Here is a 144,179-nt window from a genome sequence, read left to right on the forward strand (position 1 = left end):
AGCCAATTGCCGACTTCAATGACAAAACTGAAGCAAAGCATACAATCTGGCCAGGTTGATATCAAGATTTGAATTTGGTAAAAGTGCACAGTGTGTCATGCAATAATTGTAAAAGACTGAATCAGATGTACAGTTTCGGAAGGCCTTTAAGCTAGACTCAGCTAAATGACGGTGCTGCCACAAGCAGAAACCCGGATATTGAGTTGAGCGAGATGCAAAGACTGAGCTCTCACACAGTATCTGCGCATGTGCACAGGTTCCCTTCACGCACCAAAACAGCAGAGCAGTTGAGCCTCACGCTCTTAGTTATTGCGGAAATTGACCCACTATGCTGTTTACTTTCTGCATCTATGTCTTATTGCTGAGTCTACCTTTAAAATACAATTACAGTATGGAATAAACTTTTGCAGTTGAGGGTTATTCGCTCAATAATATTATATTTTCATTTGTATTTACATTTTAATATGCAATGTCCCAGGGACATCATACATGTACAGAGCCTCCTATGACCAATATAAAAACAAAAGACCCTCCCACATATGAACGGTCTCCATTGTCTTCCGTCAGATGGCGTCATTCTAACGCGACACGTCATCAGTGCAGACGGCAGGTTGCGCTATCAGACGCGAGACAATGGTTTAGAAATTCTGTGATGGATCTGTCCCTAAATTTGATTCAATTTATTGGAACAAGCGCGCGCTTGAAAGGAGCACACATTTCCCTCCTATCACAGGGCTTTACTGCACCTGACCCCACCCATCTCAGATACCGCAGCTTGCGCGCCGAAGAGCAGTCTGGGAGAAATATACAAGCATCTGGATTTGATTTAATTCATACGCGCTGTTGTGCAGTACTGTAGCCTGCAAACAATCATATAAATTGCTTATATATTTGTTGTGTGTTTGCAAACGAGGGATTTAATTCAGTTATAAATGCGTAGTGCTGCTGGTGCTGAATATCTGAAAGCATTTGACAAAAAGGATCTCATCTGCACGCGGATGTTGACCACAGAAGACATTGGAGTGTTCCGGAGGCAACACAACACCGACGAGAACGAAGGATGTCTAGACTAGTTATATTCTTTTGAATGGACATTTTTGGGAATACCTGCATGTTTAGATAGCTCACTGTCAGGTGACATAGATAGACAGGGGTTCTTCTTTATCTGTTGTTTTAATAAAAGTGAAGCAGCGATGGATGAAGGTGCAGAGTCCGATGATGCTGTCATTATTGTGGAGAACGAAGCAGAGAGCATGCCAGTTCAGGAGAACACGAACGCCTGCAACGAGCGGACAGGCACCTTGAATTTTCTGGACACTTGTCCCGTGTGTCATTTAAACTTTCACAGTCGAGAACCAAAACTTCTGCCATGTCTCCACTCTTTTTGTAAGAAGTGTTTGCCGTCGGCTTCCAGGAATTTGGCCATGCCAGACACTAACAGCTCGACGAAACCACGTGAGCTGCTCATGTTTACAAACTATAGATACGCGAGACAGTGCATCCCAATGACTGTATAAGGGGAGGTGCATCCGGGTGTGTAAAATTGCAGTCTGTGCAAGATAGGATGCTATCGTGTGATTTGCAATTGTCTGTGATGTATTTAAAACAATGAAACTGTATTGGAAGTCATTGCATCTACCAAGAGGAATTTAATGCACAGATTACAATCATTTACATTTACGTCATTTAGCAGACGCTCTTATCCAGAGCGACTTACAATTTCAGACATGTGTTTAGTGGGGTTTGAGGGAGGGAGTCTTATCTCATGTTCTTGTGCATTCTTGGAGATATTTAACCATTTCAGTTGTGTGTGCAACTTCATTCAATATGTATGCATGTTGTGTTTGTCTGCCCATCTTCCCATTTACAGTGAATGTGATTCGCTGTCCGGTGTGCAGACAGGAGTGTATGGAGGTGGACGTGATGGAGAACTTCTTTGTGAGGGACTCAGTGGAGGCTTCCAGCAGCACCGTGGAGAGGACTGTTCAGGTGGGTGGAAATACTGGTCAATGTAATTTACTGCTGGATTGTACATATGGATAACCCAAGCAAAGCTTGTTCAGCAGCCTGGATCTCTGTTATTTACCAAGCCATTTCACCAAGATGCCGGGTGTTTTTCAGCTTAGTAGCCCATGAGCATTATACAGATGTAAAGCTGAAGCTTGGCATTATCTCCAACATCAATGTCATTACCACAGACACACAGTTTAGTCTTTGGCAGATTTCAGGCTCTAAATTCTAACGTTTACTTTCTAACCGATATTCTCTCTCCTGAGGCATAATAAGTTCAAATTCACATTTGACTTAACTGTCGTGGAAAGTAATACGACTGACTGGTCCCTCTACCTGTCTGCCAGTAGCTATGTATGTGTCTGACTTGTCTGTATACCTGTCTCTCTGTTGATGTTTGTCTGACTGGACTCTCTTCCCTGTCCATAGCTATGTATGTGTCTGACTGGTCTGTATACCTGTCTCTCTGTTGATGTTTGTCTGACTGGACTCTCTTCCCTGTCCATAGCTATGTATGAGTTGTGAGGACAACACAGAGACTACAGGTTTCTGTGTGGACTGTGTGGAGTTCATGTGTGCCACCTGCGTGGAGGCCCACCAGAGGGTCAAGTTCACCAAAGACCACACCATCAGACAGAAGGGGGATGTATCTCAAGGTGCAGTACAGCTTCCAGTCTGACTGAGGCAGCAACGATTGTCAAGGAAATACCTACAGTACAACAAGCAGAAGCTCTATTTACATTATATTCTTGTTGATTCAGTGAAAATAATGCTCACATCCTCCTACACAGTACAGAAAGCCTGAGAGAAAATGCATACCTGTACTGTAGCTGACAGATTGGAATTGGTTACAGTAAGATTAACTTCTGGCTTTTCAATTCTTTCCCATTGGTTTTCCAGAGTATGTGGGTGTTTCCACTCATAGGCCAGTGTTCTGTGAAGTCCACAAGCAGGAGCCCCTGAAGCTGTTCTGTGAAACCTGTGATCTACCAACCTGTCGAGACTGTCAGCTACTCAAGCACAAGGACCACAAGTACTGAATACTGATGTGCCACTATTGATTTAAAAAATATCTAAAGGCGAAATCTGCTATTTAAATAAATATTGATTTATATATTAATTAATTAATAGTGACTAAAGCTGTCCTTTATTTGAGTGGATTTGAATGATTTTGTAACAATTAAATAACTAACTATGATATGTTACTTAGTTACCAGTTTCTGGAGGATGCCTATAAGAATCACAAACATTACATGGAGGATATGAATCGTCAACTGCTGGAAAAAAAGAAGATCATTGAAGATGTGTCAAACTCCATAAACAATGGGTAAACAATGCATCTTCTTTAGCATCTAGGAATCTCTATGCCTGCTGTATACATGTACACGATGTATAGTGAAATGTGAACACTATGTCCTTCCATCGTGCATCCAAATACGTTTTCTGTTTAGTAAGATGGATTTGTTCATGTCTGTTGTCTTTCATGTTTGTCAGACTCCTTCAAGTTGATGAGAACCGCATATCAGTTCACAATGAAATCAAGAAGTCCATCTGTAGTCTGATACTAGAGATCAACAGAAAGGGAAAGATTCTTGTCAATCAGCTTGAGGTACAGTATGATCACAATCACATCTCTAACATTAGGATGATTCTGTTTATTCTCACGTTTCCATAGCTATTCCGACTCTAGGATTTGTCAGGTTTCTTTGTATTCATTATGAGTGCAGAGAGCAGGAGGAAATGGCAAGGCCTACAAATGTTTTGATTGTCATGTGCCCTAGTCATGACAGGAGTTTACCCTGAAGGCAGTGTTACAATGCCACATATTCTGGGAAAAGGCTATACGGATACTCCTGACCTGCAAAACAATATTTAATTCCAGAATTGTTTAAAATTAGGTTAGGGTGTGGTTAAAGTAGGGGTCAGTTTTAGAGTTTGGTTAGTTGTTTTAGAGGTCAGGAGTGTCCTTATAGCCTCTCTTCAGATTCTGACTTCTCCATCTATTTCCTATCCCCCGAAGGGCCTGACAAAGGATCATGAGAGCGGTCTGAAGAAGCAGAAGGAGGATATTGGCTATCTGTCCAGACACCTGGATCACGTGATCAACTTCACAAAATGGGCGACAGCTAGGAACGGCGGCACAGCTCTCCTGTACTGCAAACGTTTGGTAAGACCTCCCTCCCAGACTCTCCCTCGGTCCACTGACTCCCAGGCATCCCCTATCCCTAAAGCCAGACAGGAGCCCATGGTGTAAAGCATAGATGAAATGCAGAACATATGCCTTGTGTTTTCTCAGTTTCTCCAAATTATTAATAACATCCCTTCTGCTGCAGATTCTGTTTCAGATCGGAAACCTCCTGCGGGCTAAATGCAATACCTCGTTTGTACCGCAGAGCACTGTGCGTTTCCAGTGTCGGTCAGGCTTCTGGTCTTCAAATGTCGATCTGGGTAAGAGAGAAAGCACAATGAGAGTGGCTACACTGACATCTTACAATTCTATTTCATTGAAACATTTAAATTGGAGTATTTTATGTTGGGGGAGAAAATGATCTGTTGGACAAGGAGTAGTAGTAGTTATTATTGTAGTGGTTTTAAATTAGCAGTTGCAGTTTGCACTAATTGAGGTTGTAGTATTGTAATAATCTTAGTTGTACTGGATGTGTTTGGTATGGTGCAGTTTGTTTCTGAAATAAAAGATCTGTACCAGGTCAGTGTATTACCTCTTCCGTTATGCTGAAGCCGTCTCTCTTCCTGTTCCCTCAGGCTCATTAGTGGTGGAGAATGTCCCAGGCCCCCAGCTGGGCAGCTTCCAGGGCATCCCTCATCAACTCCCCCATCCTGGGCAGGGCCCCTCAGGCTCCCCCAACAGCCTGCCCCCAGGCCTCTCCCAGCCCCGCCTGGCCCCCCACAACCACAACACCCTGGCTCAGCTCCAGATGCAGGTGGAGAAACTAGCCCAACAGCCTCACTGGCAGCCCCAGACCCCACCCTGGGCCTGGTACCAGAGCATGCGGCTCCAGAGACCCCCTCCAGGGCCCCTCCAGGGTGGCTCTCCCTCCCAGAGTCTCCCCCCCATGCCCCAGCAGGGCCGGAGGTTCATTGCCCCCCCTGCAATCCATCTCAGTCCCACCAGCACCCTGCCAAGTCCTGGATATCCTCCCCAGGTGGGAAAGAGTGTGCACGCTCGTGTGTGTGTGTGTCAGTTTGATTGACAGGGATTCTTAACAGGCGCAGACAGTGGATGACGTCTTCCCAAATGGAGCAGACAGCCTTCACATCCTGGGCAATTTATGTCTTGACTTGTCAAGATCATTTTGAGTCATAAGGTACCATAAAAAAAAATTAAAAACATATATCGAAAAAATAGTCTACATCTCAGTGCAGCTGCTCACGTGTGATACAGAACAGACCCAAAGCCTCCAGAGATGATGATAGATATGTATGGTCTACAGTGTTTAGTCTGAGGCTGTTTTACACCAGCTCTAAAATACAGGCAGATCAAGAGGACAATCCACTGGCCTGTAGATTTCAGACAAGAGTTGCGTCATGGCTGATGTGAACAAGCTGTTGAGGTGGAGCCTGGAAGCACTGTTCTTTTTAACAGCCACGTTATAGATCATTAATACGCTAGGCCTTGTGTTCAGTTTGACTTTATAATGTGTCATCACTGTTTTGAATTATATACAGTGTCAGGAGGGAATGGTTGGTCAGGGCAATGTCTAGTCTCATTATTTCATGAGTACATTTCTGACAAAACAGTGTATAACATCTTTAGTTATATAACCCCTTATCATATTGTCTGTGGAACTCAAAATTCAAGTTTCTATGCATTTTTCCCCCGATGTAAAAACTGTTCGCCATTGACTGTTGAACCTGCATGCTTGGATCTAGACCAAACAAAGAAGGCTGTTTCAAAACAAAGTGCTTAAGTAAAGCATTCTGGAACATTTACAAGTGGCTTGTTTGTGTTCTGTCTTCTGTTTTGCTCTGTGTTGTGAAAGCCAGGGGCTCCTATCCTAGACATAACCTATCACAGGCTACTTTCCCAGACAAAACCAATTACAGACTGACGATACAGCATTTAATATGTCTGTCACTACCATTGACTCATAAGAATAGATATGACATTGATTGTTGATGGCATAGCTCTGTCTGACTCTGTCTCCAACTGTCTGTCTGTCTCTCTCACTCACAGGCTGTCCAATCACTGAGAGGCCTCGTGAGCAGTCCCAGCAGCTATGCACTCAAACACATGGACATATTCAACCCAATGCCTCACTTCTCCCACAATGCACCACTGTCTAGCAACGGCAGCCTCAGTTCTCCTCACTTGCGACAGCAACAGGTACATACAGCTGCGCTCAAATAAACAGGCACCCTTGCACTTCACAATGGAGTGTAATGGAGCAGAATGTTCTGTTTTCTCTCTTCAAAACGGAGTTGAATGGCTATTTTCTACCCTGTAGGCACCTGCCACTTACCACAGGTGATATAAAGGACAATCACCTGCCTCCAACCAATCCATTTGAATTCTGAATAATTTAGTCCAGGCAATAAAATAAAAACTTTGAATTGAAAAATCTAAATGCCAGTATAGATACTTTTTGGGGGGGGCCCTGTGCAGGTGAAAATCAGAAATATACATGTGAAGTACACTAAACATTTTCTAAACGTCTACTTATTTGAGATGAAATAGTGACTCGTGCAAGAGTGGCAGTATCCTTCATCACAACTGTAGCTCTATTTCACATCCACATATCACTCTGTAGCATGATGTTGTTAACAATCAGATTGTTAGCAGCTTAATTGATGTTGTGAAACCTTTTAGATGGAGTCTGCATATCACAACAAGCACCCTGGAGGCCCTGTCCAGATAATAAGACCCACCTTCCCTCAGACCCTACCAGCTTCCCTCCCATACAGAACTGGTATGTATTGGTGTTGTGTACTACTCTACTAATACTACACAACAAAATATAAGAAAACAAATCCAATGCTTCGTGTATATATGACCAGGGATCGAAGTTCAGGATTTTGGACACTGTCCAGCCAGGCTAGTAGACGTCAATGTTTACTAGCCCGGGTTCAAAATCTGTTCTATGGCATATTTGAAAATACAAAACATCAGTCAGCAGGCTAGATTGGCACATTTTCTACTAGCCCGGTCTGAAAAGTACTAGTCACGGTCAAGCAGGCCAGATTAATTTCCATCCCCGTAATATGTATGAGGAATACAATTTATCTTCCTTTAGCACAAGGACACCATCATGCAGGACTAACTGCTATATCCTGTGAAGAGAAACCAGGGTAAGATAATGATTTCACTTTCTTTGTGAATTCTATACAGGCATGATGTTTTGATATATAAAAATACATCTTTATATTTCTCTTTCTCTCACCTTCCTTCTGATTGGCTGATTGAAGGACTGTTTCCTGGAAACCTCTGGAGACACAGCAGAAGGCGTATGGAGCTGGGGGATCAGCTGCCAAGAGGAGACGAAGGGCATCGCCTGGACCCATCATCATCATCAAAGACGAGCCAGAGGACGACATCAGCTGTGTAAGAGGACGGATGGACTGGAAATAGACAAATGTTCATAACTGATCATTACAATGTTATAATAATGATTACATGTACATCCTATTGCATGTTACTTGAAATGGTATGGGTGATTTATTTGTCTTTGAGCCACAGTATTTATAGATGGTAACAGCACAGTAATGATATACTGTGATGTCGTAATAGTGTTCAATACCAGGATTGCTGTTGGGTGGTCCCTGAGAGGTCACTGATCTGTTTTTGAGTGTTCTGTTAAGTAAGTGTGTTTGTGTGTGTTTCAGGTACAGGGTAACCTGAGAGCCAACCTCCCAGACAGTAGCACGGGGGTCCAGGCCCAAACCTGTCGGCAAGATGGAGGGGAACCACAAGTCCAGATTTCTCGTCAGAGCACAGAGGAAAAGGCCCAAGCCCCACCACAGCCTCCAGGGCCTTCAGGGGACCTGAGTCAAGCCCCACAGCAGAGCCACTCTCTGGGGGCAGAGCAGCAGCTAGGCAGTCAGGGCCCAGCTCCAGAAGAGGACCCTAATGAGGATTGGTGTGCTGTGTGTCAGAATGGAGGAGAGCTGCTGCTGTGTTGTGACAAGTGTCCCAAAGTCTTCCACCTCTCTTGCCACATCCCCACCCTCTTCAGATTACCCAGGTACTATAGGCCCTAGGAGAGAGGTGGACAATCTTACCCTTGGTGGGCCTGAGTGGGTGCAGGCTTTTTCTCCATCCATGCAGAAACACACATGATTGTAAATACTATGGTAATTAGAATCAGGTGTGTTTCTGCTTGGTTGGAGCAAAAGCCTTCACTCACATCGGCCCTCACCGGGTCAGATTGCCTACTGTATCTAATGCACTGCCCTAAAATGGGATTAAATGAAATGGATCGGTTATCTGAAATTGATGCTATCATGTTGTTATTAAACTAAAGTTTCTATTGGTTTGCTGTTGTTTTTATTTCAGTGGGGAGTGGATCTGCTCATTCTGCCGTGACCTGTCAGTGCCTGAGGTGGTGTATGACTGTGACATCAGCAGATTAGAGCCCAGAACAGTGAAGGAGGAACCAGACTCTGAGGGAGGATTCTGCCCTGTGGACAAACGGGTCAGTATTGTACTGTACTGTATTTGAAAGAGACAATAATTTCTCAGGCCTACCTGAGGTGTTTAAGGTGTTACTTTTATCTTATTACAATACATCATCTCTGGGGTTGATATAATGTAAAGGTGTGTTGTATTTCTCTCTCTCTGCAGAAATGTGAGCGACTGTTGCTGAAGATGTACTGCAGTGAGCTCAGTGCTGACTTCCAGGAGGCTAGATCCCCCTTGGTGAGTGGAGAGGAATGCCCGATCCCAGGCTAGATCCCCCTTGGTGAGTGGAGAGGAATGCCCAATCCCAGGCTAGATCCCACTTGGTGAGTGGAGAGACTAATGCTCAATCCCAGGCTGGATCCCCCTTGGTGAGTGGAGAGACTAATGCTCAATCCCAGGCTAGATCCCCCTTGGTGAGTGGAGAGACTAATGCCCAATCCCAGGCTGGATCCTCCTTGGTGAGTGAAGAGACTAATGCTCAATCCCAGGCTGGATCCCCCTTGGTGAGTGGAGAGACTAATGCTCAATCCCAGGCTGGATCCCCCTTGGTGAGTGGAGAGACTAATGCTCAATCCCAGGCTGGATCCCCCTTGGTGAGTGAAGAGACTAATGCTCAATCCCAGGCTGGATCCCCCTTGGTGAGTGGAGAGACTAATGCCCAATCCCAGGCTGGATCCTCCTTGGTGAGTGAAGAGACTAATGCCCAATCCCAGGCTGGATCCTCCTTGGTGAGTGAAGAGACTAATGCTCAATCCCAGGCTGGATCCCCCTTGGTGAGTGGAGAGACTAATGCTCAATCCCAGGCTGGATCCCCCTTGGTGAGTGAAGAGACTAATGCTCAATCCCAGGCCTTGGTGAGTGGAGAGACTAATGCCCAATCCCAGGCTGGATCCTCCTTGGTGAGTGAAGAGACTAATGCCCAATCCCAGGCTGGATCCTCCTTGGTGAGTGGAGAGACTAACGCTCAATCCCAGGCTGGATCCTCCTTGGTGAGTGGAGAGACTAATGCTCAATCCCAGGCTGGATCCTCCTTGGTGAGTGGAGAGACTAACGCTCAATCCCAGGCTGGATCCCCCTTGGTGAGTGGAGAGACTAATGCTCAATCCCAGGCTGGATCCCCCTTGGTGAGTGGAGAGACTAATGCTCAATCCCAGGCTGGATCCCCCTTGGTGAGTGGAGAGACTAATGCCCAATCCCAGGCTGGATCCTCCTTGGTGAGTGGAGAGACTAACGCTCAATCCCAGGCTAGATCCTCCTTGGTGAGTGGAGAGACTAACGCTCAATCGCAAAAATTAACTCCTTACTTTTACGTCCATGTGGTGATAAACAGAATTTAATAGGTACAGATGAGGATCTTAATTTGATCACACTTTTGTTGCTAATAATTTCCCTGCACCGCATGAAATGCAGATGAGCTTTGATTTACATAAATTCACTGAAAACCCACACTTACATCTGGTTATATTTACATTATTGCACTTTTCATGTAGTCTACTTATGGCCAGCTAATTACCTAACCACCTATCTATCAAGCAACATTATGGACTAAACTTTTAAATTGTGTTGCTGCAGGATTATTTTGCTGCGACAATATAGGTCAAATTAAGATCCAACATCTGTAAAAACAATATGGTATTGGTATTGTAATATCTCCACCTTGCTCTTTGGCCGCTTATACCGATAAAAGTCTCTCAGTGCATAGGCTAGGAGGTAGGCCCCCCACGGGAATGTTTGTACAAAAACTGAGAAGCTCGTTTCTGGTGACTTTTTAAATAGGCACTCTACACCAAAATAATTTATGTTGACACCATCTGAAATAGAATTTTCCCTTTTTTAAAGCATTAAAACCTGTTGCTCAACTAATGCAGCATAGTGGCTTTAAGTAAATCGGCCGAGTCACAGTGTTTCCCATCTGCATTTACCTCATTGAAAACCCGAAAAGACATTGAATGCCTCAAATGCTACAAATATATGTTGTCACTGTGATCTTAAAAGCGTATCTGGGTAGAAATATGACATTTTTTGTAATCATATTTTTGTGGCGCTGCTAAATTAATATAGGAGAAACATTGACATAGGCTTACCATTACTGTACCAAATGATGTCTATGGATCAATATAGAGAGGTTATGAGGGGTCTGTTTTTGGATTGAAATGTCTCCTTGGTTTATCATCCACTGTATAGCCATGATGAGGGACATTGAGAGAAACACTTTTTGTTGTTTTGTATATTGTGATTTTGCTGTAGATATTGCCAGAGAACCAGGAGACCCAAAAGACGCCGATGGTTCTGTCCATTGTGAAGAGCAAGCTGGAATCCAGGCAGAGCCCCTGCTACCAGACACCTTCTGAGTTTGTATCAGACATCCGACTCATCTTCAGGAACTGTGCAGCATTCAATGAGGTAGACTAGACAGCACTAACGTTTTCCAGAAGAGTCCTTTTATCTTAGTTTACACAGATGTGTTAATTAAGCTCTTAATGTGTGTGGATGGACAGTTTTTACAATGTTTGTCATTTACATGTTAGTTTTAGCAGATGCTCTTATCCAGAATTAGTTACAGTCAGTGCATTCAACTAAGGTAGGTAAAACAACCACATACATCTGTCGTCTCTTTCCTCCCATGCCAGGCTGACACTGAGGTTGCCACTGCAGGGAGAAACCTGGAGAGGTTCTTTGAGGAGCAGTTGAAGTTCCTCTACCCTGAAAGGATTTTTCCAAAGGTCAAGTCTGAGGTCATCAGTTCTGTGACCCCTCCCGTCTCTCCTCCCCCTCCCACAACCCCTGATGAGGAGAGCTCCCAGCATGCAAAGCATCAGCGCAGGTGCTCTGAGACCCAGGAGTTGTGTACTCCTGCTCAGCTAAGCTCACCAAAGGGAGAGGAAGAGGCCGTATAAGCGTGCACATCGTCATCAACGTTTATCAGTCAATAACACTGCCAGTACTAGCCTATACTAGTAATGAATCTTATTCTCTGAGAAAGTCTGATTTTCTAAATGTGCCAAAATAATGTTCTGTGATCGAATCATTTTGGGGAATAGGAACTGTTACAAGGTTAATGAAGTGAAAACACGTCAAAGGTATCAAACCAGCCTGATAAAACATAAAGACTATTTCAGTTGTTATTGCAAGACTGTATGAAGTGTTAGTTTCATGAACATGTCAGCTGTGTGAGGTCTAGTTGTTCAGGCCTACGGTAGCCTCTAGTTTACAGTGTGATGGCTGGTAGCATGACACGAGGTCTACTTTATTCATCGCAACAATAGAACTTCATCTTTGTTCCCTCGTTGTTTTGTCATTGAGCCATTCAATGTGTCATGTATTTATATTTTACATTGTTGTAGTGGTTTTTATTCAGTGTATGTAAATATTTACAATGATCATTAACTTAAACCAGGCAAGTAAATCTTCAACAAAATGCAGTCCTAAATAACCTCATTTGCTATGTTTTCTCATGACTTCATACCATCGCTACTTATGAAAACCAAAATATTGTATTCATAAAAAATACTTCTTGCATGCAAGTTTACTTGCAGCTGTTTACAGGGTCAAATAAACAATGTCCAATATCTTACTTTATGATTCTTATTGCTGTTTGGGGTCTGTGTGGTATTCATTCAGCATTTACAGTAAGACATGTTTTATAGGGTGAGGAAATGTAATCTATTGGTGATGAATATGTCTATCACAGTTGGAATAGTTAAATAATAGCTAATCCTCTTTAAGTTTACTGTAGTAATTCATCATGACATGGGGCCCCAAAGGGCAGGTCCAGATAACCAACAGTACCGTACATGTTAGTAGCCTGATGCTGGGTGACATGGAAAGTGTAAGACAAGTCAAAAGGACTTCAGTGCCCTCTAGAAGATTAGCACCATTTAAAAGTGACCTCAGCCACTCTAATTTCCTCGACCTAAGAGATCTGAGTTTGTCCTGAGCTGCTGTTTCTCGTTTAAAGGGTGAAAAGGAGAGGGGAGGGGAAAGTGGTGTGTGTGTGACCTCGTCTCTTGGCCCTCCCACCCCTACCGGAGGGCAGCTCCCACTCAGCCCAGTCAATGCTCCCAATGGTGGAACAAGCTTCCCCATAATGTCAGGACAGTGGAGTCCTTGCTCATCTTCCGAAAACGTATGAAACCCTACCTGTTTGAATAGTATCTCAAAGAAATCTCACTGATCTGGGTTTGAGTCTGGTCCTCATCACAAGGCATCCTCTTGGGCCTTTTATGGCCATATCTTTACACTGGTCCTGTGATCCTACCCCCACCACCCCACACGCATTAACCCAGAGAGGAGATAAGATAAGGAGATATACCAGCAGTATAAGTGTTACCTTCTGGTTGATATCTAAAGATGAATTGAGTTTGTGCTCTACTTTCCTGAGTGATGTGAATGCAGTCTGTGGAAACGTGATACTCTTATTGTGTAACAGTGCACCATAAACTTGCCTCTATATTTTGCCACTGCTGTCTAAGATACTTGTTTAGAACTAATTGTTCTACAAGACGACAGTACCCCCCCCCCCCCACCAAAAATAAGTTGCCAGGATGCACTTAGTTGACACTTCCAACTCTCCTCATTTCAGCAAGGGTACAGAGAATTTCGATAGTAACTAGCCTTAGCAGCACAGGGAGGCCCATCCAGAAGAGTGCTAGTATTAGCCATGCATGGCCACTCGAGATGTTTCTAGAGGGGCTGTGTGATGTGGTGTGTGTGAGGGGGAGGGGGGACACACATGGCTCTGATTAGATGATTGTTTACTCTTGGCTCTCTCACCATGCATACCCAACGCCAGATGACTGATTGAATTTGCAGAAAGACTTAGTTTGGTATAAAAGGTTTATAATGCCATCTATCAATTATTTACCTCCTTGCAATTTTTGGCACATGGCAAAGGGTGTGTGTGTGTGTATGTTCGCGCGCACGCACGCGCGTGTGAGTAGCTTTCAAAGGGATTGTGCCCTCTAACAGTTTGAGAAACCTAATGAGTGGTTAATCAAGTGCCCATGGCAAGCTGTCCACAGGCATTATGTGGAAAATAAAATAATTAGTCATTCAGAAAATGTGTGGTGAACACACTTATAAAAAGCCTCTGCCGCAATGACATGTTATGATTTTTAGCGTGTAAACTAATCAACTAATCATTTAACGCATTTCCCCCCTTGTAAGCTAATTGGCAATCCATGCATTGAGGTAACCACATTTACGCAACACTTGGCTGTTATAGAACAGTAGGCTAACACTGGCAGTTCAGATCGAGAGGAAATGGTCCATATACAGTATATCTTCCACTTGGTGAAAAAGAAACCCCACGTCTGTGACAGTCTGAGGATGAAAAAACATACGCTTCAATGAAATCAATCATTTTCCTGAGGAACAATTTTGTCAACCTCCAATATCAAGTATGTCTGCGGAGGAGGATGGTCGTAAATGTTGCAAAATATGGAATATGCATTAGATCAAAAAAGTATACAAAAAAAATAAACCTACAAATTCTAAAGATTTTATGTATTGCAGTCTGGAAATGGCCACAACATATTTTTTTAGATAACCAGAGAATCTCCAAGGAGTGGAGTCCAGGTCTTAAGTAATCAGTGTGATCATTCTGCCACAGACAGACGTCTGAATGAAAGTTAATCAATGTCGCCATTACGTGTCGTATTATTCAGTCAGAAGAAGAAAATGATATTTAGGGCTACTTTAAATCTGTCAGTAGGCCTAGCTAATGGAAGTCATTAAAACGACTTAAATTAAATGTAATTGTGTCATATAAGAACCTGGAAGTTAATAAGAGGACGTATAAAATGTAATGTCTAAATCAATACACTCCATTTAGGGTTTCTGAACTTTTGATTTAAAAATGTTTTACTCGTCACTTGCGATGGCCCCCGCCCGCCCCTCTGAGCGAGATAATTAGACGCTCGTTCTGAGACAGTCACGCTGCGATTCATTCAGCCACATCACCCACACGCATACTCCTGCCCAGCGTGAGCTCACAGTCTGTCTACCTTTCGCTTGAAAATCTGCGTGTCCGTGGGAAACTGTGCTGTTGTTTCACACCTAAGGCAGAATATTACAGATCTGACTGTTGTACACTTTCTTTAGTTTAGAAAGAATCTCTCCTCCTTCCAATGGGTCCCGGTATAGTTATACTTTTCTCTCTGTTCGGAGTTCTCAACGGACAAGGTAAGTTACCTTTCTGCTTCAGGCTAGTAGCCTACTGATGTAATTCTAACCATGAGAATCAATCCATGCCCATGCGTGATGTACCGCATACTGTATAGACGCAAAGGAGGCTGCTGAGGGGAGAACGGCTCATAATAATGGCTGGAATGGAGTATAATGGATGGAATGGAATGTTTTTGATACCATCCACTCCATTCCAGCCATTATTATAAACTGTCCTCCCTCAGCAGCCTCGACTGGTATAGACATACAGTAGACAAAATACTCCTGTAAGTACACATAGGCATGGTAGATATTTCAAGTTGACCAGTTTACTGCAGTATCACTGTGTGGGCAGAGATTAGGTCGGGTACCACTAGAGATAACCAACCAATACGTTTTACATGTCATTTTATGAACACTCTGTCAGTTATATTACAGTACAAACATGTAGCCTATTGTGTCACATGCTGTTCAGTGTGTGTCATTTGATTTTGATTTGATTTGTGAGTGTGTGTGCCATGTGTGTTTGTGTGTATCTTGCCAGTAAAACATCTGCCCATGTTTACTAGCTTAAAGGATGGTTTCATCATTCTCAACTTGTCCTAAGGTGATTTGACAGTGATGAAATGCATTGTGCGTAGTTTTTAATATGGACTAATTTCGTTGGTAGAGATTGGTCAGACTACTGCCAGGACTGATATTTGTAATCAGTGAGCGGTCATTATGCTATTTACATTTTACATCCCTCTTATCCAGAGGGACTTAGAGGAGCAATTAGGGTGAAGTGCCTTGCTCAAGGGCACATTGACAGATTTTGCTGGCTCAGGGATTCAAACCAGCAACTTTCCGGTATCTGGCCCAATGCTCTTTACCTCTAGACTACCTGCCGATTACAATATTACAGATGGAAATTATTGCCCAACAGCTAACAGTAACAAGGCTTTAACATTTAAAATACGCAGTACAGAGATGTGTTCAAGAGGTTTGATGCTCAGACAGCCAGCCAGACGCAGGCCAGGTTTCTCCTTACACTATGATGGTGTGTCAAATGAGTCTGGAGGCACTTAAGCAGTACCCCACTGAGCGTTTGCTGGTCAGGGGGGAGGAGCTCTGATTTAGACTTTTAAGGGCCCCTCCAGGGGTCACAGAAGCTTGGGACAACCCATATACCCCAGATTAGGGTCCACTGGACACACATGGGGCCACTTTCACAGCCTGCCGGGCTCCTGACAGTGGTGTGCCTAGGAAAGAAGTTGACATCACCCCATCTCCATTGAATCCAATGTCATTGGGCATGTCACACGGGGGCTATACCCTCCCCCAACACCTATCAGCACCCCTAGCTCCTCTTCTCAGATTCCATGCTCCACGGGAGAGAATCATGGTATGGTGTCAGAGTGGACTGACTGAAGATCTGAAGATGGCCCCATACGACCAGGTTATGGAACATCCATGTACATTAATCACTCATTCAGACATTTTTGTATCAGCTTAACCATCATAGACTCAACCATCAGCCAAATACGTATTAGGTTGAGTGAAATGTGTCAATGACAGACTTTTGTGACATGTTCTCAGCACTTATAAGGTCATTTGTGTAACTTCGATGCCATTAGGTAAACTGACTAAAGTGTGTTAGTTAAAGGATGTGGCCCATGGAAGTGGACTGTTCTGCTGCAATGTCTGGCTTTGTCTGAGGGGCCATTGTTGTGGGCTGAGGGACTGGGGCACCACTGAGCTCATTAAGCAACGTTTACATGAGGAGTCTAGTCTCTCTCTCTCTCTCTCTCGCGCTCTCTCTCTCTGCCCAGACCCAGACAGGAGGCATGACAGCCCTCACCACCAGCACCACATTCCAAGATGGAAATCAGCTTTTTATGTAGACAGACAATGCATCATACGGACAGGCAGGCGGGTAGATTACTAGATCTTCTCTGCAACCGCTTGGTTTGCTTCGTTTGATACAATAGTAGAGGGTAGATTTAAGACGCTCTGCTCATTCAATTAGTTGGGAAAGGGGGCAGGCTGTGGACTATGGTGGTTATGGAATGGTCCTGTCATGCACTGTGGGTTAGGATTAGTTATCAGTATAGAGTGGAGGGAGAATACACCAGAACTGCGGGATGTGAGAGTCACGTGACCATCAGATGAAACTGAGATTCTATGATATTCTCATGCTATGCCTCCTCTGAGCTGGGAAGGGAGCCTCATGGAGCTTTGTGGGAGCTGGTGAGATGCATTCTGGGGGTTTGTCTGCTCTTTCTAAAGACATAGTGAGGGTTCCAGCTTCCAGGGTGTTTTGGCAAGGAGACGTCAGTTAATGCCAGGGGTAATGGTCAAGAAAAAGAAGAAAGGCCAGACCGGCCAAAACTGGCCTGTGGGACAGCTGAGCAGGCAGAATTGTTCACCACAGGAAGTTTTGACCATTCCTACTATTCCCCGCTCTTCCAGCTAATGTATTGTCTTCACTAAGTTCTCCCTCCAAGCAACACTTTTGTCACTCTCCAAGAGCATCCTGGTGTTGGATTCAGCCCTCAGATGAAAGCTGAGATAGACTTTATCACTGTTGAAGAGAATGGCACTAGTCTAGTCAGAGGTCCATGTGAAGTATTTTACGAAAAGCTTTCCCACCGGACAAGAACTGTTTGAATCAACGTTGATTTCACAAAATTTCAACCCCAAAATTCTGTGGTGACATTGAATCAACGTGGGAAAACTGATTGAATTTGAAAAAAGTCAACAACATAAGAGAATTTAGACTTTTTTTCACCCACCTTTTAACCTAAATTTTGATTTAGGATGGCATTTTGATTTGATTTCGTGTTGAATTCACCTTAGTGAATGTAAATCCGACCTTTGGACTGACGTCTGTGACCGGTGGGTTATGACTCAGTTAGGACATGGTGGGACGAGGAGCTCGACTGCTGCAGTTGTGAGTCTAGCTGGTCACCAGCGACTCCTGTGGCGGGCCGGGCGCAGTGGGTCGGCTGGCTTCCGGGTTGGAGCCGCGCTGTGTTAAGAAGCAGTGCGGCTTGTTTGGGTTGTGTTTCGGAGGACGCATGGTTTTCGACCATCGTCTCTCCCGAGCCCATACGGGAGTTGTAGCGATGAGACAAGATAGTAATTACTAACAATTGGATACCACGAAATTGGGGAGAAAAGGGTCAAATTAAAAATGTTAAAATAGTGTTTGTTAGCATGGTAATCCATCTTGACTACCTAGTCTGTATTTGTTCGATGATACACTTTACTCATGATTTTCAGCATAAGTTATCTGCATGGTTGCTACATAATTTAACTACTTTTTATGAATCTGCCCAAATTAACTTTCATATCTGTATCTCTCAAGGTCAATGTTGACAGTTATGTGATTTCCTTCGCATAAATGACCATATTCTTTTTAAGCTAAATTATTCACACCTTTGGCCCCTATCTGTACTTCCCATATGAAAAGATATAAAACAAGTTCCATAGCTCCTCTGGCAGAAATAATTGGAACTCTAAATTAAAGGTGACACATCCTGCCTTAGTTGAAACCTCTGATCCTATTTTGTTGACTCGTCTGCCAAGCTAGAATTTGAAGTTAGACATGTCTATGATCCTCTACGATGTCTGTTATTCTTTTCAGTTGTTGTATTCACTATTATTCCTCTAGTCTCCGACTAGGCTACGAATCAACAGCAGGTTTATTGGATGAACTAAGATGACTTTGAGAGTTCTTCTGGAGGATTTATATCCATAGTACCAATTTGGCAGGCAGAGCTTTGTTTATGCCTAAGGCAAGAAAGGACCAGCCAACCTGCCAGAGTTCTTTCACGTTTGGCAAATCACAGTAACCACAAGGAAATGAATGTATTTGATCTGATTGCGATGGCTGAATTGTTTACAGAGTTGAGGCATTCCGAGCTCTTTAATCCACATGTAAAAACCAGACGGAGCGCCACAGAGTTGGTCCAGCTCCAGTCGTAAAGCCTCTCTTATTTCTACACAACATATCCATCATTCAGTATCACTGGCAAAATGCTTATGGGCATTTAAACACATTCCTATTACAGCTCTGCATTTCATTTTCAATCACTTGGAAGACACATTGTTAATAGTTGGGGAGTGTGAGTGGCATTGGGTAAAACAATATATTTTTGTTTGGCTCAGAGTTTTGCACATTTGGTAAACATGCGTTGCATAATCATTCTAAATCATGTTGTGTTGTTCCTGCAAGAGAATAGACTCCATTCTGCTCTATCAGTGTAGTCCTAAGTAATGTTAGAGAGTTTCTTATCCCTCAGATTGACTGTTACCTTATGTAACATGGAAGGTGGTTCTGTGCTTTATGAGCTATCTTGCCTGGGCCCTGAAGTCTAACGTTAGCTCTCAGCAGGCTAAAACCATATAAATACAACTGCTATAGTCACACCACATTACATTTTAACAGACACTCTTGTCCAGAAGAACTTACATGAGCAATTAGGGTTAAGTGCCTTGCTCAAGGGCAGATTTTTCACCAAGTCTGCTCGGGGATTCAAACCAGCAACCTTTCGGTTACTGACCCAATCCTCGGCTACCTGCCACCCCACTCTTCAGTAGGGCCAGCCACAGCATACAACATAAGCCTATAACCCAGTGTTTGTTTGTGGTTTTGTCCAACCACAGGTGGAAAACAGATGTCAATAGATGAGTGCTGTAAGGATGGTCGGGACCGGGGCATTGATAACCAGGACTGCACAGCCCTCCCTCTCATCTCCGAGTCCACCACATGCAGGTGACTGAGGCCCCACTACTGGACTTACTGGGCTCTCGTATCCATAGAAATGTCATGATTACAATAGATAGAACATGGATTGTATTTCTATGGTCTTACCTCTGTGCCCATAGTGATAAGTGCTTACCTCAGTATTAGTCCCATGGGTTCATTTAATGCTGTAAAGATAGACTATAGGCCATAATGTGAGATGATTTTACCTTACCCCCGGTCATAAATCCCCAGCCACATTATTGACTTGATATGAGAGCAGGGTACATTACAATAGTAATAATGACAGTAATAACAGCTCTGGTAGTAATATTAGAAGGTGTGTTGCCACAGGTTCAAGGCCAATAAGGAGGAGATCTGTTGCTCAATCTGCTCTCTGGTGGCACATGTATTTACATTGGCTACCCAAGTGATAGAGAATTTGTTCAAATTATAGAGTGAGGGGGGAAGGGTGAGGGTTTTTGGTTGAGTGGGGGGTTGGGTTTAGGGTTTAGAGAGAGGGGTATTGCCAAATCCAGGAAATACCACTGAGGTGAAACTATACTCAAAGAGAGGACTGGAGAGGGGGAAGAACAGGAAGTCAGAGGGATTATTTCAGACACTGAAAAAGAGAAGAAGAGAAAAGAAAAACAGGAGCCCGGTTGTGCCCTTAAAAGGTTCTGCGGAGGCGGCGTGAGTGTGGTTGTAGTTTATAAGGAAAAATAGATAATTTCTGGTAAGAGGGTTGATAAAGACAGAGGCTTTTTGGAGCAAGTTACAGGAGTGGAGTGGAGAGGGGATCTAAGTGCTGTACAGTACTGTATATACACTCAAACTTGTAAAACAGACAATGGATTTCACTCCCTCCCTACAGACAGACAGACCAAACAGACAGACAGACAGACAGACAGAACAGAGACAGACCGGATAGACAGACAGACCAGAGACAGACCAGACAGACCAGAGACAGACCAGAAACAGACCAGACAGACCAGAGACAACCAGGTAGAAAGACAGACCAAAGACAGAGACAGACAGACCAGACAGAGAGACAGGCAGACAGACCAAAGACAGAGACAGACAGACCAGACAGAGAGACAGACCAGAAACAGACCCGACAGAGAGACAGACCAGACAGCCCGGATAGACAGACAGACGGAGCAGACAGACAGAAAGACAGACATACCAGAGACAGACAGACCAAAAACAGAGACAGACAGACCAGACAGAGAGACAGACCAGACAGAGAGACAGACAGACAGACCAAAAACAGAGACAGACAGACCAGACAGAGAGACAGATCAGACAGAGAGACAGACCAGACAGAGAGACAGATCAGACAGAGACAGACCAGAAACAGACCAGACAGAGAGACAGACCAGACAGAGAGACAGACAGACAGACCAAAGACAGAGACAGACAGACCAGACAGAGAGACAGACCAGACAGAAAGACAGACCAGAAACAGACCAGACAGAGAGACAGACCAGAAACAGACCAGACAGAGAGACAGACCAGACAGAGAGACAGACAAACACAAACAGCCCTTAACTTATTAAAGTCCCTCAGAGGAGCAGACCATTGGAGGCAAAGCACAGCAACCCGACTGTTGATGGTCTGATAAAGCTTGTCTACAGTAAAGAGGTGTGCTGCCTGCACTCACTCTCATTTCAGATCTGATTATTTACAGCAGCTGTTTGTCTACAGTAAAGAGGTGTGCTGCCTGCACTCACTCTCATTTCAGATCTGATTATTTACAGCAGCTGTTTGTCTACAGTAAAGAGGTGTGCTGCCTGCACTCACTCTCATTTCAGATCTGATTATTTACAGCAGCTGTTTGTCTACAGTACGACAACCGTTTCTGGTTTTACTGTAAAACGGCTAATCAAGCCTCTCCAACTGGACAGACTGGTCAGAGAGGTGGATATCACTGGTTCTCCAACTGTCTGGAAGTGCTCAGGCATCCTAGATAGGCTGGTTCCACTCCAGACTCAGCCTGGCCTTCCCCCAGAGGAATGTAATTCCAGTAATGTTGTCCAGGAAATAGGGATGCAAAATCCAACCAGGATTTCTGGAAAACCTGGGAATTTTGGGAAAGTAAAAATGTTCAAACCTTATCCAGGAAGTGTTGCAGCTCTGCACCCCTCTGTGACAATCAGGGGGGGAACATCCAATGGGGAGGTGGGTGGGTTTACAATAGTTACGGTAAATCATTGATTGTTAAGTTGGCTTCACTGTACCCATAACAGTGGGTGTGTGGTAAGCCAAATGAAAGCAGTGGTGAATTTACCCAACTGTTAAATTGAAGATTTTATACATAGACAACTTTTTATCCACCTTGAGCTCACACAGGGTTTTCCTTTATCACTCAACCACGTACAGCAGCTGCAGCAGGCAGGACTATGAATAGATCCCTATTAGGCATGCCCAGGGCTCTTCTTAACAGGAAGCACTTTGAGACAGCGCTCTATTCCACTAAGGAGCCCAGTGATGGAGTTCAGAATAAACTGTGTTCCCTGTGTCTTTCCTGTTCCTGTCTGACAGGATAGTACAGGAGCAGTGCTGCGCGACGGTACTGGAGGACTCCATCTGCACAAACGGCATCAACATGGCCAAAGACCAGGGGGGCTGTGACACCCAGTTTCCTGGAAGCACCTGCGAGACCAAGACCGCAAAGGTCTGTGTGTGTGTGTGTGTGATCCTGTTGAGCAGGATGAAACATGTCACTCTGGGGAGAAATGAGGAATGGAGCTTGTTGCTGTCAGGTAGATTATACATTCACATAAGATACTATCTACTACAGGCTCTCTGCCAAGATAGGTGCTCTAGACCCGGCTGTCTTCTTCCTCAGGATCCTACACCACCATATCACTACAACATACTACAGCACATCAAGGCGGCAGTCAAGACCCTTGCAGAGCTTTGCCAAGGGATCCACAGTACATTTGCCCAGAAGAATGAGATCGTTGTTAGTGCAGCCAGCAACATGTCTTAACTTGAACCTCCACCTCCGTGAAATGCAGGTGTTGGCTGATTGCATTAAGGTGTGCTGCATTTTATGAATGGGAGAAAAGAGGTACAGGATGAGTTTAGAATGGGGGATAAACCATAGCATGCTCATTTTCTAGCTCCCTCTAAAATCTCTCAGTACACTACCAGACTACAACCCCACCACCCACATTATGACATCCTCAAGACATGCACACACAGAAGATACAGACACACTCAGACTAGACTCCTCGGTCGTCACTAGTTACCACAGCCACAAAGTAATAAACCCTGCCTATTTGTGATTTTAAACCTAACCCTAACCACAACCACACTGCTAACCTTATACCTAACCCTAAACTTAAATTAAGACCAAAAAGCTTAAGTTTTGATTTCATTAATTTTTATGATATAGCGAATTTGGACTTTGTGGCTGTGGTAACTGGTGGAAACTTGACCCCTCCCCCGAGTCAAGCCCAGACTGTTCCCTTTCAGACGATGGTGATTGGTGAAGTTGTGAAGTGGTGGTGTAATTTTCCTCTGTATGTCCGTCTGGCCAAATGATGCATATTAACACATTGAGTAATTATGTCTATCGTCTGACTCCTCCAGATGTGCTGTGACTGTTGTCTGCTGGGCCGGGCTGCTCAGGAGAAGGGTCTGCCCTGTGACCACAGCCTGTCTCTGGGCTACCAGTGTGGCCTGGTGTCCCGGGCCTGCTGCGATGACGGAGCCCCCGATGTGAAGACCAACACTCTGGGTAAGAGAGGAGGGTAGAAGGAGAGGAGCGTGGAGGGAGAGGAAAGGGTGGAGAGAGAGAGGAATGGGAGGTGTTGTAATAGAGAGGGCAGGGAGGAGGGAGAAGGGGAAAGATGGAGTAGAGTGGAGTGGACTATTTTTAATCGAGTTCTACACTGCCCTCTGGTGGCCATTAGGAGCCTTGGCTCTTGCTGTAGTTTTAGTAAAGACCTCCATTGTCATGACGAATAGTTTCAACACTCTTTGTTTGCAAACAGTTTTTGCCTGTACTGGTGAATATTTGAATTCTTATCCCCCACAGTTCCTGACAAAGACAACGAGGCCCTCACTGGCAAGGATAATCCGTTACTGAATGAGTGCAGTAATGGTACTAACTTCCCCTCCTCACATCACTTTCACATGTTATTAGCTGACTGTCCTCACAGAGAAAGTCAGAAACATAGGTACTCTAACAGAAACAAAAATAATTTACTTTAATGTGCACATTTTCTGTTCTCAACCGGATTAGCGAAGTGTGCACAGGAATGTGTGGGCAACGGCACCTGTGCCTGCTTCAAAGGCTACAAACTCAAACCAGATGGGAAGAACTGTGAAGGTGAGTGGACAGGAGGCAGCAGTCATATCTTGTTGAATAGTAAATGAGGTGGAATAAATCCCTGTCCATCTAGTATCTCCACAGGACTAGGATATCTTACTTCTTAGATACGCCTTCCATGTTATCCTCTCCTCTTCCTCTCTCGCTCTCAGATATAAATGAGTGCCTGCTGGGTGCCAGTAACTGCAGAGGAGGTGAGCGCTGCATCAACACGCTGGGGTCATTTCGTTGCCAAAGAGAGGTCAGCTGTGGTACCGGTTACGAGCTTACCGACAGCAACAACTGCAAAGGTCAGAGGTCGCAACACAACGCCTCCTACAGGGGAGAGGGAATATGTAAAGATCAATATGTATGATTCATACATACATGATAAACTGTAAAACAAATCCATGATAAACTGATAAACATCCGTCCATTAATCGTCTATCCGTCTATCTGTCTGTCTGTCTGTCTGTCTGTCTGTCTGTCTGTCTGTCTGTCTGTCAAATTTACAGTATGTCTGACTTTGACAATGAAGCTATTGTTGAGTATTTATAAGAATACATTTGAATCACATACATTTTAATATCATGTAAATCTGCTGATGCTTTCGTACAACATGTGTTCTTCCCCCAGACATTGACGAGTGTGAGTCGGGCACCCACAACTGCTCCCCGGACTTTATGTGTCAGAACACTCAGGGGTCATTCCGCTGTCGACCCAAGAACCAGTGTGGCGATGGATACATCCAGGATGCCCTGGGCAGCTGCATCGGTGAGCATCAGAACCATGTTACCATGGCAACACATCACCAGGACAGTACATCACCCCATCCATCCCACATATACCCCAAAACACAGTAACTTCAAAGTACAGTCCACAGGGCCCTCCGACATACATACATACAGTTGAAGTCGGAAGTTTACATACACTTAGGTTGGGGTCATTAAAACTAGTTTTTCAACCACTCCACAAATTTCTGGTTAACAAACTATAGTTTTGGCAAGTCAGTTAGGAATTCTACTTTGTGCATGACACGAGTAATTTTTCCAACAATTGTTAACAAACAGATTATTTCACTTATAATTCACTGAAACACAATTCCAGTGGGTCAGAAGTGTACATACACTAATTTGACTGTGCCTTTGAACAGCTTGGAAAATTCCAGAAAATTATGTCATGGATTTAGAAGCTTCTGATAGGCTAATTGACATAATTTCAGTAAATTGGAGGTGTACCTGTGGATGTACTTCAAGGCCTACCTTTTAACCCAGTGCCTCTTTGCTTGACATCATGGGAACATCTGAAGATATCAGCCTCAGAAAAATATTGTAGACCACCACAAGTCTGGTTCATGCTTGGGAGCAATTTCCAAACGCCTGAAGGTTCTACGTTCATCTGTACAAACAATAGTATGCAAGTATAAACACCATGGGACCACGCAGCCCTCATACCGCTCAGGAAGGAGACGTGTTCTTCCTCCTGGAAATGAACGTACTTTGGTGCGAAAAGTGCAAATCAATCCCAGAACAACAGCAAAGGACCCTGTGAAGATGCTGGAGGAAACAGGTAGAAAAGTATCCATATCCACAGTAAAACGAGTCCTATATCGACATAACCTAAAAGGCCGCTCAGTAAGGAAGAAGCCACTGCTCCAAAATTGCCATAAAAAAGCCAGACTACGGTTTGCAACTGAACATGGGGACAAAGATCGTACTTTTTGGAGAAATGTCCTCTGGTCTGATGAAACAAAAATGGCACTGTTTGGCCATAATGACCATCGTTATGTTTGGAGGAAAAAGGGGAGGCTTGCAAGCCGAAGAACACCATCCCACCCGTGAATCATGGGGGTGGCAGCATCATGTTGTGGAGGTGCTTTGCTGCAGGAGGGACTGGTGCACTTCACAAAATAGTTGGCATCATGAGGATGGAAAATTATGTGGATATATTGAAGTAACATCTCAAGACATCAGTCAGGAAGTTAAAGCTTGGTCGCAAATGGGTCTTCCAAATGGACAATGACCCCAATCATACTTCCAAAGTTGTGGCAAAATGGCTTAAGGACAACAAAGTCAATGTATTGGAGCTCTGTCAGGAGGAATGGGGCAAAATTCACCCAAATTATTGTGGAAGCTTGTGGAAGGCTACCCAAAACGTTTGACCCAAGTTAAATCATTTAAAGCCAATGCTACCAAATACTAATTGAGTGTATGTAAACTTCTGACCCACTGGGAATGTGATGAAATAAATAAATGCTGAAATAATTCACTCTCTCCTCTATTATTCTGACAGTTCATATTCTTAAAGTAAAGTGGTGGTGATCCTAGCTGACCTAAGACAGGAATTCTTTACTCGGATTAAATGTCAGGAATTGTGAAAAACGGAGTTTAAATGTACCTGGCTAAGGTGTATGTAAACTTCCGACTTCAACTGTACATGACATATGTATAACCTCTGACCTCTACCCCAGACATCAATGAGTGTCTGGCCCAGACTGGGCCTTGCCACCCTGGCCAGTCGTGTATGAACACGGTAGGCTCCTTCACCTGCCAGAGGAACTCTGTCAACTGTGGCCGGGGATACCACCTAAACGACAACGGCAACCGCTGCGTGGGTACGTACGGCTGCCTCACTTACGTACTGAGGCCTCATCGCTCCAGTCTGGGCATAAGGCCCCCTCAAGGTCCCTGTCCTGTGCTATAGAAGACAACCTCAACATCTCCTGGAACCACATTCACCTCCTTTGCTTAGCATTAGGAATCTTACACTGTAGCCTACATTTCCATGTATTTCTCGTGGCCTCGCTATCTCTCTGCATACCGATGCGTTTTTTTTCTTCCTGTAATATCTTGTGATCTCTCTCTCTTTGCCCTGGTGTAGATATTGATGAGTGTAAAGGTCCTGATGGAGAGTGTGCAGGCCATGGCTGTATCAACCTGGTAGGATCGTTCCGTTGTGAGTGTAAGATTGGCTTCATCTTCAACAGCATCAGCCGCGTCTGCGAAGGTACATACTGACTTCTTACTCCTTGTAGTTACCTAGTAGTTACAGGACAGTGTCGTGTTAGTTGACATAAGCAGGACACCAACAGTCTTGACTGTTTATGACATCTGGTATGTCATCGTAATCACAGCGTTATGTAGGTCTTATGACAAAGGGTTAAAAAATATATTTAAAAAATTAATTGCCAGTTGGGGAACCCTGCTGTAGATATTCAACTTAGTGTCCTTTTCTTCTGTGTCTTAGATATCAATGAGTGCAGGCACTACCCTGGGCGCCTCTGTGCCCACAAGTGTGAGAATGCCGTGGGGTCCTATAAGTGCAGCTGCACCCAAGGCTTCAAGCTGGCCAGCGACGGCAGGAACTGTGATGGTAAGGCAGTCTTCCAATGTTAAGAGTTGTTTAAATCTGAGCTTCCCTCATTGGCCATCTCTTGTTTTGCCTTACTGAGGTTTGTGGTCATGTGTTTTATAGATGTATCTCTCGCTCTCTCTCTCTTTCTCTCTCTCTCTTTGTCTCTCTCTCACACTCTCTCTCTCACTCTCTCTTTGTCTCTTACTCTCTCTCTCTCTCTCTCTCTCTCTCTCTCTCTGTCTCTCTCTCTCTCTCTTTCTCTCCTGGCTATAGATGACTAGTTTTATCTAACTGAGTTACATTGTTGTGTGTAGATCTAAACGAATGTGAGAGCAGCCCTTGCAGTCAAGAGTGTGCCAACGTGTACGGCTCCTACCAGTGCTACTGTCGCCGTGGCTACCAGCTCAGTGACAGGGATGGCATCAACTGTGAAGGTAGGAGATGCTAAAACACATCTAATGAGCCATAGCCTATGGTGTAACCTAATCAGGAGCCCCATTACACAGGTATTATTTGATTCGACTTCCTGTACCCTTTACATCCTCTATTGTTTGATCTTTGACCTTATCTCCAGACATTGATGAGTGTGCCTTGCCCACCGGGGGTCACATCTGCTCCTACCGCTGCCACAACACCCCCGGGAGCTTCCACTGCAACTGCCCCGCCACCGGCTATACTCTGGCCCCCAATGGACGCAGCTGCCAGGGTAAGTCCTCGCTCCTTATGGGGATGTAGGGGTCCTCAGCAGGGGGGTTATGGTCATTCTTCAGATCAGAAGACAAATACCAGTAAAGATGGCAGGTAGCCTAGCGGTTAAGAGCATTGGGCCAGTAACTGAAAGGTTGCTGGTTTGAATCCCTGAGGTGAAAAATATGTCGATGTACCCTATGTACCTTTGAGCAAGCAACATAACCCTAATTGCTCCTGTAAGTTGCTCTGGATAAGAGCGTCTGCGGGAGTGAATAAAATGTAACAGTGATGATTCTGGGAACCAAACTTCCGTAATGAGTAACCTTGCCTGATACCTGAAGACTTGCACTATCTCCCCGAGCTAATGCCTATAGGCTTTAGCTCAGCGGTCTCGTGACACGCAGCGGACGAGGTTTGAACCTAGGTTTCATGTTTAAAATATAGGATTTAAAATGTTTGTGGTTCTGAATTGATTAATTTCTCTTCCTGTCCAGATGTTGATGAGTGTGTGACAGGGACACACACCTGCTCTGAGACAGAGAGCTGCTTCAATGTACAGGGTGGATTCAGATGCTTGTCCTTTGAGTGTCCGCCAAACTATCGCAGAGCGGGAGAGAAGTGAGTACCTACCTACCTACCCGAGGACTCTCTCTCAAGTACTGGGGCTATACAGTATACCGGTTTTTAGTTCACAGTATCCCAAGGTCCCCAGGTATGGAGTTCTCAGTTAAGTTGTCATTGACCAAGGCGGATGACTTTATGTAACTCCTTGTTAATCAGGAGAAGAACTCTTTTCACACTACTGAGCCAAACCGAGTGCAGTCAAGCCGAGCATTACTGGGCTGGTCTGGCTCCGCAATGTGAAAGGAAAAATATCCCAGCCAGCACAGTATGGTCAGGTCCTAAAGTGTGGATCAGGCACAAGTTATTTTATGGCCCCTGCTCTACAGTGTATACACAACCCCAACTCCAACCCCTACCTCTCTATTGAAGCTGTGCATGCCCAATGTTGACTCTTAATGGCTTCAGTTTTAGGGTTCAGTCAAAGGCATGTTCTGTGAAGGCAGTCGAATGACAAAATGTAATCCTTTCCTTGAGATGTTCTTGCATGACCCTACAGGGGGCAGTGTGACACATGCTGGTCCACAGAAACACATGAGGCTGACTTTGTCCCTACCCACCTAGCCCCACACAGCTAGCAGCATGCCATGCACGGCAAATCAAACTTATACCTCTCTTTTGTTCTCTGTTTGTTCTATCTGTCCGTCTTTGTCTTGTCCTGTCCTGTCTCTGGCCCCTGTCTCTCCTTACAGTCGTTGTGAACGCTTGCTTTGCAATCAGACTAGCGAGTGCCTGGCCTCGCCTCTGAGAATAACCTACTACCACCTCACCTTCCCCACCAACATCCCTGTGCCCACCAACGTCTTCCGCATGGGCCCGTCCAACACCGTGCCCGGAGACCATGTTCAGATTGCCATCGTCGGCGGCAACAAGGGCGACTTCTTCGGCACGCAGAGAGTGCCCTCTGGTGGCGAGATGGCTGTGACGCGGCCCATCACTGAGCCGCAGGACTTTGAGCTGTCTCTGGAGATGAGACTGCTGCGTTACGGCACCACCAGCACCTACCTAGCCAAAGTCCTGGTGTTTGTTGTCCAGGAGCAGCCTATCCTACCATATAACGCTATCCCTGAGTAGAGGGTAGTAGCATATAGCAACAAGAATACGGCAACAACAATAACAGCCAAAAAAGAGCAAACACTGCCATGATCAGCAAGCACAAACACAGATGACATAGACCAGAAGCAGCATTCTGTCATTTGTCTCCTTGTTTTTGGTCCTTTTGTAGTTTTTGTGATTACTGTAGCTAAGTATAGCCCTGCAAAATAGGCCAAATGTCATGTACTCACTTGGAGGTACAGCATTTGAATAGCAGCTAGGTGGCGCTCTAGGGCAGGGTATTGAGGTAGTGGCCTGGGGATGCCTATTGATTACTGTATGTAATGGTGTAGTCTGGAGTCCTACAGGATCTTATGGCTGATTTGTTTCATGAAATGTGTTCTATTAAAATTGGACTAGACACAATAGACGTTCAATCCGGATATATTTTTTTAACATATGTTTTGTGGACAGCACCAGAGATCTCATTTTTTATTAGAATATTACATAGCTGGGGGAACTATGACCTGTAAAGCATGTATGCACTTCATGTTTGGGGTAAGTTTATGTGGTTGGTGAAAACATATTTTCAGTGGCATAGGTACATCTCTTGAATAGAACTGTGATATTCCAGTAGGTGAGTATCAGTGTTTTAAATAGCATAGTAAATAGCATTTTAAACAGCATATTAGCACTGTCAAGTCATAGTTGATTTGGTGGAAGCAGTTAATTGGTGGATCCACATCCTTCTAATGTGGTCTCACATCCTGACCTAGCCCACTTGATATTTTAGGAATAATGTGAAATGCACATATTGCACTGCGTACTGCGGGTGTAAAATCAAGCAGACAGTGACTCAAAGGCAAGCCAGAGTAAGTGACAGGCAAGGGGATGCAGTCGTGGAAGACTAGGAAAAATGCAAGGCACAGAGATAGAGTAGAAATAGCCGAAACATGCTGTTAGGCCACTAGTCAGAGCCTGCCTGGGCTGCGGCTTACAATAACTGTAAATTCAACCATGGGTCCCAGGTTCCTCCCGACCTGTCAGGGCAGTAAGGATGCACCTGTCTAGTTGGGAAATCCATCAAATAAAACATGGTGGTCTGTGCACAGCTACAGATATAGTATCTTCATTTGATCACCCTGTTGCAGGAGAACATTCCTGTAACTCAGGAAATGTAAAACCTGTAGTGTATTTGAGGTTTAAAAAGGCTTTTGAAGTTTGTAATTTCCACTTTGAGATTTCAGACTTGATTTTTCCTTGTGAAAAATGTATCAACCTCTTCAAAAATGTCCATTAATTATAATCCACAAAATTATTCACATTTCCTGTTGCTGCAAGATTAGTTTCCTTCTGTAGCAAACTGGCTCAAATGAAGATCATACATCTGTAAAGCACAATTTGTTTTTTTCTCTACTCTGACAGTGAGTTATGGGGATCTGGGTTCTGGCTGGTGGTCTGAACAATTTGTGGCGGAGCAACATCACCGCTTGGAGAATGAATGATGCCCTGCAGTGTTTGTGTTGGGGCGTTATCAATCTACTGACTATAAATAATAATTACCCCAAAAATAAAAGGACTTTGCAGCGCTTGACCAGAGGACTTCCATTCCATCCAACAGTCTGTTTTCCTTTCTGGTCTTGAAGTATTGTTTTTTTCTGTAGGGCTGGGTCTCTCTGGGCCACGTGAGGTGAAGAGAGAGATGAGAGGATAGGGGACTACAAGGGCCCTCCTGTGGCACCCACAACCCCCCCCCCCCCCCCACACACACACAAAGGGCATAATTAGCCCTTCTCTCTACTTGCTGTCTAGTCTTTGATGTACCCTGCTCTGTGTGAGGGCCAGTTCACCCTGGGTCATTATAATCTTGTAAATTCACTTTGTGGCCTAGTGGAGCAGAGCGTTCACGCCATCCTCCAGGGCCTGCTCTCTCCTCTCGCTGCTGCAGGCTGAGGTATTATAAACTAGAAGAACATTTGCGGCTTTGGCCTGAACCAAAGCAAAACTTGTACCCTGGCGTTAATTGCTAATTACAAGCCCCTGACTTTTTGTCAGGGGCTTTTCCACTCTCTCCATGAAAGGAGCTGTGCAACCCGAGCCGGGTTCTGGCCTGGGGTTCTGGCCTGGGGTTGAGCTGCAGCCTATAGGCCCCACGAGGAGAGACAGAGAGCCATGATGTAGCTATATTATACATTACACTGGAGCAGTGGTGGACGTTCATTGGACCCTATACATGGTACTCTTGGGAACCAGAGCCAAATCATGTATGCACTGGCCAGCTACTTGTCTGTTGGTATTACCTTGCATAACCTTCCTTTTCAATCCCATCCACACCAGACATTATCAACTGTATAAGCTGCATGTATGGTATTTTGTCTGTTTAGAATAGGCTCATGGAGAAGCAGAGTTCGTTCGGGAGAGCATGGCACATCCCCACCAAGCAGAGGAGATTATGGCTGACGTTGAGTTGTAGAATTTGTCTTGATATGTTTCGTAACCAGGACCTCCCCAGGGCATTGATGATTTAAATAGAGGTCTCTGTCCCTGGTGCTTGTGGGTGAAAGCCTGCTGAAAAGCAGTTCCTCTCAGATTGCAGGACAGGTTCCTGGCAGCATAGCAGCCCTGTTGCTGTAGGCATGTGGGTGGGTGGCATTTGTTTCAGCGAGGTCTCCCCTCACCCTAAGCTGCCACTGATTAGATTGTGAAATAAACAGAGTCTTAAATAATGGGATGAGAGCAGCTCGGAGCGCTTGGGGAGTTGTCTAGTCATGTTCTTCACAATTTAGGAGAATTTTAGAACCCCCCTTGTCCCATAAATTCTCCTCAAGAGATTATCTGATATGAAGCCGGGGACACGCTCAACAAATCCAAATATTTTGCTGCGAGCAACTCATGCATCATTCTCTCCTCATAGTATTTCATATTTCACTTCTCTTCTCCCCACACAACACAACCAGTGCATCAGAAACCAAACCATCAATGGCTACCAGAGCCTCCACTAGCCAGCTACACTCTGGCTACTGTGTGATCTTTGGCTGTCGTTGTTTTATCATTCTTGCTAGCCACATACAGTACCGATGTTTTTGATGTAGAATCCAGCATCCAGCATCCCCGCTGTAGTTGGACAGATCGTGTTTGTGTAGCGGTTGTTCCACAGGGTCTGCTGAGTTCTTGATTGTGCAGTGCACATCTCCCTTGGAATAGGATGCCCTGTCATTTGAGCTTCAGGGGAGGAACCGAAGGCGGTTTGTGCCTTAGGCTTTTTATAATCTCTCTCTAAAGGTCAGAAGTTGTGTGTGTGCATTTGTGTGTGTCCTCTCTCACCAGGGCAAGGGTCGAGCGCTCAGACACCGTCCGCTGTGTGAAGTCGTGCCAGCCCAATGACATCAGCTGTGTCCTGGACCCTGTACACTCCGTCTCCCACACTGTCATCTCCATGCCTACCTTCAGGGAGTTCACCAGGCCTGAAGGTAGGGGTGATCTCTTATGCACTTATGTAGATTACAGCACACTTTTTTTTACATCCAATGTTTTTTTTATCACTGACAGCATGTTATGTGAAAACATACTTGTAAGTATATTCCTTTTTATATTACCTTGTTGTCCAAAACCTATTGACCAAAAAAGCCTGTGATAGACTAGCCTCCTGTCTAGGGGGTGTGCTTATACATCAAGCTGCCTCACACTACATAATGAGGAGTTAGGCTCCTGCTCCTATGAGCTGAAATCCAAGGCTTTTGCAAGGCTACTTACTTACTTGCCCAAAATAAGCTAATGAATTAATTCCTTTGAAAACAACCTATGTGGCATCATTATGAGTCAGAAAAAGTTATTGCACCAAACACCTTAGTTAGATGTAAAATTGAGAAATACTGCACCAAACACCTTAGTTAGATGTAAAATTGAGAAATACTGCACACAACACCTTAGTTAGATGTAAAATTGAGAAATACTGCACACAACACCTTAGTTAGATGTAAAATTGCACAACTAGAACATCCTCAGCAACAGATTTCTCAAGATTTTTTAGATTGATTCTGAGAAAGTGAAATAGGCTTCCTCGTCTACAGGGCCCAATTTTTTTTAACCTTTATTTAACTAGGCAAGTCAGTTAAGAACAAATTATTATTTTCAATGACAGCCTAGTGGGTTAACTGCCTGTTCAGGGGCAGAATGACAGATTTGTACCTTGGCAGCTCGGGGGTTTGAACTTGCAACCTTCCGGTTACTAGTCCAACGCTCTAACCACTAGGCTACCCTGCCGCCCCAAACATCATTAACCAAATGTGGAATCGGTCAGAAAACAAACCTCCAAGACTGAAATTTGGTTTCTCTAATGGGCAACATTAGTGGCTCTTTAAGAGTGTTGTTGACAGTGTAGTGGTAATTCATGCATCAGACACTTCCTCCTTAACATTCAATATATATATATATATATGAGCTGTGTGCATTCAAACCCTGGGGGACAAGGTTGGTGTGCTGGTGACACCGTTAAGTGTTGCCTAGCCGCTAGACCAAAACCGATGTCTAAGTGTCACTTAGGATGGATCTGACTGACTGACCACTGTAATCACACCCATACAAACCGAGACAAACTTAGTCCTACAAACTTAGTCCTTAGTCTTCATCCTCAACTTCATGGGAAGTTAAGTCCTTGTTGTTTCTCATAAGCTCCTCGTCGGGGTGTTTAGGACTTGCAGGCCAACAGCACTGAACAGCCATCATCCCTGTCATGACCCCCTCTGCACACAATAAACCCAGAGCTTAGCTGCCTCCCATTTGATTGTCTTCCTCCGAGGAGAAGTTGGCACGAGCCTGGCCGTTTCAATCCCAGCCTGATTATAAGGGTTTAAAGCCCTGTAAAGCTCTTTAGTCTCTAATTGTTATCTTCTTCCAACAGAGATAGTTTTCCTGAGAACCATGTCGATGGCGCACTCCTCCCCCCACATCAGCTCCGACATCGTGTTCGACATCCTGGAGGGAAATGTCCAGAATTCCTTCGACATCGTCAAACGTGAGGAGCACGGCATAATCGTGGGTGAGTGGAAAGAAAGAAGGAGCGAAGGGATGCAGCCAACTAAGCCATATGCCATTTGACTTGAGTTGAGAGCTGAGTAACTCATCAAGTCACAAGGGTCAAATAACAATAGCAGGCAATCACTAGTCCCGAGGCCTCCCTGGATAGACGTTCAAACAAGCTCTTTTCTGACCTAATTTTGCATTGTGTTTTTTAAATATACAAACCAAACGCATGTGTGTGTCTCCATGTGAGAGCTGAGTGGGGAGAAGAAGAAGAAGAAAGAGAAGCTTTGGTTTGAGAAGCATGAAATTCTCCATCATAAGGATGCTCCCGTGACACAAGTACATCTGACAATCACTTCCAATGCCATTTGCACCTTAAGCTGTCCTTTGGGTTGTCCTCGGAGACCAATGAAGGACGACTTTCTCTTCTTTCTCCACCAAACATTTTGGCTTCTGTTTGTTCCACTTTTCTGCACCATTTAATTCACTTCCTGCCCGCCATGTTTTTCCTTTCCTTAAGCAACAAAAAGCCCTTCTTCTCCTCAACAGATTATTGTGGCTACGATGTACAGAGATGGCTTATATTTTTGCATATGAAGAAGTCTGGATGGGCATAATATATTTTCATGTGCGTGTGTAAATTTATATGACGAATATCAGTCCTTTTTAGGGTTGCAAAATGAGGATTTATTACTGGTGTCTGTAAAAATCTCTGGCCCTCTGTTTTGCCTTATCACATGCAAAATATATGAAATAATATTATTTTAAAATAAAAATATATAATGACAGAGCTGTAAAACATTATCCTAAATGTACAACCATTGACGTTTGATATGAGGGTTTCAGCATGAAATATCCTTTTAACACACGTATTTATTTCACCATGTCAATATGTATTTGTTGTCAATGTTTCGCCGTCAAACTGGTGGCAGTTGTGAACACAGTCAATAGTTGGAAGAGTTGCAGAGTTGATTGAAAATAATGCCTTATTACATTTACATTTAAGTCATTTAGCAGACGCTCTTATCCAGAGCGACTTACAAATTGGTGCATTCACCTTATGACCTCCAGTGGAACAGTAGTGCATCTAAATCTTTTCAGGGGGAGGGGGGGGTGAGAGGGATTACTTTATCCTATCCTAGGTATTCCTTAAAGAGGTGGGGTTTCAGGTGTCTCCGGAAGGTGGTGATTGACTCCGCTGTCCTGGCGTCGTGAGGGAGTTTGTTCCACCATTGGGGGGCCAGAGCAGCGAACAGTTTTGACTGGGCTGAGCGGGAACTGTACTTCCTCAGTGGTAGGGAGGCGAGCAGGCCAGAGGTGGATGAATGGGTGACTTATTGATTAGATGCTTTTTTCATTAATTAGGCTATTTATTTTTGAACCATATGGTCTATATATTAGAAACTCATGGACAATATGGACACAGAACAAATGAATACTATATATGAATAACGTTTTTAAAAGTTATTCAAGTATAAATTACCAAAGTTACGATAAATTCCTGTATATTCCGGAAACTTTGGTAAATTACCGGTAGCTGTGCAACGCTAGTCCTTATACAGACTTTGAGATAGTAATGGTACCCTACTTAACCCGGCAATCAAGGATCAGATCCAAGTCTGTTGCTGTAGATCAGAGAAGAGAGGAGCCTTGGTGGGTGTGACTGCATGTGGAGCCTCTGTAGTGTAGGAGCACATCCCTTTAGCCTCCACTGGTCTGGTGAGGATCCAGCGCTGCTCACTGTGTCTGGGGGAGATGAACCGAAGCCTGGCTCCAGGAGGATGGGGGTGTTCTCGGCCCGGGGATGACGCATAGCCTGGATGTTATTGTTTTGGCTCTGCGATGGGAGGATGGAGGGATGCGGGCAGTGGAAGGAGAGAGTGAGAGATACACACTGTGCTGATGGATGAAAGGATGGCCTGTCACTACGTACCACACAAGGCTGCTGAGGGGAGGACGGCTCATGATAATGGCAGGAACGGAGTCAATGGAATGGCATCCAAACACATGGAAACCATGTTTTTGATGTACTTGATACCATTTCACTAATTGCCGTACCAGCCATTACCACAAACCGGTCCTCCCCAAATAAGGTGCCACCAACCTCTTGTGCTACGTACATCTGTCTCTTCCCAGAATGGAGATTATTAGTCTAACAACCATACAATACCCACTGGGCACAGATGTCAATTCTCAATGTCTATTACACATTGGTTCAATGTAATTACATTGAAATGACGTGGAAACAACGTTGATTCAACCAGTGTGTGCCCAGTGGGTAGAGTACAGATACCATCTTTTGAGTTTTGTGGTTATCATTTTGTTACTGGGGTAACGGGGAAGGGGTATAATTGGGGTGGGGGGTGGCGGGGGTATAATTGAGCTACCCTTTGGTACTTTGGTACTTGGGACTTACGTCACCCATCCTCAGAAGTTTAACGTGTGTGCATGTTTGTGAGAGAATGTGTGTGACTCTCTCTCTCTCTGTCTCTCTCTGTCGCTCTCTCCCTCTCTCTCTCTGTGTTTGTGTGTGTATGTGTGTGTTCGTGCATGTGCAAGAGAGAGTGTGTGTACGAATATGTGCAGAAGTAATCCTGGGCCCTAGTGATTCATGTGGTTAAATGTATTGTTCCATTTCCCCACACCAACCCTCAGTGTCTCGTCGAGCATTTGAACACTTTAAATGGCTACCACATGAAAGGCTTCGCTGCCTTGTTTGTGAGGAGGCTCTTCTCTCCCAAACCCTTGGGGTGCTTATTGGATGCAGCTCTTGCATGTTAGCCATAGTCGTCCATGTTGAGTGGCTCTGCTGACGAGGCTTTGGTCAATAACTGTCTGCTGTGAAGTCTGGTGTCCATGTCGTGATCAGCTATAGGGTTTGGTTTATTCAACTCAGTGGTGGTGCTCCGCGCTGGTTCCTTTGGCTGGTGGCTGTGGCTTAGCTCTGTAGCTAGCTGACGTGTAAACTATCTGTAAGAGTTGCATATGAATCTACTTTATGAACAAGAGGAAAATCCTCCTTTATATTCACCAATAGCGCTTTTAATAGACTGACCGCTTTGACCAGGGTAAGCCGTTTAAGTTTGGTACACTGCTACTTTGGGAGAATGATTGAGTTTGTTCTCTGTTTCACACGCTGACGCACAGTCTTACCCATACACACACACATACACACACACACACACAGACGCACAGTCTCACCCATACACATACACTGACGCACAGTCTTACCCATACACACACACACACACTGACGCACAGTCTTACCCATACACACACACACACACTGACGCACAGTCTCACCCATAAACACACACACACTGACGCACAGTCTCACCCATACACACACACACACACACACTGATGCACAGTCTCACCCATACACACACACACTGTCTATACAACAAGTCACACACTGCGAGAGAGCCACACAACTCTTCCCTAGTCATCCATCAGTGTCACGCGAGAGGTTTTCCCAGCTCTGTCACGTCTGGGTGACAGCCTTGACAGCCAGCCGCATCTGTGCAAACACAACAGCCCGTCAACGCTTGGGGAAAACATGATCACAACCAATCATACACTCACAGAATCCAATGTCCTGGAGCCCAGTGACTAGCCTAGCACCACGTACAGCCAGGACCACACAGCAGATGTCTTACTGAGTCTTACAGCCCTCCAGGTAGAGCTGAAGTAGATCCAGCTTGGTGGTATGTCATCACTAAGACAACATCTCTGGCACATCAGATGATGCATATTGGGAAAGACAAACAGTGAGAGAAAAGGTATGCATTACTCAGACTCTTTTGCACTGTCATCTGATTAGGGCAGACTGTTTGATGACGACGTTTGTTTGAAGGGACATGGTGATAATAGGATGATTGATTCTGGCAGCCAGCCAGAACTGCAGAGCTACTCCCTTTAAAAACAACAGTTCTGTGGTCTACAGCACGAGGAGCAGGTGGTCCGGAATCAGGGGCTTTCCTGTGATGCAGCATGCAGTGGTGGTGGTGGTGGTGTGTGTGTGTGTGTGTGTGTGTGTGTGTGTGTGTGTGTGTGTGTGGCGTGCTACAGATTGGTGGTGGTCTCTCCATTTGTCTCCATGGTGTTGGTGGTTCCCCCTGTTTGACTTTGTCTGCCCAGCCACGCTTTCACAGTGGGATTAATATTGTCTTAACAACACTCCCAGTGAACGCATGGTGTGGATGGACTGAGCTCACGTCATGCTCCTGTTAGCAGGCAGAGGTAGCTATGGTTTGAATGGGTCTGTGGGTGGGACTTGGGCTGTGACTGTGGGTGGGAATGGGGTTGAGCTAATGTAGCATCGTGTGAAATATGTGGGAGAAGAATAAGGATAAGGATGGATGCTAGAAGAAGTAGCATCTTCTTCACAGAAGGGCAAAACTTTTTCCTCTGGCCACCGTGAGAGTGGGGAAGTGAGCAAACCATCACAGGCAAGTTCCTAAACCTCATCCTTTGGTGAATCTGGTATGTTCCGTTAGTAAATCAAACCTTCCGTCAATGGGCCACTTACTGGACTGAAGACTGAGACGCCACAGCAAGATTCCAACCATTCTAGAACACAGGTAGAAATATGCCTCTGTGCTTTTGAGTTATACACAGATAATATGAAAGGCCTATTTACGATGTCATTGGCACAGAGGTGACAGGCTCACCGTGTCCATTAGCTCCATGAATGAAGGAGTGAGCTCACTGTCTGTGTCTGGTCAGGTACTTTGTGCTGGTGGCGGTCAATGGAGCCGTTCACAGCAGCTGGTGGAATTTGGACCTGGTGTGTCAGAGCAGGTGTTAAGGACACAGTGGGGCTTGAGGCTCTAGTCTAGGTATGCTTCCTAAATTGCACCTTATTAGTTACCTGGTCGAAAGACAAGTAATGCTCTATATATGGAATAGGGTGACATTTCAGACAGACTCTAGCTTGTGGTTGAGTGTATTAGAATGAAGGGAGCTAAGGACAGAAATCTGCAGATTATATAGTGTGATAAGCAGAGAAAGCCTCCTCGCGGCAGAGAGAGAGAGACAGAGAGAGAGAGGTTGTCTGTCTGTCAGGGGATGATCATGAATTATGACATGGAATCAGCAGGCCCACCAGAGCGGGCCAAGCCCATGAGGAATCCCTGCCTGCCTGTCACTGAGGGGATTAGTACAGCTAATCAAAACAATGTCTTCTCCACCCGACAACCCCACAGCATAGCAAAACACACAAGGTCTTCTCTTCCCGGGGTGGTCTACACTGATGTTTGATAGTGTTACACGTCACATGCACAAACAGAATGTACAGTGCATTCGGAAAGTAGTCAGACCCCTTGACTTTTTCCACATTATGTTACGTTATAACCTTATTCTAAAATAGATGAAATTGTTTCCCCCCCCATCAATCTAACTACAATACCACATAACATATTTGTAGAAAATGTTGCACATTTATAAAAAATATCACATTTACATAAGTATTCAGACCCTTTACTCAGTACTTTGTTGAAGCACCTTTGGCAGCGATTACAGCCTTGAGTCTTCTTGGGTATGAAGCTGCAAGCTTAGCTCATCTGTATTTGGGGAGTTCCTCCCATTCTTCTCTGCAGATCGTCTCAAGCTCTGTCAGATTGGATGGGGAGCATGGCTGCTCAGCTATTTTCAGGTCTCTCCAGAGATAGGGTTCAAGTCTGGGCTCTGGCTGGGCCACTCAAGGACATTCAGAGACTTGTCTCGAAGTCACTCCTGTGTTGTCTTGACTGTGTGCTTAGGGTTGTTGTCCTGTTGGAAGGTGAACCTTCGTCCCCAGTCTGAGGTACCGAGCACTCTGGAGCAGGTTTTCATCAAGGATCTCTCTGTACTTCGCTCCTTTCATCTTTCTCTCGATCCTGACTAGTCTCCCAGTCCCTGCTGCTGAAAAAACATCCCCACAGCATGATGCTGCCACCACCATGCTTCACCGTAGTGATTATGCCAGGTTTCTTCCAGATGTGATGCTTGGCATTCAGGCCAAAGAGTTCAATCTTGGTTTCATCAGACCAGAGAATCTTCTTTCTCAAGGTCTGAGAGTCCTTTAGGTGACTTGTGGCAAACTCCAAGTGGGCTGTCATGTGCCTGTTACTGAGGAGTGGCTTCCGTCTGGCCACTACCATAAAGGCCTGATTGGTGGAGTGCTGCAGAGATACTTGTCCTTCTGGAAAGTTATCCCATCTCTACAGAGGAACTCTGGAACTCTGTCAGAGTGACCATCAGGTTCTTGGTCAACTCCCTGAACAAGGTCCTTCTCCCTGATTGCTCAGGTTTGGCCGGGCGGCCAGCTCTAGGACGAGTCTTGGTGGTTCCAAACTTCTTCCATTTAAGAATGATGGAGGCCACTGTGTTCTTGGGGACCTTCAATGCTGCAGACATTTTTTGGTACCCTTCCCCAGATCTGTGCCTCAACACAATCCTGTCTCTGAGCTCTACGGACAATTCGTTCGACCTCATAGCTTGGTTTTTGCTCTGACATGCACTGTCAACTGTGGGACCTTATGTAGACAGGTCTGTGCCTTTCCAAATCATGTCCAATCAATTGAATTTACATCAGGTGGACTCCAATCAATTTGTAGAAACATCTCAAGGATGATCAATGCAAACTGGATGTCTCATAGAAAAGGGTCTGAATACTTATGTAAATAAGGTTTTTTATTTTTTATAAGTTTGCAAACATTTCTAAAAACCTGTTTTTGCTTTGTCATTATGGGGTATTGTGTGTAGATTGATGAGGAAGAAAACGTATTTAATACATTTTAGAATAAGGCTGTAACGTAACAAAATGTGGAAAAAGTCAAGGGGTCTGAATACTTTCCGAATATATATATATATATATATATATATATATATATATAATATATACATACACTGTGTGCCTACACCCCCCCCCCCCCCTCCCCACACACACACACATACTGTACACACACATTGACACACCATTGATTCTTGCTGTAAGTGTATACAAATCATTTGTCATACATAGCTAGCTATGTACTTTTCTTCCTCCCCTTTGCTTTCCACTTGATTTGTATTGACTTGTTCATCATCCCTCCCAAGTATCTCCACAGCCACGCTGCTACATTTTCACTTTTATTTTGAATATTTATATTTGACTAATTTATTATCACTTTATCTACACTGTATGTCTTTTTGACTAATACAGATAAAAGGTATCAGGAGATTCTGGCATAACGTATCTGTTTATCAAAAATGGATCCAAAAAAGGATATACGCGTGTTGAGGAATCTGTTTCCAAGTCTACCAAATCCAGCATCATCTTTGACATTGGATGTTTTAATGCCGTGTTTTGAGATGTAGATTGAGTGCTATCGTCTACTGTGTCCGGTGGTTAGGTTACTGTATAAGGTCACTTTTATTACGATGTGAAGGTCACGATGGAGATAATGCTACATGGGCAATTCCACGGAAACGGAGTGAATAATAATAACAATAATAATGTACAAAAACACATTTACTTGAAGAACAGTGCAGATTGGTTTGGTAAAGTTTGGTAACAGAATGACAGTTTGTGCGGTTTGTTCTGTCATTCTGTTACCGAACTTTGCATCTGTCTCAGCATCATTCTGTTACCTTGAAATGTGCCCATATGCTACTATATCATCAATGTTACTCATTCATCAAACAACCACTGAAAATAGAAAGTCCAAGAAAAGCTAAATTCTTTTCCTTCCAGCTAGCAACTTTTTCAATGATGTCACAACAGTGGAGAAGGACTACATGCGTCCAGCACGGTCCCACGGTTCATTTGGGAGAGATCTGTAACTATGACTCAGTCATCGCTAATTGACCTTGAAATACCAAACCACACAACAGACCGGGGGTGTGCAGCTCTCACGTCCCCTTTGGAGTGGTCAGGAGCTATACCAAACACACAAGAAAGGCCAGTCAGGCCCGTGCCCTATGGTCCGGTCCCCAAGGAGCCTGTATGCTAATCCTAGGCTTCCCTCAGAGCGGACAGGGCCTGGGCCTGGGAAAAGCCGTGCTCTGCCTGGCCCCTTTCCAATGGTTTTACAGCACTATGCATGCATCACACCACGGCCAGCGTGTGATTATACAATAATGTGGCAAGGCCGACGCATACTTTGTTTTCTGGTGTTAAACGCGTTCATTTAGGATTTTGTCATACACTTCCTCGCCGAGTTGTAGAAACCAGAAAACCCTGAAATTGTACTGTTTACATGTAACCCTTCAATATTGTAGCTCTCGCAGCCATAGAGGATGACAAATGCCTCCTGGCATTTGCTTCATTTTGTTTTGTGGCAGTGTCGTCTCGCGCTTCTACCATGCATTTAAGGTTATTTTCTAATTACGGGCTATTTTATGGTGTGGTGGAATGTTCTGGGGAACAGGGTGTTTGTGCGGCTGTGTGTTTGATGGAGGTTGGAACATGGTGGGGTCACCTCTGCACCCTGCTGCAGATAAACTACCTCAGCAACGGAACGACGCAATCCCGACTCCCAGGGATACCGGAGCAGAGTGCTTTCAGACATACTGTAAGCCTACCATCAGATCCTGGAATGAACTACATACACAAAGTAGAGGAGAGATGATATCAGTGAGCGATTTGGTCTTTTCATTTCTTTTAACTTGTACAGGCCTGCACCTCAATTAATGACGAAAGGATTGCATCAAAGTGAAACCTGTTAGCTTTGTGGTCAGGCTTTCACCTCACCACAGCTCGTGACTGAGTGAAATGTTTGCAATGTTTATGTGGCTCTGGTGGTTTGGTTTCACATCAGGTTCATAGCTAGTATGTTGAGCTCCAGTTGTCACTGTAGATGCCTTGCCTTCATGGAGGATACATTACTCTGTGTGCTGTGGATGTGAAATATGCTGATGGACAGAGCCCTTATGAGGCTCCTCTTCAGGTGTCAAATCTGAACTGCTCTGATTGCGCAATTAAAACATGGGATGATTGAGAGGAACAACTAGGATCTACAGCTCCGAGAGCTGCTGCACGTCACTGATCAATGACTACAAGTAAGCTGCTGACAGTAGAACTTAGCACAGTACCTGAGAAAGGACTGAGCAGCATCAGCTTCAAAACACCATCTTGTCACGTTTTTGCAAAAATTTAAACATCACAATATACAATATGATGTTTTTGTCAATGCATTGCATTCACTGGGAAGCGATGAGTGTCACAGAGTTGACGTTTTTGTTAATGCATTGCATTCCATTTGAAAAGATGAGTGTCACAGGGTTGACAGACGGACACACTCATAGACAAGCAGGCAGGCAAACAGTTTCACCAAGTCAATCTAAAATATTGTGAATGATATCCTCTTTATAAGGCTCTTAGTCTCTACATTTTCAAGTGCTTTTGGGCCAATTGAATTCATATTTCATATGTCGGGTCATGACCATCCTCTGGTAACAAATATGTAATACTTAGCAATATTCAACCTTTTTAACCCTTCAGAAATGCCCTTTTCACCTCCATTTAAGTCCCTTCATTTATTCATAGGAAGTGGAAATACAATGCAAGGCCCACAATGTACATTCTTTAACAATACCCTGAATGTACTGTTCCACAGAGGGTTGAATCAAGTGTTTTTGTGTAACTGCAGGGAGAAAATGAAGGACCATGTTGAGAATGAATTAAGCCACTTCCCATAGCCACAGGAAGCTGAACCTAAACAGAGGGCATACCTATAAGGTCCCAATGGGTTGTTCGGAAGGACAGTTGGCTAGCACAATCGCAGTCTTTTGGGGGTTCAAGGTTATGTGAGGGTTGTAGGTAAAACTTTCTATGGAAGAAGGCCTTGTTCTCTGTGAAGTTTTCACTGTGAAGAGTTAATTTCACATGGTCACGTGTAGGCTTGCGTTCATCGTGTGCTTCTGCTGAACGATCCCATACATGAGTTGTGTTTCTAGACTCAACTGTTCTTCTCTTTCACATAATGGCGCCGGAGGGGAGGGCTGCCGTCTTATCCGCTCTTAACCAACCATGCAATTTTGATAGTTTTTTTGTGTTGTTCATAACTTGTTTTGTACATAATGTTGCTGCTATCGTCTCTCATGACCGAAAAGAGCTTCTGGACATCAGAACGGGATTGCTCACCTCAAATTGGATGATTCTTCTTCAATGAGTCGGGTGGGATGGATATAATACAGACACCCGACCAGGCCCAGATCCCCATGATTCGCTGGAAAAGGTTTCGTGGAAAGAGATCAGGATGTCTTGTGAGGATCAGGGGACGAGTGGCTAATCTGCCCTGGCCTTCCGTTCTACCAGCTAACGTTCAATGGCTGGAAAATAAATGGGACGAACTGAAAGCACGTATATCTTACCAACGGGACATCAACAACTGTAATATGTTTCACCGAGTCGTGGCTGAACGACGACATTAAGAACATACAGCTGGCGGGTTACACACTCTATCAGCAGGACAGAACAGCAGCCTCTTGGAAGACACGGGGCCTGTGCATATTTGTAAACAATAGCTGGTGCACGATATCTAAGGAAGCCTCAAGGTTTTGCTGCCTGAGGTAGAGTATCTCATGATATGCTGTCGACCACACTATCTATCTAGAGAGTTTTCCTCTGTATTTTTCGTAGCTGTCTACGCCCTCCATTTGGCAAATATGACCATAACTATATCCTCCTGATTCCTGCTTACAAGCAAAAATTAAACCAGGATGCACCAGTGACTCGGTCTATAAAAAAGTGGTCAGATGAAGCAGATGCCAAACTACATCACTGTTTTGCTATCACAGACTGGAACATGTTCCTGGATTCTTCCGATGGCATTGAGGAGTACACCAGCCACTGACTTTATGAATAAGTGCATCGAGGATGTCGTCCCCACAGTGACTGTACGTACATACCCCAACCAGAAGCCATGGATTACAGGCCACATTCACACTGAGGTAAGGGTTTAGCTGCCGCTTTCAAGGAGCTGGACTCTAATAGCAATCCCGCTATGCCCTCTGATGAACCATCAAACAGGCAAAGCGTCATTACAGGACTAAGATCGAATCGTACTACACCGGCTCCGATGCTCGTCGGATGTGGCAGGACTTGCAAACTATTACAGACTATAAAGGGAAGCAAAGCCGAGAGCTGCCTAGTGACACAAGCCTACCAGACGAGCTAAGTAACTGCTATGCTCGCTTCGAGGCAAGTAACACTGAAACATGCATGAAAGCATCAGCTGTTCCAGACGTCTGTGTGATGGCGCTCTATGCAGTCAATGTGAGTAAGCCCTTTAAACAGGTCAACATTCACAAGGCCGCTGGACCAGATGGATTACCAGGATGTGTACTCCGAGCATGCGCTGACCAACTGTCAATTGTCTTCACTGACATGTTCAACCTTTCCCTGTCTGAGTCTGCAATACCAACATGTTTCGAGCAGACCACCATAGTCCTTGTGCCCAAGAACACTAAGGTAACCTGCCTAAATGTCTACCGACCCATAGCACTCACGTCTGTAGCCATGAAATGCTTTGAAAGGCTGGTCATGGCTCACAACACCATTATCCCAGAAACCCTAGACCCATTCCAATTTCCATACCACACCAGCAGATCCACAGATGATACAATCTCTATTGCACTCCACACTGCCTTTCCCAACTGGACAAAAGGAACGCTTATGTTGGAATGCTATTCATTGACTACAGCTCAGCGTTCAACACCATAGTGCCCTCAAAGCTCATCACTAAGCTAAAGACCCTGGGACTAAACACCTCCCTCTTTAACTGGATCCTGGACTTCCTGACGAGCCGCCCCCAGGTGGTAAGGGTAGGTAACACCCCATCTGCCACGCTGATCCTCAACACGGAGACCCCTCAGGGAAGCGTGCTCAGTCCCCTCCTGTACTCCTTGTTCACTCATGACTGCATAGCCGGGGACGACTCCAACACCATAATTAAGTTTGCCGATGACACAACACCGACAACGATGAGACAGCCTATAGGGAGGAGGTCAGAGACCTGACTGTGTGGTGCAAGGACAATAACCTCTCCCTCAACGTGATCAAGACAAAGGGGATGATTGTAGACTACAGGAAAAGGAGGACCGAGCACACACCCATTCTCATCGATTGGGCTGTAGTGGAACAGGTTGAGAGCTTCAAGTTCCTTGGCGTCCACATCACCAACAAACTAACATGGTCCAAGCACACCAACACAGTCGTCAAGAGGGCACAACAAAACCTATTCCCCTGAAGGAGACTGAACATATTTGGAATGGGTCCTCAGATCCTCAAAAGGTTTTACAACTGCACCATCGAGAGCATCCTGACGGGTTGCATCACTGCCTGGTATGGCAACTGCTCGGCCTCCGACCGCAAGGCACTACAGTGGGTAATGCGTACTGCCTAGTACATCACCGGGGCCAAGCTTCCTGCCATTCAGAAACTCTATACCAGGCAGTGTCAGAGGAAGGCCCTAAAAATGGTCAAAGACTCCAGCCATCCTAGTCATAGACTGTTCTCTCTGCTGTCGCAGGGAAAGTGGTACCTGAGCGTCAAGTCTAGGTCCAAGAGGTTTCTAAACAGCTTTAACCTCCAAGCCATACGACTCCTGAACAGCTACTCAAATGGCTACCCAGACTATTTGCATTAACAGTACCCCCGTGACAGTACCCCCCCGACGCACTGCACAAGCAATGCAATGACACCGGCCTCGAGGACATTCACAGGAACGCAGTGCGGGTCAATCAGGACTCGATGCAGCTGCCGAAGTTGCGTCGTCATTGGACGGGCTAGTTGTTGCTGCCAAAGTTGTGGCGGCGTAGTTCGGACCAGTAGCAGTGGCGTCGGACGGCCCAGTTGTGGAATCGTCGGACAGACCAGTTGTAGCTGCTGAAGTTGTGCCATCGAACGGACCCGTTGTGGTGAAGTCAGACGACCCAGTTGCAGCCGCCGAAATTGCAGCCGTGCCGGACGGACCAGTCGCAGCGTCGTTGGACGGGTCATTTGCGCGGTCTCCCTCAATATTCGATTATTCTGTCACGCTGGTATGAGAAGATTCGGGAGACAAGCACAGTAATGTGTAATGTTTTTTATTCAGCCCTAATGATGGCATGCCGTGTAAAGGCAAGGGGACGAAGACCAAACAAACATGTAACAAAACACAGGGTTGAAACCCAAACATAAGAGCGAGGAGTACCTTGAATAAATAACACAAGCGCACAATGATTATCACACGGGCCGAGACCCATAATCATCTGCGCAATCCACAAGGGCACAAAAGCCCAAAACACACAGCACAGGTACTCACACGCACCAACGGACATAGTAACAATAATCAACACCACCATGGTGAACAAAGGGCACATATATACAAATAAAATCAGTGGGAATTAGGGCCAGGTGTGCGCAATGAGAGTTCCGGGGGGATCCGTGAAACTGTTGATTTACTTCTGTGTTTTAGGTCGTTGTCATGTTGCATCACCCAACTTCTGTTGAGATTCAATTGTCAGACAGATAGCCTAACGTTCTCCTGCAAAATGTCTTGATAAACTTGGGAATACATTTTTCCGTTGATGATAGCAAGCTGTCCAGGCCCTGAGGCAGCAAAGCAGCCCCAAACCATGATGCTCCCTCCACCATACTTTACAGTTGGGATGAGGTTTTGATGTTGGTGTGCTGTGCCTAAACAACTCAACTGTAGTTTCATCTGTCCACAGAATATTTTGCCAGTAGCGCTGTGGAACATCCAGGTGCTCTTTTGCGAACCACAGCAGTGGCTTCTTCCGTGGTGTCGTCCCATGAACACCATTCTTGTTTCGTGTTTTACGCATTGTAGACTTGTCAACAGAGATGTTAGCATATTCCAGAGATTTCTTTAAGTCTTTAGCTGACACTCTAGGATTTTTCTAAACCTCATTGAGCACTTACTGTGCTTTTGAAGTCATCTTTGCAGGACAGCCATTCCTAGGGAGAGTAGCAACAGTGCTGAACTTTCTCAATTTATAGACAATTTGTCTTACCATGGACTGATGAACATCAAGGCTTTGAAAGATACTTTTGTAACCCTTTCCAGCTTTATGCAAGTCAACAATTCTTAATCTTAGGTCTTCTGATATCTCTTTTGTTTGAGGCATGGTTCACATCAGGCAATGCTTCTTGTGAATAGCAAACTCAAATTTTGTAAGTGTTTTGTATAGGGCAAGGCAGCTCAAACCTACCTCTCCAATCTCGTCTCATTGATTGGTCTCAAGGTTAGCTGACTCCTGACTCCAATTAGCTTTTGGAGAAGTCATTAGCCTAGGGGTTCACATACTTTTTCCAACCTACACTGTGAATGTTTACAAGATGTATTCAATATAGAAACATATTAGTTTAAGCACACTGTGTTTGTTTATTGTTGTGACTTAGATTTCTTCTATTTTAACCTTAGTTTAACTAGGCAAGTCAGTTAATAAGGATCCGCCCCTTTTTTAAAAACATTTTCGCCTGAAATTACATACTCAAATCTATCTGCCTGTAGCTCAGCCCTGAAGCAAGGATATGCATATTCTTGGTACCATTTGAAAGGAAACACTTTGAAGTTTGTGGAAATGTGAAAGGTATGTAGGAGAATATAACACAATCTGATCTGGTAAAAGATAATACAAAAAAAATCAACTGTTCTTTTTATTTTTTTGTACCATCATCTTTGAAATGCAATCACTCAGCAAGGAAGAAGCCACTGCTCCAAAATCACCATAAAAAAAAGCCAGACAACAGTTTGCAACTGCACATGGGGGCAAAGATCGTACTTTTTGGAGAAATGTCCTCCGGTCTGATGAAACAAAAATGGAACTGTTTGGCCATAATGACCATCGTTATGTTTGAAGGAAAAAGTGGGAAGCTTGCAAGCCGAAGAACACCATCCCAACCGGGAAGCACGGGAGTGGCAGCATCATGTTATGGGGGTGCTGTGCTGCAGGAGGGACTGGTGCACTTCACAAAATAGATGGCATCATGAGGGAGGAAAATTATGTGGATATATTGAAGCAACATCTCAAGGCATCAGTCAGGAAGTTAAAGCTTGGTCGCAAATGGGTCTTCCAAATGGACAATGACCCCAGGCATATTTCCAAAGTTGTGGAAAAATGGCTTAAGGACAACAAAGTCAAGGTATTGGAGTGGCCATCACAAAGCCCTGTGGGCAGAAATTTGTGGGCAGAACCGAAAAAGCGTGTGCGAGCAAGGAGGCCTACAAACCTGAATCAGTTACACCAGCTCTGTCAGGAGGAATGGGCCAAAATTCACACAACTTATTGTGGGAAGCTTGTGGAGGGCTGCGTTTGACCCAACTTAAACAATTTAAAGGCAATGCTACCAAATACTAATTGAGTGTATGTAAACGTCTAACCCACTGGGAATGTGATGAAGGAAATAAAAGCTGAAATAAATCTGACATTTCACATTCTTAAAATAAAGTGGTGATCCTAACTGACCTAAGACAGCGATTTTATCGAGGATTAAATGTCAGGAATTGTGAAAAACTGAGTTTAAATGTATTTGGCTAAGGTGTAAACTTCAGACTTCAACTGTATATCTTTATATAATGGAAATGTAAAAATTATGAAACATTTTTGCTTGTTTGTCCCTCTGATTTGAATTTAAACGTTGTCCTCGTGAGACTTTGTTTGCGTCAGTGGCGAACTTGGCCCCAGCTGACCCCTGTAATGGAAAACATCTAGAGCCTCGATTGGATTCGGGTCACATTTATGATCTGAAACCATCGCTCCATTCCCAATAAAACAGGGCTATTGGGAGATCCAGGCCGTATTGTGGTGCTCCATACTGTATTTATAATGATATGTTTCATTTTGTCCGCCTCGCTCATCTTCATTGGGTCTTCTGTGAACTGATTTACTTCGAAGTTACATGAACGAATTTGAACTTTATGAACTGTTGCTTAACAGGCATCTCACGCAGTGCATATATTGCATTGGTAGTATATCTTGTTGCATGTCAACTACTCACATGCAGTGGACCACAACTCCAAACTCAGTCAACTTTATGTCCGAATGATCTCTCTGTATTGAGTGAATATATGGCGCCATATTACCGATCAGCATGACACCTTCATTCGCTAGTGATTGTTTTTTCATACGCAAAGCCCCAATCTGTTTTTCCATGTCCTTTACTTTTCTGAACATTACTGCCATTGAGTTCATGTATAGGTTTCTCCTCTGATGGTGCTGACGGTTAGGAAACAATAAAACCCTTGTCCCCCTCCCCTCAGCCCTTCAGCCCTGTGTCACTATGCAACAGAGTCCCAAAACACCAAAACAAGGGGGCAACCCTATTAAAAAGGGTCCTATTCCACACTCTTCAGGCGTTTATCTCATGGAATCTTCTGGAATCTTCTGTGTGGCCACAGGGATCCAGACTGACTGGGAGACGGGTGAGGGAAGAAGGAATGAGAGGGGAGGCTCAGTGAGACTGACTCTGGTTGAGCTCCTCTAACTGAATCCTAAAGATGGATCCCTGAAAAAATGCCTGCCTGCCTCCATGGCTGTATTGCGTGACTGAGACTGCTCCGCTTCCCATCATCCAACACATGGGACTAATTTACCCTCGCGGGCCACAAAGATGGTGCCACAAACATCAGGCAGGCCCCCTCAGGAAGAGAAGGGAAGAGGAGACAGGGAGAAGGGAAGAGAGGAGAAGAGAAAAGAATGGGAGAGAGGATCTTGATTCTAGCATCAAACCATGTCAGTGTCCATCCCAGAGGACATTTTGCAGAAACCAGCTCACACTTGATCATCATAGTTTGCCCTGTGGTGAACATAACAAAATGTCACAGGTTTATGACAATTGTGGTACAAAGGCATTCCATGGATCACATTGAATGATGCCGTGACATCTTGTTGATTTCATTTAAGATGATTCATTGTGCTGTAGTTTTGATGGACTTTATAGCATTCAATATCATTTAGTACTTTGAGACTACTTCATTTAATACCTGTCTCCCTGTGTGTGAGAAACAGAAAAAAGAGAACAAGAGAGAGAGAACAAGAGAGAGAAAGACAACAGTGAAAACAGTGAATGGACAGTGCAGTGATTGTGCTGCCTGGCTGCACGCTGGACGATGGCTGTTCAAACAAGACTGAGCTGAAATGTCACCAGCCCTCCACAGAGAAAAGGGCCCGCTGACAGCCTGGATAAACAGTGTCGTTCTTTCACCCTGTAATCGCATGTTCACTTAAAAAGAGCTTCCAACAAATTCCATGTGCATTCGGTCATTCTTGGGTCTCAGTCAGCAGTGGTCATGGTGTGTTTTCCCCACGTTGTTACAGTGACAGGAGAGTCTCTCGCTCTCTCTCTTGTCCTCCAGGGAAGGGTGGAAGGAGGAAGGTGGGGACGGGTGGATGGATGGAGGGAGAGAAGGATGGAGGAGAGAATTAAAAGCCAGATTCACATGAAGAGGTTTGACATTCCTCTCATCATATGAGGTTTATTGGTTTATTGGTTTATTTGGATCCCGATTAGCTTTTGCAGAAGCAGCAGCTATTCTTTCTGGAGTCCACAAAAAACACAACATGACAAGTAACAAAAAACACTGATACAAATAATGTGTATGTTAGAGTGTCTCTGTGCGTCCCCTTACAGTCCTTGCCAGTCCATGAAATGTTGTTTTTAACGGTAATTTAGCTGTTTTTCTTGAGTAATTAGAGACGTAAGGGAGTTCCATGCGATCATGGCTCTGTATAATACTGTGCTTTGCCATGAATTCGTTTTGGACTTGAAGACTGTCTTGTGGGGTATGTATGGGTGTCTGAAGAGACCCCTGGTGGCATGTCTTGTGGGGTATGTATGGGTGTCTGAGCTGAATGTTATTTCATTATGCAGACAATCTGGAATTTTTGTCACATTAATACTTATCATAAAAACTAGAAGAGAAGCAGTTCATCTCTTGTCAACCATCAACCAGGAAAGACTGGCATGTATGTTGTTGATGTTGGTCTGTATGCGCAGTTAAATGCAAGGTGTGCTGCTCTGTGTTGAACCAGCTGTCGCTTTGCTAGGTCTTTCTGTGCTGCACTTGACCATATTACTGGACAATAATCAAGATGGAAGACCAGAACCTGAACAACTAGTACAGTTAATTTGGTGCCAAAAACACAGAACATATTTTTTATAACAGACATACCTCTCCCCATCTTCACAACAACTTTGTCAATATGATTTGACCATGATAATTGACCATGCAATGTTACTCCTAGGAGTATAGCTTTCTCAAATTGCTCAATGGTCACACCCTTTATATACAATTCCAGTTGAGGTTTAGGTCTTAGAGAATGTTTTGAACCAAATACAATGCTTTTAGTTTTAGATGTATTTATGACCAGTTTATTTTTAATCACCCATTCTGATACTGACTGTAACTCCTTATTTCACTGAGCTCACTGGCTTTGGGTGTTGAAATGTAGAGTGTGGAATCATCCTCATACATAGTCATTCTAGCTTTTATGTTAGACCAGTGGCAAATCATGTGTGAAAACAGAGAAGAGTAATGGCCCAAGGCAACTGCCCTGAAGGACACCGCACTGTACATATCTGATGTTAGTGAAGCTTCCATTGAAGAACGTTTTCTGGGTTCTAGTGGATAAATAACTCTCCAACCATGTGATGGCAGGTGATGTAAAGCAATAGCAAGTGAGTTTCTTCAGTAACAATTTATGATCAATAACATCAAAGCCTGCACGCGAGGGGATGGAAATCAAACAAAATATTTGTCAAACTGATTTTTTCAAACATCCCATGTCACAGATGTTGGACCTGAATGTCACCTATGCTTGTAGAAATCATGGTATACGAGCGCAGCACGTCACTAGATTCCAATAATAGTACTGCTGCACATGATGAGAAGAAAACAATATCCATCCATCCCTGCCACCACTTGTCATTCCTACTCCCTGTAAAATGTTTCCTACTCCCTGTAAAAATGTTTCCTACCCCCAAATTATTCTAATTTGATGGTGAGCCATCACTCTTTACATCCTCCTTCAGTACCTTTGGTACACTTCTCTCTCTGACTATCCCTCTGTCTCCCTTAGGTGTGGTCCGACAAGTGAAGCCTCTGATTGGCCCGCTGAACATGGTATTGAAGCTGGCTATGAACTACGTCACCTCTGGGGTGGTTTCTCATCGGAACATCGTCAGCGTCCACATCTTCGTCTCCGAGTTCTGGTTCTGAGTACAGGACACACACCAACACCACCTCACATAGCCATACTGTTCTACCACAGTACTACCAACACCACCACACATAGCCATACAGTTCTACCACAGTACTACCAACACCACCACACATAGCCATACTGTTCTACCACAGTACTACCAACACCACCACACATAGCCATACTGTTCTACCACAGTACTACCCACACCACCACACATAGCCATACAGTTCTACCACAGTACTACCAACACCACCACACATAGCCATACTGTTCTACCACAGTACTACCCACACCACCACACATAGCCATACAGTTCTACCACAGTACTACCAACACCACCACACATAGCCATACTGTTCTACCACAGTACTACCAACACCACCACACATAGCCATACTGTTCTACCACAGTACTACCCACACCACCACACATAGCCATACAGTTCTACCACAGTACTACCAACACCACCACACATAGACATACTGTTCTACCACAGTACTACCCACACCACCACACATAGCCATACAGTTCTACCACAGTACTACCAACACCACCACACATAGCCATACTGTTCTACCACAGTACTACCCACACCACCACACATAGCCATACAGTTCTACCACAGTACTACCAACACCACCACACATAGCCATACAGTTCTACCACAGTACTACCAACACCACCACACATAGCCATACTGTTCTACCACAGTACTACCAACACCACCACACATAGCCATACTGTTCTACCACAGTACTACCAACACCACCACACATAGCCATACTGTTCTACCACAGTACTACCCACACCACCACACATAGCCATACAGTTCTACCACAGTACTACCCACACCACCACACATATCCATACTGTTCTACCACAGTACTACCAACACCACCACACATAGCCATACAGTTCTACCACAGTACTACCAACACCACCACACATAGCCATACTGTTCTACCACAGTACTACCCACACCACCACACATAGCCATACAGTTCTACCACAGTACTACCAACACCACCACACATAGCCATACAGTTCTACCACAGTACTACCAACACCACCACACATAGCCATACTGTTCTACCACAGTACTACCCACACCACCACACATAGCCATACAGTTCTACCACAGTACTACCCACACCACCACACATAGCCATACTGTTCTACCACAGTACTACCAACACCACCACACATAGCCATACTGTTCTACCACAGTACTACCCACACCACCACACATAGCCATACAGTTCTACCACAGTACTACCCACACCACCACACATATCCATACTGTTCTACCACAGTACTACCAACACCACCACACATAGCCATACAGTTCTACCACAGTAGTACCAACACCACTACACATAGCCATACAGTTCTACCACAGTACTACCAACACCACCACACATAGCCATACTGTTCTACCACAGTACTACCAACACCACCACACATAGCCATACTGTTCTACCACAGTACTACCAACACCACCACACATAGCCATACAGTTCTACCACAGTACTACCAACACCACCACACATAGCCATACAGTTCTACCACAGTACTACCAACACCACCTCACATAGCCATACAGTTCTACCACAGTACTACCAACACCACCACACATAGCCACACAGTTCTACTACAGTACTAACAACACCACCACACATAGCCATAAAGTTTGACCACTTACACACTACTACCACACAGTACAACCACAGTCCTATAACTTTACCCTCCTAGCATGAAGAGGAAGGAGATTGCTGAGTGCATGGAGGAGAAAATGAAGATTATTTAGGTGTATAGCTAAAAGGATATGAATACCATTGGAGGGTCCAATAAAGGGATATCCTGATACAACCAACACACATAACTTTTAACTTTCATTCCTTTTCGATGAAGATAAACAGACCACTAGCTGCTTAGTTGCTTTTGTTATTGTATGAAACTAAAGCACTTCCCAGTAAGTTTACCTGTAATATAAGTAGATGTAACAAGCCAAGCCATGAGTGGATGCATGCATCTGGCCTACGGAACTTGACGTGAAGACTCATAAACTGTATCATATAATGTAAGCATGCTGTCATGCCCAAGACTATAGAATGTGATTGTGAATTGAAAGTGCATGCGTAGACATGGAGATGTGAAAAACCATTGGAGGATTCAACAGTTGAATGTAACACTAACCCATGAGTAATGATGTGCATTACATTTTATTATCTTACTGTATACATTGCGAAAGGTGTTTCGGTACTAAATAAACCATCTTGTTTTTGTCTTTGAAGCATTTTATCAAATCAAATCAAATTTTATTTGTCACATACACATGTTTAGCAGATGTTAGTGCGAGTGTAGCGAAATGCTTGTGCTTCTAGTTCCGACAATGTAGTAATAACCAACAAGTAATCTAGCTAACAATTCCAAAACTACTACCTTATAGACACAAGTGTAAGGGGATAAAGAATATGTACATAAAGATATATGAATGAGTGATGGTACAGAGCGGCATAGGCAAGATACAGTAGATGGTACTGAGTGCAGTATATACATATGAGATGAGTATGTAAACAAAGTGGCATAGTTAAAGTGGCTAGTGATACATGTATTACATAAGGATGCAGTAGATGATATAGAGTACAGTATATACGTATACATATGAGATGAATAATGTAGGGTATGTAAACATTATATTAGGTAGCATTGTTTAAAGTGTCTAGTGATATATTTTAAATAATTTCCCATCAATTCCCATTATTAAAGTGGCTGGAGTTGAGTCAGTGTGTTGGTAGCAGCCACTCAATGTTAGTGGTGGCTGTTTAACAGTCTGATGGCCTTGAGATAGAAGCTGTTTTTCAGTCTCTCGGTCCCAGCTTTGATGCACCTGTACTGACCTCGCCTTCTGGATGATAGCGGGGTGAACAGGCAGTGGCTCGGGTGGTTGCTGTCCTTGATGATCTTTATGGCCTTCCTGTGACATCGGGTGGTGTAGGTGTCCTGGAGGGCAGGTAGTTTGCCCCCGGTGATGCGTTGTGCAGACCTCACTACCCTCTGGAGAGCCTTACGGTTGTGGGCGGAGCAGTTGCCGTACCAGGTGGTGATACAGCCCGACAGGATGCTCTCGATTGTGCATCTGTAGAAGTTTGTGAGTGCTTTTGGTGACAAGCCGAATTTCTTCAGCCTCCTGAGGTTGAAGAGCCGCTGCTGCGCCTTCTTCACGATGCTGTCTGTGTGGGTGGACCAATTCGGTTTGTCTGTGATGTGTACGCCGAGGAACTTAAAATGTACTACCCTATCCACTACTGTTCCATCGATGTGGATAGGGGGGTGTTCCCTCTGCTGTTTCCTGAAGTCCACAATCATCTCCTTAGTTTTGTTGACGTTGAGTGTGAGGTTATTTTCCTGACACCACACTCCGAGGGCCCTCACCTCCTCCCTGTAGGCCGTCTCGTCGTTGTTGGTAATCAAGCCTACCACTGTTGTGTCGTCCGCAAACTTGATGATTGAGTTGGAGGCGTGCATGGCCACGCAGTCGTGGGTGAACAGGGAGTACAGGAGAGGGCTCAGAACGCACCCTTGTGGGGCCCCAGTGTTGAGGATCAGCGGGGTGGAGATGTTGTTGCCTACCCTCACCACCTGGGGCGGCCCGTCAGGAAGTCCAGTACCCAGTTGCACAGGGCGGGGTCGAGACCCAGGGTCTCGAGCTTGATGACGAGCTTGGAGGGCACTATGGTGTTAAATGCTGAGCTGTAGTCGATGAACAGCATTCTCACATAGGTATTCCTCTTGTCCAGATGGGTTAGGGCAGTGTGCAGTGTGGTTGAGATTGCATCGTTTGTGGACCTATTTGGGCGGTAAGCAAATTGGAGTGGGTCTAGGGTGTCAGGTAGGGTGGAGGTGATATGGTCCTTGACTAGTCTCTCAAAGCACTTCATGATGACGGAAGTGAGTGCTACGGGGCAGTAGTCGTTTAGCTCAGTTACCTTAGCTTTCTTGGGAACAGGAACAATGGTGGCCCTCTTGAAGCATGTGGGAACAACAGACTGGGATAGGGATTGGTTGGACCAGCGTTGAACAGACCTCAGCGCGGGAGCTTCTTGTTTTAGTTTCTGTCTGTAGGCAGGGATCGTGGTCAGCTTTTCCGAAAGGAGGGCGGGGCAGGGCCTTATATGCGTCGCGGAAGTTGGAATAGCAATGATCCAAGGTTTTTCCCGCCCTGGTTGCGCAATCGATATGCTGATAAAATTTAGGGAGTCTTGTTTTCAGATTAGCCTTGTTAAAATCCCCAGCTACAATGAATGCAGCCTCCGGATATATGGATTCCAGTTTGCAAAGAGTCAAATAAAGTTAGTTCAGAGCCATCGATGTGTCTGCTTGGGGGGGAATATATACGGCTGTGATTATAATCGAAGAGAATTCCCTTGGTAGATAATGCGGTCTACATTTGATTGTGAGGAATTCTAAATCAGGTGAACAGAAGGACTTGAGTTCCTGTATGTTGTTTTGGCCACACCACGTCCCGTTAACCATAAAGCATACGCCCCTGCCCCTCTTCTTACCAGAAAGATGTTTGTTTCTGTCGGCGCGATGCGTGGAGAAACCAGCTGGCTGCACCGTCTCTGATAGCGTCTCTCCAGTGAGCCATGTTTCCGTGAAGCAAAGAACGTTACAGTCTCTGATGTCCCTCTGGAATGCTACCCTTGCTCGGATTTCATCAACCTTGTTGTCAAGAGACTGGACATTGGCGAGGAGAATGCTAGGGAGTGGTGCACGATGTGCCCGTCTCCGGAGTCTGACCAGAAGACCGCTTCGTTTTCCCCTTTTTCGAAGTCGTTTTTGGGGTCGCCGGCTGGGATCCATTCCGTTGTCCTGGGTGAAAGGCAGAACACAGGGTCCGCTTCGCGAAAGTCATATTCTTGGTCGTACTGATGGTGAGTTGACGCTGCTCTTATGTTTAGTAGTTCTTCTTGACTGTATGTAATGAAACCTAAGATGACCTGGGGTACCAATGTAAGAAATAACACGTAAAAAAACAAAAAACTGCATAGTTTCCTAGGAACGCGAAGCGAGGCGGCCATCTCTGTCGGCACCGGAAGTAATGCATTTTTATTTGTAGTGGTGAATTGTAGTAGTAGTGACATTTTATTTGTGTGTTTTTAAGTGAAAGCTTCAGATTGGTTGATGCATTTAACTTGTGTACATTTGAAGGGAAAGTGGGACAGAATTCATTATGGGTACATTGGTTGAAAAAGGGGGAGTCGGTGGAGAGAGGAGGGGTACATAGGAACCAGGGACCATATCCCCAATTAGGTTTTTCACTGAACCAGAAGGGGTCTCTACTCTATTCCCTCTAAGTCAGGCTAATGAACATAACCCAGAGCAGTGGAACAGAGCAGATGTCAGTAATTGTCTAACGATGAGGCTGTAATCATCAGTTTGGCTGAGGCCCTGGCAGAGCCTCCAAATGCTTCAAAGACAATGGAGGAAGGAGGGCCATCCATCAGGATCCCAGCCCATCTACCAGGATCCCAGCCCGTCTACAGGATCCCAGCCCATCTACAGGATCCCAGCCCGTCTACAGGATCCCAGCCCATCTACAGGATCCCAGCCCGTCTACATGATCTCAGCCCGTCTACAGGATCCCAGCCCGTCTACAGGATCCCAGCCCGTCTACAGGATCTCAGTCCGTCTACAGGATCCCAGCCCGTCTACAGGATCCCAGCCCGTCTACAGGATCCCAGCCCGTCTACAGGATCTCAGTCCGTCTACATGATCCCAGCCCGTCTACAGGATCCCAGCCCGTCTACAGGATCCCAGCCCGTCTACAGGATCTCAGTCCGTCTACAGGATCTCAATCCGTCTACAGGATCTCAGTCCGTCTACAGGATCCCAGCCCGTCTACTGGATCCCAGCCCATCTACAGGATAAAAGCCTGTCTACTGGATCCCAGCCCGTCTACTGGACCCCAGCCCATCTACAGGATCCCAGCCCGTCTACTGGATCCCAGCCCTTCTACAGGATCCCAGCCCGTCTACTGGATCCCAGCCCTTCTACAGGATAAAAGCCTGTCTACTGGATCCCAGCCCGTCTACAGGATCCCAGCCCGTCTACTGGATCCCAGCCCATCTACAGGATAAAAGCCTGTCTACTGGATCCCAGCCCGTCTACATGATCCCAGCCCATCTACTGGATCCCAGCCCGTCTACTGGACCCCAGCCCATCTACAGGACAGTGCCTGTTTACACTGACAGCTCTAAAGGTACTGAGGAGGAGGGGGGAGATACAGTATATATACAAAAATATGTGGGCACAACTTCAAATTAGTGGACTTGACTATTTCAGCAAAACCTATTGCTGACAGGTGTATAAAATCGAGCACACAGCCATGCAATCTACAAGGACAAACATTGGCAGTAGAATGGCCTTACTGAAGTGCTCAGTGACTTTCAATGTGGCACCGTCATAGGATGCCACCTTTCCAACAAGTTAGTCAACTGGAAGTGCTGTTATTGTGGGAACAACCGCTCAGCTGCGAAGTGATAGGGCTCACAAGCTCACAGAACGGGACCTCTGAGTGCTGAAAGTGTACCCCATAAAACACTCACTACCGAGTTCCAAACTGCCTCTGGAAGCAAAGTCAGCAAAATAACTGTTCGTCGGGAACTTCATGAAATGGGTTTCCATGGCCGAGCAGCCGCACACAAGCATAAGTTAACCATGCGCAATGCCAAGCATTGGCTGGAGTGGTGTAAAGCTTGCTGCCATTGGACTCTGGAGCAGTAGGAAACACGTTCTCTAGAGTGATGACTCACATTTCCCCATCTAGTAGTCTGATGGACGAATCTGGGTTTGGCGGATGCTAGGAGAACGATACCTGCCCCGATGCATAGCACCAACTTTAAAGTTTGGTGGAGGAGGAATAATGGTCTGGTGCTGTTTTTCATGGTTCGGGCTAGGCCCCTTTGTTCTAGTGAAGGGAAATGTTAATGCTACAGCATACAATTACATTCCAGATGATTCGGTGCTTCCAACTTTGTGGCAACAGTTTGATCGAAGGCCCTTTCCTTTTTCAGCATGACAATGCCCACGTTCACAAACCAAGGTCCATACAAAAAGGTATGGACCATGTAGTACTACATGACCAAAGTATGTAGACACCTGCTATATTTCATTACAAAATCATGAGCATTAATAATATGGAGTTGGTCCCCCCTTTGCTGCTATAACAGCCTCCACTCTTCTGGGAAGGCTTTCCACTAGATGTTGGAATATTGCTGCGGGGACTTGCTTCCATTCAGCACAAGAGCATTAGTGAGGTCCGACTGATGTTGGGCGATGAGTTCTGGCTCGCAGTCGGCATTCCAATTCATCCCAAAAGTGTTCGATTGGGTTGAGGTCAGGGCTCTGTGCAAGCCAGTCAAGTTCTTCCACAACGATCTCGAAAAACCATTTCTGTATGGACCTCACTTTGTGCACAGGGGCATTGTCATGCTGAAACAGGAAAGGTCTTTCCCTAAACAGTATGCAAAACTTGATTTACAGAAAGTATAAGGAAACTATCCTAGTTGTTTAAACACGTAAAAAAATGTACATGCAGACTTCCTATTAAACACTTTAACGTGTTATTAACAATTATATATAAAACATATTTTTCATGTACTGTATGTATACAGTCAATTGTGTGTGTGTTTGCAGGACAGTAAACAGAAAATAATGAACAGAACAGCCCTGCATCACCGGACGTGCTACCTTGTCCCGGACCTGCTGTTTTCGACTCTCTCTCTACCGCACCAGCTGTTTCGACCTCTGAATGGTCGGCTATGAAAAGCCACCTGACATTGATTCCTAAGATACTGACCTGTTGCACCCTCTACAAGCACTGTGATTATTATTTGACCCTACTGGTCATCTATTAACGTTTGAACATCTTGAAGAACAATCAGGCCTTAATGGCCATGTACTCTTATAATCCCCACCCGGCAGAGCCAGAAGAGGACTGACCACCCCTCAGTCTGGTTCCTCTCTAGGTTTCTTCCTAGGTTCCTCCCTTTCTAGGGAATTTTTCCTAGCCACCGTGCTTTACATCTGCATTGCTTGCATTGCTTGCAGCTCATGAAACATGGGACCAACACTTTACATTGCATTTTATATGCCATTTTGTCGAGGACACCTATGGGCCTCTGTTTGGGCTCCTGGCATGCGAACCTGGCTTCATCCTTTTCACTCTCCCTAACTGTAATGGTGTACATTATGTGGGCTCCGTGCTTGGAGGTTGAGGTGCTGGGGCTGTCTGCATCATCTGATGCTTTGTCGTGCTGCACTGGGGTAGATGAGGAGGGTTTGCTGGGATCTCCCTGGGGCCTGGGGTGGAGGGCCAGGGGGGGCTGCTTTACCTCTGTTTCTGCTGAGTTGGAGGGACCTACAATGCACTAGGCAATCAGGACAGGTGGTGAAATTGAGGCCCTTGCTCAAATTGTCTCGTGCAGTAGTTTAAACCACCTCCAGTTCTCAGCAGTGGCCTCTCTTAAAATGTAACTTTGTAATTTACAGTAATAATCTTAGTTGGGTTCAATATTTTATTAATTGAAACAATAATATTGGAGAACAAAAGTAATGAGTTAGCAGATTATAAAACAACAATGACATTACAATTACACCAAGGTTTCCATGACCCATCCAATGTTTATTACCTTGTACTTATTCTTTAAATTCTCCCACTTCTTTGAGGCCTGCCCACCTTTGAGCCTTCCCTCCAGCACCATCCTCTGAACAATTGTCCTATAAATAATGACAAAGCATTTGCACATATGAATTAATCATACATATTAACAAACAGACAGCACAAACATTATATTTTAGGGAACTTCGAGGCAGGGAAGCGAATCCGGGTCGATTGGCAAAAAAGGCAAACACCCTCCGCATCGCACCAATCGGTGAAAATTGTAACGTGGCTCACGGCTACCATCCCACTTCAGACACCAATGTAGCAAATGACAGGGCAGGGCAGGGAAGTGAAACTGGGCCGCTGGTGTGAAAGGCACACACCCTTTTCCTTATACGCCATATTGTTACCAATATAATACATTTACTATAACGCACTGCTAATCCATTACTTATTAGTTATTGTGTTAAAAGTTTCATTTGAAGTTATTAGTATTGACTCCCATCCCACTGTTCCACTAACTCCCAGCCCAGCTTTTCAGCATTCCTTTTCCCTGTGAACAACTCCTCATTTGCTGCTCGAAGGTTAATGCAGGTTTTGGTCTCCTCTCCTGACCATGTTGTACACAGAACACAATACAATTAACCTTGGGTGTTAATTTGACAGTACCAATCTATCTAATTATAATATGATTATATGTCTACTTAAATTAGCTATATAATTATTCATATATACATCTGCTCTATGATAGCTAGTAAATGAAATAGCTAGCTAGCTGACGTTAGCCTGCCTAGCTGGATCATCTGAAGGAAAATTGGTTATTTCTACATTTTCCAAAAGTTAACCAAACAAAAACATCATATTACTTTTACGAGATGTGTTTGTGCACTCGTGCATTAGTACCACAATTTCCAACTTATTTACATTCGTTTTTTACTCACACTTGTATGTTGATTTCTTGATGTTGGTATTAAGTTTTGGCTGACTTTTCTTAGCGGATGTACAATCATTGCAAATTGAATTACTGGCCGTTTCAGCCCCCGGAGTGAACAGAATAGTACACTCGCCCTCTCGATCAAAAACGAGGGCTTTACGCTGCCAATCTTCCTTGTTTGGTTAATGGTTTGGACAAGCAGCAAAGATAGCCACGGGGATTCCCCCAAGGGGATAAGGCAAGGGTAAGTGGAGGAGGGTGTGTCTTTTACATGTTTGGACCGCAGCCAAGGTGTGTGTGTGTAACTTTCCCTCTCCTCTGGACCAGCGGGTTCACAGTGAAACAAAATGGTTGACACAAGAAGCTATAAAGACGTGCCCACAAAGGTAGAGACATTTAGCCTATCTGGAAGGACATTACAAACCGTCTGACGTGGGGACTATTTAAAGGTCGTGGGGACTATTTGAAGATGGACTGCGAGAGAGTATATCCGAACATGTACAGTATGATAGGCTGTACAGCTTGTACTGGACAGAGTATAACGTGGAGGAGGAGGACAGGATAGATTCCAACAAGCTGAATAGTCTGGACAGTAAGAAAGGCTGGGGCAGCAGTCCCTACTCCCTGTACTGCTGTACTACAAAACCACACACATGTGTGGGGACAAATGAGCAAACATCTCTTGCCAGATTCCCTCTGCGAAGCCAAGACGAAGCTCCTATGACTAACCAGCTAGCATGGGCCATGGGCCTGATGAGTTGACATAATGGCAGGGGAGCAGAGCAGCAGGGAAGACCTGTGTGGACTGGACTGGTTTGGCCTGTTTGTTTGTGTACTCTGCTGTGGCACTGTGGTGGTCAGGGCTTTCTGTGTGTGGTCATGGTGGTGTCTGGCTCATGGAGGAGAGAGGAAGAGGTGCGGGGGCTGACGTGACCTGATGCCCGGTCTGGAGGACTCAGTGTAGGAAGAAAGGCGGAGGCAGGAGCCAGGACAGACACAAGAGCCCAGGGAGACACGTGCTGGGGCTGACTCCTGCACTCGCCTGATCCCGCTTTTTCCTGGCGACCGACCCTGGCCACCACAGCAACACATGTTATAGGATATAAGTGAGTTCTTTTAATAAATGTTGGGGTATTTCTTTATTTTTTCTCAAGATTGCAAACCACTGTTTCTCATTACAGAAAACACAAAAATGTTGCTGTTAGATGGATACTACCAGAATGCCAATGTCCTGCCCTCATCTATATTTCAGTTACTAGACCTTACAGTAGTTTTTCATCCGTTCTGAAGATGACAGGTTAATTGTTATGATTTAAAAAATAAGACATTTGGTTGACAGCTCATTCAGATATATTCCTCGCAACTTTGGACACTTTTGCGTAGTGACTGACACCCAGTGATATGATGCCCTAATTCCCTGTGGTTGTATCTAATACGAAATGTAGTTTTGTAAACCTGAGTTAATTTACAGTAAGTATAACACCTGAGTTGACCGATTGGAGTAAAAATCGCCCAACAGATCAATTTCAATCTAACTAAACAGTACAGCACATGCAATTCACCCATCTTCTCATGGGTTTTCTACAGTCGTCCAATAGATGGCAGACATATACAACACAACACACTGTCTACATTTCAGTCCTTTAGCAGACACTCTTATCCAGAGCAACTTACAGCAGTGAGTGCATACGTTTGTCATACTTGTCAATCAAACCCACTACCCTGGCGTTGCAAGCGCCATGCTCTACCAACTGAGCCACACTGGACCCCAGTCTTCTGCTTTCACCAGGAATGAACTGTTTTACCATGGTGGTAAACCAACTCAATACAAATGGAGCTAATTCCTTCTTTAGGCCTTTATGGAGCCCGGCCGTGGCACTCCCAATATCGCTTCTCATATGATCAATGAAATGCTTTGTGGTTTTGAGTTATAGACAGTTAATCAATTAGCCACTGGGATCCACCTTGACCCCAAAGAACAACATAAAATACCATATAACTTACTGCTCCTGACTTAACCATCCTACAACCAGCCTTGAACTCACCCTGATGCCAGAGTACACACTGGATCAATCACATCGGGGAGTAGGGAGTTGTGCCGGACTCATGAGAAATCAGAGCACAGTCTCTCTGTTGTTGTAGCTCCTGAAAAGAATATCGCTGCTCCTTATTTTGTGAGGAGAGACGCACAGTGACGTTTGCGGGGCTTAACTAGACGCACATCATATGGAGGGAGGGATGGATGGAAGATGGCCTGTGTGGTTCATAGTGTTGTGAGCAACCCTAACATAGATAGTGACATCAGGTTGTAAAGTGGCTCTTTTCATATGGGATGATGGAGTGAGAGGATGGATGGCTTTAGCATGACTTTATTTATTACGGATGCAGATTTATTCTGCTTTTATTGCCCGCGGTGACATTTAAAACAAATGTGTTCTTCATAAGAATAAAAGCACATTGTTTATTGAAGAAAATAACCATATGCCAAATGACATACTGGCTGTGAGGTTTGTAAATAGCCAATAATGGGAAATGCCACTTCAAAAGGGCTGTCTGTTGAAAATTATAAAAATTCCTCCAAAGCCTTTTTTTTCTCTGTAGCCTGGGTTCTTAAAATGTAAAAGGCCTATTTGTGTGTGTGTGTGTGTGTGTGTGTGTGTGTGTGTGTGTGTGTGTGTGGGGGGTGGGGGGGGGTTGTATCAACAGCATTCATGAAAGCAGCATAGAGGCCCATTCCAAGGTTGACAGTCAAATAAAGGTCACATTGTAAACTTTTAAAATTATGAATTTAAATGAAATCGACTATACATTATGTAAATATTCATCTTTGGTTCAATTCATCTGTGATACAGAAAACATTTACAGTTTCACAACTGCAGAGTTATCGTCAAGGATACCGTGAGTTGCTGGATAACAAGGCGTCACCTTACAAGACTGCTGAGTCAAAGGTCAAGGTTCAATATATTGAATAGGTTTTGATGAACTGTAATCTTTGGACAGGAAAATAAAGCATTAGCCCCACTACAGCAGAGAGCAATGTAAGTATTTGCACTTTGTCCATTGAGGAATCCAATGAGAATAGTGCTTGTAAACCCTGACGCTATGGCGACACCCTGCCATGTCTCTACTAAGACTCCCCTGACATCACTGACCTCTTGATCCTAAAAGTTGAAGTTTTCCGTGTAGTGAAAACAACTGGAGAGTTTGCTATGTCTGTCAGTGTGTTGTTTTGTCTGAGGCTGCATACACACACCCTACTGTCCTCCCACTGCGGACCCACTGTACTCTCTAACATGTCCTCATGCCTCAGAAGGTCCGCCATGTAGGGATAGGGCTGGCGTCGTCAACCTTTGACCCTGGAACACTTGGGCTGTGTCTGAAATGATACCCTATCCTGTATACTATATAGTTCACTAATTTCTGGTCAGGACCTGTGGGGCTCGGATAAAACAAATGGTGCCATTTCCATCACACTCTGGGAGTCACCATGCAGGTCCTATTTTGGCATCTGGTTACAAGGAAACCATTACACACTGTATGTTTTGATAACTGGCCTCAGGCGTGTCATTGTCTTGAACTACAATTTACAGCACCTGCCCACAGCGCCTGACACTGGCAATCAGCACTTTAAACTGACGGACTGGAATCACACCCAGTAATTCTTTACCGAATCACTCACCAGACCTATGGCTGCGGTAATAATAACTTGCACTTGAACTGACGAGGTAGTACGATAAGAGGGAAGACTTCATTTCAGCCACGCTTCAAACATATCCACACACACTCTGTTTATACCCATGGAAGTTAACAGGGGTGTCATTTCAGCTACGCTTCAAACATATCCACACACACTCTGTTTATACCCATGGAAGTTAACAGGGGTGTCATTTCAGCTACGCTTCAAACATATCCACACACACTCTGTTTATACCCATGGAAGTTAACAGGGGTGTCATTTCAGCTACGCTTCAAACATATCCACACACACTCTGTTTATACCCATGGAAGTTAACAGGGGTGTCATTTCAGCTAAAGCTAGGGGATGGCAGAATGAATGACCTGTTTTGTATACAGAGAGAGAACGATGACGGGTGACGGTCACCAGTGGACACACTGTGCTTCACACCAAGGGTTGGTTGTGAGAAAAGACAGTGTCGTGATTTGATGATTTTTATTACATATACATTTCTCACATCTATCAAGATTTTGTAATGTTGTGATTTACTGTTGTGAGTTCTCTCTAATAGAGGGGTTACAAAAAGCAAGGTTATCTTTATTATTGTCAACATAGGCCTAATGACGCAGGATCCCACTGCATAGGAGAGGCAATCTATCCACGGTAGGGCTGTTACACACACACACATCATAAGCAGCAATTTATAACAATCTAATATCTTATATCCAGCAAAGTAATATGAACAAATCCATTATATCTACTCTCTTAGAAAATCTACAACCTAAAAGGGTTCTTCTGTTGTCCCCATAGTAGAACCCTTTGAATAACCATTTTTGGTTCCAGGTAGAACCCTTTTGGTTCCTGGCAGAACCCTTTTGGGTTCAATGTAGAACCCTTTACGCGGAGGGTTCTACCTGGAGCCAAAAAAGGGTTGTCCTATGGGGACAGCTGAAGAACCCTTTTGGAACCCTTTTTTTCTAAGAGTGTAAGGGTGTATCCTAAGGCGAAGTTTCTGATCATAACAACACATCTGTATGCTATTGTTCCAAACCACTGTCTCAGTATACACCCTAATAGACCCTCATTTTCTGAATCAAGACTCAAAGGGTTACTCAATAGTTCACAGGCATCAACAGTAATATCCCTAGGGGAAGGGTTTTAGGGCGTCAGAAACTAAATATTTAGCATTAATGACAGTCAGAGTTCCCATCGCTCCATCTTTTCTTTTGCAATTGTTAGATCTTTGACTGCTTAACATTTAGTTTCACTCCGTGCATCAGAATGTCTTTATTAAGCTCCTCGGCAACCACACAGAGACAGAGGATGAGGTCGTCTCTGATATTAATGAATGCAGGGTCTTTGAAGTTGGCAAATAGGCATGAGGAATTTCTGCACAAAAGCTGAAAACAAAAACATGGCCCACTATTGCTGCATAATTATTAATGCGCCACATTTGCTTTTGAAAAGCATGCCTGTCTGTTCTTTGTTCATAATGGGAGCAAGGGAAATCCATCAATATGTTTTTGTTTTGGTATCAGTTTGCACAAAGTGAGCGTGGTTAATGGTTAACCTTTACAGTCAAAAGGTGGCCGCCGGCCAGGGAACGGTGCAGTCCATGCCACTCCATCACCCAAACGTTGGCTGCCATCCGTCGGTCCATCTGGGGATTCTAACCCCCCTGTTGATTTAGGGACTCTAATAGCTCAGCCTCACCCCGATCCCCCTACACACCACCTTTCAACAAAGGAACAAAGTTTCCTACCTCAAGTGTGCAGTGGCCTCCTTTGCCGGTTCATGATGAAATATATGTCACAGTGTTCTGAGCTGAGCTGTTTGTTCGTTGTGAGAACAAAGGGAAGGAAATGGCTCTTATAATCTTTAGTAGCATTGAAGTGGGGAGCATGAATGTTGCTGCCAGTGTGATTGAATGTACTGATCCTTTTTTTGCTCTATCCTTTTCAGGCCACATAAACAAAACACTTTTTCTCTTTCAACAATGTAAGAGTATATTTTAGAGAGACGACAATGAATTGTGTGGAATACCTGTCGACGTCAATCTGACCATCAAAATAGCTAACATTATGGCCTAAGCTTGTAAACTTGGTGAAACCTGGGAAATCCTCAGACATTATAACCACCAGACTACTAGTATGTTAGACCACTACCCAGAGGCCAGGGCTTGGTTTGTAGCGGGCTGAGGGATGTCTAGTCTAAACTAGGATAGTTGATAGGGGTGAAGGGTTGTGGGTAGCAAGGATTTATTGGACTCTGTGGGACCCAATGAACCATCATCTCCTGAGATCCCCATCCATACTGGGTGAACTCTGGGCCCCAATTCACAGTCACACTGGGGGAAACTCTGGGCCCCATCCACAGTCACACTGGGGGAAACTCTGGGCCCCCATCCACAGTCAAACTAGGGAGAACTCTGGGCCCCTATCCACAGTCACACTTGGGGGAACTCTGGGCCCCTATACACAGTCACACTTGGGGGAACTCTGGGCCCCTATCTACAGTCACACTGGGGGGAACCCTGAGCCCCTATCCACAGTCACACTGGGGGCAACGCTGGGCCGGGCCCCCCACCCAACTTGTCTTTCCTTTGTTGTGGTCACTGGGACAAACGTTTACCAGCAGTGCTGGAGAATGGAAACCGCTCGCTCAGTTCCCCCGCTGTAGTAAACGATTAAACAGGAGATCCTATTACCACGACGTTACCACGGCGAGCCCGGAACTTCAAGGCAGACTTGGATCCTTTCTTTCACCCCTGGCTGAATTAAGCACAACAGTCCGAAACCAACTGACTTTATTTTCTTACTTATAGCCTATATCCATTACGCCCAGGGAAATTCCTCAAGCCACTGTGGTTCTTTAAGCTACTAGGCCTAGATCATGATGAAGTTACTTCCTGAAGTTGTTTCCCTTGTTTATTCCTTTTCATAATGAATGCACTTTCCCATCTACTCCTGGTTCATTTGAATACATTTGGGATTACAGGTCGGGTTCTACAGGGGCCTTACTTTCAAAGTCACCAGAAACTCCTCCTTGGGTGTCTACAACTCAGACAGCGGCAGACAAACACAACAACCATGATGAACTGGGTAAACAACATCCCCCCCAAAACCCAAGTGATTTCTGTTTGAGTCTTGTGGGTTCCAACCCCAGACCCAGTCTGTGAGACGCAGCGACAGAGATGAAGGGTCGTGGTCGCTCCAGACACAGATTTGTTTTCCACAGCAGACCCATTCCCTGGCCTCCTGGCTGAGCCTGGCTTGGATGCACCACCTAACGACCCACCGGAGACATCTGCCATCTCCATTTAAAAGGCATGTTTGTGCTCCACATTTGTTTGTGCTCACAGATGTGTTTTTTTTTTATAAAACTCAGACTTTTTGGTATTTCTCAAATGCCTGTGTGATGACATTGTACATAGCTTTTTTCATCTCGTGTCTGGTTTCTCGTGGAAAATGCAGTCTGCACAAACTACTGTACCCGTTTTGTGTCTGTCTGTGGGGACAAAATTAAGAATAGAATGAGTCTCATTGATGTTTTCTACACCACAATTAAAAGCAGACTCGCTGTGCGTCGCAGGGTTGGAGAACGCACAAGATGAAACAACCCGTACCTTGCCCTCTCCTCCTCTCCTCTGAGACAATGACTAGAGGCAGATCCCCTGCCAAACTCTCCTGGGTTTCAGACTAGAAAACAGCAAAACCATCCATAACATTGAGTGCTTTATTATTTCACATTTTTCATTGTAGCAATACAACTAGTAATAAAAGTTTATAAGACATATTTAACATCGGTGAAAGACATTAATCGAGTATCTATTTAAGGGTTATCTAACAAACTTGTCATATCCTAGCAATTGCTATGTCGTAAATAATGTGCATTGGTGTTATTACATACGACTACACTAGCAACATTACTGTTCTAACAAGGACATGGAAACAGGTACAAACTTTAAATTAAAATGTTGATGTATTGTAGTGTGTCTATATACTCCTCAAAATATGATTTCTGAACTTGAGAAGGTGTTATTACATATCTGTGTACTGGTACTGGTGCACTGGTTTCCATTGGACAACTGCACTGTCCTGGGAGCACCAAAGGACCACACACAGCACCAGGCACGTTCTGACCAGTGCACTGAGTGTGGGAAGACACTGGTCACATGACCATTGGTTTGCTCATACAGCTTTATATAGCCACTGGTTTGGTTACACAGCTTTATATGGCCACTGGTTTGGATACACAGCTTAATATGGCCACATGTTTGGTTATACAGCATTATATGGCAACTGGTTTGGTTATACAGCTTTATTTAAATTGTTCTATTTAACCAGGCAAGTCAGTTATGAACAAATTCTTATTTTACAATGACAGCCTAGGAACAGTTAACTGCCTTGTTCAGGGGCAGAACGGCAGATTTTTTACCTTGTCAGCTCGGGGATTCGATCTAGCAACCTTACGGTTACAGGTCCAAGGCTAACCACTAGGCTACCTGCCGCCCATATGTGGTCTGGTTATACAGTTTTATATAGCCAGTGGTCTGGTTATACAGTTTTATATAGCCAGTGGTCTGGTTATACAGCTTTATATAGCCAGTGGTCTGGTTATACAGTTTTATATAGCCAGTGGTCTGGTTATACAGCTTTATATAGCCAGTGGTCTGGTTATACAGTTTTATATAGCCAGTGGTCTGGTTATACAGCTGGTTATACAGCTTTATATAGCCAGTGGTCTGGTTATACAGTTTTTATAGCCAGTGGTCTGGTTATACAGTTTTTATAGCCAGTGGTCTGGTTATACAGCTTTATATAGCCAGTGGTCTGGTTATACAGTTTTATATAGCCAGTGGTCTGGTTATACAGCTTTATATAGCCAGTGGTCTGGTTATACAGCTTTATATAGCCAGTGGTCTGGTTATACAGTTTTTATAGCCAGTGGTCTGGTTATACAGCTTTATATAGCCAGTGGTCTGGTTATACAGCTTTATATAGCCAGTGGTCTGGTTATACAGTTTTTATAGCCAGTGGTCTGGTTATACAGCTTTATATAGCCAGTGGTCTGGTTATACAACTGTATATAGCCAGTGGTCTGGTTATACAGCTTTATATAGCCAGTGGTCTGGTTATACAACTGTATATAGCCAGTGGTCTGGTTATACAGCTTTATATAGCCAGTGGTCTGGTTATACAGTTTTTATAGCTTCTGGTTATACTGACAACAACTGTATATAGCAGTGGTCTGGTTACAGTTTATATAGCCAGTGGTCTGGTTATACAGCCAGTGGTCACCGTGGCTACATGTTCAGCCAGCGGTACCGTGGCTACATGTTCCAGATCCTGTAGCTCATAATAACCTATGGAGTTCTTACAGTAAGGTGTTCTTACAGCCATGTTTTACAAGACAGAAATCACAGCATCTGCAACCTTTCCACTGGTCAACCATAGATCTCAGCTTGGGGAACATTGGTAATTTTATAGCAGAAGTAGGTAGTATATTTAACAAAACCCATCACTTGAAAAAGTGCATATTGGCAATCATGACTGGTTTACCAATAGATCTACTAGTGGATGATTTCAGCACGCTATGGATGTATTTTCAATTGAACTGTGTGTGGTACTAGTAATTGCAGGAGAGGGAGAGGAGAACTGGTCTAAGACACCTTGTGAATTTTTAGAAAGCAATGCTTTTGGTTGGCCAGCTTTTAAGTGGCCATTGTGGTTTCTACAGCTTAGTCTCAGGATGTGCCATTCGTCTGGAGGCCGGCAGATGAGGCAATAGCAGCACAACTCCAAGAGCTATGTCACCCAGCCTTCACCCAGCCCACCCACCATCAGCACTCACTCAGAACTACAATGATAGATTTCTCCTACAAGACCAGCTAGGAGCAGTGAGGGTCTTCATTGTGTAACTGTAATGGCTTAAACATGATTCCAGCAACGTTGTGGCTTTTCGTTGGTTCCCCTCAACCCAGACGTGGATGTAAGATGTAAGAACTCTCGTCTTGCCCTTTGATAATTAGCTGTCTACTTTCCCGGATTTTGAATGAGTTGTGGCACCATGATGCTCGGGGGACGAGTGCCATGACATTTTGTGGAATTTACTGAGCAATACCCGCCCCTATGACAAAAGAAAGAGGATTAAGTGTATTGTGTTTGAGACATTTGAAGTCAGAGCCTCACTCAACGTTATGTGTCAACGAAATGCAGTTATCTTACATTGTCGTCAGAAGTACCAGACCGTGGTTCTTCTGTGGTGCTTACAACTGTGACCAAAACAAGACAATCTCGACAATGGATACATACATACAATCCACATACAGTAAGCACAGTTCATAATCACATACGGCACAAATACAGGGCCTGATACTGTACTGGAGGCTAACCGTCGGCTGAGAAGTTAATGGCCAAACTGTTACAGTACAGCCTCAAGTTGTCACTGGATCAAACAAGTCTTAACCAGAAGGCATGCACCACTGGTGAGGTCTGTCCTCTGAAAACAGTCTGATCTGGGCATCGGCGTTCAATTTAGCATGCTGTAAGTTTTTCCTTTAGAGGATCTAAAATTCCAACATTTGTCCATAAACATGGTTGTCTTATATGGGGTTATAATTGTGTTTTTTAATACTGGATCATACAATCACCATATGCCGGGGCCGGGTGCTGTGCCTGCCACAACTGGTGAGGAGACTCTGTGAGAGGTAAACATGCAGAGGGCTGCTGCTCTTGCAGGAATTTCACTCTCTGCATCCCAAATGGTACCCTGTTCATTTGATGGTGCACTACGTTAGACCAGTGACCAAAGGGCTCTGGTCAAAAGGAGCGCACTATGTAGGGAATAGGGTGCCATTTGGAACGTAGACACTCTGCTTCAGCAATGATACATGGTGTACTTGTGCGGTGGTCACCCACCAGGTCTAAATAGAGTAGGACAGCAACGCGACAGGAGGAAACGCTCAGAGACAAAGAAAGAGACTACTGAGCCTTCATCACTGATTGTTTTACTTTGTAGTCGTCCATATTTTTTTTGTCCCATCCATGTCTTCTCCTTTAATTTCTCTAGCTGACTCTGCTTCCCTTTCTCTCTGTGTCTCCATGCATTTAGTCAAATAAAAGGGACGTCATCTCATCACATTGAAGCACACAGTATGTACCCTTGTGGTGGCAGTGTTGACACGTAACAGTTCCCTGACTGTTGTCAAGCAAAGTTGCAAGTTTGTCAGGATTCCATTGACATTTACAATAACCTGAATATTAGCAGATGATCTGCATTCCACTTTTTCATGAAGACGTGACTTGTGGTTTGATTGACTTGTTGTCTTGTGTGCCTCAGACAAAATACATTTACCTCAGCTTGGCTTAAGATAATGTTCTGCCTGACTATCGGCTAGCCCATCAGTGCACAGGCCTTCGAGCCAGAAGCGACAACGGTTGTGTGAGCTCCAACCTATTGGGTTAGAACACAATAGCTTCATGCCTTGAAGAAGGGGAGGGTTGTTATTGATGAGGGGACAAGTACAGTGCTTACCCCTGAGGCCGTCGGACCCATGCTGCTCCCCCTAAAATCTCCCAACAACCCAGGGAAAACAAGTGGTGTCTTCAAGAATATGTGGTTTTCGCTCCGTCGTCCGCCAGCCCAAGTTTAGATCTCCCCCTCCTGCTAATGACACATTCAAATTAGCTGCGGTCAGGATTTCTTCAAATACACAGTTAGATTCATGCAAATTCTTCTCCCCACCTCACCTCTCTCTGGTCTGGCCTGAGGAAACCACACGCCGGGGTCACTGTGCTCTCCAAGAGCCAAGCCATACCCATAATTTAGCTTTTGTTTCAGATGTAGCCTCAATGCCTTAAATATAAAGACACAGCTAGGCCGGCCTGGGAAGGTCAGAGAAGAGAGAGAAAGGGAGAAAGAGAGAGAGGGAGAGAAAGAGACAGAGAGGGAGAGAGAGAAACCTCACATAGCAGTGAGGTGAATGGTGAGCTCTTTTCAGCACAGTAAGGAAGCCTTCACTATACAGAGTGTGTGTGGACAGGAAGAGCTGGGTAACGACGAGTAGACTCAGCCAAACCACCAGCTATTACTGACCGTTACAGCCAATGTCCAGTCAGTATTCTGGACCAGTCCTCTGCCCTATTAGCTCACAACCAGCACATTTAGGGAATTATGTTAATGGAGACGACCAAGTCAAAGTATTTTCTGACAGTTTCTGAATTATGTTCTACTGTCATTGTATTTTATGTTGTTTTTATGAGCTCTATGTTGCAAGCAACTGACTTAGAAAAACAAACCAGAATTTTCTCCTTTTATAGCCTCATGAATTGAGTCTTCTCTCTAACAATCCCTGCTTGTTGCTAAAGGGTTCATCCGACTTACTTTCCATGATATCGTTTATGAAGGATGAAAATGGTTATTTTTATTATTTTTCAGTGGTTGACGATTACTGCACTGCGTTTGCTTGCCATAACTTGTTAAGAGAAGGACACTGACCCTTTTCTCAGAATCATAGTGTTCCATTTACACGGTAAATGCTGTGTTTTCATTCATGAACGCTATGTCCTAGAGGAAAACATTTAAAACAGCGACTTAAAGTCAGACTCAAACACTATTTTACCATACTGTAACGATGTGAGTTGATAGTCGGGAAGCACGTTCAGGGAGTGAATGTTTTAATAAATAAACGCAACATAAAACAAAACATTAAACAATAACAACGCACAGACTTAACACTGCAACAGAAACAACACCTGGGGAAGGAACCAAAGGGAGGGACATATATAGGGAAGGTAATCAGGGAAGTGATGGAGTCCAGGTGAGTCTGATGATGCGCAGGTGCTCGTAACGATGGTGACAGCTGTGCGCCATAACAAACAGACTTGGGGACCTAAATGCCAGGGAGAGGGAGCACACGTGACAGTACCCCCTCCGCGACGCACGGCTCTAGCCGCAGGATGCCAACCAAAATGACGATCCCGGGGATCAGGAGTGGACCGCTCACCTCTGCTGAGGTACAGAAACCTGACGAACCAGCTGAGGCGTGAGCGCCTGATGAGCCGGCTGAGACCTCCCCGGTTGCCTTGGTGGGAACCTGTTCATGGGAACCTGTTCACCAGCTGAGGCATAGGAGCCTATCGAGCCAGCTGAGGCATGGCAGCCTGTCGGGCCAGCTGAGGTATGGAAACCAGCAGAGCCAGCTGAGGCAGGGGAACCCAACAAACCGGCTGAGGTCTCCCAGGTAGCTCCGGGGCGGACACCCGGACCCGACATCACCTCCAACACAAAAAAATAAAATACCCCCCCGATGCTTCCCTTTGGTGAGGCGGTATTCTGTAATGATGTGAGCTGAGAGTCAGGAAGCAAGTTCAGGGAGTGAGTGTTTTAATAAATAAACGCAACATAAAATAAAACAAAGCAAGAAACACGTGACACATACGTTGGTCTCCCAAGTGGCAAAGTGATCTAAGGCACTGCATCTCAGTGCTAGAGGTGTCACTACAGACCCTGGTTCGATTCCAGGCTGTATCACACACAACTGGCTGTGATTAGGAGTCCCATAGGGCGGCGCACAACTGGCCCAGTGTCGTCTGGGTTCGGGTTTGGTGTCCGGGTTAGGGTTTGGCTGGGATAGACCGTCATTGTAAATAAGAATTTGTTCTTAACTGACTTACCTAATGAAATAAAGGATAAATAAATACAAATCAGTTTGTCTAGATACTGTCAATGGGGAGATTCGCCCCCTAGTTCCATTATTTGGTCTAAAACATTGACCCTCTTTGACAAAGACACTACGTCGTAGAACTCTAAAGTCATTGATGTGAGTCAGAAGAACTTCCATCCAACGTCTAAAACTTTTAATTTTGTATTTTATTTAACCTTTATTTAACTAGGCTAGCTACCCAGCTGACATCTGTGTGGGCCAAATCTAATCTCCAGCTCAGAGTGAAACAGGTTTTCTGCTGTTCACTACGTGTTGTTGAATGCAAAACGACATCATGCACTGCGTACACACACCCCAGCCGGACTTCCATTGTAATACAAATGAGAGGAGTGGGTGGTGGGTTAGTGAGCTAAACAGATCCCAAAGCCACAGTTTCCTCAGGGAAAACAAACGTAGATCCTTCTTTCTGGAGGACAAGGCCAGTCAGTGGGTCATAGTGCCTGACCCCAGGATGTTTCCCTTATCAGCTCCTAGGAGGCCAGGTTCTGGACACACTGTTCCTTCTCTACCAGGGACCCAGCTGGAGAGATGTGTGACATGTCCATGGGCCAGACTGACTGCAGAGTGTCCCCAGTCACAGGGCCTGACTGCAGTTTATCCCCAGCCACCAGCCACAGCCCAGAAACCACTGGCTCCTGGAGTGTCATTCGACTCATTCCATTGTGAGCAAACAGTCTAATCAAATGGTTTCCTATAACATGATGACTGCTTATTGGCACGCTTTGGTCTTTTGTGTGTCTCACATGCATGGGCTTGGTTTAGCTGTTGATGACTACGATATAGGTCTAGCACAGGCTGCGTTTACACAGGCAGCCAAATTCTGATCTTTTTTCACTAATTGGTCTTTGGGAAAATCAGATCAGCTCTGAAAAACATCTGATGTGAAAAGATCTGATGTGATTAGTCAAAATACAAATGTGTGGAAAAACGGCAGCAATAGTTACATTTTGTACAATAGGCAGTTGTTTTGGTTGTTGTTGTTATAACTGAAGTATTGGATGGGTGACTCAATAAGTCACCCATCCCCCATTATGTTTTTTTAGTTTTTGCTGCTTCTTCCAACCCTGCACTGTGGGATCCTATTCGCTGGAAACCTTGCTCCTTCGCTACAGATGACACCTGGAATCCTAGTTTTCCACATCTCCCTGTTGTAAGTGTTTATGTTTAAGACCCCTTTCAAGTCTATTCTTGTCATGTTTTTTAAAAACCTTTATTGAAGTATTCACTGAGAGGAGTCCAGCTGCACAGGACTACACTAGGAGGTTCTTCAACAGAGGTCTCCTATGAGAAGGAGACAGAAATACACCCCATACCTCTTAATGGACATACTTATTTTTATTGCATATTTATTTACTATTTAGGTTTTTCCCATGTCTTATACACACTGTGCTCCAGTTGTGTGGGTTCTCGTCAGTTATGTACCAGTTGGTTGAAGAGAGATGTAAGCATGCGTGTGCTGTCTCTTCTATAGAGCGCTAGGAGGTACTATATGATACTTCAAGGTCTTAAATCCTCAGGATCCATAGGAATTATTATTGTAACCTACACATACCAAATTCAGCATATCTCAGATAGCAATATTCAAAGTTATCCAAAAGGCACCAATTTGACACTAAGTGCACTGTTACCAGTATTGTGTTGTGCTTATTCAAGAGAAACCACACTGATTCGGTCTTATGTAGCAAACTTTGAAATGGTGTTTTTTACATTGGATAAAAGCAGAGACTAAGAGCTATAAAAATGGTATATCATACACTGCATTTGAGGAACAATGGGAAAGGAATTATTGTTTGAAAGTTGATCAACTTGTTAACTCACTTTTGAGAAAATGGCCTTTGAATGTTTTGGTATCTAGTGAAGAGCTCTTCTTTGTCTACAGCCATTCAGCATCGTTCACACCCTCTAACGCTTTAGCCCCAACCATCTCGTTTCGTTTTGGCCGATGATTTGTTTACCTTTGGATAACATGAAAACAACCTAACCAGCTCTGCTGGCAACAATTTCATTACGCTTTTTTGCAGACATTTACTGACACCGGCCATATACAATGGGTGTTGTACACACAAATAATAACATCAGCTAGGGAGCTAACAGTACACTTTAGCTTAATACATGTAGATAGCTAGCTAGGTAAACAATTAACCTAACTAGGTAAACAAAGTGTAAGATCACACATGTCACGTAACGTTAGCTAACGAGCCAGCCAGATAGTGTTAGCTAGCTAGCTAACAGTACACTTTAGCTTGAAATTAAACCACTTTCTGTCAAAATTAGAAATGTGTAATATCTGAAAATGTAGCTAGCTAACGCTAGACTATCTTACCTTTATACATCATCATGCATGATGGACACATCTCCCTGTCAGGAATGCCATACCACCATTGCCCTTAGTTTGAAGATGTAATCCAGAGACTTCACAACTTGAGCCTCCAGAAAGTAGAGAGCAACACGTACGCAGCTCCACTACACAATACATAAAAAAGCCACGTTCGACAGGATTACCAACACAGACTGACAAGCTCAAATAGACAGAAACCTTCTATATGGCAGACCAATCCAAACTCATCTCTTGGCTTGTCCAGCCCACTCATTATCTCAGCCAATCATGGCTAGTGGGAAGGACTTCTGTGGCTTAACCAACAAGGCTCATAATTTAACAGTTTTATTCGTATTTACAGATGGCATGCACGTTTGTTATAAAGGCACATAAAAGTTTACATGTTCGAGAAGGCATTTCTGCCCAAAAACACATTTTGATTAAAAAATATATATTTTTTATGTTCAAATGGCATCCCTGTGAAGTTGTGACTTGCGACATACGCCTAGTTTCCTGAATCGGGTCACATATGGCAAGAAACCACACCGGGTCATTATATGTCAAGAAACCACAACAGGTCATTATATGCCCATAGATTGGAGGAAAAATGTACATTTGTCCGATTTATGATTTTCTTTGTATGCCTATGGTAAACAAAGCAAGACAGCTGATTCATTCCTCTATGAAACCAAGCATGTCAGAGTGGATTCCGTACCTCTCATATTTCGTTTCATATTTCATACGGGCCATTGTAACAATTGTGTTATTATGGCATTGTAAACAGACCTTTGCACTGGGCAGGGCTTCAGGAATGCATGCTGAAGATGTGCAAGCTGATTCAGTGCTGGCGGCATGCAAGGAGCTAGACCAGGGGTATTCTTACCCTATGAGGTCGGGAGCCTGCTGGTTCTCTCTTCTACCTGATAATTAACTGCACCCACCTGGTGTCGCAGGTCTAAATCAGTCCCTGATTAGAGGGGAACAATGAAAAAACGAGGTGGAACAGGCTTCGAGGTCCAGAGTTAAGTTTGAGGGTTTTAGTAGTAATTACAGTTCAGTTTGGTGGCTATTGGGAAAGGTGGGGCCCTCCAATCATATTGAAAGGGAAATAGTCAAATGTTTTAAAGCAGTATTTCACGACTTGCATTTCAGGCCTCTTTGCACATCTTTATTTTTAGTTTATAGCAATTGTTATCGCAATAACAATCCCCACTCCCCGATAGAGGCCTCCTGTACCTGGGTGCACAATGTATCTCTAAACCGTTTAAGTGACCACTTACCATCCATTAATAGAGATGGATTTTCTTTGCTTTGAAAATGAATCAAAGACATGGAGATGTCCAATACGCCATTCTAACTTCATAGATGACTCTCTCGATAAACACTCCCTTAGTTTACAGCAGCACGTTTCTGCTGGCTCAACTGATTTCATTCATAATGACGGAGAGGGAGAGTATAATTGACCTGGATCCCATGCCAGCTCATCCTGGCCTTGGGCTGGCCTTGTGAAGCACCCCTCCTGACCCTAACCTCCACCCTCCACTTCAGCCCCCATGGAGCCCGGCCAAGAAAATGTGCAGAAATGGACCTTGGACCGTGCTACTCTACGTTCCCTCTCCGTTGCGGTTGTTAGCCTATGTCTCTCTGTGCCTCTGTGAAGGGAATGGAGATGCTCTCTTAACCTCCGGGTAAGGCAGACTCAGACATTCCTTAGGCCGTACCACAATGAACTGTATATTTGTGCAGTATGATATTATATGATGTGGAAAAACATATTTTCATAAAGCAACTTGCCTTTGAAATCAGTAATATTTGACTAAGGTAAGGATGATGGAGAGTGGTGAAGAGAGCACAATGTAATGGGGAAATGGGGGTAAATACAGTACAGCACAGTGTCCTCATGCTTCACCTACCAGGACCACAGAGAGATTAAACCTACACTCCTACGGTAGGAGATTCAGAATGTGGCTATGAAGGTCAATCTGTGTGTGTGTGTGCATTCATGGGTGTGTGAGAGCCAGAGTGAGAGAGAGTGTGAGTGTGTGGTCCTGTTAGTAGAGTGGAAAATGATTTATATTTTAGGGTTTTAGTTCAATATTTGCTTTTCCTTTGGGTTGCCAATTACATTTTTAGTAAGAAAGGTTTAAACCTGTCATGACACGGGTGGGAATTGTGTGAAATTAAAACCAAAAGTGGATGAACATGTGTAATATTATGCCACGAGACAAACCTATCCCACTTTAGGACCAGGTGAGGGAGTAGAGTTCCAGCATTAGCATTATACAACTGGTTGTTTGGATTCTGGATGCTGATTGGATGAGCAGCATCCCAAGCCATGCTGTATTGGCCATCACAGACATACCTACTGTACGCCTGCTAACAGTTCCATCTGAAAATGATCACTGCATCTCCATCAGTATATCATGTTCATGTTGCTGTCCCAATCATCTCTTGTATTTATCTCAACTCGCACATCATTTCTCCTTTCTTCCAGCCTAGCATTTAGTTTGTTACAGCAGGGGTTAATATAAGCCTTGCTGTCTGCCTGTCTGACCTCGAAAACAATGTTTCACTTTTGAATTTCGATCTCTGCCAGTACCACACAGAGTGAACGGTGCCCAGAAAATACGAGACCACCAGTCAGTTGAAATCACACATCAACGGCATTATCACGGACATATCCAAGTAAATGGCAATAGAAAAAAACCTCAAACAAATTAAAATGCAGCTAGTGAACTGGCATTCCAGGGTCGGAAATGTATTTTTTTTGCCCGCGCTACAGACGGTTATATTGGTCCGCTAATACAGAACAAGTAAAGGCCAAGTGCACCCTCAGCACCCCTACTTCCTGCGGCTATGCAGTCACAAGTAAACGGGTTGACTGGCCATCCACTATCATTTCGGGCCGAACAACGCCATTTACCTGTGACTATATTCATGAAATAGCCCTGCCTCTTGTGCCTTATTGCTTAAATAAGAGTAGTCATTATATAATCTTATTTTAAAGAATATGCATTTTAAAAATCAAATATTTTTTTCACAAACAATACACAATCTCGCTTTGGCATAGCGGGAGCCTATGTTTTATATTGGACCTGTTGTCACGCCCTGACCATAGAGAGCTGTTTATTCTCTATGTTGGTTGGGGCGTGATAGTGACTAGGGTGGGTCATCTAGGTGATTAATGGTTTATGTTAGCCCGGTATGGTTCCCAATCAGAGACAGCTGTTTATCGTCGTCTCTGATTGGGGATCATATTTAGGTAGCCCTTTCCCCATTGTGATTTGTGTGATCTTATCTACAGATAGTTACCTGTGTGCACACCAGTAGCTTCACGTTTCGTTTGTGCTTGTTTGTTTTGTTTGGTGAGTTTCGGTTTATTAAAATATGTGGAACTCTACGCACGCTGCGCCTTGGTCCAATCATTATGACGATCGTGACAGAAGATCCCACCAACAACGGACCAAGCAGCGTGCCCGGGAGATAATGGCATCGTGGTCTGTGGAGGAGATTAGGGAGAGAACATCCTGGACTTGGGATGACATTATAGCAGGAGAGAAGAGCTTGCCATGGAGGCAGGCGAAGCAGCGAGGGAGGGACAGCGACGAAATCGGGGAGGTAGGCCACAGAGACCCCAATAAATGTTTTTGGGGGGGCACATGGAGCAGTCGGCGGAGCCGAGGAGTGAATCAGAGCCAGTCTGGGAGAAGAAGGAGAATTTGGAGGAGAGAGAAATGGGATAGTTGTTGAGTTGGTGGAGGATGCACGGATTTGGAATAAAATAACGTGTTGTCAGTTTGGTGCCACCTGAGTCAGCTCCCTGCATTCATCCTAAGAAGTGTGTTAAAGTTCCGGAACAATTGATGCCGGCTATACACACCAGGTTTCTAGTGCACCTTCACAACCCACTGCATCCTGTGCCAACTCCTCGCACTCTCCCTCAAGTGCGCTTTCCCAGTCAGGTGTGTCCTGTTCCTGCTCCTCACACTCTTCCTGAGGTGCGTGTCATCAGCCCGGTACCACCTGTACCGGTCCCACGCATCAGGCCTCCAGTGCGCCTCCACAGTCCAGTACGTCCTGTGCCTCTTCCCAGCACTCACCCTGAGGTGCGTGTCATCAGCTTGGTGCCACCTGTACCGGTCCAACGCATCAGGCCTCCAGTGCGCCTCCACAGTCCAGAGCTTCCGGCGACAGTTCCCAGTCCAGACCTTCCGGCGACAGTTCCCAGTCCAGTGCTTCTGGCGACATTTCACAGTCCGGAACCTCCGGCGACGTTTCACAGTCCGGAACCTCCTGAGACTGTCCACGGTCCGGAACCTCCTGAGACGGTCTGCGGTCCGGAACCTCCTGAGACAGGGGTTCTCAGTCCAGAACCTCCTGCGACGATCCACGGTTTGGTTCCTCCGGCGAAGACCCACGGTCCGGTTCCTCTGGCGAGGATCCACGGTCCAGAGCTTCCGGCGATGATCCCCGCACCAGAGCCACCATGGAGGAAGACATTGTATCTGCGAGCGGAGTGGGTACTTCGCCCCGCACCGGAGCCGCCCCCAACGGTAGATGCCCACCCGGACCCTCCCCTATTGAGTCAGGTTTTGCGGTCGGAGTACTGTCACGTCCTGACCATAGAGAGCTGTTTATTCTCTATGTTGGTTGGGGCGTGATAGTGACTAGGATGGGTCATCTAGGTGATTAATGGTTTATGTTGGCCTGGTATGGTTCCCAATCAGAGAAAGCTGTTTATCGTCGTCTCTGATTGGGGATCATATTTAGGTAGCCATTTCCCCATTGTGATTTGTGGGATCTTGTCTACAGATAGTTGCCTGTGTGCACACCAGTAGCTTCACGTTTCGTTTGTGCTTGTTTGGTGAGTTTCTGTTTATTAAAATATGTGGAACTCTACGCACGCTGCGCCTTGGTCCAATCATTATGACGAGCGTGACACCGGTTCTTTTTCTTGCAGAAGCACTTCATTGAGCTCAGAAAAGTCTATTTTTGGTAAATAAGAATTTAAATCCCCCCTCTCCAGAACTAGGTGAAATCACCCCTGACAAACACACAGACAAAACAAATTAATCACATGGTGTCAGAATCTCAGATCCATTTAATAAACCTGCATGCCAGTTCATTGTTTGCTGCTATTTGTTCTGTGTTCTGTGTTGCTGGGTTTCATACTCACACAAGGGTTCTGCTGTCTCTGATCTTCCACACTCATTAAGGAAGTGATGCACCACACAGCATGCAGGGTTGACCAATCAACAGAGGTCAATCCCACAATGCAGTATGGTTTTTGTCTGCTTCCCTGTTGTCCTACCTGAAGCTTCCTGACTCGTTTACATACAGACAGGAGGAAATGAAACAAATGGTGTTTTTTCCATGTGGCAACAGAAGTTCAAATGTATGCTTCCCTGACTGTAATGGCTTGAGACTAGTTGGTAAACAGAACACAGCGAGTTGCCCGCAACCAAGAGTTATTTCTGTTAGAGGTTGCAGAACCGGGCTTGGCGCCGGGACATGGTTAGGAATTTCTTCGGCACATAGCATGGCGGAAGACAATGGCACGTTAAGGCCCAACGGAGGCCAATTCCTAATTGATGGTGTGTATGGGAACTTTCATACACCGTATAGTAGGCTACACAACTGAGTAGAGAGGCACACATTTAGGAGCAGACCAGTGAAGGTGTCTCTATGGTGAAAGAAGCAGTGATGCTAAATGCAGGAATGTTAATCAGTAAATGCAGGAAATTATTATTGTTCTCACTCCATTGTCTAAGTGAGTGCCCATTCCAATCCTCTGCTTGAACAAACTACCATGCAGAATTCATCTTTGGCTTTGTGTAAATTTTGTCAGACAATGTGACCACAACTATTTCACTGCCTAACATGAAAACAATATTTATTTCCATGTTTTCCACCTCTGATTCAGAGAAGTTGAAGGCTGCATGCTTAGGTTAAGATAGACATCAGGAAGAACAGACATGGGCAAGACCCACCAGCATGTGAGGTGAGCTGTAAATGTGAGATGTCTATGAAAACAAGAGAGAGAGACATGTCACCCCCCTTCCAGCAGCTCTCGCTCTCTCTACTTCTCCATCTCTCCTCTCTCTCTCTCTCTCTCTCTTCTCTCTCTCTCCTTCTCTCTCACTCCCATCCCCCTCCTACCTCCCCACCTGTGCATGCACTACTGCCACAGGCACCCAGCCACGCTCTTCTAAAACAACAGCAGGCTGAGTCGTCTCATACCACCATGTCTCTCAGCACCAACATTCTCATCCTACTCCTCTTCAGACGGAGAAACACCTGAAGACAGGTATTTCTGCTGAAAGCTATAATAAATCATTAGGCTTTTGTGTCCCTGTTGTTAATGTGTTGTCTCCCCTCCGAGCTCGTTCTGGAGTTGACAGAAGTCTACTTTTAGAGGAGAAGGAGTGGACCGGGCCAGTTTCAGCACTGCTTAGTAATTCTCACACCCTGTCATCACCCCAATGCCCCATTTCCCTCATCTGAATGGAAAGCAGAGTACTGGCGACACAGGGAGCAGGTACAGCCAGCTAACAATGGTTCTGCCCAGGGCTAAACAGAGGCTTTATGGATCCTTGGCTTTTCTCCTAGGAGGCAAGCAGTGTTTAGGTTGCTAGAACATGCTATAGAACAAATTGAGAAGCAAATGTTGATTTTCAGTTAATGTCCACAACTTCTTCTGGCCATTGCATGTAAATCATACGCCAAGGATGATGACTTTGGTTGTGTTACATTCTGGGAAGAATAGTGTGATGTTTACATAAGGAGGAATTTCATATTTTTACCAAAATTGGCAGGGCTACAAATGTCAAAAAAGTATTAATGAAACCATGAGGGATGACAGTGTCCAAGATCCATATTATCCATGGAGGGGTCGTAGTGGGAAGCTGGCCCTCTATCTGTCCACGCTGAGCCTGGTGGCCAGGAAGTCAGAAGTGACCATTGGAATGTTCTGGTTAGAGCTCTGTGTATGAGCGTGAACCTTCTACCTCAGCGTGTCATCCCCCTGAAACACACAGGCGAGCGCACACACACACACACACACACACACACACACACACACACACACACACACACACACACACACACACACACACACACACACACACACACACACACACACACACACACACACACACACACACACACACACACACACACACACACACACAGCCCTCCAACTCAGTCTCGCTCTAGCCCAGTGGCTTGGATCCCTCACTCTGTTCCTAAATCCATCTCCTGCCTTTTGGGCCGATGGGAGCGGACTTCCTGAAAACAATGGAATGGACTAATCTGCCGATTTACCACTGGATTTGATAAAGGCCGGTGTTCCTGGACAAAGTTTTTCTGACCTCTTGATATAAAACGTTGCATCTCTCCCTGACACCTCTCCCCCTGTTTTCTTTATGGATGGGCAGAGAGTGGCTTACCGGTGGTGCCTGTGTCTCTAATTAAACCCTTCTCTCTCCTCTTTATCTTTCTCATCCCCTATCCCTCCATCATGCCCCCAAAGGTGTGAACACACACACACACACAGAAAGAGAGGCATCCCGGTCAGACCATTAGTAGCCTAGTCCTGAAAGACTCATCGCAGTGTCCCACAAAGGGGGTAAAGCCCAACGATGTCAGGCTAAAAGTCAAAGGCCAATCCCCAAAGGTCATGGAGAGGCTAATAAGGTATTGTGACAGTAAAAATGTGTAATCTCCCTGAGACTCGAAAGGATCCATCTCTCCCTTTGTTCACATCACAAGGTTCCCCCCTCCTCAAGGAGTAGGCTTATGTCTCTTGGTTCTTTCCTCTCCTCCTACATTTGTCAAGAAGGCTACATTTTTCAAAGCTTTAGTTTGGAGAGGACTCATTTATAACAACATTTCCTGAATCCCCTCACTCCTCTATTCTTGCCTCATCTTTCATTGGAAAACTGTCTTTAGCCAGCCTATTTGAATGGCTAACTAGTTGATTCCCAAATAACAATTACAATTCTGCTCATTGGTGAGCACCCCACAGGCTGTCTTGATGCAAAACAACTTGGCCTGGCACATAGAGGGCTGTGTGGGCATGAGCCCTCTTGATGAGGGTATTATTTTTACGGAAAATAGTTGCCTATTCAAGACTTGCAAAAGCCATCACTAAGACACAAAGCATGGATAATAAAGGGGACAAAAGCTGGCAGGCGGACCACTTTTGCAAGCTGCGAAAGCCTCCCAACCCATAGAAATAGAATGAATGGTACGTTCTGGTTGAGACTTTCTATTCATTATATTTCTCTGTCCCTAACATTAGGCTACCTCCTTCCAACAGAGTAGGCAGTACATGACAACGGCGTGTGAAACTGTCCGGTACAGGCTGTGTGCTTACCTTATCCTTTATCATCCTATTTACCAAATTTTATGGAGTGTTTTTTATTCTTCAAATCTTACACTTGCTGCTGTGATAGAGCTCTTGCTTGCTTCTCAGTTACTCATCTTACACTGATGTTGCTGCTGCGATATAGTTCTGGCTTGATTCTCATTCTTTCCCAGAAATAGATGCCATTGCACAGAGGACAATTCCCCCAGACATACACCAGACTAGAGCTGAAATGGCAGAATGTATTTGGAGTTCTTACGCCCATGTTTCCTGTTTACTGTATCATTTTCTCATTTGGTGTATATTGCTATCCTCGTGGGTACAGGCAATCCCCAAAAGTCTCCACGAGGATAGTAAAACATGGACAATTCTCCCTCGTGGGGACATTTCCCAGGTCCCCATGAGGACAATGGCTATTTTAGGCTATGTGGTTAGGTTTAGGGTTAGGGTTACAATTAGGGTTAGAATTAGGGTTAGGTTAAGGTTGTGTGTGTGTGTATGTGTGTGTGTGTGTGTGTGTGTGTGTGTGTGTGTGTGTGTGTGTGTGTGTGTGTGTGTGTGTGTGTGTGTGTCACTGTAGCATGTTCCAAATGGTTGATGGTATAGGAAGTAATACGTTTTTATAGGAAATGATGAGCTGAGACTTGGATACTGTAGTTTCTCCATGTAAACTGTACATAGACATTCATACTGACAACCGCACAGCAGCAGGTCAAGGACATGTGGTGTGTAGTGCCGCTGATGGTAAAGATGTGAAATATTGAGATTGTGGCTTTCCACAAACAAACACATTTGTGATTTCCGCTTGTTTGTGACGCAACCACACTGTCATTGTTTTCCTGTCAGTATGAATGACGTTGGTGTGAGAGAAAGCTTTTTGCCTTCTCTATAATTGCCCATCTTTTTATTCTGAAAAATGAATCCTTGGACATCCCTTGAGAGTTTGTGTATGCATGTTGAGGACAGACCTGGATTCATATAGTATTTTACATATTTTAAATTTGGTTTGGTTCAGCCTGTGTGGTGCCATGTGGAGAGTGCTTCTCAGTGTTTGCACTTTTGAATTGGTTCCACTGCTCAAAACAAGCTCAATTCAGGGTGGCTATAGAATATGCAGGAATATAAATACTTTTTGAACCCATGTCTGGGTGATGGGGCAGCTGACCAAGTGATCTATAACGTCCACAATCACCTTGTTTGGAAATGGTCATTGAGCTTTTATTTCAATTTTGTATAATACATCGTTATGTAGTGTAGCTTCATGAGGACCGTTTCAGAGCTCTAGTTCTAAATGAACAGATGTGGGCAGTACCTCTAGTTGAGGACCGTTTCAGAGCTCTAGTTCTAAATGAACAGATGTGGGCAGTACCACTAGTTGAGGACCGTTTCAGAGCTCTAGTTCTAAATGAACAGATGTGGGCAGTACCACTAGTTGAGGACCGTTTCAGAGCTCTAGTTCTAAATGAACAGATGTGGGCAGTACCACTAGTTGAGGACCAATGGGTGATATGTCTTCATGATTCATCTTATCTTCTACATTTGCACACACTGTACATAGATTTTTCTACTGTGTTATTGACTGTATGTTTGTTTATGTGTAACTCTGTGTTGTTGTTTCTGTCGCACTGCTTTGCTTTATCTTTGCCAGGTCGCAGTTGTAAATGACAAGTTGTTCTCAACTGGCCTTCCTGGTTAAATAAAAGTGAAATAAAAAAATATTCAAACGTGATATCAGCAGGACATTCATTTCACTAACCACAGTACTGCATAACTTTACAATGATTCATTTCTAGTCTCAAAACATCAAAACAAGAAGCATACTTCTGGGGGAAAAAAAGGATATTCTCAGTTGGCAGACTTTGTCACTTTAAGGGCATTTTGAATTGTCTCTGAGTCTTGTTCAGCTTGGAAAAAGTCTGAACATTTGGACCAGAAGGACAAAGAGAGAAACAAGTGACAATTCCAAGAGACCAGAGACCCATGTTAAACCTTATGTTTTGAGCTCCAGGATATGATCATTTAAATAGATGGAGACATAGGCCTCCAAATTCTGTTTCCGATGGTTTTGGGCTGATTTGAACTTGGAGAGGTTGGAGCCTAAAATAGAATCCCCGCTATGAGTCCTCGGGCTTTTCGCTTATCCCATCAAGCCTTCTATTACCTGCTACACATGGCTTTTGTATATTGATAATATAGTCTTACGTTTACAAAATCTATATTTGATGGAACAGATTCATACGTGTTTTATAGGTTAAAGAAATATTGTTTGTGGTATGGTTTTGATGATGAAATACTGTAAGTAAAAAACCTCATATTTATTGGAATAACATTGCAAAACGCTGTAAAATCGGCTTAAAGTCAGAACCTATAATTATTAACCGATTGCAAGTGGCAGTTTCTTCATATAGTTCAGTTGAGTTATTTCCAAGAGAATGGCGTGGCAAACTGACGTTAAAAGAAATCTTTACACAATACTATGTGGGTTCCATTTCTTTTGAACACCCCATCTTATTTGGCAGAGTAACCATTAATAATGTCTGTTTTCCCCTCTCCCTGTGCGGGAATATGGGTATTTTAATGCCAGTTAAGACCCTGTTGATATTGAAATATGGTCTGGATGTGGATCCATTGTGAAACTCTCAGCAGCTATGGAGCTCTGAGACTCTTTTATGTCTTGTATTTAAAGTGTGATGTATAGTCGTGTAGCTCCCTGCAGGCCGTGGGGAGATAGAGATGGTGTGTGCATAGATAATGTAGTCTAATTGGTTCATGTTCCACGGTAATTGGTGTCAATGGATCTCGTTATCCTGAAACTTTCATGATCTAAACATGGAATATTGTTTGTCAGTTTCCCATAAAACTCTGCATTAAGAGTAATGCAACAGTTACATGTCATTTTGAGCAGTTGTATCAATTGATAGTTAGATCATTGTAATGAAATGAATAGGCAGTCATCTCAGATGTAATGTGTGAATTTCATTTTGAAATGGTAATACTTTGATGTTAAGTTGTTTCATCTTGAACAGGTGATTTTAGTTCATTGAACAAATGATCTTAGCTTTATGTGTATTGTATCTAAGCAATTGGAAAAAGTGTTAAGAGTTTTGAAAAATGTGCATTTTGATCATTGGTTGTGGTTTTTGTGCCTAGAGTTTTGAAAAATGACATCAAGGTTCCGAAATTAGTGCCAAAGTGATTGTAAAAAACTGTAATAACTTCACCATGTTCAAAGGGATATTCAATGTCTGCATTTTTTAAATTATCCATTTACCAATAGGTGCACTTTTTGCAAGGCGTTGGAAAAGCTCCCTTGTCTTTGTGGTTGAATCTGTGGTTGGAATTCACTGCTCGACCGAGGGTCCTTACATTTAATTGTAAGTGTGGGGTACAGAGAGGAGGCAGTCAGTAAAACACTGTTGAACACTATTATTGCACACAGAGTCCATGCATCTTATTATGTGACTTGTTAAGCACATTTTTACTTCTGGTCTTATTTAGGTTAACATAGGTGCTGAATATTTATTATCTCAAAACATTTCAGCTTTTCATTTTTTATTAATTTGTAAAAAAAAAATAAAAAAAAAACATAATTCCTCTTTGACATTATAAGGAATTGTGTGTAGGCCAGTGACAAAAAAATCTAAATGTAATCAATTTTACATTCAGGCTGTAACACAACAACATGTTGTAGAAGTCAAGAGTTGTGAATACAAATGGCATTGTAAGGTGCCATTTGGGATGCAAGCCTGTCCCTCAGTGTGGCCAGGGTTATTTCAAGCGTGTCCCTCAGTGTGGCCAGGGTTATTTCAATCCTGTCCCTCAGTGTGGCCAGGGTTATTTCAAGCGTGTCCCTCAGTGTGGCCAGGGTTATTTCAATCCTGTCCCTCAGTGTGGCCAGGGTTATTTATAGCCTGTCCCTCAGTGTGGCCAGGGTTATTTCAAGCCTGTCCCTCAGTGTGGCCAGGGTTATATCAAGCCTGTCGCTCAGTGTTGTCAGGGTTATTTCAAGCCTGTCCCTCAGTGTGGTCAGGGTTATTTATAGCCTGTCCCTCAGTGTGGTCAGGGTTATTTGAAGCCTGTCCCTCAGTGTGGTCAGGGTTATTTGAAGCCTGTCCCTCAGTGTGGTGAGGGTTATTTGAAGCCTGTCCCTCAGTGTGGTCAGGGTTATTTGAAGCCTGTCCCTCAGTGTGGTCAGGGTTATTTGAAGCCTGTCTGTCAGTGTGGTGAGGGTTATTTGAAGCCTGTCCCTCAGTGTGGTCAGGGTTATTTGAAGCCTGTCCCTCAGTGTGGTCAGGGTTATTTGAAGCCTGTCTCTCAGTGTGGTGAGGGTTATTTGAAGCCTGTCCCTCAGTGTGTGTCAGGGTTATTTGAAGCCTGTCCCTCAGTGTGGTCAGGGTTATTTGAAGCCTGTCCTCAGTGTGGTCAGTGTGGTGAGGGTTATTTTTGAAGCCTGTCCCTCAGTGTGGTCAGGGTTATTTGAAGCCTGTCCCTCAGTGTGGTCAGAGGGTTATTTGAAGCCTGTCCCTCAGTGTGGTCAGGGTTATTTGAAGCCTGTCCCTCAGTGTGGTCAGGGTTATTTGAAGCCTGTCCCTCAGTGTGGTCAGGGTTATTTGAAGCCTGTCCCTCAGTGTGGTCAGGGTTATTTGAAGCCTGTCCCTCAGTGTGGTCAGGGTTATTTGAAGCCTGTCCCTCAGTGTGGTCAGAGGGTTATTTGAAGCCTGTCCCTCAGTGTGGTCAGGGTTATTTCAACGGCGGGTTACAGCTGCAACCTCCGTTGCACCCTCCGTGGATCGCAGGTTCCTTTTACTCCTGTGGTTTGGTGTCACCCAAAGGTGTGTGATGCGTTTGGCCGTCACGTCCGGGTGGCCTGCCCTGGCTGCGGTCCCCCACTGTTTGGGTTTCTGCTCTACGCTCAGATTAGATCTCCACTGGGCTCTGTTCGCTGAGGCTTTTCCTGGAAGCTGGCCTCACATTCATTGAGTATTTACTTATGTTACAGTGTAAACTGGCACTCTGCAGCTCTTTGGGTTAAATGCGGAAGACAGATTTCAGTTGTACAACTGACTAGGTATCCTCCTTTCCTTTCCTTGTCTCCACTCCATCCTCAGTGAATGGCTCTGAGCTCTGGCCTGTCTCAGTGTGTTGAGAATACTTCAATGATATCTCTACCTACTGATTTATTGTTATTTTATCAAGATTTTAATCAACTCAACTGTGTCCAAATTAGGCCTTTAGCTACCAATCTGATTACTGTAACCAGGAAGTAAAAAAACAACAACAATAATTTCTATTCTGCCACATTCCACCACACTGTCTTCATTTCCTCTTATAAAAACAACATGATTTTCCATGCATTTTATGTTGTGTAAAATGTAAAAAAAATATAAATTCCACACTTTTAAATCTTTCTTGGAGATTATCAATCAGGGCACTGTAATCTAATGGATTTTAACATTTTATTTTGTCTGTGTGCCCCTTGTTGTGTCCACAACTCTCTCAATATGTCTGTGGATCTTCCGTTGTGTCTGTGTGCATCTCATTGTGTCTGTGGAACTCTCAATGTACCTCAATTCACTTTCAATGAACTTTCAATGTATTTGTGTTGTGTCTGTGTGACTCTTGTATGTCTGCTGTTGTGTCTACAGTATGTCACTTCTCACTATGTCTGTGGTAGATCTGCTACTGTACTCTGATGACAATGAGGCGAGCCCAGCTCGGAGTTCAAGTTGAAATGAAGCAATGTGTTTCGCTGCCATACTGCAGTCAGTGATACCTTTCTGGATGTTTCACCACACAACTCAAACATAATAAATCCCAATAAACCTGTCACATGTAGGGTGCGTTAAACTGATGTTCTGACTCTCTGTCACTAAAGATCCCATGGCACCAAACTGATCTTCATCCTCATCCTCCCTCCCCTGCAACTATTCCCCAGGACGTTGCTGTAAAAAAGAATGTGTTCTCAGTCAATCTACCTGGGGTGGATTCATTTTGTGGATTCCGTTACAAAACGTTTAGACTGTTGCTAAACGTTTTGCAACGGAACCCGTTTACTGTTTACTCGAGGAAGCAAATGGAAGCAAACAGAGAAAAAGGAACCAAACGGGGAGAGACCTAGAGTATATTAACTTGTTTTAATTGAAAAACATTTTACGTTTGGAGTGAACAGTTTCCATTGCTAAATGTTTTGCACCTGACAAAATGTTTCGCAACGGAATCCACATAATGAATAGGCCCCTGATTAACTAAGGCTAAAATACTAAAAATTCTAAAAACATTTGGTTGCCCACACAGTGAGTGGCATTCAATGCTGTGCATTTTACAACAATCTGATAGGCAATCATCGTGTTGTACTGTTTGCATATTATAATCATGGCTTAACTAATATCTGTGAAAGTGCTGTTTATGTGTTAGTTGGTGGGCAAACACATTATTGTGGCAGAGCAATCATTTACATATTGCAATATTCCTCATAACGGTACATTTAACACACTCTGAGGTGCCAAGTCCACGTTCTAATCAATGCTGTCTTGTTGTCTTGATTGGCTATGGTGCATATCAAATGGCCCCCTATATAGTGGGCCCTAATCAAAAGTAGTACACTATATAATAGGGTGCCATTGTGGTGTTACTGTAGTTAGCTAGTCCCAGAGATTCAGCATGAGGAACTACTATTTCTAAGGTGTTTCACTGGACTGAGAAAAGAGAAAACGGTTGCCTGGCAGATGAAGATGAGGGTCTAACTAACACAGCAGCAGTGGTCGAGGCAAGAGGTCCGGGCAGCCGAGCGGAAATGGAGGAAAACTCGCCTCCCTGCGGACCTGACATCCTTTCACTCCCTCCTCTCTACATTTTCCTCTTCTCTCTCTGAAAGCCACTTTCTACCACTCTAAATTCCAAGCATCTGCCTCTAACCCTAGGAAGCTCTTTGCAACCTTCTCCTCCCTCCTGAATCCTCCTCCCCCCCTCCCCCTCCTCCCTCTCTGCAGATGACTTCGTCAACCATTTTGAAAAGAAGGTCACGACATCATCCTCGGGGACACCGCTGGTGCCATGCCCTACCCTGTGCTTTTTTCTCCCCTCTCTCTCCAGATGAAATCTCGAGACAACCTGCCCGCTTGACCCTATCCCCTGACCATTCCTCCTCCCCTACCTCACCTCGCTCATCAACTCATCCCTGACCGCTGGCTATCCCTTCCGTCTTCAAGAGGCTTGCACCCCTTCTGAAAAAACCTACACTTCCCTCCGATGTCAACAACTACAGACCAGTATCCCTTCTTTCTTTTCTCTCCAAAACTCTTGAACGTTCCTTGGCCAGCTCTCCCGCTATCTCTCTCAGAATGACCTTCTTGATCCAAATCAGTCAGGTTTCAAGACTAGTCATTCAACTGAGACTGCTCTTCTCTGTATCACGGAGGCGCTCCGCACTGCTAAAGCTAACTCTCTCTCCTCTGCTCTCATCCTTCTAGACCTATCGGCTGCCTTCGATACTGTGAACCATCAGATCCTCCTCTCCACCCTCTCCGAGTTGGGCATCTCCGGCGCGGCCCACGCTTGGATTGCGTCCTACCTGACAGGTTCCTGGGTGGCGTGGCGAGAATCCGTCTCCACACCACGTGCTCTCACCACTGGTGTCCCCCAGGGTTCTAGGCCCTCTCCTATTCTCGCTGTCACTTGGCTCTGTCATAACCTCACATGGTCTCTCCTATCATTGCTATGCAGGACACACAATTAATCTTCTCCTTTCCCCCTTCTGATGACCAGGTGGCGAATTCTCTGCATGTCTGGCAGACATATCCGTGTGGATGGGATCAGTGAACCTGAGACGGTGCTCTTCCTCCCGGGAAGGTTTGACTGTGGCAGTCTCGCCATCACGGTTGACAACTCCATTGTGTCCTCCTCCCAGGCGCTAAGAACCTTGGGGTCGTTCAACTAACATCAAGGCGGTGGCCCGTTCCTGTGGTTCATGCTCTACAACATCCGCAGATGGAAGCGGCGCAGGTCCTAATCCAGGCACTTGTCATCTCCCGTTTGAGGGCTGTGGCTGGGCTCCCTGCCTGTGCCATTAAACCCCTACAACTCATCCAGGGCCCGTCTGGTGTTCAACCTTCCCAAGTTCTCTCACGACCCCGCTCCTCCGCTCCTCCACTGGCTTCCAGTTGGCAGTACAAGACCATGGTGCTTGCCTACGGAGCTGTGAGATGCACCTCAGTACCTCCAGGCTCTGATCAGGCCCTACACCCAAACAAGGGCACTGCGTTCATCCACCTCTGGCCTGCTCGCCTCCCTACCACTGAGGAAGTACAGTTCCCGCTCAGCCCAGTCAAAACTGTTCGCTGCAGGTGGAACAAACTCCTCACGACGGGTGCGGGTCAATCACCACCTTCCGGAGACACCTGAAACCCCACCTCTTTAAGGTACCTAGGATAGGATAAAGTAATCCCTCTCACCCCCTCCCCCTGAAAAGATTTAGATGCACTACTGTTCCACTGGAGGGTGAATGCACCAATTGAGGCTCTGTAAGGCGTCTGCTAAATGACTTAAATGTAAATGTAAATGTAAGAGGTGGCACTGCCATTCTCATGGAGAAATTTGAATTGTTGGTTTAGATTGCGGATCACAGCAGGGGCATGGTGCCATACTGTCTTTTCACCGGATGAGACACTAATCTGACTTCATGTCCCTCTAATGGGGCTTCCTGACCAATTGAGGATGTTCTCATCATTGATTCATGTTGAACTTGCCTCATGGGGTCACATGAGCATTTTGCCAAGCTGCCTCTGCAAGGGGTTTGAGGGTGTGGCAGTGATGAGGGTGGGGGTTTGAGGGTGTGGCAGTGATGAGGTGTGGCAGTGATGAGGGTGGGGCAGTGATGAGGGTGGGGGTTTGAGGGTGTGGCAGTGATGAGGGTGTGGCAGTGATGAGGGTGGGGGGTTTGAGGGTGTGGCAGTGATGAGGTGGGGTTTGAGGTGTGGCAGTGATGAGGGCGGGGGGTTTGAGGGTGTGGCAGTGATGAGGGTGTGGCAGTGATGAGGGTGGGGGGTTTGAGGTTGTGGCAGTGATGAGGGTGGGGGTTTGAGGGTGTGGCAGTGATGAGGGCGGGGGGTTTGAGGGTGTGGCAGTGATGAGGGTGGGGGGTAACCAAGATTTCTCTCAGTCTTTTACATCCTCATTAATCCATTCTCTTAAAGTCTGTTTCAAAACATACTTTGAAAAAAGTTGCTGGAAAGGTTATCTAAAGTCATTTGATGCCTACATTATACTAAAGGTTGTGATTTTGCAAACGCTTGTATGTAGTTTGAGTGTTGCAGGGCAGCTACAGTCTCTTCCACTCCCCTAACAGATTTTGGGCCACCCACACCATTTGGGTAAACCTCCTCTCTAGTGAGTGTGTACTGTAGGATGGGTATATTTACTCGTAGGGGATCCAGCCTGCATGGCAGCCCGTTGTGAGAGGATCCAGCCCCATACCACAGGAAAGGTGTCACGCGTCATTGAGGTGCGGGCACAGCACATTCCTGGCACAGCACATTCGTGTGCCAACCCCAACCCAGCCACGGGGAGGGAAGGGAAGAGGTGGGAAGCCACCCCACTCCCAGCCCACACCAACTCATCCCCAGCCACCCCGCTCCCTGCCCCAGTCTACTCCCACCCTGCTCTCAACCACCCCACTCTCAGACCTCGTCCAACCATCCAGCTCCCATTCCCTGGATGTGAAGCTGCCAGAGCGGAGGGAGGAGCCTCCAACCTCCAGCCTCAGGGAAGGGGCTGTGTCAGGGTAAACAGAAAGTGTGACTCATGGCTGTGGGTCCAGACTAATGCCACTCCAGACCACAGACAGATAAGTCTGGTGGTGCAGCCAGACAGTCAGTGTCTGTTGGTGTGGGCCACAGGCAGGCAGGCAGTCAGGATAGTATGATGTAACAGGAATCAGATCCTCTCCCCTGCTACCCAGTTACTCCAATCTGCTCTGTTCCGCACAGCGGTTTCGTGAGTCCACCAGATCAGAGGCAGTAGGGATGACCAGGGATGTTCTCTGTTTAGTGAGTCCACCAGATCAGAGGCAGTAGGGATGACCAGGGATGTTCTCTGTTTAGTGAGTCCACCAGATCAGAGGCAGTAGGGATGACCAGTGATGTTCTCTGTTTAGTGAGTCCACCAGATCAGAGGCAGTAGGGATGACCAGGGATGTTCTCTGTTTAGTGAGTCCACCAGATCAGAGGCAGTAGGGATGACCAGGGATGTTCTCTGTTTAGTGAGTCCACCAGATCAGAGGCAGTAGGGATGACCAGGGATGTTCTCTGTTTAGCGAGTCCACCAGATCAGAGGCTGTAGGGATGACCAGTGATGTTCTCTGTTTAGTGAGTCCACCAGATCAGAGGCAGTAGGGATGACCAGGGATGTTCTCTGTTTAGTGAGTCCACCAGATCAGAGGCAGTAGGGATGACCAGGGATGTTCTCTGTTTAGTGAGTCCACCAGATCAGAGGCAGTAGGGATGACCAGGGATGTTCTCTGTTTAGTGAGTCCACCAGATCAGAGGCAGTAGGGATGACCAGGGAAGTTCTCATGATAAACGTGTGAATTTCACAATTTTCCTGTCCTGCTATCCATTCAAAATGTAACGAGAAATTTTGGGGGTCGTGGAAAATGTATGGAGTAAAAAGTATATAATTTTCTTTCGGAATGTAGTGAAGTAAAAGTAATAGTAAAAGTAGTCAAGAATAAAAACAGGGATGTACAGATACACCCCCAAAAAAAACGTCTTAAGAAGTGCTTTAAAGTAAATACTTTACACCACTGGGAAAAAGCTTGACAAAAAGTTGTGCTGTTCCTAATGCCTATGGGGCCATTAGGAGTCAACATAACCGACATGGGTTGCATTCATCATTAGGGTAGACAAAGGAATGTGGCCACCGTACAGGCAAGTCTTGACTCATCTCACACCACCATAGGTACCAGACCAAACACCACAGTTATAGGTACCAGACTAAACACCACAGTTATAGGTACCAGACCAAACACCACAGATCTAGGTACCAGACCAAACACCATAGTTATAGGCACAGTAACAGACCAAACACCATAGATATAGGCACAGTAACAGGCCAAACACCAGAGTTATAGATAACAGACCAATCACCATAGTTATAAGCACAGTAACAGACCAAACACCATAGTTATAGATAACAGACCAAACACCATAGTTATAGGTACCAGACCAAACACCATAAATATATATAACAGACCAAACACCATAGTTATAGGTAAAAGACCAAACACCATAGTTATAGGTAAAAGACCAAACACCATAGTTATAATAACAGACCCAACACCATAGTTAAAGATAACAGACCAAACATCATAGTTATAGGTACCATACAGATACCAGACCAAACACCATAGTTAAAGATAACAGACCAAACAGCATAGTTATAGGTACCATACAGATAACAGACCAAACACCATAGTTATAGGTACCAGACCAAACACCATAGTTATAGGTACCAGACCAAACACCATAGTTATAGGTACCAGACCAAACACCATAGTTATAGGTACCAGACCAAACACCATAGTTATAGGTACCAGACCAAACACTATAGTTATAGGTACCAGACCAAACACCATAGTTATAGGTACCAGACCAAATACCATAGTTATAGGTACCAGACCAAACACCATAGTTATAGATAACAGACCAAACATCATAGTTATAGGTACCATACAGATACCAGACCAAACACCATAGTTATAGGTACCAGACCAAACACCATAGTTAAAGATAACAGACCAAACAGCATAGTTATAGGTACCATACAGATAACAGACCAAACACCATAGTTATAGGTACCAGACCAAACACCATAGTTATAGGTACCAGACCAAACACCATAGTTATAGGTACCAGACCAAACACTATAGTTATAGGTACCAGACCAAACACCATAGTTATAGGTACCAGACCAAATACCATAGTTATAGGTACCAGACCAAACACCATAGTTATAGATAACAGACCAAACATCATAGTTATAGGTACCATACAGATACCAGACCAAACACCATAGTTATAGGTACCAGACCAAACACCATAGTTAAAGATAACAGACCAAACAGCATAGTTATAGGTACCATACAGATACCAGACCAAACACCATAGTTATAGGTACCAGACCAAACACCATAGTTAAAGATAACAGACCAAACAGCATAGTTATAGGTACCATACAGATAACAGACCAAACACCATAGTTATAGGTACCAGACCAAACACCATAGTTATAGGTACCAGACCAAACACCATAGTTATAGGTACCAGACCAAACACCATAGTTAAAGATAACAGACCAAACAGCATAGTTATAGGTACCATACAGATAACAGACCAAACACCATAGTTATAGGTACCATACAGATAACAGACCAAACACCATAGTTATAGGTACCATACAGATAACAGACCAAACACCATAGTTATAGGTACCATACAGATAACAGACCAAACACCATAGTTATAGGTACCAGACCAAACACTATAGTTATAGATAACAGACCAAACACCATAGTTATAGGTACCAGACCAAACACTATAGTTATAGATAACAGACCAAACACCATAGTTATAGGTAACAGACCAAACACCATAGTTATAGGTACCAGACCAAACACCATAGTTAAAGATAACAGACCAAACAGCATAGTTATAGGTACCATACCAAACAGCATAGTTATAGGTAACAGACCAAACACCATAGTTATAGATAACAGACCAAACACCATAGTTATAGATAACAGACCAAACACCATAGTTATAGATAACAGACCAAACACCATAGTTATAGATAACAGACCAAACACCATAGTTATAGATAACAGACCAAACACCATAGTTATAGGTACCATACAGATAACAGACCAAACACCATAGTTATAGGTACCAGACCAAACACCATAGTTATAGGTACCAGACCAAACACCATAGTTATAGATAACAGACCAAACACCATAGTTATAGGTACCATACAGATAACAGACCAAACACCATAGTTATAGGTACCAGACCAAACACCATAGTTATAGGTACCAGACCAAACACCATAGTTATAGGTACCATACAGATAACAGACCAAACACCATAGTTATAGGTACCAGACCAAACACCATAGTTATAGGTACCATACAGATAACAGACCAAACACCATAGTTATAGGTACCAGACCAAACACCATAGTTATAGGTAACAGACCAAACACCATAGTTAAAGATAACAGACCAAACACCATAGTTATAGGTAACAGACCAAACACCATAGTTAAAGATAACAGACCAAACAGCATAGTTATAGGTACCATACCAAACACCATAGTTATAGGTACCAGACCAAACACCATAGTTATAGGTACCAGACCAAACACCATAGTTATAGGTATCAGACCAAACACCATAGTTATAGGTACCAGACCAAACACCATAGTTATAGGTACCAGACTAAACACCATAGTTATAGGTACCAGACCAAACACCACAGATCTAGGTACCAGACCAAACACCATAGTTGTAAGTCGCTCTGGATAAGAGCGTCTGCTAAATGACTTCAATGTAAATGTAATAGTTATAGGCACAGTAACAGACCAAACACCATAGATATAGGCACAGTAACAGGCCAAACACCAGAGTTATAGATAACAGACCAATCACCATAGTTATAAGCACAGTAACAGACCAAACACCATAGTTATAGATAACAGACCAAACACCATAGTTATAGGTACCAGACCAAACACCATAAATATATATATAACAGACCAAACACCATAGTTATAGGTAAAAGACCAAACACCATAGTTATAGGTAAAAGACCAAACACCATAGTTATAATAACAGACCCAACACCATAGTTAAAGATAACAGACCAAACATCATAGTTATAGGTACCATACAGATACAGACCAAACACCATAGTTAAAGATAACAGACCAAACAGCATAGTTATAGGTACCATACAGATAACAGACCAAACACCATAGTTATAGGTACCAGACCAAACACCATAGTTATAGGTACCAGACCAAACACCATAGTTATAGGTACCAGACCAAACACCATAGTTATAGGTACCAGACCAAACACCATAGTTATAGGTACCAGACCAAACACTATAGTTATAGGTACCAGACCAAACACCATAGTTATAGGTACCAGACCAAATACCATAGTTATAGGTACCAGACCAAACACCATAGTTATAGATAACAGACCAAACATCATAGTTATAGGTACCATACAGATACCAGACCAAACACCATAGTTATAGGTACCAGACCAAACACCATAGTTAAAGATAACAGACCAAACAGCATAGTTATAGGTACCATACAGATAACAGACCAAACACCATAGTTATAGGTACCAGACCAAACACCATAGTTATAGGTACCAGACCAAACACCATAGTTATAGGTACCAGACCAAACACCATAGTTAAAGATAACAGACCAAACAGCATAGTTATAGGTACCATACAGATAACAGACCAAACACCATAGTTATAGGTACCATACAGATAACAGACCAAACACCATAGTTATAGGTACCATACAGATAACAGACCAAACACCATAGTTATAGGTACCATACAGATAACAGACCAAACACCATAGTTATAGGTACCAGACCAAACACTATAGTTATAGATAACAGACCAAACACCATAGTTATAGGTACCAGACCAAACACTATAGTTATAGATAACAGACCAAACACCATAGTTATAGGTAACAGACCAAACACCATAGTTATAGGTACCAGACCAAACACCATAGTTAAAGATAACAGACCAAACAGCATAGTTATAGGTACCATACCAAACAGCATAGTTATAGGTAACAGACCAAACACCATAGTTATAGATAACAGACCAAACACCATAGTTATAGATAACAGACCAAACACCATAGTTATAGATAACAGACCAAACACCATAGTTATAGATAACAGACCAAACACCATAGTTATAGATAACAGACCAAACACCATAGTTATAGGTACCATACAGATAACAGACCAAACACCATAGTTATAGGTACCAGACCAAACACCATAGTTATAGGTACCAGACCAAACACCATAGTTATAGATAACAGACCAAACACCATAGTTATAGGTACCATACAGATAACAGACCAAACACCATAGTTATAGGTACCAGACCAAACACCATAGTTATAGGTACCAGACCAAACACCATAGTTATAGGTACCATACAGATAACAGACCAAACACCATAGTTATAGGTACCAGACCAAACACCATAGTTATAGGTACCATACAGATAACAGACCAAACACCATAGTTATAGGTACCAGACCAAACACCATAGTTATAGGTAACAGACCAAACACCATAGTTAAAGATAACAGACCAAACACCATAGTTATAGGTAACAGACCAAACACCATAGTTAAAGATAACAGACCAAACAGCATAGTTATAGGTACCATACCAAACACCATAGTTATAGGTACCAGACCAAACACCATAGTTATAGGTACCAGACCAAACACCATAGTTATAGGTATCAGACCAAACACCATAGTTATAGGTACCAGACCAAACACCATAGTTATAGGTACCAGACTAAACACCACAGTTATAGGTACCAGACCAAACACCACAGATCTAGGTACCAGACCAAACACCATAGTTGTAAGTCGCTCTGGATAAGAGCGTCTGCTAAATGACTTCAATGTAAATGTAATAGTTATAGGCACAGTAACAGACCAAACACCATAGATATAGGCACAGTAACAGGCCAAACACCAGAGTTATAGATAACAGACCAATCACCATAGTTATAAGCACAGTAACAGACCAAACACCATAGTTATAGATAACAGACCAAACACCATAGTTATAGGTACCAGACCAAACACCATAAATATATATAACAGACCAAACACCATAGTTATAGGTAAAAGACCAAACACCATAGTTATAGGTAAAAGACCAAACACCATAGTTATAATAACAGACCCAACACCATAGTTAAAGATAACAGACCAAACATCATAGTTATAGGTACCATACAGATACCAGACCAAACACCATAGTTAAAGATAACAGACCAAACAGCATAGTTATAGGTACCATACAGATAACAGACCAAACACCATAGTTATAGGTACCAGACCAAACACCATAGTTATAGGTACCAGACCAAACACCATAGTTATAGGTACCAGACCAAACACCATAGTTATAGGTACCAGACCAAACACCATAGTTATAGGTACCAGACCAAACACTATAGTTATAGGTACCAGACCAAACACCATAGTTATAGGTACCAGACCAAATACCATAGTTATAGGTACCAGACCAAACACCATAGTTATAGATAACAGACCAAACATCATAGTTATAGGTACCATACAGATACCAGACCAAACACCATAGTTATAGGTACCAGACCAAACACCATAGTTAAAGATAACAGACCAAACAGCATAGTTATAGGTACCATACAGATAACAGACCAAACACCATAGTTATAGGTACCAGACCAAACACCATAGTTATAGGTACCAGACCAAACACCATAGTTATAGGTACCAGACCAAACACTATAGTTATAGGTACCAGACCAAACACCATAGTTATAGGTACCAGACCAAATACCATAGTTATAGGTACCAGACCAAACACCATAGTTATAGATAAAGACCAAACATCATAGTTATAGGTACCATACAGATACCAGACCAAACACCATAGTTATAGGTACCAGACCAAACACCATAGTTAAAGATAACAGACCAAACAGCATAGTTATAGGTACCATACAGATACCAGACCAAACACCATAGTTATAGGTACCAGACCAAACACCATAGTTAAAGATAACAGACCAAACAGCATAGTTATAGGTACCATACAGATAACAGACCAAACACCATAGTTATAGGTACCAGACCAAACACCATAGTTATAGGTACCAGACCAAACACCATAGTTATAGGTACCAGACCAAACACCATAGTTAAAGATAACAGACCAAACAGCATAGTTATAGGTACCATACAGATAACAGACCAAACACCATAGTTATAGGTACCATACAGATAACAGACCAAACACCATAGTTATAGGTACCATACAGATAACAGACCAAACACCATAGTTATAGGTACCATACAGATAACAGACCAAACACCATAGTTATAGGTACCAGACCAAACACTATAGTTATAGATAACAGACCAAACACCATAGTTATAGGTACCAGACCAAACACTATAGTTATAGATAACAGACCAAACACCATAGTTATAGGTAACAGACCAAACACCATAGTTATAGGTACCAGACCAAACACCATAGTTAAAGATAACATTTACATTTAAGTCATTTAGCAGACGCTCTTATCCAGAGCGACTTACAAATTGGTGCATTCACCTTATGACCTCCAGTGGAACAGTAGTGCATCTAAATCTTTTCAGGGGGAGGGGGGGTGAGAGGGATTACTTTATCCTATCCTAGGTATTCCTTAAAGAGGTGGGGTTTCAGGTGTCTCCGGAAGGTGGTGATTGACTCCGCTGTCCTGGCGTCGTGAGGGAGTTTGTTCCACCATTGGGGGGCCAGAGCAGCGAACAGTTTTGACTGGGCTGAGCGGGAACTGTACTTCCTCAGTGGTAGGGAGGCGAGCAGGCCAGAGGTGGATGAACGCAGTGCCCTTGTTTGGGTGTAGGGCCTGATCAGACCAAACAGCATAGTTATAGGTACCATACCAAACAGCATAGTTATAGGTAACAGACCAAACACCATAGTTATAGATAACAGACCAAACACCATAGTTATAGATAACAGACCAAACACCATAGTTATAGATAACAGACCAAACACCATAGTTATAGATAACAGACCAAACACCATAGTTATAGATAACAGACCAAACACCATAGTTATAGGTACCATACAGATAACAGACCAAACACCATAGTTATAGGTACCAGACCAAACACCATAGTTATAGGTACCAGACCAAACACCATAGTTATAGATAACAGACCAAACAACATAGTTATAGGTACCATACAGATAACAGACCAAACACCATAGTTATAGGTACCAGACCAAACACCATAGTTATAGGTACCAGACCAAACACCATAGTTATAGGTACCATACAGATAACAGACCAAACACCATAGTTATAGGTACCAGACCAAACACCATAGTTATAGGTACCATACAGATAACAGACCAAACACCATAGTTATAGGTACCAGACCAAACACCATAGTTATAGGTAACAGACCAAACACCATAGTTAAAGATAACAGACCAAACACCATAGTTATAGGTAACAGACCAAACACCATAGTTAAAGATAACAGACCAAACAGCATAGTTATAGGTACCATACCAAACACCATAGTTATAGGTACCAGACCAAACACCATAGTTATAGGTACCAGACCAAACACCATAGTTATAGGTATCAGACCAAACACCATAGTTATAGGTACCAGACCAAACACCATAGTTATAGGTACCAGACTAAACACCACAGTTATAGGTACCAGACCAAACACCACAGATCTAGGTACCAGACCAAACACCATAGTTGTAAGTCGCTCTGGATAAGAGCGTCTGCTAAATGACTTCAATGTAAATGTAATAGTTATAGGCACAGTAACAGACCGAACACCATAGATATAGGCACAGTAACAGGCCAAACACCAGAGTTATAGTTAACAGACCAATCACCATAGTTATAAGCACAGTAACAGACCAAACACCATAGTTATAGATAACAGACCAAACACCATAGTTATAGGTAAAAGACCAAACACCATAGTTATAGGTAAAAGACCAAACACCATAGTTATAATAACAGACCCAACACCATAGTTAAAGATAACAGACCAAACATCATAGTTATAGGTACCATACAGATACCAGACCAAACACCATAGTTAAAGATAACAGACCAAACAGCATAGTTATAGGTACCATACAGATAACAGACCAAACACCATAGTTATAGGTACCAGACCAAACACCATAGTTATAGGTACCAGACCAAACACCATAGTTATAGGTACCAGACCAAACACCATAGTTATAGGTACCAGACCAAACACCATAGTTATAGGTACCAGACCAAACACTATAGTTATAGGTACCAGACCAAACACCATAGTTATAGGTACCAGACCAAATACCATAGTTATAGGTACCAGACCAAACATCATAGTTATAGGTACCATACAGATACCAGACCAAACACCATAGTTATAGGTACCAGACCAAACACCATAGTTAAAGATAACAGACCAAACAGCATAGTTATAGGTACCATACAGATAACAGACCAAACACCATAGTTATAGGTACCAGACCAAACACCATAGTTATAGGTACCAGACCAAACACCATAGTTATAGGTACCAGACCAAACACTATAGTTATAGGTACCAGACCAAACACCATAGTTATAGGTACCAGACCAAATACCATAGTTATAGGTACCAGACCAAACACCATAGTTATAGATAACAGACCAAACATCATAGTTATAGGTACCATACAGATACCAGACCAAACACCATAGTTATAGGTACCAGACCAAACACCATAGTTAAAGATAACAGACCAAACAGCATAGTTATAGGTACCATACAGATACCAGACCAAACACCATAGTTATAGGTACCAGACCAAACACCATAGTTAAAGATAACAGACCAAACAGCATAGTTATAGGTACCATACAGATAACAGACCAAACACCATAGTTATAGGTACCAGACCAAACACCATAGTTATAGGTACCAGACCAAACACCATAGTTATAGGTACCAGACCAAACACCATAGTTAAAGATAACAGACCAAACAGCATAGTTATAGGTACCATACAGATAACAGACCAAACACCATAGTTATAGGTACCATACAGATAACAGACCAAACACCATAGTTATAGGTACCATACAGATAACAGACCAAACACCATAGTTATAGGTACCATACAGATAACAGACCAAACACCATAGTTATAGGTACCAGACCAAACACTATAGTTATAGATAACAGACCAAACACCATAGTTATAGGTACCAGACCAAACACTATAGTTATAGATAACAGACCAAACACCATAGTTATAGGTAACAGACCAAACACCATAGTTATAGGTACCAGACCAAACACCATAGTTAAAGATAACAGACCAAACAGCATAGTTATAGGTACCATACCAAACAGCATAGTTATAGGTAACAGACCAAACACCATAGTTATAGATAACAGACCAAACACCATAGTTATAGATAACAGACCAAACACCATAGTTATAGATAACAGACCAAACACCATAGTTATAGATAACAGACCAAACACCATAGTTATAGATAACAGACCAAACACCATAGTTATAGGTACCATACAGATAACAGACCAAACACCATAGTTATAGATAACAGACCAAACACCATAGTTATAGGTACCAGACCAAACACCATAAATATATATAACAGACCAAACACCATAGTTATAGGTAAAAGACCAAACACCATAGTTATAGGTAAAAGACCAAACACCATAGTTATAATAACAGACCCAACACCATAGTTAAAGATAACAGACCAAACATCATAGTTATAGGTACCATACAGATTCCAGACCAAACACCATAGTTAAAGATAACAGACCAAACAGCATAGTTATAGGTACCATACAGATAACAGACCAAACACCATAGTTATAGGTACCAGACCAAACACCATAGTTATAGGTACCAGACCAAACACCATAGTTATAGGTACCAGACCAAACACCATAGTTATAGGTACCAGACCAAACACCATAGTTATAGGTACCAGACCAAACACTATAGTTATAGGTACCAGACCAAACACCATAGTTATAGGTACCAGACCAAATACCATAGTTATAGGTACCAGACCAAACACCATAGTTATAGATAACAGACCAAACATCATAGTTATAGGTACCATACAGATACCAGACCAAACACCATAGTTATAGGTACCAGACCAAACACCATAGTTAAAGATAACAGACCAAACAGCATAGTTATAGGTACCATACAGATAACAGACCAAACACCATAGTTATAGGTACCAGACCAAACACCATAGTTATAGGTACCAGACCAAACACCATAGTTATAGGTACCAGACCAAACACTATAGTTATAGGTACCAGACCAAACACCATAGTTATAGGTACCAGACCAAACACCATAGTTATAGGTACCAGACCAAACACTATAGTTATAGGTACCAGACCAAACACCATAGTTATAGGTACCAGACCAAATACCATAGTTATAGGTACCAGACCAAACATCATAGTTATAGGTACCATACAGATACCAGACCAAACACCATAGTTATAGGTACCAGACCAAACACCATAGTTAAAGATAACAGACCAAACAGCATAGTTATAGGTACCATACAGATAACAGACCAAACACCATAGTTATAGGTACCAGACCAAACACCATAGTTATAGGTACCAGACCAAACACCATAGTTATAGGTACCAGACCAAACACTATAGTTATAGGTACCAGACCAAACACCATAGTTATAGGTACCAGACCAAATACCATAGTTATAGGTACCAGACCAAACACCATAGTTATAGATAACAGACCAAACATCATAGTTATAGGTACCATACAGATACCAGACCAAACACCATAGTTATAGGTACCAGACCAAACACCATAGTTAAAGATAACAGACCAAACAGCATAGTTATAGGTACCATACAGATACCAGACCAAACACCATAGTTATAGGTACCAGACCAAACACCATAGTTAAAGATAACAGACCAAACAGCATAGTTATAGGTACCATACAGATAACAGACCAAACACCATAGTTATAGGTACCAGACCAAACACCATAGTTATAGGTACCAGACCAAACACCATAGTTATAGGTACCAGACCAAACACCATAGTTAAAGATAACAGACCAAACAGCATAGTTATAGGTACCATACAGATAACAGACCAAACACCATAGTTATAGGTACCATACAGATAACAGACCAAACACCATAGTTATAGGTACCATACAGATAACAGACCAAACACCATAGTTATAGGTACCATACAGATAACAGACCAAACACCATAGTTATAGGTACCAGACCAAACACTATAGTTATAGATAACAGACCAAACACCATAGTTATAGGTACCAGACCAAACACTATAGTTATAGATAACAGACCAAACACCATAGTTATAGGTAACAGACCAAACACCATAGTTATAGGTACCAGACCAAACACCATAGTTAAAGATAACAGACCAAACAGCATAGTTATAGGTACCATACCAAACAGCATAGTTATAGGTAACAGACCAAACACCATAGTTATAGATAACAGACCAAACACCATAGTTATAGATAACAGACCAAACACCATAGTTATAGATAACAGACCAAACACCATAGTTATAGATAACAGACCAAACACCATAGTTATAGATAACAGACCAAACACCATAGTTATAGGTACCATACAGATAACAGACCAAACACCATAGTTATAGGTACCAGACCAAACACCATAGTTATAGGTACCAGACCAAACACCATAGTTATAGATAACAGACCAAACACCATAGTTATAGGTACCATACAGATAACAGACCAAACACCATAGTTATAGGTACCAGACCAAACACCATAGTTATAGGTACCAGACCAAACACCATAGTTATAGGTACCATACAGATAACAGACCAAACACCATAGTTATAGGTACCATACAGATAACAGACCAAACACCATAGTTATAGGTACCAGACCAAACACCATAGTTAAAGATAACAGACCAAACACCATAGTTATAGGTAACAGACCAAACACCATAGTTATAGGTACCAGACCAAACACCATAGTTATAGGTACCAGACCAAACACCATAGTTATAGGTACCAGACCAAACACCATAGTTATAGGTACCAGACCAAACACCATAGTTATAGGTACCAGACCAAACACTATAGTTATATGTACCATACCAAACACCATAGTTATAGGTACCAGACCAAACAGCATAGTTATAGGTACCATACCAAACACCATAGTTATAGGTACCAGACCAAACACCATAGTTATAGGTACCAGACCAAACACCATAGTTATAGGTACCAGACCAAACACCATAGTTATAGGTACCAGACCAAACACCATAGTTATAGGTACCAGACCAAACACCATAGTTATAGGTACCAGACCAAACACTATAGTTATATGTACCAAACCAAACACCATAGTTATAGGTACCAGACCAAACACCATAGTTATAGGTACCAGACCAAACACCATAGTTATAGATAACAGACCAAACACCATAGTTATAGGTACCAGACCAAACACCATAGTTATAGGTAACAGACCAAACACCATAGTTATAGGTAACAGACCAAACACCATAGTTATAGGTACCAGACCAAACACCATAGTTATAGGTACCAGACCGAACACCATAGCTATAGGTACCAGACCAAACACCATAGTTATAGGTAACAGACCAAACACCATAGTTATAGGTACCAGACCAAACACCATAGTTATAGGTAACAGACCAAACACCATAGTTATAGGTACCAGACCAAACACCATAGTTATAGGTAACAGACCAAACACCATAGTTATAGGTACCAGACCAAACACCATAGTTATAGGTAACAGACCAAACACCATAGTTAAAGATAACAGACCAAACACCATAGTTATAGGTAACAGACCAAACACCATAGTTAAAGATAACAGACCAAACAGCATAGTTATAGGTACCATACCAAACACCATAGTTATAGGTACCAGACCAAACACCATAGTTATAGGTACCAGACCAAACACCATAGTTATAGGTATCAGACCAAACACCATAGTTATAGGTACCAGACCAAACACCATAGTTATAGGTACCAGACTAAACACCACAGTTATAGGTACCAGACCAAACACCACAGATCTAGGTACCAGACCAAACACCATAGTTGTAAGTCGCTCTGGATAAGAGCGTCTGCTAAATGACTTCAATGTAAATGTAATAGTTATAGGCACAGTAACAGACCAAACACCATAGATATAGGCACAGTAACAGGCCAAACACCAGAGTTATAGTTAACAGACCAATCACCATAGTTATAAGCACAGTAACAGACCAAACACCATAGTTATAGATAACAGACCAAACACCATAGTTATAGGTACCAGACCAAACACCATAAATATATATAACAGACCAAACACCATAGTTATAGGTAAAAGACCAAACACCATAGTTATAGGTAAAAGACCAAACACCATAGTTATAATAACAGACCCAACACCATAGTTAAAGATAACAGACCAAACATCATAGTAATAGGTACCATACAGATACCAGACCAAACACCATAGTTAAAGATAACAGACCAAACAGCATAGTTATAGGTACCATACAGATAACAGACCAAACACCATAGTTATAGGTACCAGACCAAACACCATAGTTATAGGTACCAGACCAAACACCATAGTTATAGGTACCAGACCAAACACCATAGTTATAGGTACCAGACCAAACACCATAGTTATAGGTACCAGACCAAACACTATAGTTATAGGTACCAGACCAAACACCATAGTTATAGGTACCAGACCAAATACCATAGTTATAGGTACCAGACCAAACATCATAGTTATAGGTACCATACAGATACCAGACCAAACACCATAGTTATAGGTACCAGACCAAACACCATAGTTAAAGATAACAGACCAAACAGCATAGTTATAGGTACCATACAGATAACAGACCAAACACCATAGTTATAGGTACCAGACCAAACACCATAGTTATAGGTACCAGACCAAACACCATAGTTATAGGTACCAGACCAAACACTATAGTTATAGGTACCAGACCAAACACCATAGTTATAGGTACCAGACCAAATACCATAGTTATAGGTACCAGACCAAACACCATAGTTATAGATAACAGACCAAACATCATAGTTATAGGTACCATACAGATACCAGACCAAACACCATAGTTATAGGTACCAGACCAAACACCATAGTTAAAGATAACAGACCAAACAGCATAGTTATAGGTACCATACAGATACCAGACCAAACACCATAGTTATAGGTACCAGACCAAACACCATAGTTAAAGATAACAGACCAAACAGCATAGTTATAGGTACCATACAGATAACAGACCAAACACCATAGTTATAGGTACCAGACCAAACACCATAGTTATAGGTACCAGACCAAACACCATAGTTATAGGTACCAGACCAAACACCATAGTTAAAGATAACAGACCAAACAGCATAGTTATAGGTACCATACAGATAACAGACCAAACACCATAGTTATAGGTACCATACAGATAACAGACCAAACACCATAGTTATAGGTACCATACAGATAACAGACCAAACACCATAGTTATAGGTACCATACAGATAACAGACCAAACACCATAGTTATAGGTACCAGACCAAACACTATAGTTATAGATAACAGACCAAACACCATAGTTATAGGTACCAGACCAAACACTATAGTTATAGATAACAGACCAAACACCATAGTTATAGGTAACAGACCAAACACCATAGTTATAGGTACCAGACCAAACACCATAGTTAAAGATAACAGACCAAACAGCATAGTTATAGGTACCATACCAAACAGCATAGTTATAGGTAACAGACCAAACACCATAGTTATAGATAACAGACCAAACACCATAGTTATAGATAACAGACCAAACACCATAGTTATAGATAACAGACCAAACACCATAGTTATAGATAACAGACCAAACACCATAGTTATAGATAACAGACCAAACACCATAGTTATAGGTACCATACAGATAACAGACCAAACACCATAGTTATAGATAACAGACCAAACACCATAGTTATAGGTACCAGACCAAACACCATAAATATATATAACAGACCAAACACCATAGTTATAGGTAAAAGACCAAACACCATAGTTATAGGTAAAAGACCAAACACCATAGTTATAATAACAGACCCAACACCATAGTTAAAGATAACAGACCAAACATCATAGTTATAGGTACCATACAGATACCAGACCAAACACCATAGTTAAAGATAACAGACCAAACAGCATAGTTATAGGTACCATACAGATAACAGACCAAACACCATAGTTATAGGTACCAGACCAAACACCATAGTTATAGGTACCAGACCAAACACCATAGTTATAGGTACCAGACCAAACACCATAGTTATAGGTACCAGACCAAACACCATAGTTATAGGTACCAGACCAAACACTATAGTTATAGGTACCAGACCAAACACCATAGTTATAGGTACCAGACCAAATACCATAGTTATAGGTACCAGACCAAACATCATAGTTATAGGTACCATACAGATACCAGACCAAACACCATAGTTATAGGTACCAGACCAAACACCATAGTTAAAGATAACAGACCAAACAGCATAGTTATAGGTACCATACAGATAACAGACCAAACACCATAGTTATAGGTACCAGACCAAACACCATAGTTATAGGTACCAGACCAAACACCATAGTTATAGGTACCAGACCAAACACTATAGTTATAGGTACCAGACCAAACACCATAGTTATAGGTACCAGACCAAATACCATAGTTATAGGTACCAGACCAAACACCATAGTTATAGATAACAGACCAAACATCATAGTTATAGGTACCATACAGATACCAGACCAAACACCATAGTTATAGGTACCAGACCAAACACCATAGTTAAAGATAACAGACCAAACAGCATAGTTATAGGTACCATACAGATACCAGACCAAACACCATAGTTATAGGTACCAGACCAAACACCATAGTTAAAGATAACAGACCAAACAGCATAGTTATAGGTACCATACAGATAACAGACCAAACACCATAGTTATAGGTACCAGACCAAACACCATAGTTATAGGTACCAGACCAAACACCATAGTTATAGGTACCAGACCAAACACCATAGTTAAAGATAACAGACCAAACAGCATAGTTATAGGTACCATACAGATAACAGACCAAACACCATAGTTATAGGTACCATACAGATAACAGACCAAACACCATAGTTATAGGTACCATACAGATAACAGACCAAACACCATAGTTATAGGTACCATACAGATAACAGACCAAACACCATAGTTATAGGTACCAGACCAAACACTATAGTTATAGATAACAGACCAAACACCATAGTTATAGGTACCAGACCAAACACTATAGTTATAGATAACAGACCAAACACCATAGTTATAGGTAACAGACCAAACACCATAGTTATAGGTACCAGACCAAACACCATAGTTATAGATAACAGACCAAACACCATAGTTATAGATAACAGACCAAACACCATAGTTATAGATAACAGACCAAACACCATAGTTATAGATAACAGACCAAACAGCATAGTTATAGATAACAGACCAAACACCATAGTTATAGATAACAGACCAAACACCATAGTTATAGATAACAGACCAAACAGCATAGTTATAGATAACAGACCAAACACCATAGTTATAGGTACCAGACCAAACACCATAGTTATAGATAACAGACCAAACAGCATAGTTATAGATAACAGACCAAACACCATAGTTATAGATAACAGACCAAACACCATAGTTATAGATAACAGACCAAACACCATAGTTATAGATAACAGACCAAACAGCATAGTTATAGGTAACAGACCAAACACCATAGTTATAGATAACAGACTAAACACCATAGTTATAGATAACAGACCAAACACCATAGTTATTATAGGCATAACAGACCAAACACCATAGATATAGATAACAGGCCAAACACCATAGTTATAGATAACAGACCAAACACCATAGTTATAGGTACACAGTAACAGACCAAACACCATAGTTATAGATAACAGACCAAACACCATAGTTATAGGTACCAGACCAAACACCATAAATATATATAACAGACCAAACACCATAGTTATAGGTAAAAGACCAAACACCATAGTTATAGGTAAAAGACCAAACACCATAGTTATAATAACAGACCCAACACCATAGTTAAAGATAACAGACCAAACATCATAGTTATAGGTACCATACAGATACCAGACCAAACACCATAGTTAAAGATAACAGACCAAACAGCATAGTTATAGGTACCATACAGATAACAGACCAAACACCATAGTTACACCAAACACCATAGATAGGTACCAGACCAAACACCATAGTTATAGGTACCAGACCAAACACCATAGTTATAGGTACCAGACCAAACACCATAGTTATAGGTACCAGACCAAACACTATAGTTATAGGTACCAGACCAAACACCATAGTTATAGGTACCAGACCAAACACCATAGTTATAGATAACAGTACCAGACCAAAAACACCATAGTTATAGGTACCAGACCAAACAAACCATAGTTATAGGTACCAGATAACCAAACACTATAGTTATAGGTACCAGACCAAACACCATAGTTATAGGTACCAGACCAAATACCATAGTTATAGGTACCAGACCAAACACCAGACCAAACACCATAGTTATAGATAACAGACCAAACATCATAGTTATAGGTACCATACAGATACCAGACCAAACACCATAGTTATAGGTACCAGACCAAACACCATAGTTAAAGATAACAGACCAAACAGCATAGTTATAGGTACCATACAGATACCAGACCAAACACCATAGTTATAGGTACCAGACCAAACACCATAGTTAAAGATAACAGACCAAACAGCATAGTTATAGGTACCATACAGATAACAGACCAAACACCATAGTTATAGGTACCAGACCAAACACCATAGTTATAGGTACCAGACCAAACACCATAGTTATAGGTACCAGACCAAACACCATAGTTAAAGATAACAGACCAAACAGCATAGTTATAGGTACCATACAGATAACAGACCAAACACCATAGTTATAGGTACCATACAGATAACAGACCAAACAGCATAGTTATAGGTACCAGACCAAACACCATAGTTATAGGTAACAACAAACACCAAACAGCAAACACTAGTTATAGATAACAGACCAAACACCATAGTTATAGGACCAAACACTATACCATACAGATAACAGACCAAACACCATAGTTATAGGTACCAGACCAAACACCATAGTTATAGGTACCAGACCAAACACCATACCAAACACCATAGTTATGACCTCCAGGTAGTGCCAGACCAAACACCATAGTTAAAGAGGTGGGGTTTCAGGTCCCAGACCAAACACCATAGTTATTTTGAGGGCTGAGTCCCAGACCAAACACCATTGTTTGGGTCCCAGACCAAACACCATAGTTATAGGTCCCAGACCAAACACCATAGTTATAGGTCCCAGACCAAACACCATAGTTATAGGTAACAGACCAAACACCATAGTTATAGGTAACAGACCAAACACCATAGTTATAGATAACAGACCAAACACCATAGTTATAGGTACCAGACCAAACACCATAGTTATAGGTACCATACAGATAACAGACCAAACACCATAGTTATAGGTACCAGACAGATAACAGACCAAACAGCATAGTTATAGGTACCAGACCACAGATAGGTAAGACCAAACACCATAGTTAAAGATAACAGACCAAACACCATAGATAGGTAACAGACCAAACACCATAGTTAAAGATAACAGACCAAACAGCATAGTTATAGGTACCATACCAAACACCATAGATAGGTACCAGACCAAACACCATAGTTATAGGTACCAGACCAAACACCATAGTTAAAGATAACAGACCAAACAGCATAGTTATAGGTACCATACAGATAACAGACCAAACACCACAGTTATAGGTACCAGACCAAACAGATAACCAGACCAAACAGCATAGTTATAAGTACCAGACCAAACACTTCAATGTAAATGTTATATAGGTAACAGACCAAACACCATAGATATAGGCACAGTAACATGCCAAACAGAGTTATAGTTAACAGACCAAACACCATAGTTATAGGTAACCATACAGATAATAACAGACCAAACACCATAGTTATAGGTACCAGACCAAAATATATATAACACCAAACACCAGTTATAGGTAAGACCAAACACCATAGTTATAGGTCCCAGACCAAACACCATAGTTATAATAACAGACCCAACACCATAGTTAAAGATAACAGACCAAACACCATAGTTATAGGTCCCAGACCAAACACCATAGTTAAAGATAACAGACCAAACAGCATAGACCAAAACACCAAACACCATAGTTATAGGTCCCAGACCAAACACCATAGTTATAGGTCCCAGACCAAACACCATAGTTATAGGTCCCAGACCAAACACCATAGTTATAGGTACCAGACCAAACACCATAGTTATAGGTCCCAGACCAAACACCATAGTTATAGGTACCAGACCAAACACCATAGTTATAGGTACCAGACCAAACACCATAGTTATAGGTACCATACAGATAACAGACCAAACACCATAGTTATAGGTACCATACAGATAACAGACCAAACAGCATAGTTATAGGTACCAGACCAAACACCATAGTTATAGGTACCAGACCAAACACCATAGTTAAAGATAACAGACCAAACACCATAGTTATAGGTACCAGACCAAACACTATAGTTATAGATAACAGACCAAACACCATAGTTATAGGTACCAGACCAAACACTATAGTTATAGATAACAGACATCAAATAGGTACCATAGTTACCAAACACCAGGTAAGGTACAGACCAAACACCATAGTTAAAGATAACAGACCAAACAGTACCATACAGATAACAGACCAAACACCATAGTTATAGGTACCAGACCAAACACCATAGTTAAAGATAACAGACCAAACACCATAGTTATAGGTACCAGACCAAACACCATAGTTATAGGTACCAGACCAAACACACTATAGTTATAGATAACAGACCAAACACCATAGTTATAAACACTATAGTTATAGTAACAGACCAAACACTATAGTTATAGATAACAGACCAAACACCATAGTTATAGGTAACAGACCAAACACCATAGTTATAGGTACCAGACCAAACACCATAGTTAAAGATAACAGACCAAACACCATAGTTATAGGTACCACCAAACCAAACAGCATAGTTATAGATAACCAAACACAGATAATAACAGACCAAACACCATAGTTATAGATAACAGACCAAACACCAGTTAGTTATAGGTACCATACAGATAACAGACCAAACACCATAGTTATAGGTACCAGACCAAACACCATAGTTATAGGTACCAGACCAAACACCATAGTTATAGGTACCATACAGATAACAGACCAAACACCATAGTTATAGGTACCAGACCAAACACCATAGTTATAGGTACCAGACCAAACACCATAGTTATAGGTAACAGACCAAACACCATAGTTAAAGATAACAGACCAAACACCATAGTTATAGGTAACAGACCAAACACCATAGTTAAAGATAACAGACCAAACAGCATAGTTATAGGTACCATACCAAACACCATAGTTATAGGTACCAGACCAAACACCATAGTTATAGGTACCAGACCAAACACCATAGTTATAGGTACCAGACCAAACACCATAGTTATAGGTACCAGACCAAACACCATAGTTATAGGTACCAGACCAAACACTATAGTTATATGTACCATACCAAACACCATAGTTATAGGTACCAGACCAAACAGCATAGTTATAGGTACCATACCAAACACCATAGTTATAGGTGCCAGACCAAACACCATAGTTATAGGTACCAGATCAAACACCATAGTTATAGGTACCAGACCAAACACCATAGTTATAGGTACCAGACCAAACACTATAGTTATATGTACCAAACCAAACACCATAGTTATAGGTACCAGACCAAACACCATAGTTATAGGTACCAGACCAAACACCATAGTTATAGATAACAGACCAAACACCATAGTTATAGGTACCAGACCAAACACCATAGTTATAGGTAACAGACCAAACACCATAGTTATAGGTAACAGACCAAACACCATAGTTATAGGTACCAGACCAAACACCATAGTTATAGGTAACAGACCAAACACCATAGTTATAGGTACCAGACCGAACACCATAGCTATAGGTACCAGACCAAACACCATAGTTATAGGTAACAGACCAAACACCATAGTTATAGGTACCAGACCAAACACCATAGTTATAGGTAACAGACCAAACACCATAGTTATAGGTACCAGACCAAACACCATAGTTATAGGTAACAGACCAAACACCATAGTTATAGGTACCAGACCAAACACCATAGTTATAGGTAACAGACCAAACACCATAGTTATAGGTACCAGACCAAACACCATAGTTATAGGTAACAGACCAAACACCACAGTTATAGGTACCAGACCAAACACCACAGTACCAGACCAAACACCACAGTTATAGGTACCAGACCAAAAACCACAGTTATAGGTACCAGACCAAACACGGTAGTTATACATAATAGACCAAACACCATAGTTATAGGTACCAGACCAAACACCATAGTTAAGGAAAGCAGACCAAACACCTCAGTTATAGGTACCAGACCAAACACCATCATTAAAGGTACCAGGCCAGACACCATAGTTAAAGCGAACAGACCAAATACCATAGTTATAGGTACCAGACAAAACACCATAGTTATAGGTAACAGACCAAACACTATAGTTGTAGGTCCCAGACCAAACACTATAGTTGTAGGTCCCAGACCAAACAGCATAGTTATAGGTACCAGACCAAACACCACAGTTATAGGTCCCAGACCAAACACCACAGTTATAGGTACCAGACCAAACACCACAGTTATAGATACCAGACCAAACACCATAGTTATAGGTACCAGACCAAACACCACAGTTATAGGTACCAGACCAAACACCACAGTTATAGGTACCAGACCAAACACCACAGTTATAGGTACCAGACCAAACACCATAGTTATAGGTACCAGACCAAACACCATAGTTATACATAATAGACCAAACACCATAGTTATAGGTACCAGACCAAACACCATAGTTATACATAATAGACCAAACACCATAGTTATAGGTACCAGACCAAACACCATAGTTATAGGTAACAGACCATACACCACAGTTATAGGTACCAGACCAAACACCACAGTTATAGGTACCAGACCAAACACCACATTTATAGATACCAGACCAAACACCAAAGATATAGGTACCAGACCAAACGCCATAGTTATAGGCACAGTAACAGACCAAACGCCATAGTTATAGATAACAGACCAAACACCATAGTAATAGGCACAGTAACAGACCAAACACCATAGTTATAGATAACAGACCAAACACCATAGTTATAGGCACAGTAACAGACCAAACACCATAGTTATAGATAACAGACCAAACACCATAGTAATAGGCACAGTAACAGACCAAACACCATAGTTATAGGCACAGTAACAGACCAAACACCATAGTTATAGATATCAGACCAAACACCACAGTTATAGGTAACAGACCAAACACCAAAGATATAGGTACCAGACCAAACACCATAGTTATAGGCACAGTAACAGACCAAACACCATAGTTATAGATAACAGGCCAAACACCATAGTTATAGGCACAGTAACAGACCAAACACCATAGTTATAGATAACATACCAAACACCATAGTTATAGGCACAGTAACAGACCAAACACCATAGTTATAGATATCAGACCAAACACCACAGTTATAGGTAACAGACCAAACACTGTAGTTATAGGTACCCCTCCTGTCTCAGCCTCCAGTATTTATGCTGCAGTAGTTTATGTGTCGGGGGCTAGGGTCAGTTTGTTATATCTGGAGCACTTCTCCTGTCCTATTCGGTGTCCTGTGTGAATCTAAGTGTGCGTTCTCTAATTCTCACTTTCTCTCTTTCTTTCTCTCTCTCGGAGGACCTGAGCCCTAGGACCATGCCCCAGGACTACCTGACATGATGACTCCTTGCTGTCCCCAGTCCACCTGGCCGTACTGCTGTTCCAGTTTCAACTGACCTGAGCCCTAGGACCATGCCCCAGGACTACCTGACATGATGACTCCTTGCTGTCCCCAGTCCACCTGGCCGTGCTGCTGCTCCAGTTTCAACTGTTCTGCCTTATTATTATTCGACCATGCTGGTCATTTATGAACATTTTAACATCTTGGCCATGTTCTGTTATAATCTCCACCCAGCACAGCCAGAAGAGGACTGGCCACCCCACATATGCTCTCTCCAATTCTCTCTTTCTTTCTCTCTCTCGGAGGACCTGAGCCCTAGGACCATGCCCCAGGACTACCTGACATGATGACTCCTTGCTGTCCCCAGTCCACCTGACCGTGCTGCTGCTCCAGTTTCAACTGTTCTGCCTTATTATTATACGACCATGCTGGTCATTTATGTTCTGTTATAATCTCCACCCGGCACAGCCAGAAGAGGACTGGCCACCCCACATAGCCTGGTTCCTCTCTAGGTTTCTTCCTAGATTTTGGCCTTTCTAGGGAGTTTTTCCTAGCCACCGTGCTTCTACACATGCATTGCTTGCTGTTTGGGGTTTTAGGCTGGGTTTCTGTACAGCACTTTGAGATATCAGCTGATGTACGAAGGGCTATATAAAACAATTTGATTTGATTTGATTTACTAAACCAAACACCATAGTTATAGGTACCAGACCAAACACGGTAGTTATACATAATAGACCAAACACCATAGTTATAGGTACCAGACCAAACACCATAGTTAAGGAAAGCAGACCAAACACCTCAGTTATAGGTACCAGACCAAACACCATCATTAAAGCGAACAGACCAAACACCATAGTTGTAGGTAACAGACAAAACACTGTAGTTATAGGTCCCAGACCAAACACTATAGTTGTAGGTCCCAGACCAAACACCATAGTTATAGGTAACAGACCAAACACCATAGCTATAGATTCTAGACCAAACACAATAGTTATCAAGACCAGACCAATCACCATAGTTATAGGTACCAGACCAATCACCATAGTTATAGGTACCAGACCAAACACTATAGTTGTAGGTCCCAGACCAAACACTATAGTTGTAGGTCCCAGACCAAACACTATAGTTGTAGGTCCCAGACCAAACACTATAGTTGTAGGTACCAGACCAAACACTATAGTTGTAGGTCCCAGACAAAACACTATAGTTGTAGGTCCCAGACCAAACACCATAGTTATGATACCAGACCAAACACCATAGTTGTAGGACCCAGACCAAACAGCATAGTTATAGGTACCAGACCAAACACCATAGTAATAGGTACCAGACCAAACACCATAGTTATAGATAACAGACCAAACACCATAGTTATAGATAACAGACCAAACACCATAGTTCTAGGTACCAGACCAAACACTATAGTTATAGGTCCCAGACCAAACACTATAGTTGTAGATCCCAGATCAAACATTATAGTTGTAGGTCCCAGACCAAACACTATAGTTGTAGATCCCAGACCAAACACTATAGTTATAGGTCCCAGACCAAACACTATAGTTGTAGGTCCCAGACCAAACACTATAGTTGTAGGTACCAGACCAAACACCATAGTTATAGATAACAGACCAAACATTATAGTTGTAGGTACCAGACCAAACACCATAGATATAGGTACCAGACCAAACACCATAGTTATAGATAACAGACCAAACACCATAGCTATCGGTACCAGACCAATCACCATTGTTATCAGTACCAGACCAAACACCATTGTTATAGATAACAGACCAAACACCATTGTTATCAGTACCAGACCAAACACCATTGTTATCAGTACCAGACCAAACACCATTGTTATCAGTACCAGACCAAACACCATTGTTATAGGTACCAGACCAAACACCATTGTTATCAGTACCAGACCAAACACCATAGTTATAGGTACCAGACCAATCTTCACAGTTATAATTACCAGACCAAACCGCGTAATTACAGGTACCAGACCAACCTCCATAGTTATAGGTACCAGAACAAACTCCATAGTTATTGGTACCAGAACAAACACCATTGTTAAAGGTACTAGACCAAACACATGCACAGACTGGAAGGCAGGCAGTACAACAGGCAGGCAGCACCAGACAAAAGCAGAAGCAAGCCTCCCAGTCAAGCAGGTGAAGTGAATTCCCAGTGGAGAGTGCGACTGGAGCCAAGATTCAATCAAAGACTTGATGTTGACAAGTGCATTGCACTTGACTTTTAACTGTAATTAATGCTTGAGCCAACATCAGCAACATTTACCATGACTTGATTGAATGCAGGTGTAGGCCTACTTATGTGGTAGCGCTGCAATTCTTCTGTTATTTTTTAAAATATGAGTTGAGCTGCATACCTTTGATATGCCCAGGCATGATGGAGCATGGCGTGCCAGAGGTGCAGAGACAGTTTTAGGGGAGGGTGGGGGTGGGGGGTTATTGAGGATATGTCTCAAAATCTCACCCTGTTCCCCCTCCCTCCCTCAGGCAATGCAGTTAAAGAGTAATCACTCTCTCTCTCGCTCCCTCTCTCTCTCTCTCTCTCTCTCTCTCTCACTCTCTTTCTCTCTCTCTCTCGATCTCTTTTTCTTTCTAAGTCTCTCCACTCTCTCTCTCTATCTCTCTCTTGTTCTTCCTCTCTCTCCCCCTTCTCTCTCTCTCTCTCTCTCTCTCTCTCTCTCTCTCTCTCTCTCTCTCTCGCTCTCATACCTCTCAACACCAGCCTGTTGAGCTGCTGAGCTGATTGCTGGAATTTACACGCATAATTATCACTGTGTTTTTTTCTGCCCTAAAAAGGCTCTGGGATGAGAGCCTGAGTGCTGTGTGTGGTTTGGGGAGTGGTGGCAGCTCACATGACTTTAACACAGTCTCTCTCACCTCCACACCACCTGAATATGGTGTTTGGGTATCTGTTCTGTTTGCTTTGATTATTCTAGTGGTGGAATTATTGTCAGTGACAGAAGATGTATCCATACATGGGATATCCAATGACTGGTACTGATACAGCAGCCTAACTACTGATCCTACATAGATCTTCCTTTTTGTTGACAAAGGTTGCTATTGTAAATCTGGACATTTATCTTGGCTTTCTTCACCCCCTTCAGTTCCTAATGATAAGACTTGATAAGCTGATTTTGAAGTTGCGCAATGAAACACTAGATGTCAGTGTCGTGTCTGGCTCATATGTGGCCACAGCCAGCCAATCCATCTTCACCATATTACAAACTTTACACTGGATGGCGTCTTACAAATGCCATTCTATTTCCATATGTTCGGCAGTCCTATACAAAGTACTATAGCTTGTATTAACATATAGCTTAGTTAAAGTATCTTGTGAAATCCAAGAGCACGCAATAAAATTAACATGGTCCTAGATACTTTTGAAGTTTTGTGTTACCATATTAATTGATCAATTAAGCCTTTCGGCACCCTTTCTGGCTTTGATTTGATAGAACACTCAATAAAAGAGATGAAACGCCATCTTACTATTACATCTAATGTATAGATTGATATCAACAGTGGACCCACATCTTCCCTCTAAGAGTTCATAGCATAGCAATACCATTTGGTGTTGTTCTGTACACTTTGGACAACAGATTAGATTAGTACTTCCTGTCTTAACACATCCCCTACTAAAAATAAGAAATGGCCCACTACCAGTACTATCCAGGCATACTCCCTAATGAATGCTCCTAGTGGTCCTCTGTAGCTTAGTGGCTAGAGCACGGCCAGGGTTGTGGGTTAGATGCACGCATGACTGTCAGTCGTTACGGATAAAAGCGTCTGCTAAATGGCATATACTATTATTATCATTATATTATGTGCTGTCATACACTACATAGACCTGATACACAAGCTGCTACAGGTCAGAAATGTTAACACGCTGCTATTTCCTCAGCAGGCTCGGGGCTAAACTACTTAGCTGGACCCTGTTATAGTGATAGGGGCAGATGATGATTATTGCAGAGTGTGATGAACACTCCGTCATGTCTTCGTCACAGGGAGGAGAGATCTGCAGAACATGGCATGCAGAATGACAGGAATCTAATCTCTAACACAATGTTTTTCTTACATTTTTATTCCTTCTTTCTTCCTCTTCACCCAGTGTGGGAGGGGAGAATATACACTACATGACCAAATGTATGTGGACACCTGCTCTTAGAACATCTCATTCCAAAATCATGGGTATTAATATGGAGTTGGTCCCCCCTTTGCTGCTATAACAGCCTCCACTTCTGGGAAGGCTATCCAATAGATGTTGGAGCATTGCAGCAGGGACTTGCTTCCATTCAGCCACAAGAGCATTAATGAGGTTGGGCAATGATGTTCAGAGTTTAGGCATGGCTCGCAGTCGGCGTTCCAATTTATCCCAAAGGTGTTTGATAGGGTTGAGGTCAGGGCTCTGTGCAGGCCAGTCAAGTTCTTCTTCACCGATCTTGACAAACCATTTCTGTATGGATCTCGCTTTGTGCACTGGGGCATTGTCATGCTGAAACAGGAAAGGGCCTTCCCCAAACTGTTGCCACAAAGTTGGAAGCACAGAATTGAATATAATGTTATTGTATGCTGTAGCATTAAGATTTCCCTTCACTGGAACTAAGGGGCCTAGCCCGAACCCTGAAAAACAGCCCCAGACCTTTATTCCTCCTCCACCAAACTTTACAGTGGTCACTATACATTGGGGCAGGTAGCATTCTCCTGGCATCCGCCAAACCCAGATTAGAAAGTCGCACTGCCAGATGGTGAAGTGTAATTCATCACTCCAGAGAACGCGTTTCCACTGCTGCGAGCTTTACACTAATCCATTCGATGCTTGCGTATGGTGATCTGAGGCTTGTGTGAGTCTGCTCGGCCATGGAAACGCATTTCATGAAGCTCCCAACAAACAGTTCAAATCAAATTTATTTATATAGGCCTTCGTACATCAGCTGATATCTCAAAGTGCTGTACAGAAACCCAGCCTAAAACCCCAAACAGCAAGCAATGCAGGTGTAGAAGCACGGTGGCTAGGAAAAACTCCCTAGAAAGGCCAAAACCTAGGAAGAAACCTAGAGAGGAACCAGGCTATGTGGGGTGGCCAGTCCTCTTCTGGCTGTGCCGGGTGGAGATTATAACAGAACATGGCCAAGATGTTCAAATGTTCATAAATGACCAGCATGGTCGAATAATAATAAGGCAGAACAGTTGAAACTGGAGCAGCAGCACAGTCAGGTGGAAGTTGAAACTGGAACAGCAGCATGGCCAGGTGGACTGGGGACAGCAAGGAGTCATCATGTCAGGTAGTCCTGGGGCATGGTCCTAGGGCTCAGGTCAGTTGAAACTGGAACAGCAGTACGGCCAGGTGGACTGGGGACAGCAAGGAGTCATCATGTCAGGTAGTCCTGGGGCATGGTCCTAGGGCTCAGGTCCTCCGAGAGAGAGAAAGAAAGAGAGAAGGAGAGAATTAGAGAACGCACACTTAGATTCACACAGGACACCGAATAGGACAGGAGAAGTACTCCAGATATAACAAACTGACCCCAGCCCCCCGACACATAAACTACTGCAGCATAAATACTGGAGGCTGAGACAGGAGGGGTCAGGAGACACTGTGGCCCCATCCGAGGACACCCCCGGACAGGGCCAAACAGGAAGGATATAACCCCACCCACTTTGCCAAAGCACAGCCCCCACACCACTAGAGGGATATCTTCAACCACCAACTTACCATCCTGAGACAAGGCTGAGTATAGCCCACAAAGATCTCCGCCACGGCACAACCCAAGGGGGGCGCCAACCCAGACAGGATGGCCACAACAGTGAATCAACCCACTCAGGTGACGCACCCCCTCCAGGGACGGCATGAGAGAGCCCCAGTAAGGCAGTGACTCAGCCCCTGTAATAGGGTTAGAGGCAGAGAATCCCAGTGGAAAGAGGGGAACCGGCCAGGCAGAGACAGCAAGGGCGGTTCGTTGCTCCAGAGCCTTTCCGTTCACCTTCCCACTCCTGGGCCAGACTACACTCAATCATATGACCCACTGAAGAGATGAGTCTTCAGTAAAGACTTAAAGGTTGAGACCGAGTTTGCGTCTCTGACATGGGTAGGCAGACCGTTCCATAAAAATGGAGCTCTATAGGAGAAAGCCCTGCCTCCAGCTGTTTACTTAGAAATTCTAGGGACAATTAGGAGGCCTGCGTCTTGTGACCGTAGCGTACGTGTAGGTATGTACGGCAGGACCAAATCAGAGAGATAGGTAGGAGCAAGCCCATGTAATGCTTTGTAGGTTAGCAGTAAAACCTTGAAATCAGCCCTTGCTTTGAAAGGAAGCCAGTGTAGAGAGGCTAGCACTGGAGTAATATGATGACATTTTTTGGTTCTAGTCAGGATTCTAGCAGCCGTATTTAGCACTAACTGAAGTTTATTTAGTGCTTTATCCTGGTAGCTGGAAAATAGAGCATTGCAGTAGTCTAACCTAGAAGTGACAAAAGCATGGATTAATTTTTCTGCATCATTTTTGGACAGAAAGTTTCTGATTTTTGCAATGTTACGTAGATGGAAAAAAGCTGTCCTCGAAATGGTCTTGATATGTTCTTCAAAAGAGAGATCAGGGTCCAGAGTAACGCAATTTTTACAGGCATGCGCTTCAGCACTCGGCGGTCCCGTTCTGTGAGCTTGTGTGGCCTACCACTTCACGGCTGAGCCATTGTTGCTCCTGGACCTTTCCACTTCACAATAACAGCACTTACAGTTGACCGGGGCAGCTCTAGCAGGGCAGACATTTGACAAACTGACTTGTTGGAAAGGTGGCATCCTATGACGGTGCCACTTTGAAACTCACTGAGCTCTTCAGTAAGATCATTGCATTGCCAATGTTTGTCTATGCAGATTAGATCGCTGTGTGCTCGATTTTATATACCTGTCAGCCACAGTGTGACTGAAATAGCCGAATCCACTAATTTGAAGTACTGTCCACATACTTTTGTATATATAGTGTATGTCTGACATCCCACGTCTGTCCAGAGTGGCCCACTCTCCATCCTTTATCTCGTCCTCCCTCTGCCTGCCTTTCTGACTGATACTGAGAGTTTGAGACTGGGAAGTGGAACTCGCTTCGCTTCGCTCACTCACTCAAACAGACCTGGCCGGCTAGTTCATTCTGGCCAGGGCCAGATTGTGTGTTTTGGAAGGTATTTTTTCTGTTGGAGGAGGAAAGGGGTTTATTTGTGAGTTTTCTTGACACAACATTCCTCTGGAATTCTCAGTCAACAGTCACCTGGAATATATTTCAATTAACAGGTGTGCTTTGTTAAAAATTAATTTGTGGAATTTCTTTCCTTCTTAATGCATTTGAGCCAATCAGTTGTATAGTTACAAGGTATGGGTGGTATACAGCAGATAGCCCTATTTGGTAAATACAAAGTCCATATTATGGCAAGAACAGCTCAAATAAGCAAAGAGAAATGACAGTCCATCATTACTTTAATGAAAGTCAGTCAATGCGGAAAATTTCAATAACTTTGAAAGTTTCTTCAAGTGCAGTCTTAAAAACCATCAAGCGCTATGATGAAACTAGCTCTCATGAGGACCACCACAGGAAAGGAAGCCCCAGAGTTACCTCTGCTGCAGAGGACAAGTTCATTAGAGTTACCAGAATCAGAAATCTGCAATTAACTGCATTTCAGATTGCAGCCCAAATAAATGCTTCTCAGAGTTCAAGTAACAGACACATCTCAACATCAACTGTTCAGAGGAGCATGCGTGAATCAGGCCTTCATGGTCGAAATGCTGCAAAGAAACCACTACTAAAGGACACCAACAACAAGAAGAGACTTGCTTGGGCCAAGAAACACAAGAAATTGACATTAGACAGGTGGAAATCAGTCCTTTGGTCTGATGAGTCCAAATTTGAGATTTTTGGTAGTTTTTGGGGATGCTTTGCTCATGACACTGTCTTTAGAATTGAAGGCATGGCTACCACAGCATTCGGCAGCAATATGCCATCCCATCTGTTTTGCACTTAATGGGACTATCATTTGTTTTTCAACACCCCCAGGCTGTGTAAGGGCTATTTGACCAAGAAGGAGATGGAGTGCTGCATCAGATGACCTGGCCTCCACAATCACCCGACCTCAACCCAATTGAGATGGTTTGAGATGAGTAGGACCGCAAAGGAAAAGCAGCCGACAAGTGCTCAGCATATGTGGGAACTCCTTCAAAACTGTTGGAAAAGCATTCCACGTGACTACCTCATGAAGCTGGTTGAGAGAATGCCAAGAGTTTGCAAGGCAAAGGGTGGCTACATTGAAGAATCTCAACTATAAAATATATTTAGATTTGTTTAACCCTTTTTTGGTTACTACATGATGTTTTGGTCCCTTTCCTCCTCATAACTTAGCCTACTGTTCTGACTTGGTTGTGCAATTTTTTTTTTAATACATGCCAGCAAAGCCAGTACACAACATCAAACAATACATTAGTTGCACTCTAACAGTGACAAAAGGTGCCCACAAACTGTTAGGGCCTACGCGAAGCTGTCCCAACAGCAGAGCTATCTTTTCAGCACCATGGAGTGAATCCTTACCACCACTACACCTGGCTATCAGTGGAGCCTTGTCTGGCAGCGAAACAATTAATTCAGCCTAATTTACTATCTTTTTAAAAAACTTAGCTGATATGGCTGACTTGTTTAAACAAATGTGGTTTCTACTGACAATTGAGATGTACAAACTACGGCATAAGGGAACGATGAGCGGATAAGAGGCAATCCGTAATTTCGATTAAGACATTAATGAGTGAGCTAAGATGGATATTTGTGGGGAGGCACATGGGCTACTAACAGCTTACTACACAACATTCACTTTATTACTTTCTTAGCTACAGTCAGTGGTGTAAAGTACTTCAGTAAAAATACTTTAAACTACTACTTAAATAATTTTTGGGGGTATTAGTACTTTAAGTTATTATTTATATTTTTGACAACTTTTACTTTTACTTCACTACATTCCTAAAGAAAATTGTGTACTTTTTACTCGTTACATTTTGAATGCTTAAAAGGAAAGGAAAATGGTCCCATTCATGCACTTATCAAGAGAACATACTTTGTCATCCCTACTGCTGTTAGGATTGTGAATAGGAGGCGAAGTCAGGCGCAGGAGAGCAGAGTGTAGTGAACAGGCGCACTTTTATTTCTGGTCAAAATGACAGCACAAAGTAACATAAAATGTGCCTAAAACACGGAACATAGACAAAAAGCAATGCACGTAACAATATCCACAATATCAAAATACACATAACAGAAACAATCCTACACAAAGACATGATGGAGAACAGAGGAATAAATACATATGAATTGATTGGGGAATGAAAACCAGGTGTGCAGGGAACAAGAGAAAACAAATGGATACATGAAAGATGGAGCAGCGATGGCTAGAAAGCCGGTGACGTCGACCGCCGAACACCGCCCGAACAAGGAGAGGAGCCGACTTGTACCCATGACAGTACCCCCCCTGATGTGTGGCCCCAGCGGTACGTCGACACCGGCCTCGGGGACGATGGTGGAACTCTCACAGTAGTTCAGGGTCTAATACATCAACAACTGAAATCATGCACCTCTCCTCCGGACCATACCCCTCCCACTCCACGATGTACTGAAGGCCCCCCGCCCGACGCCTTGAATCCAGGATGGAACGGACGGAGTATGCAGGGGACCCCTCAATGTCCAGAGGGGGCAGAGGAACCTCCCGTACCTCAGACTCCTGGAGCAGACCAGCCACCACCGGCCTAAGGAGAGACACATGGAATGAGTGGTTAATATGGTAATCGGGGGGAAGCTGTAACCTGTAACATACCTCGTTCACTCTCCTCAGGACTTTGACTGGCCCCACAAACCGCGGGCCCAGCTTCCGGCAGGGCAGACGGAGGGGCAGGTTTCGGGTCGAGAGCCAGACCCTGTCCCCTGGTGCGAACACCGGGGCCTCACTGTGGTGACGGTCCGCGCTGCACCGCGCGGCCTGCTAGAGGTGACCATGGGCGGCTTCCCAGGTCTCCTCCGTGCGTCTGAACCACTCGTCCACCGCAGGAGCCTCGGTCTGACTCCGATGCCACGGTGCCAGAACCGGCTGGTACCCTAATACACACTGAAAGGGGGAGAGGTTAGTGGAGGAGTGGCGGAGCGAGTTCTGCTCCATCTCTGTCCAGGGCACGAATGTCGCCCACTCCCCCGGCCGGTCCTGGCAATAGGACCGCAGAAACCTACCCACATCCTGGTTAACTCTCTACACCTTCCTATTACTCTCGGGGTGGAAACGCGAGGTAAGGCTGATCGAGACCCCCAAACGTTCCATGAACGCCCTCCAGACTCTCGAAGTGAACTGGGGACCCCGATCAGCCATTATATCCTCAGGCACCCCGTAGTGACGGAGGACGTGTGTAAACAGGGCCTACGCAGTTTGTAGGGCCATAGGGAGACCGGGCAGAGGGAGGATACGACAGGACTTAGAGAAACGATCCACAACGACCAAGATCGTGGTGTTACACTGTGAGGGAGGAAGATACGTTAGAAAATCAACCGACAGGTGTGACCAAGTCCGTTGTGGAATGGGTAAGGGATTTATCTTACCTCTGGCCAGGTGTCTAGGAGCCTTACACTGGGCGCATACCGAGCAGGAGGAAACGTTACTGTTTTCCTGTCGGGGTAGTTGCTGCCTATGCTAGTTTCAAGTGCTAGTTTTCACATTATATAGTGTGGGTGACAGTCTGTGATTTATATTTATTGAAAGTGGATTACGCTGCTAAAGACAAACGTCACAACACGTTCTAAATTGCTCGAGTGACACTTTTTTCCCCATTCACCATTCAATCCGAATAGAACTTCCTCACTCAACAACCCGGTCGCATTCCGCTTCGCTCCACAGGTAGTATCACATTTTCATTTCATTTCATTACAGTACAACGGTTTGATTTGTTTGATCGTAGCTAGCTACATAGCCGTCTTTGTATCAAAGATAATTGTGTAGTCTAGAGCGATTTTCTAGGTTAGCTAGCCAGCTATTGTCGTTCTTTTAACGCAACGTAACGTAATCAACACTGCTAGCTAGCCAGCTAGCCCCCGAATAGCAGCACTGTAGAAACTATCACACTCAACGGAACGACTTGATTAGTGTAGTGCCAACAACGCAGCCACTGCCAGCTAGCCTACAAAGTCAACAACGCAGCCACTGCCAGCTAGCCTACTTCAGCAGTACTGTATCATTTTAATCATTTTAGTCAATAAGATTCTTGCTACGTAAGCTTAACTTTCTGAACATTCGAGACGTGTAGTCCACTTGTCATTCAATCTCCTTTGCATTAGCGTAGCCTCTTCTGTAGCCTGTCAACTATGTGTCTGTCTATCCCTGTTCTCTCCTCTCTGCACAGACCATACAAACGCTCCACACCGCGTGGCCGCGGCCACCTAATCTGGTGGTCCCAGCGCGCACGACCCACGTGGAGTTCCAGGTCTCCGGTAGCCTCTGGAACTGCCGATCTGCGGCCAACAAGGCAGAGTTCATCTCAGCCTATGCCTCCCTCCAGTCCCTCGACTTCTTGGCACTGACGGAAACATGGATCACCACAGATAACACTGCTACTCCTACTGCTCTCTCTTCGTCCGCCCACGTGTTCTCGCACACCCCGAGAGCTTCTGGTCAGCGGGGTGGTGGCACCGGGATCCTCATCTCTCCCAAGTGGTCATTCTCTCTTTCTCCCCTTACCCATCTGTCTATCGCCTCCTTTGAATTCCATGCTGTCACAGTTACCAGCCCTTTCAAGCTTAACATCCTTATCATTTATCGCCCTCCAGGTTCCCTCGGAGAGTTCATCAATGAGCTTGATGCCTTGATAAGCTCCTTTCCTGAGGACGGCTCACCTCTCACAGTTCTGGGCGACTTTAACCTCCCCACGTCTACCTTTGACTCATTCCTCTCTGCCTCCTTCTTTCCACTCCTCTCCTCTTTTGACCTCACCCTCTCACCTTCCCCCTACTCACAAGGCAGGCAATACGCTCGACCTCATCTTTACTAGATGCTGTTCTTCCACTAACCTCATTGCAACTCCCTCCAAGTCTCCGACCACTACCTTGTATCCTTTTCCCTCTCGCTCTCATCCAACACTTCCCACACTGCCCCTACTCGGATGGTATCGCGCCGTCCCAACCTTCACTCTCTCTCCCCCGCTACTCTCTCCTCTTCCATCCTATCATCTCTTCCCTCTGCTCAAACCTTCTCCAACCTATCTCCTGATTCTGCCTCCTCAACCCTCCTCTCCTCCCTTTCTGCATGCTTTGACTCTCTATATGTCCCCTATCCTCCAGGCCGGCTCGGTCCTCCCCTCCCACTCCGTGGCTCGACGACTCATTGCGAGCTCACAGAACAGGGCTCCGGGCAGCCGAGTGGAAATGGAGGAAAACTCGCCTCCCTGCGGACCTGGCATCCTTTCACTCCCTCCTCTCTACATTTTCCTCTTCTGTCTCTGCTGCTAAAGCCACTTTCTACCACTCTAAATTCCAAGCATCTGCCTCTAACCCTAGGAAGCTCTTTGCCACCTTCTCCTCCCTCCTGAATCCCCCCCCCCTCCTCCCTCTCTGCAGATGACTTCGTCAACCATTTTGAAAAGAAGGTCGACAACATCCGATCCTCGTTTGCTAAGTCAAACGACACCGCTGGTTCTACTCACACTGCCCTACCCTGTGCTCTGACCTCTTTCTCCCCTCTCTCTCCAGATGAAATCTCGTGTCTTGTGACGGCCGGCCGCCCAACAACCTGCCCGCTTGACCCTATCCCCTCCTCTCTTCTCCAGACCATTTCCGGAGACCTTCTCCCTTACCTCACCTCACCTCGCTCATCAACTCATCCCTGACCGCTGGCTACGTCCCTTCCGTCTTCAAGAGAGCGAGAGTTGCACCCCTTCTGAAAAAACCTACACTCGATCCCTCCGATGTCAACAACTACAGACCAGTATCCCTTCTTTCTTTTCTCTCCAAAACTCTTGAACGTGCCGTCCTTGGCCAGCTCTCCCGCTATCTCTCTCAGAATGACCTTCTTGATCCAAATCAGTCAGGTTTCAAGACTAGTCATTCAACTGAGACTGCTCTTCTCTGTATCACGGAGGCGCTCCGCACTGCTAAAGCTAACTCTCTCTTCTCTGCTCTCATCCTTCTAGACCTATCGGCTGCCTTCGATACTGTGAACCATCAGATCCTCCTCTCCACCCTCTCCGAGTTGGGCATCTCCGGCGCGGCCCACGCTTGGATTGCGTCCTACCTGACAGGTCGCTCCCACCAGGTGGCGTGGCGAGAATCTGTCTCCTCACCACGCGCTCTCACCACTGGCGTCCCCCAGGGCTCTGTTCTAGGCCCTCTCCTATTCTCGCTATACACCAAGTCACTTGGCTCTGTCATAACCTCACATGGTCTCTCCTATCATTGCTATGCAGACGACACACAATTAATCTTCTCCTTTCCCCCTTCTGATGACCAGGTGGCGAATCGCATCTCTGCATGTCTGGCAGACATATCAGTGTGGATGACGGATCACCACCTCAAGCTGAACCTCGGCAAGACGGAGCTGCTCTTCCTCCCGGGGAAGGACTGCCCGTTCCATGATCTCGCCATCACGGTTGACAACTGCATTGTGTCCTCCTCCCAGAGCGCTAAGAACCTTGGCGTGATCCTGGTCAACACCCTGTCGTTCTCAACTAACATCAAGGCGGTGGCCCGTTCCTGTAGGTTCATGCTCTACAACATCCGCAGAGTACGACCCTGCCTCACACAGGAAGCGGCGCAGGTCCTAATCCAGGCACTTGTCATCTCCCGTCTGGATTACTGCAACTCGCTGTTGGCTGGGCTCCCTGCCTGTGCCATTAAACCCCTACAACTCATCCAGAACGCCGCAGCCCGTCTGGTGTTCAACCTTCCCAAGTTCTCTCACGTCACCCCGCTCCTCCGCTCTCTCCACTGGCTTCCAGTTGAAGCTCGCATCCGCTACAAGACCATGGTGCTTGCCTACGGAGCTGTGAGGGGAACGGCACCTCAGTACCTCCAGGCTCTGATCAGGCCCTACACCCAAACAAGGGCACTGCGTTCATCCACCTCTGGCCTGCTCGCCTCCCTACCACTGAGGAAGTACAGTTCCCGCTCAGCCCAGTCAAAACTGTTCGCTGCTCTGGCCCCCCAATGGTGGAACAAACTCCCTCACGACGCCAGGACAGGGGAGTCAATCAACACCTTCAAGGAGACACCTGAAACCCCACCTCTTTAAGGAATACCTAGGATAGGATAAAGTAATCCTTCTCACCCCCCTTAAAAGATTTAGATGCACTATTGTAAAGTGGCTGTTCCACTGGATGTCTTAAGGTGAACGCACCAATTTGTAAGTCGCTCTGGATAAGAGCGTCTGCTAAATGACTTAAATGTAATGTAAATGAAACATAAACCCTCCATCCCCGAGCCAAGGTGGGCCACCAGTCCAGACTCCCAGACAGACAGCGCACCGTTCTGACCGATCCCCGGATGACCAGAGGAGGGTGATGTGTGGGCCCAATAGATCAACTGGTCACGGACAGCAGACGGAACGTACTGAAGCCCGATGGGACACTGGAGTGGAGCGGTCTGAGTAAGCAATGCCCGCTCAGGGTCCGCATCCAGCTCCCACAAAAACCGTCGCTACCAGGCAAGAGGCCGGGAGAATGGGAGTCTGATCCATGGGCCGCTCCTCTGTGTCATACAGCCGGGACAGTGCGTCTGCCTTAACATTCTGGGAACCTGGTCTGTAGGACAGGGTAAACACAAAAAGGGGTAAAGAACATGGCCCACCTTGCCTGACGAGGATTCAGTCTCCTCGCTGCCCGGATGTACTCCAGGTTGCGGTGTTCAGTCCAGATGAGGAAAGGGTGTTTATCCCCCTCAAGCCAGTCTCCACGCCTTCAAACCCTTAACCACAGTCAACAGCTCCTGGACCCCCACATCATAGTTCCGCTCCGCCGGGCTGAGCTTCTTCGAGAAGAAAGCACAGGGGCAGAGCTTTGGTGGCGTGCCCGAGCGCTGAGAGAGCACGGCTCCTATCCCAGCCTCTGACGCGTCCACCTCAACTATGAATGCCAAAGAGGAATCCGGATGGGCGAGCATGGAAGCCGAGGTAAACAGAGCTCTCAGCTGCCCAAAAGCCCTGTCTGCCTTAACCGACCACTGCAGACATACAGGACCCCCCTTCAGCAGTGAGGTAATGGGAGCAGCCACCTGGCTAAAACCCCGGATAAATCTCCGGTAGTAATTGGCAAACCCTAAAAATCGCTGCACCTCCTTTACCGTGGTGGGAGTCGGCCAATTATGAACAATCTGCTATGCGGTCACTCTGCATCTCCATCCCTGATGTGGAAATGCGATACCCTAAGAAGGAGACGGACTGGTGAAAGAACAGGCATTTCTCAACAATGACGTACAGGTCATGCTCCAACAGTCGTCCAAGTACCTTGCGCACCAAGGACACATGCTCGGCGCGTGTGGCGGAGTAAATCAAAAAGTCATCGATATACACCATTACACCCTGCCCGTGCAGGTCCCTGAAAGTCTCGTCTACGAAGGATTGGAAGACTGATGGAGCATTCATCAACCCGTAGAGCATGATGAGGTACTCATAATGCCCTGAGGTGGTACTAAACGCTGTCTTCCACTCGTCTCCCTCTCGGATACACACCAGATTGTATGCACTCCTGAGATCCAGTTTAGTGAAGAAGCGCGCCCCGTGCATTGACTCAATCGCCATGGCGATAAGAGGTAGCGGGTAACTGTACCTCACCGTGATTTGATTGAGACTTCTATAATCAATGCACGGGCACAGACCTCCATCCTTCATCTTCACAAAAAATAAACTTGAGGAGGCGGGTGAAGTGGAGGACCGAATGTACCCCTGACGCAGGGATTCGGAGACATATGTCTCCATAGCCACCGTCTCCGCTTGCGACAGGGGATACACATGACTCCTGGGAAGTGCAGCGTCTACCAGGAGATTTATCGCACAATCCCCCCATCAATGCGGTGGCAATTGAGCCGCCTTCTTCTTACAGAAGGCGAGAGCCATATCGGCATATTCTGGGGGAATGCGCACGGTGGAGACCTGGTCTGGACTTTCCACCATGGTAGCACCAACGGAAACCCCTACACACCTTCCAGAGCACTCTCGCGACCACCCGGTGAGAGCCCTCTGTTGCCAGGAAATGGTGGGGTTATGACGAGCCAACCAGCGAAGGCCTAGTACCACAGGAAACGCAGGAGAGTCAATGAGAAAGAGACTAATTCCCTTTGGTGGCCTCCCTGATTAGCCCGGACCCTAATGGTCGACTATCCAGACCATGAACCGGAAAAGGTCTATCCACAGGAATAATGGGGATAATAATACATTTCCCAAATTGACCTTCTCCTGTAACATACAGTATCTATACAGTGAGGAGAACAAGTATTTGATACACTGCCGATTTTTCAGGTTTTCCTACTTACAAAGCATTTCGAGGTCAGTCATTTTTATCATAGGTACACTTCAACTGTGAGAGACGGAATCCAAAAATCCAGAAAATCACATTGTATGATTTTTAAGTAATTAATTTGCATTTTATTGCATGACATAAGTATTTGATCACCTACCAATCAGTAAGAATTCCGGCTCTCACAGACCTGTTATCCCTCCTGTTCTCCACTCATTACCTGTATTAACTGCACCTGTTTGAACTCGTTACCTGTATAATAGACACCTGTCCACACACTCAATCAAACAGACTCCAACCTCTCCACAATGGCCAAGACCAGAGAGCTGTGTAAGGATGTCAGGGATAAAATTGTAGACCTGCACAAGGCTGGGATGGGCTACAGGAAAATAGGCAAGCAGCTTGGTGAGAAGGCAACAACTGTTGGCGCAATTATTTGAAAATGGAAGAAGTTCAAGATGACGGTCAATCACTCTCGGTCTGGGGCTCCATGCAAGATCTCACCTCGTGGGGCATCAATGATCATGAGGAAGGTGAGGGATCAGACCAGAACTACACGGCAGGACCTGGTCAGTGACCTGAAGAGAGCTGGGACCACAGACTCAAAGAAAACCATTAGTAACACACTACGCCGTCATGGATTAAAATCCTGCAGCGCAAGCAAGGTCCCCCTGCTCAAGCCAGTGCATGTCCAGGCCCGTCAGAAGTTTGCCAGTGACCATCTGGATGATCCAGAGGAGGAATGGGAGAAGGTCATGTGGTCTGATGAGACAAAAATAGAGCTTTTTGGTCTAAACTCCACTCGCCGTGTTTGGAGGAAGAAGAAGGATGAGTATAACCCCAAGAATACCATCCCAACCGTGAAGCATGGAGGTTTAAACATCATTCTTTGGGGATGCTATTCTGCAAGGGGACAGGACGACTGCACCGTATTGAGGGGAGGATGGATGGGGCAATGTATCGCGAGTTCTTGGCCAACAACCTCCTTCCCTCAGTAAGAGCATTGAAGATGGGTCGTGGCTGGGTCTTCCAGCATGACAACGACCCGAAACACACAGCCAGGGCAACTAAGGAGTGGCTCCGTAAGAAGCATCTCAAGGTCCTGGAGTGGCCTAGCCAGTCTCCAGACCTGAACCCAATAGAACATATTTGGAGGGAGCTGAAAGTCCGTATTGCCCAGCGACAGCCCCAAAACCTTAAGGATCCGGAGAAGGTCTGTATGGAGGAGTTGGCCAAAATCCCTGCTGCAGTGTGTGCAAACCTGGTCAAGAACTACAGGAAACGTATGATCTCTGTAATTGCAAACAAAGTTTTCTGTACCAAATATTAAGTTCTGCTTTTCTGATGTATCAACTGCTTATGTCATGCAATAAAATGCAAAGGAATTACTTAAAAATCATACAATGGGATTTTCTGGATTTTTGTTTTAGATTCCGTCTCTCACAGTTGAAGTGTACATATGATAAAAATGACCCACTGTTCTCCCCACTGTATGTGACACATGTATGCCCTTTACTATTGCCCTTCCAGGCATTTATAAAGTGCTAAACTAAGTGTTAACGCCTGAATCGACGAGTGCCTTATGCTGGGAATGCGGGGGGAACTCAGGGAAACAAACAGGTACAAACAGGTGGACAACAGAGGACTCTGAATGAGAGTGGTGCATACTCACCTGGGGTGACGTCAGAGTGCCCTGCCTGCTGCCTCGACTCCCAGAGGGACAACCCGGCACAGACCGGCCACAGATGGTGCACGTGAAGGCCCCTCCTCCAGCCTTCCTACGCGCAGCCCCTCCCAACTCCATGGGAACCAGAGTGGGAGTGCTGGGAGATGGAACCGACAGAGCCCCCTCAGGAAATGTCCACGGATGACCAACAGGTTATCCAACCGGATGGACATATCCACCAGTTGGTCAAAGGTGGTGGTGGCATCCCTGCAGGCCAACTCCCGTCGGACGTCCTCACGCAGGCTGCATCGATAGTGGTCGACGATGGCCCTGTCGTTCCATCCTGCTCTGGCGGCCAAGGTCCAGAACTCCAGCACGAAATCCCGTGCTTTCCTCGTCCCCTGCCTCAAATGGAAGAGTTGTTCACCCACCACTCTACCTTCGGGTGGATGGTCATGGACGGGTAAACTCCTGGAAGTGGTCCAACACCGCTTCTTCCTCTCCCCACACGGCGTTTGCCCACTCCAGTGCTCTCCCTGAGAGGCATGAGCTCTCCCCGAGAGGCACCCCTGGCAATGTGCGACCGTCCCGTCACACTACCTGGGAAGGGAGAGACGTATTCCACTGGAGCTGGATCTGGACGGGACGGGTAGAGACGCTGGAGAGACCTTCTGTCTCTCCCAGCGGTCCATGGTCTGGACAAAGCAATCCATCATGGCACCGAGATGATGTAGCATAGCCGCATGTTCCTGGACCCGTTCCTCGACTCTTCTGACCGGTGTTCCTGGTCCTGCTGACTCCATGGTAGGTGTAGGATTATGTTAGGATTGTGTATAGGAGGCGAAGTCAGATGCAGGAGAGCAGAGTCTAGTGAACAGGCACACTTTTATTTCCGGTCAAAATGACAGCACAAAGTAATATAAAATGTGCCCAAAACACGGAACATCTACAAAAAGTAATGCGCGTAACAATAACCACAATATCAAAATACACGTAACAGAAACAATCCTACACAAAGACATGATGGGGAACAGATGAATATATACATATGAATTGATTGGGGAATGAAAACCAGGTGTGCAGGGAACAAGAGAAAACAAATGGATACATGAAAATGGAGCGGAGATGGCTAGAAAGCCGGTGACGTCGACAGCTGAACGCCGCCCGAACAAGGAGAGGAGCCGACTTCGGTGGAAGTTGTGACTTCGGTGGAACTGCCTCTGAACTGGAGGACTCACTAAACAAAAATGCTAAATCATGTTGTAGTCTGGCTATCCGTAATACATTTTTAAAAACTCATCTAGTTTGCTTAATATTTACAATTTGAAATGATTTATACTTGTACTTTTACTTTTGATACTTAAGTATATATATATTTTTTACAATTAAATGTACTTTTGATACTGAAGTATATTTCAAACCAAATACTTTAAAACTTTTACTCAAGTAGTATTTTACTGGGTAACTTTAACTTTTACTTGACTCATTTTCTATTAGATATCTATACTTTTACTCAAGTATGACAATTGGGTACTTTTTCCACCACTGGCTACAGGATACATATCTCCCTGTTATATTATATAATTTATGCAGCAGCATACAATACATTTTTGGACTCACTTGAACAGGAAGGTGGCGTAGTGATCCTTCTTGTGGGCAAATTTTGTCATCAAAGTCTGACATTCTCTGGATTTACGGTGCTTTCAAGACAACTGGGAACTCTGCAAAAACAAGGTTGAATCATATTGTCAGCGATGTTCCCGATTTGGAATTCAGAGTTGGATGACCGTTCAAAATGTATTTTTCCAGTCGAAGATCGTTTTCTACTGTGTTCCCAGTTGTCTGAGTGAAGTCTGAGATTTCCCAGTTCCGAGTTTCCAGTTGTTTTGAACAGCAGAAATCATGCTGGATTAACAGCATGGCCAATGTATTCAACCTTTTCTGGCCCACGGTGTTGCATGTGAATGTTTAGCCTTTTAAGCTTGGAAAAGAGACCCTTAAACCCAGACTTGGACCACACACCCTCTCCACTGAATAGCAGGCTAGTGATTGCAACGCTTTGCAACGTTTGCAGTTAGCCACTGATTCCTTCCAAACCATTCATTGTTGAATTTGCAATTTCCAACTTGTGTAATGTTTTTGTCCAATGGCCGATGAGCAGCGATACGTTTTATCTATAATTTCTCTTCATTTGGGGCTCCTGAGTGGTGCAGCGGTCTAAGGCACTGCATCTCAGTGCTAGAAACATCACTACAAACCCTAGTTCGATCTCGGGCTGTATCACAACCGGCCGTGATCGGGAGTCCCATAGGGTGGCGCACAATTGGCCTAGCGTCGTCCGGGTTAGGGGAGGGTTTGGCCGGGGTAGGTCGTCATTGAAAATTAAGAATTTGTTCTTAAATGGCTCGCCAAGTTAAAGAAAGGTTAAAGAAAGAAAAATAAATATGACAAAGATTGAAAATAATTTGCCAGTAGATTGTCGACTTGATTCATGATGATGACTGCTTGTCTAGCTTGCTAGCGAAGATTTTGAAAGTATGATGTTGCCATGATCAGTCCAATCAAAGCTATGGTAGTTATAACGTGATTTGACATAATTTTATCTGTGGCCAATGACCTTGAGCCTTCTTGAATGGGCACTTCTAATGTACGTAAATATATGGCAGCACCCAAGGGGCTTGATTTTTCAAGCTCTCCCCGTAGATTTTGCAGTGACGTAGTGTCCCCATGTCGACAGAACACTGAGCCAATCACGGCACAACTAGAGAACATTTACCAACCCTTATGCTCCTCTGCTGGCTGCCCACCTCTACAGAAAGCCCTGAGCTAGGCTTAAACACCTGCATTTTTGAGCTGCCTTACTCAAGAAAGTTTGTATGTGGCTTTATTAACTAAATTATTTACTTATTTTACATTATTTGAAAACTGATATGTGACACGTATTAACGCCAAAATAACATGCAAAACAGGCGGGGCTCTGTTTGAATGACGGGTCACCACTGCAAACATTGGAGTAAAACAAACTTATATTTTGGGTTCTGATGGGTACGACAGTTGAACTAAGCTCCATTAGGCAATTCTAAGTTATATTCTTCAAGAATCATATCATGAATTCCAAAAATGCATGTAGCAACTGCAGATTGCCCCTTTAAGAGGTCGTAATGCTTTCACACAGTTTTTGTGATCTCCAAAAGGGCTTCTTGCTGTGGTGTTTCTTAGTGCTGTGGTGCAGGTGTAAGTGTGTGTGTGTGTGTGTGTGTGTGTGTGTGTGTGTGTGTGGAGGAAGATAAAACATTTTTTTAAAGTGTAGGATAGCGAAAAAAATAAAAAATAAAGGTTTGTCAAAATCTACTTTGAGCCCATGAATATCAACTGGATTTGTGTAGCCCTTGTGTGAATGAGGTACTCTGAAAGTATGCTATGTTGAGCATGGAGTATCATTCCTCATGTGTCCTGAGCCACTGACTGCATGGCGTATCTTTCAGTGTGAGGTCAGCTGGTTCAGCCTGTGTTCTGTTGTGTTCCTGGCTTGGTGCTGTGTTACCACGGCAACAGGATACGAACACACATAAACACTGTTTATTCTGCCGGCAGCACACAAGGTAATGGGTAATCTCTTATCTTAAGAATCACAAGTACGTGTTCAACTTTAAGAAAGGTATATATAAAGACATTTAACAAAAAAAGGGGAGGGGGGGACCTGAATTCCACACAGAACCTGATGCATTTGTAATGGTAGCGTGTCATAGAGGAAATTGCTTGCCCTGGTTTTGGGCAGTTGTCATTCCCAAGGAAGTGGCCTGTTAATCTGTGGTCGTTCCATAATGTTTGTGAGTATTACTGTTATTGTGTGGAAGCCAGGGGAGGGGCATTGTTGCACATATATCTGTTGTCTCCTTTAGAATGAAGACAACATGATTCCCACTCTTCAAAAGACTAAGGATACAAACATGATTCACAGTCACATCATACCCTTTAAGGCATTTTGTCTGCGTACTCATTTCAGAAAGACTGGGACATTGAGCAATTTCATCTGACACCACTGTCCCGTATCCAGTGATGTCCTTTGAAGGTCTTCAGAGGCACAGTAGCCTTGGGGTTAAAAATCCCCCTGCTTTAAATTAACGTTCCACCTTTGATCTGAGATCAATAGCTGAGCTTTACTTAATCAAAGTTGTTTTCTCTCTCTCTCCTTCTTTCTTTCTGTCTTTCTTTCGTCCCCTTGCCCTTTGGCTCTCCTCACACATCAGGATTGACGTTTCAATTAAATCACTCATTATACTGAAGTTGTTCATCAACCAGCCCATGATGATCTCTGTGTCATTAATTTAATGGCTGATAAAAGCCATGGTTGTGGTTTCCGGGCAGAGCACCTGTTGTACCTGCCATCAGCTCCTCATGTGTTGGGTGCAGCTGGCGTCC

The 144,179-nt window shown here is 44.1% G+C and overlaps 3 protein-coding genes across 6 annotated transcripts; all 3 read left to right on the forward strand.

Moving 5' to 3' along the window:
* Positions 1-593: 593 nt before the first annotated feature.
* LOC115144839 (transcription intermediary factor 1-alpha-like) lies at positions 594-12,221 on the forward strand. 3 transcript variants are annotated; one of them, XM_029685935.2, is made up of 18 exons: positions 594-1,455; positions 1,871-1,989; positions 2,519-2,666; positions 2,911-3,043; positions 3,221-3,337; positions 3,505-3,619; positions 4,031-4,177; positions 4,344-4,458; positions 4,774-5,174; positions 6,206-6,355; positions 6,839-6,938; positions 7,263-7,317; positions 7,435-7,570; positions 7,852-8,210; positions 8,522-8,660; positions 8,810-8,884; positions 10,895-11,050; positions 11,278-12,221. In XM_029685935.2, the coding sequence occupies exons 1-18, from the start codon at positions 1,194-1,196 to the stop codon at positions 11,542-11,544; spliced, it is 2,994 nt and encodes a 997-aa protein (XP_029541795.1). In that variant the 5' UTR covers positions 594-1,193; the 3' UTR covers positions 11,545-12,221. The 3 variants fall into 3 exon arrangements, with proteins under 3 accessions (XP_029541795.1, XP_029541798.1, XP_029541796.1); XM_029685936.2 differs by having other exon boundaries at positions 1,445-1,533; XM_029685938.2 differs by lacking the exon at positions 11,278-12,221 and having other exon boundaries at positions 8,810-8,927; positions 10,895-10,970.
* LOC135561293 (collagen alpha-2(XI) chain-like) lies at positions 8,942-10,925 on the forward strand. The gene is made up of 2 exons (XM_065002735.1): positions 8,942-8,970; positions 9,066-10,925. Exons 1-2 carry the CDS (start codon positions 8,942-8,944, stop codon positions 9,982-9,984), a joined length of 948 nt encoding a protein of 315 aa, XP_064858807.1. The 3' UTR covers positions 9,985-10,925.
* Positions 12,222-14,566: 2,345 nt separating the features above from the next.
* Positions 14,567-56,053, forward strand: LOC115144840 (fibulin-1-like). Of its 2 annotated transcripts, XM_029685939.2 has the most exons (17): positions 14,568-14,830; positions 19,463-19,571; positions 22,086-22,218; positions 23,142-23,289; positions 23,590-23,655; positions 23,797-23,883; positions 24,036-24,173; positions 24,499-24,636; positions 26,333-26,476; positions 26,743-26,868; positions 27,109-27,234; positions 27,531-27,650; positions 27,791-27,922; positions 28,401-28,524; positions 32,890-33,032; positions 34,463-34,600; positions 53,635-56,053. In XM_029685939.2, the coding sequence occupies exons 1-17, from the start codon at positions 14,776-14,778 to the stop codon at positions 53,772-53,774; spliced, it is 2,067 nt and encodes a 688-aa protein (XP_029541799.1). In that variant the 5' UTR covers positions 14,568-14,775; the 3' UTR covers positions 53,775-56,053. The 2 variants fall into 2 exon arrangements, with proteins under 2 accessions (XP_029541800.1, XP_029541799.1); XM_029685940.2 differs by lacking the exons at positions 32,890-33,032; positions 34,463-34,600; positions 53,635-56,053 and adding an exon at positions 29,220-31,154 and having other exon boundaries at positions 14,567-14,830.
* The last annotated feature ends 88,126 nt before the right edge of the window (positions 56,054-144,179 follow it).

This window comes from Oncorhynchus nerka, linkage group LG17, assembly GCF_034236695.1.
Source record: "Oncorhynchus nerka isolate Pitt River linkage group LG17, Oner_Uvic_2.0, whole genome shotgun sequence".
NCBI lineage: Eukaryota > Metazoa > Chordata > Actinopteri > Salmoniformes > Salmonidae > Oncorhynchus > Oncorhynchus nerka.

Coding starts and splice junctions, on each gene's coding strand:
- LOC115144839 (XM_029685935.2), top strand. CDS start 1,194: ATGGATGAAGGTGCAGAGTCCGATGATGCTGTCATTATTGTGGAGAAC. Junction 6,356..6,838: donor CTCACTTGCGACAGCAACAG/GTACATACAGCT, acceptor GAAACCTTTTAG/ATGGAGTCTGCATATCACAA. Junction 6,939..7,262: donor TTCCCTCCCATACAGAACTG/GTATGTATTGGT, acceptor ATCTTCCTTTAG/CACAAGGACACCATCATGCA.
- LOC135561293 (XM_065002735.1), top strand. CDS start 8,942: ATGCCCAATCCCAGGCTAGATCCCACTTG. Junction 8,971..9,065: donor CCCAGGCTAGATCCCACTTG/GTGAGTGGAGAG, acceptor CCCCTTGGTGAG/TGGAGAGACTAATGCCCAAT.
- LOC115144840 (XM_029685939.2), top strand. CDS start 14,776: ATGGGTCCCGGTATAGTTATACTTTTCTCTCTGTTCGGAGTTCTCAAC. Junction 24,637..26,332: donor TGCCCTGGGCAGCTGCATCG/GTGAGCATCAGA, acceptor CCTCTACCCCAG/ACATCAATGAGTGTCTGGCC. Junction 26,477..26,742: donor CAACGGCAACCGCTGCGTGG/GTACGTACGGCT, acceptor GCCCTGGTGTAG/ATATTGATGAGTGTAAAGGT.